This window comes from Megalobrama amblycephala, linkage group LG17, assembly GCF_018812025.1.
Source record: "Megalobrama amblycephala isolate DHTTF-2021 linkage group LG17, ASM1881202v1, whole genome shotgun sequence".
In the NCBI taxonomy this organism is placed as follows: domain Eukaryota; kingdom Metazoa; phylum Chordata; class Actinopteri; order Cypriniformes; family Xenocyprididae; genus Megalobrama; species Megalobrama amblycephala.
In genome coordinates, this window is record NC_063060.1 from 3830525 (window position 1) to 3974703 (window position 144179).

The 144179-nt window shown below is 35.8% G+C and overlaps 3 protein-coding genes across 5 annotated transcripts in view; all 3 read left to right on the forward strand.

Annotated features, from left to right (window-relative positions):
- Nucleotides 1-14136, forward strand: part of twsg1a (twisted gastrulation BMP signaling modulator 1a) — a 21597-nt gene extending 7461 nt beyond the window's left edge. Inside the window, exons 3-5 of the mRNA XM_048164241.1 lie at nucleotides 2305-2404; nucleotides 4285-4530; nucleotides 13383-14136. Of these exons, the coding sequence (XP_048020198.1) occupies nucleotides 2305-2404; nucleotides 4285-4530; nucleotides 13383-13564 (528 nt within the window). The 3' untranslated portion in view covers nucleotides 13565-14136. The remainder of the gene's footprint in view (nucleotides 1-2304; nucleotides 2405-4284; nucleotides 4531-13382) is intronic.
- A 2171-nt stretch (nucleotides 14137-16307) lies between these two features.
- On the forward strand, nucleotides 16308-33270 carry rnf126 (ring finger protein 126). Of its 2 annotated transcripts, XM_048163757.1 has the most exons (10): nucleotides 16308-16484; nucleotides 25942-26000; nucleotides 26439-26496; nucleotides 26763-26998; nucleotides 28531-28599; nucleotides 28695-28764; nucleotides 28992-29085; nucleotides 29856-29971; nucleotides 32837-32985; nucleotides 33080-33270. In XM_048163757.1, the coding sequence occupies exons 1-10, from the start codon at nucleotides 16410-16412 to the stop codon at nucleotides 33099-33101; spliced, it is 948 nt and encodes a 315-aa protein (XP_048019714.1). In that variant the 5' UTR covers nucleotides 16308-16409; the 3' UTR covers nucleotides 33102-33270. The 2 variants fall into 2 exon arrangements, with proteins under 2 accessions (XP_048019714.1, XP_048019715.1); XM_048163758.1 differs by having other exon boundaries at nucleotides 16311-16484; nucleotides 32837-33270.
- Nucleotides 33271-38780: 5510 nt separating this feature from the next.
- On the forward strand, nucleotides 38781-112152 carry LOC125250727 (potassium/sodium hyperpolarization-activated cyclic nucleotide-gated channel 2-like). Of its 2 annotated transcripts, XM_048163452.1 has the most exons (9): nucleotides 38781-40564; nucleotides 45051-45474; nucleotides 55520-55681; nucleotides 75183-75401; nucleotides 93221-93367; nucleotides 94448-94688; nucleotides 104148-104312; nucleotides 105640-106609; nucleotides 111620-112152. In XM_048163452.1, the coding sequence occupies exons 1-8, from the start codon at nucleotides 39594-39596 to the stop codon at nucleotides 106575-106577; spliced, it is 3267 nt and encodes a 1088-aa protein (XP_048019409.1). In that variant the 5' UTR covers nucleotides 38781-39593; the 3' UTR covers nucleotides 106578-106609; nucleotides 111620-112152. The 2 variants fall into 2 exon arrangements, with proteins under 2 accessions (XP_048019409.1, XP_048019408.1); XM_048163451.1 differs by having other exon boundaries at nucleotides 38782-40564; nucleotides 105640-112152.
- The last annotated feature ends 32027 nt before the right edge of the window (nucleotides 112153-144179 follow it).

Below are 144179 nucleotides of genomic sequence, written 5' to 3' on the forward strand. Positions count from 1 at the left end.
ACTTTCCTCAAGTGTGTGTGTGTGTGTGTGTGTGTATATATATACAGTACAGTCCAAAAGTTTGGAACCACTAAGATTTTAAATGTTTTTAAAAGAAGTTTCGTCTGCTCACCAAGGCTACATTTATTTAATTAAAAATACAGTAAAAAAACAGTAATATTGTGAAATATTATTACAATTTAAAATAACTGTTTTCTATTTAAATATATTTGACAAAGTAATTTATTCCTGTGATGCAAAGCTGAATTTTCAGCATCATTACTCCAGTCTTCAGTGTCACATGATCCTTCAGAAATCATTCTAATATGCTGATCTGCTGCTCAAGAAACATTTAATGTTTACAATTGTACAAAATATTTGTGTACAATATTTTTTTTCAGGATTATTTGATGAATAGAAAGTTCAAAAGAACATTGTTTATCTGAAATCTAATCTTTTGTAACATTATAAATGTCTTTACTGCCACTTTTGATTGATTTAATGCATCCTTGCTGAATAAAAGTATTCATTTCTTTAATTTCTTTTCAAAAAAATAAAAATAAAAATTCTTACTGACCCCAAACTTTTGAACGGTAGTGTATAATGCTACAGAAGCTTTGTATTTCAGATAAATGCTGTTCTTTTGAACTTTCTATTCATCAAGGAATCCTGAAAAAAAAAAGTACACAACTGTTTTCAACATTGAAAATAATCATAAATGTTTCTTGAGCAGCAGATCAGCATATTAGAATGATTTCTGAAGGATCATGTGACACTGATTCAGCTTTGCATCACAGGAATAAATTACTTTGTCAAATATATTTAAATAGAAAACAGTTATTTTAAATTGTAATAATATTTCACAATATTACTGTTTTTTACTGTATTTTTAATTAAATAAATGTAGCCTTGGTGAGCAGATGAAACTTCTTTTAAAAACATTAAAAATCTTAGTGGTTCCAAACTTTTGGACTGTACTGTATATATATATACATTTTTTTAATGAAAGAAATTAATACTTTTATTCAGCAAGGATGCATTAAATTGATCAAATATAATGTCACAAAAGATTTTTTTTTCAGATAAACTTATGAACTTTCTATTCATCAGAGAAACCTGAAACTGTTTTCATCATTGATAATAATCATAAATGTTTCTTGAGCAGCAAATCATCATATTAGAATGATTTCTGAAGGATCATGTGACACTGAAGACTGGAGTAACGATGCTGAAAATTCAGCTTTGATCACAGGAATAAATTACATTTTACAATATATTCACATAGAAAACAGTTATTTTAAATTGTAAAAATATTTATTTATTTAGTAACTTTATTTATCTATTCATTCATTCTTTCATTCATTCATTAAATAAATACTTTTAGTTATTAAGTGACTGGCACTTCATACATTAGCTTTGTGAGAGCTCATATTGGATCCCAATTAACCAGTTAATTTACTAAAACTTGCACACGTTATGAGACATTATAGTCATAGGAAGCTGGTGACTATTCCTTCATTTCACAGCTTGTTGTTTGCCAGTACAGCAGGAGTTTGGTGAGGCTGTACTTGGACAGGTTGTGCTTCAGTGTCCTGAACTGAAGCAAACAGAGCTTTTATGGCTTTTATGTTGTTTGGCTCGATGATTCTTTTAAGGAATGCATGAAAATCACACACGCAATTCCCCGAACTAAAGAGGACTGGGCAGGGATTGGGAATTGTCTGGGCTTGTTTCTTTTGGAAGTATCTGAGACACGTGTGTTTTCAGGTATTGGGTTTTGTGTAGTTCTATTATAACTCTCTTTCTGTTTCCTCCCCTGAACTTTCAGTTTTAATGGCGCACACACACACACACACACACACACATCTGGAAGTTGACCTCTTCCACACAACTGCTGGCAAAACACGAAACACTGAGAGCCAAATGTGTGTGTCTGTGTTCCCCTTCATTCAGCTGGCTGCTGTTTTCTCTGTAATTATAACTCTAAATGTGTCCCAGGTTTCGGTCACTCTTTTTCCCCTCTCCGCTGGGGCATTTGACGTTTTTTTCCAGCGTGGAACAGTTTGCAGCTCTGTTTCTTTTCAGCCTGGTGTTATTTCTCATGTTTAAGCATTCTTTGTCTCTTTGGGTGGTTTCCTTTTAACTGTTACAGCTGAAAGATCTTGATGTTTCCGTCAAGACTCACGGGTCTCTATGGCACATGTGTTTGGTGATCATGTTTATATAAGCTAGACATTCTCCACGTCATGTCATTTTTCCCCCCTGTATGTTTACCTTTCATAATGTATATTTTGTGTGTGTGTGTGTGTGTGTGTGTGTGTACAGGGTCTTTGTCAGTGCCGGCCGTCGGAGGGGAACTGTTCATGCTGTAAAGAGTGCATGCTGTGTTTGAGCTCTCTCTGGGAGGAGTGCTGCGACTGTGTAGGTGAGTTTGAAATCAATATACAATCAATACCCAATCAGAACTCACAGATCTCACAATTGGTCAATGCACAATAACTTTTATGTTTTATTTATTTATTTTTATTTTTTTAAATCAATCAATATTTAAATCATAAAATAAGTAATGTATATAGAGTGTATAAACTGACCAAAACATAAATAGTCAAATGCATCCCACAATTGGTTCATGGACAATGACTGAATAAAATTTGAATCAACCAGAAATGTAATTATTATGCACAAAATACATAATTAAAGTGTTTTATTTCATTTTTAAGTAAATAAAATTTAAATTATAAAATAAAATAAAATAAAATGTTACTAGTTATCAAATAAAATATACATTATGATAATATATGTTATTCTAAATATATTATGGGGTTATTTTATTTTAAAAGATAAAATAAATACTGCATAAAGTGCATAAACTGACCAAGACAAATAAACATAATACTGAATAAAATGACTGAATAAAATTTTATATATATATATATATATATATATATATATATATATATATATATATATATATATATATATATATATCGGTCATTGAACATAACTTTGTAATGCATTTTATTTTATTTTATTTTATTTTTTGATTGGTTGATATATTTTAATCAACAAAAAATGCAATTATTATATGTGCATAAAATACATTTTTAAAGTATTTAAAAAAAAAAATATAATTTAAATTATTAAATTCAATTCAATTCAATTCAATTCAATAAATGTCTTTATTTCATATTCTTGGTTCAAGCCTTATTTAATTCTAATAGCCAGAGTTCTAATAATAATAATTCTAATAACCACTTTTATCTTATCTTATGTTTTAAATCATAATGAAATTAAATTACAAAATAAAATATGCATTATAAAAATATTTCGTTATACATGCATAAAATACATTGTTTTTTTTTTATTTTTTATTTTTTATTTTTTTTAAATAAATCAGAATTTAAATGATAAAATAAATAGTGCATAAAGAGTGCATAAACTGACCAAAATATAAATAAACAAATATATTCCACAACTGGTTCATTTATATATACATATTTTTTATTTACATTTTTTTTAATAATTTATTTGAATTTTGATTTATATAAAAATGTAATTAAATTAAATGATTATTATAAAAACATATTATTAGGATTATTTCGAGTTGAGTCGTGAGTATAAACTAAGGATGCTCAGGTTGTGTTAACAGGTTTGGCTCATTCCCAGTCCACTGAGAGCACTTGTAAATATTAAGACTAGTTTGCCGATGACAGGAGGGCTGGTATACACTCCTCTGACAGCGGGATAAAGTGTGAAGTGAGATGATCCAGATACTCTCATCTCTGCGTTACAGCTTTAAACACAGCTCAGTTCAGAGGAGGTTTTGCCGGTTAACAGTTGTAGGAACATAATATACAAATATTATTATGAACATAATACACAACGAGCAGTTTATAAAGTAGAGAGGATGCCATGTTTGTCACTTTTTATTCAAAACTAGGACATGAAAGCATCAGGTTGTAGAGATTGTTTTGTTCCAAACACTCGTTTATTAGCTGAGAGGGAAAAGTGTGTGTTGTTCCTGAAGGCCAGAACCTGCCATGGATCCGGTAATCAGAAGCAGCTGTCCTGGCAGCCGCTCCGCAGCTAATCTGAAACACACGGTCTCCGCAGCGTTCGGCTCCTTATTAAAACCTTCATCCATTATCTGATTACCATCTTTACCAGCAGTTTATCTCTCAAAGTGGAGCTGCTGTTGACAGTCTTTAAGTTCTTCAGCTGTGGTCAGGTTTGCTTGTACTGCTTGTCAGTGACTCTTTCAGGGATTTTCCATCATGATGTACCTCCATTTCTTCTGGCCAACAGGAATGTGTAACCCAAGGAATTACAACGACAGTCCTGCCACCTCCAAGAGCACCGTAGAAGAGCTGTACCGACCAATCCCGTCGCTCTTCCGCGCTCTGACCGAAGGCGACGCCCCCATTAACATGATGGTCGTGTCGTTTCCCGTTGCTGAGGAACTCTCCCACCACGAGAACCTCGTGTCTTTCCTAGAGACACTCGACAGCCAGAGTCACAACATCTCGCCGCCCAGTAGCAGCGTCCATGATGGTGGGTACTGGCTGAAAATATCTAGGAAAAGATGTTTATCTCGTCTCAGAATGCCAAAGATTATAAGACATGATTAAACTTTTTAAAGGAATAGTTCAGGCAATGGTTGAACAAATAATGTAGATGGTGTTTTATACTGTCAGGCTCAAAAAAATAACAACCATCATAAAAAGATATATAAACTCATGCACTTTATTTCACGTTTATGTCACGCCATACCATCATTTTGTATGAGAAACAAACTATTATTCAACCTACTTTTGTTTCATGGAAAAAAGAAACTTTTTAATAATGTCTCATATTTTGTTTTGTTTTAATAAGTGGTTTTTCAAGTGAACTACTTCTTTAATTATGGTCAACCAATATGATTTTTTTTTTTAATAGTCAGTATGTATTTATTTACATAATGCATAATTTAATATATTACGTAATTTTAACATTAAACATGAAAATAATAATAATAAAATATATAAATATTATTAATAAAACAATATAAATATACAAATATACAAATTGACGAAATTACCTGACACATTTACTTACAAATTTTTTTTATTTTATTTTGTTTTATGTATTAATTTATAGTCTTGGCTCATCTCTCCGCTTGTGTCTCGTCTCGTCTCATCTCTCCTCTCGTCTCTAGTCTCGTCGCCTCTCATCTTGTCTCATCTCATCTCTCCTCATCTCTCCTCTTGTCTCTCATCTCGTCGCCTCTCATATCATCTACTCTTGTCTCGTCTCCTCTCCTTTCTCGTTTCATCTCACTTCTCATCTCGTCTACTCTCTTCTCGCCTCCTCTCCTTTCTTGTCTCGCCTCTTGTCTCGTTGCGTCTCCTCATCTCTCCTCTTGTCTTGTCTCCTATCCTCATCTCTTCTCTTGTCTCTCATCTCGTCGCCTCTCATCTCATCTACTCTTGTCTCGTCTCGTCTCCTTTCTCGTCTCGTCTCGTCTCACCTCTCATCTCGTCTACTCTCTTCTCGCCTCCTCTCCTTTCTCGTCTCGCCTCTTGTCTTGTTGCGTCTCCTCATCTCTTCTCTTGTCTCGTTGCGTCTCCTCATCTCTCCTCTTGTCTCGTCTCCTATCCTCATTTCTCCTATTGTCTCTCATCTCGTCTCTTGTCTCATTGCCTCTTCTCTCGTCTCCTCTCGTCTCCTCTCCTTTCTCGTCTCGTCTCTCCTCTTGTCTTGTCTTGTCTCCTCTCCTCTCATCTCCTCTCCTTTCTCTCCTCTTGTCTTGTCTCCTGTCGTCTCGTCTCGTCTCCTTTCTCTCTTCTTGTCTTGTCTCCTCTCGTCTCATCTCCTCTCCTTTCTCGTCTCGTCTCTCCTCTTGTCTTGTCTCCTCTCGTCTCATCTCGTCTCCTTTCTCGTCTCGCCTCTCGTCTCATCTACTCTCGTCTCTTCTCTCCTCTCGTCTTCACTCCTTTCTCGTCTCGTCTCACCTCTCCTTTCCTCGTCTCTCCTCTTGTCTCATCTCTACTCTAGTCTACTCTCATTTCTCGTCTCGCCTCTCGTTTAGTCTCCTCTTCTCTCGTCTCTCGTCTCCTCTCGCCTCGCCTCTCCTCTCCTCATCTCTCCTCTTGTCTCATCTCTACTCTCATCTACTCTCATTTCTCGTCTCACCTCTCGTTTAGTCTCCTCTTCTCTCGTCTCTCGTCTCCTCTCGCCTCGCCTCTCCTCTTCTTTCTCATCTTGCCTCTCGTCTTGTTTCCTCTCCTCTTGTCTCATCTCTCCTCCCATCTCTTTTCCTCTCGTCTCATCTCCTTTATCGCCTCTCGGCTCGTGTCCTCGTCTCTCCTCTTGTTTCATCTCGTCTCGCCTCTTCTCATCTCGTCTCATCTCGTCTCTCATCTCTCCTCTCCTCTGGTCTCTCCTCTTGTCTTTCCTCATTTCTTCTCTCACCTCACCTCGCCTCTCCTCTCCTTTCTCGTCTTGCCTCTCATCTCCTCTCCTCGTCTCTTCTCTCCTTGTCTCTCCTCTCGTCTCATCTCGTCTCGTCTTCCTTTCCTTTTTCATCTTGCCTCTCGTCTCATCACCTCGTCTCTCATCTCCTTTCGTCTCTCCTCTCATCTCCTCTCCTCTCCTTTCTCATCTCGCTTCTCATCTCCTCTCTTCTCCTCTCCTCTCGTCTCGTCTCGTCTACTCTCCTCTCCTCTCCTCTCGTCTCGTCTTCCTTTCCTTTCTTATCTTGCCTCTCGTCTCATCTCCTCATCTCTCCTCTCGTCTCCTCTCATTTCCTTTTTCGTCTCGTTTCTCATCTCCTCTCTTCTCCTCTCATCTAACCTTGTCTTGTCGCCTCTCGTATCGTCTTCCTTTCCTTTCTCATCTTGCCTCTCGTCTCATCTCCTCATCTCTCATCTCCTTTCGTCTCTCCTCTTGTCTCCTCTCCTCTCCTTTCTCATCTCGCTTCTCATCTCCTCTCTTCTCCTCTTGTGTCATCTCGTCTCGTCTTCCTTTCCTTTCTCATCTTGCCTCTCATCTCATCTCCTCTCTTCTCCTCTCGTCTCATCTCGTCTTGTCACTTCTCGTCTCGTCTTCCTTTCTTTTCTCATCTTGCCTCTCATCTCATCTCCTCTCTTCTCCTCTCGTCTCATCTCGTCTTGTCACTTCTCGTCTCGTCTTCCTTTCTTTTCTCATCTTGCCTCTCGTCTCATCTCCTCATCTCTCATCTCCTTTCGTCTCTCCTCTTGTCTCCTCTCCTCTCCTTTCTCATCTCGCTTCTCATCTCCTCTCTTCTCCTCTTGTGTCATCTCGTCTCGTCTTCCTTTCCTTTCTCATCTTGCCTCTTGTCTCATCACCTCATCTCTCATCTCCTTTCGTCTCTCCTCTCGTCTCCTCTCCTCTCCTTTCTCATCTCGCTTCTCATCTCATCTCCTCTCTTCTCATCTTGTCTCGTCTCCTCTCGTCTCGTCTTCATTTCCTTTCTTATCTTGCCTCTCGTCTCATCTCCTCATCTCTCCTCTCGTCTCCTCTCATTTCCTTTTTCGTCTCGTTTCTCATCTCCTCTCTTCTCCTCTCATCTAACCTTGTCTTGTCGCCTCTCGTATCGTCTTCCTTTCCTTTCTCATCTTGCCTCTCGTCTCATCTCCTCATCACTCATCTCCTTTCGTCTCTCCTCTTGTCTCCTCTCCTTTCTCATCTCGCTTCTCATCTCCTCTCTTCTCCTCTTGTGTCATCTCGTCTCGTCTTCCTTTCCTTTCTCATCTTGCCTCTCATCTCATCTCATCTCCTCTCTTCTCCTCTCGTCTCATTTTGTCTTGTCACTTCTCGTCTCGTCTTCCTTTCTTTTCTCATCTTGCCTCTCATCTCATCTCCTCTCTTCTCCTCTCGTCTCATCTCGTCTTGTCACTTCTCGTCTCGTCTTCCTTTCTTTTCTCATCTTGCCTCTCGTCTCATCTCCTCATCTCTCATCTCCTTTCGTCTCTCCTCTTGTCTCCTCTCCTCTCCTTTCTCATCTCGCTTCTCATCTCCTCTCTTCTCCTCTTGTGTCATCTCGTCTCGTCTTCCTTTCTTTTCTCATCTTGCCTCTTGTCTCATCACCTCATCTCTCATCTCCTTTCGTCTCTCCTCTCGTCTCCTCTCCTCTCCTTTCTCATCTCGCTTCTCATCTCCTCTCTTCTCATCTTGTCTCGTCTCCTCTCATCTCGTCTTCATTTCCTTTCTTATCTTGTCTCTCGTCTCATCTCCTCATCTCTCCTCTCATCTCCTCTCATTTCCTTTCTCATCTCGCTTCTCATCTCCTCTCTTCTCCTCTCGTCTCATCTCGCCTCGTCTTCGTTTCTTTTCTCATCTTGCCTCTCGTCTCATCTCCTCATCTCTCATCTCCTTTCGTCTCTCCTCTTGTCTCCTCTCCTCTTCTTTCTCATCTCGCTTCTCATCTCCTCTCTTCTCCTCTTGTGTCATCTCGTCTCGCCTTCCTTTCCTTTCTCATCTTGCCTCGTCTCATCACCTCGTCTCTCATCTCCTTTCGTCTCTCCTCTCGTCTCCTCTCCTTTCTCATCTCGCTTCTCATCTCATCTGCTCTCTTCTCCTCTCGTCTCATCTCGTCTTGTCTCCTCTCGTCTCGTCTTCATTTCCTTTCTTATCTTGCCTCTCGTCTCATCTCCTCATCTCTCCTCTCGTCTCCTCTCCTCTCCTTTCTCATCTCGCTTCTCATCTCCTCTCTCCTCCTCTCCTCTCGTCTCATCTCGTCTCGTCTTCCTTTCTTTTTTCATCTTGCCTCTCGTCTCATCTCCTCATCTCTCATCTCCTTTCGTCTCTTCTCTCGTCTCCTCTCCTTTCTCATCTTGCTTCTCATCTCATCTCCTCTCGTTTCATCTTGTCTTGTCACTTCTCGTCTCGTCTTCCTTTCTTTTCTCATCTTGCCTCTCGTCTCATCTCCTCGTCTCTCATCTCCTTTCGTCTCTCCTCTCGTCTCGTCTCCTCTCCTTTCTCATCTCGCTTCTCATCTCATCTGCTCTCTTCTCCTCTCGTCTCATCTCGTCTCGTCTTCATTTCCTTTCTTATCTTGCCTCTCGTCTCATCTCCTCATCTCTCCTCTCGTTTCCTCTCCTTTCTCATCTCGCTTCTCATCTCCTCTCTCCTCCTCTCGTCTCATCTCGTCTCGTCTTCCTTTCTTTTTTCATCTTGCCTCTCGTCTCATCTCCTCATCTCTCATCTCCTTTCGTCTCTTCTCTCGTCTCCTCTCCTTTCTCATCTTGCTTCTCATCTCCTCTCGTCTCATCTTGTCTTGTCACTTCTCGTCTCGTCTTCCTTTCTTTTCTCATCTTGCCTCTCGTCTCATCTCCTCGTCTTTCATCTCCTTTCGTCTCTCCTCTCGTCTCCTCTCGTCTCCTTTCTCATCTCGCTTCTCATCTCATCTCCTCTCGTCTCATCTCGTCTCATCTCCTCTCGTCTCGTCTTCATTTCCTTTCTTATCCTGCCTCTCGTCTCATCTCCTCATCTCTCCTCTCGTTTCCTCTCCTCTCCTTTCTCATCTCGCTTCTCATCTCCTCTCTCCTCCTCTCGTCTCATCTCGTCTTGTCTTCCTTTCTTTTTTCATCTTGCCTCTCGTCTCATCTCCTCATCTCTCATCTCCTTTCGTCTCTCCTCTCGTCTCCTCTCCTCTCCTTTCTCATCTCGCTTCTCATCTCCTCTCTTCTCATCTTGTCTCGTCTCCTCTCATCTCGTCTTCATTTCCTTTCTTATCTTGTCTCTCGTCTCATCTCCTCATCTCTCCTCTCATCTCCTCTCATTTCCTTTCTCATCTCGCTTCTCATCTCCTCTCTTCTCCTCTCGTCTCATCTCGCCTCGTCTTCGTTTCTTTTCTCATCTTGCCTCTCGTCTCATCTCCTCATCTCTCATCTCCTTTCGTCTCTCCTCTTGTCTCCTCTCCTCTTCTTTCTCATCTCGCTTCTCATCTCCTCTCTTCTCCTCTTGTGTCATCTCGTCTCGCCTTCCTTTCCTTTCTCATCTTGCCTCGTCTCATCACCTCGTCTCTCATCTCCTTTCGTCTCTCCTCTCGTCTCCTCTCCTTTCTCATCTCGCTTCTCATCTCATCTGCTCTCTTCTCCTCTCGTCTCATCTCGTCTTGTCTCCTCTCGTCTCGTCTTCATTTCCTTTCTTATCTTGCCTCTCGTCTCATCTCCTCATCTCTCCTCTCGTCTCCTCTCCTCTCCTTTCTCATCTCGCTTCTCATCTCCTCTCTCCTCCTCTCGTCTCATCTCGTCTCGTCTTCCTTTCTTTTTTCATCTTGCCTCTCGTCTCATCTCCTCATCTCTCATCTCCTTTCGTCTCTTCTCTCGTCTCCTCTCCTTTCTCATCTTGCTTCTCATCTCATCTCCTCTCGTTTCATCTTGTCTTGTCACTTCTCGTCTCGTCTTCCTTTCTTTTCTCATCTTGCCTCTCGTCTCATCTCCTCGTCTCTCATCTCCTTTCGTCTCTCCTCTCGTCTCGTCTCCTCTCCTTTCTCATCTCGCTTCTCATCTCATCTGCTCTCTTCTCCTCTCGTCTCATCTCGTCTCGTCTTCATTTCCTTTCTTATCTTGCCTCTCGTCTCATCTCCTCATCTCTCCTCTCGTTTCCTCTCCTTTCTCATCTCGCTTCTCATCTCCTCTCTCCTCCTCTCGTCTCATCTCGTCTCGTCTTCCTTTCTTTTTTCATCTTGCCTCTCGTCTCATCTCCTCATCTCTCATCTCCTTTCGTCTCTTCTCTCGTCTCCTCTCCTTTCTCATCTTGCTTCTCATCTCATCTCCTCTCGTCTCATCTTGTCTTGTCACTTCTCGTCTCGTCTTCCTTTCTTTTCTCATCTTGCCTCTCGTCTCATCTCCTCGTCTTTCATCTCCTTTCGTCTCTCCTCTCGTCTCCTCTCGTCTCCTTTCTCATCTCGCTTCTCATCTCATCTCCTCTCGTCTCATCTCGTCTCATCTCCTCTCGTCTCGTCTTCATTTCCTTTCTTATCTTGCCTCTCGTCTCATCTCCTCATCTCTCCTCTCGTTTCCTCTCCTCTCCTTTCTCATCTCGCTTCTCATCTCCTCTCTCCTCCTCTCGTCTCATCTCGTCTTGTCTTCCTTTCTTTTTTCATCTTGCCTCTCGTCTCATCTCCTCATCTCTCATCTCCTTTCGTCTCTCCTCTCGTCTCCTCTCCTCTCCTTTCTCATCTCGCTTCTCATCTCCTCTCTTCTCATCTTGTCTCGTCTCCTCTCATCTCGTCTTCATTTCCTTTCTTATCTTGTCTCTCGTCTCATCTCCTCATCTCTCCTCTCATCTCCTCTCATTTCCTTTCTCATCTCGCTTCTCATCTCCTCTCTTCTCCTCTCGTCTCATCTCGCCTCGTCTTCGTTTCTTTTCTCATCTTGCCTCTCGTCTCATCTCCTCATCTCTCATCTCCTTTCGTCTCTCCTCTTGTCTCCTCTCCTCTTCTTTCTCATCTCGCTTCTCATCTCCTCTCTTCTCCTCTTGTGTCATCTCGTCTCGCCTTCCTTTCCTTTCTCATCTTGCCTCGTCTCATCACCTCGTCTCTCATCTCCTTTCGTCTCTCCTCTCGTCTCCTCTCCTTTCTCATCTCGCTTCTCATCTCATCTGCTCTCTTCTCCTCTCGTCTCATCTCGTCTTGTCTCCTCTCGTCTCGTCTTCATTTCCTTTCTTATCTTGCCTCTCGTCTCATCTCCTCATCTCTCCTCTCGTCTCCTCTCCTCTCCTTTCTCATCTCGCTTCTCATCTCCTCTCTCCTCCTCTCGTCTCATCTCGTCTCGTCTTCCTTTCTTTTTTCATCTTGCCTCTCGTCTCATCTCCTCATCTCTCATCTCCTTTCGTCTCTTCTCTCGTCTCCTCTCCTTTCTCATCTTGCTTCTCATCTCATCTCCTCTCGTTTCATCTTGTCTTGTCACTTCTCGTCTCGTCTTCCTTTCTTTTCTCATCTTGCCTCTCGTCTCATCTCCTCGTCTCTCATCTCCTTTCGTCTCTCCTCTCGTCTCGTCTCCTCTCCTTTCTCATCTCGCTTCTCATCTCATCTGCTCTCTTCTCCTCTCGTCTCATCTCGTCTCGTCTTCATTTCCTTATCTTGCCTCTCGTCTCATCTCCTCATCTCTCCTCTCGTTTCCTCTCCTTTCTCATCTCGCTTCTCATCTCCTCTCTCCTCCTCTCGTCTCATCTCGTCTCGTCTTCCTTTCTTTTTTCATCTTGCCTCTCGTCTCATCTCCTCATCTCTCATCTCCTTTCGTCTCTTCTCTCGTCTCCTCTCCTTTCTCATCTTGCTTCTCATCTCATCTCCTCTCGTCTCATCTTGTCTTGTCACTTCTCGTCTCGTCTTCCTTTCTTTTCTCATCTTGCCTCTCGTCTCATCTCCTCGTCTTTCATCTCCTTTCGTCTCTCCTCTCGTCTCCTCTCGTCTCCTTTCTCATCTCGCTTCTCATCTCATCTCCTCTCGTCTCATCTCGTCTCATCTCCTCTCGTCTCGTCTTCATTTCCTTTCTTATCTTGCCTCTCGTCTCATCTCCTCATCTCTCCTCTCGTTTCCTCTCCTCTCCTTTCTCATCTCGCTTCTCATCTCCTCTCTCCTCCTCTCGTCTCATCTCGTCTTGTCTTCCTTTCTTTTTTCATCTTGCCTCTCGTCTCATCTCGTCTCTCATCTCCTTTCGTCTCTCGTCTCGTCTCGTCTCCTCTCCTCTCCTTTCTCATCTCGCTTCTCATCTCATCTCCTCTCTTCTCCTCTCGTCTCATCTCGTCTCATCTCCTCTCGTCTCGTCTTCATTTCCTTTCTTATCTTGCCTCTCGTCTCATCTCCTCATCTCTCCTCTCGTCTCCTCTCATTTCCTTTTTCGTCTCGTTTCTCATCTCCTCTCTTCTCATCTAACCTTGTCTTGTCGCTTCTCGTCTCGTCTCCTCTCCTTTATCGTCTCACTTCTTGTCTCCTCTCTTCTCCTTGTCTCTCCTCTTGTCTCATCTCTCGTCTCGCCTCACCTCTCGTCTGGTCTCCTCTCCTTTCATCTCGCCTCACCTCTCGTCTCCTCATCTCTCCTCTTGTCTCATCTCTTCTCGCCTCGCCTCTCGTCTCCTCTCGTCTCCTTGTCTCTCCTCTCATCTCGTCTCTCATCTCTCCTCTCATGTCTCTGGTTTGCACGTGTGATCAATTTTCAATTTTCAGTTCAAAAGTGCTTTATTGGCATGACAATTGTTGCAAAGTATTGCCAAAGCATTTCTATCATCAACTTACAGTGAATCATATGTACATATAGAAACATAAAAAAGCAGAACGATTAATCAATCAACATTTAGAATTCTATGAACAATTTAGAATTCTGTGTGTGTATGTGTGTGTGTGTGTGTGTGTAATCTGTGTGTAACGTGTGATCTCTCAGTCTGATCTCATTCCTCAGATGCCTTGTGTACGGTGGTCTACTTTGATGAGTGCGTGTCCATTCGTCAGTGTAAGCAGTACTGCGAGTCGATGGGCGGATCAAAGTACCGCTGGTTTCATAATGCCTGCTGTGAGTGCATCGGGCCTGAATGTCTGGACTACGGCAGTAAAGCCGTCAAATGCATGAACTGCCTCATCTGAGAACTGAACAAAGACTCACTCTACACTTTAACTCGTGTTTTATTGTGTAAAACACTTCTGACCTTTTCTGTTCTTGTTTACAGATTGTAAACAAAAACAGGGTTTTTATTATGATATCAATATTGTTTGTGAATTATTACAGCAGCATGCTGGGGTCGTTTCTCATTCAGATCATATTCCATCTGTATATAGTTCTCATTTCATATTCATATTTCTGATTTGACTATTAAAAACCGAAGTAAACTATTGATTTTTTTTTTTTTTTTTTTTTTTTTTTTAAACATGATGGTTTTAGTCTCCTGTCATTTACTGATCTGCTACTTTACTGTCGTCTGGTGATTTTCATTGTTGTACAACATTTGATTTGATGATCTGAAATGAAAAAAGATATTTAATCTGTATTTGTGTCTCAAATACTCGAAGTTTGAGTCAAATGTTTTTTTGTTGTTGTTGTTGTTGTTGTTTTTTTTTTTTTTTTACAAAATGCATGTGTATAGTTGACAAATAACATGAACATTAACTATTTTATTCAACAACCAAAGTTTAGATTGGACTGCATTAATTAACATGAACCTAACAATGAAAAATATACATTTACAGCTTTTATTAACCTCTGTTAATGTTAGTTAATAAAAAAGGTTAACATTCATCTTAGTTCACAGTGCATTAACTAATGTTTGACCTAAAATATGTTTTAGTAAATGTTGAAATTAACATTAACTAAGATTAATAAATTGTTTAGAAGAATTGTTCATTGTTAGTGCATGCTAACTAATACAGCCTTATTGTAAAGTGTTACCACATTTATATGAATGTAAAAGGGAAATTTTAACTGATTTTCATTCATTTTTTTTCCTGTTTTTAAATATTCAATATTTGCTATTTAAAATATTTAGTATTTAAAAATAGTCCTGTTCCATTATGTCTCTCAATAAACATTCATGCTTAATAATAAAAACATAAACAAAATATGTTTTCAAATGGATTAAGTCATATTGCTGTTATGTCAGCTACCCATTTACCAGTAAGAAAAATAAATAATAAGTAAATAAATTAGATTTAATAATTATTAGTTTATTATTAATCTCTTAAATGAAAAATGAATAATATAAATAAAAATTAGATTAAAATTAAATAATACATTACTATAGTGAGTCGAAAAATATAGAGATATATAACACAACTTAATATAAACTATTTTCAGATATATAATATAATTTTTTTCAGTGCATAAATTGGGTGTTTGTATAAGATAGATGCCTTCTAAGTTTTAGAATGAGGTCCCTCACAGGAGGATGATCATATTTCGGGGTCCGTGGCATTTAAAAGATAAAAAACAAGCAAACCCTGGTTTAGAGAGCTGCACTGTGTGTTTTATTGTCTGTACTGGTTAAGTTACTCGTGCAAATGCCTCACCGCAGCTCTCGTCTCTGACAAACTCACAATGTAACTTGGCATAAATTCATGATGACAGCCAGATGTAGTCAACATCAGTCAGACCTCATTCACAGCGCAGCTGACAGGTGTGTGTGTGTGTGTGTGTGTGTGTGTGTGCATGCTTCTGTATTGACCTCAGAGTTTCTTTGTTTGACTTTAAGACACATTTTAAGACACATGCTTGCATATTTTTTAATGACACAATCACCTAAAACTGAAAATCAGTCATTTTAGTATCTCCGAGATACTATTATAGTTTTTATTTTGTTTTCTTTTTATGTTTTTCATTCTAATTCAGTTGAAGATTTAGTGACTTTTTGTTTTTTGTCAATTTTATTTGTTTTTGTAATGCCTGTATAGTTTTTATGCATTTTTATTTCAGTTTTAGCCATTTTAGTACTTCAACTTAAACTATATATTTTATTTTATTTCAGTTGTTTATTTTGTTTCAAGTTTTTTTTTTTTTTTTTATGGTTTTAGTCTCATTTAACTATAATAACCCTAAACTGAATTCCTGTTTGTTATAGGCCTGTTTATTGTTCATTTTCATGCATGATTTTTAATTTCATAAATAATCTAACTGAGGCCTTATACTTCATTGACTTGTGTGACTCAGTGAATATTCTTTCTCAAAAGAAGGAGATCATATTTTCATGAGCTCATGTTGTCTCTAAGTGTTAAATTACGTAATTCTCAATGGTTTTAAATGCTTTATCACCATCTGCAGGATTGTAATGGCATTACACAGATCTATAATATTCATAACATTCATAATATTATTATAATATGAATTATAACTTCTGTGTACGATTATATATAAATTAATACAATATATTAGAACAGTTGATGCTGATACATTCACTCATGAAGAATCTTTCTGCCTAAAGTTTATAATGGCTAAAAATAATGATCGACTCCTTCTTTGTCCACTAGGTGTCATATTCAGCTTATTTATTTTATGTTGTGCAATAAGAAAATTTTGTACTATTATTACATAAATAAATAAATATTATAATTATGTTCATGCCTGTGTAAAAACAACAACAAAAATTCACTATATATATATATATATATATATATATATATATATATATATATATATATATATAATTATTATTATTATTTTATTTATTTTTTAATTATTATTTATTTATTTGTTTATTTAAAATACATTATCTAAAAAAAAAACTATAGTGGCCTATCATATGTTAATTTTACTTTGCAGGTAAATTGAAATTGTTTCAATGATTTTATTTTGTTCTGAAGACTTTTTGCATTGTGTCAAGCAAAGGGTCACGCTCAGTGTATTTTCCCAAACGCGTCCCGTCGTCCGTACGCGTCCACGCTTGCTCCGTCCGGGCTTCCATACTTCGCCTCGTTCTCGCTCTCAGTCGGTCCTGCAGCGAAGATGGCGGAAGCTCCCCCGCGGCCCTGCCGGTTCTTCTGTCACCGGTGCTCAGAAGAGATCAGCCCTCGGCTCCCGGTAAGACGCAGCGGACTTAACGAACCTCTCCCGAAGGCTTAGAATCGGTGCGGATGGATGTAACGGAGCGAACGGCCTCTTTTAAAAAGCGCTTTTCCGCGCTAGCTGTGCTAACGGCTAACAGGCTGCTGGTTGCCAATAGCAACAATCAGGATTAAAATGAGTATTTAATTGAATTACACTTAATTGGAGACATGCGAGTTTAATCAGACGAACTCTTTGCAGGTGTGGGCGCAGATTAACGGTCTCTCCGGAGCTCTGCTCTTTGTGTAATCTGTCAAACCACAACCACACTGGATGTTGTGACATGAACTCGTTACTTTTACTAACTCGTCGTCGTAAATAATAATATTGACGTGATGAACTTTGCTGATCAGTTGTTCTGGCTTGTGTTTCAGATGTAGTTCATCTGCAGTTTACTTGATCAAAACAGAGAACTAGTTAAGAGAGCTGCTGGATAATTAGTTATGCTGTTAATTAAGTAGTGTGAGATTAATACAATTTGATTGTAAAGCTGTCAGATATTCAAAGCCATGGTTTTGGTGTCGTGTTCGTTATGTGGCTTTAACTAAAAACTGCTGGAGAACAACTAGTTGGACTAATTATTTTTAATAAGACACTGTTGATTCTCAATGCTGATGGTTTGTGTGTTTTTCCTGATCTGTGATTGGTGGAAACAGATGGCTGGTTGTTATGTGATCAGCTGGTTAGTTGTGTTTTAACTAGGCCTGATTTTTGTACATATAAAGACTATAATTTTTCTATATTTAGGTTAAGTTGATGATAACTAATGTATATAAGTTGATCAAATGCTGAAGGCTTGTTTTTATGTGTTTGGTTTCTGATCTTTGATTTTATGGAAGCTTGTTTCCGCCACTAAATTAAAAAAAAAAAAAAGAAAAAAAGGTAATTGACTTTTTATCCCACAATTCTAACTTTTTTTTCTCAGAATTGCGAGATGAAAACTCACAATTGCATCATATAAAGTCAGGAATGCAACAAACTTTATATGAACACAATTCTGATTTTATTTTAATAAACATTCATGCTTAATAATAAAAACATAAAATATGTTTTCAAATGGATTGTCACATTGCTGTTATGTACCCATTTACCAATTACAAAAATAAGTAAATAAATTAGATTCAACAATTATTAGTTTGTTATTAATCTATTAAATGAAAAATGATTAATATAAATAAAAATTAGATTAAAAATAAATAATAAATTACTATAGTGAGTCGAAAAATATAGAGCTATATAACACAACACGATTCTGACCTTTTTTGTTCTCGCAGTTGTTTTTATCTCACAATTCTAACATTTTTTTTTCAGAATTGTGAGATAAAAAATTGCATTTGCATCATTTAAAGTCAAAATTGCAACATATAAACTTTATATGAACACAATTCTGACTTTATAACTCGCAAATGTTTATATATCATAATATATCGAGAAAAAAGTCAGAATTGTGCGATATAAACTCGCTATTGCGTGTTATAATGTCCAATTGTGAGGGGAAAAAAAAGACATCTTTTCCTCAGAATTCTGACTTTAAAACTCACAATTGTGTTTGTATCTTGCAATTCTGAGAAAAAAATGTCAGAATTTTGAGAAAAAGTTGCAATTACCTTTTTATTTTGAATTTCATGGCGGAAACGAGCTTCCATATTGATTTGTCACAGAAGACTGGTTATCTTGAGATCTGGTTAGTGCCATTAGCTAATTATTGTAAATAGTATGAGATTTTGGTTTTAAATTGGTGAGATTTTGATCATGTCACGTGTGATTCAGGTCAGGTGTCTGAAGTTAACTGATACTGATATGAGATCATTGGGTTAGTTTTACTAATACAGTTTGTTGACTCTAAAACTGGTTGTGATGAGATCAGCGGATTCATTTATAATGTATTAGTGGTTTTAACACACAGTATGTGTTAATGAAGGTCAACTTTCTGTTGACACTCATAATAAATGAAGCTAATACGGCTGGAGAACGATGATGTCATCTCTAAAACGGCCGTAATTCACTGTCTGCTTTACAGCGAATGACCCAGGACACATCAGGATTTAATCTTAAACCACAGATCTGTTTTATTTCTCAGTTTTATTATTCATGTAGCTGTCGGGAAACACGAGGCCAGAGATCTTTCCAAAAGGATCTTCACGTGTTGCTCCTTGTGTGAGGTTTCAGGGGGAGCAGGGCAGAGAATGGATGGCGTCACAAAGCTCTTTTGCATGTCTCTTCATCGTTCTGTGTCGTTATTATCCTCCTGTTGTTGTGCGGAGCCTCTAGAAAGAGCCCAAACCGGTCGGAACAGCAGTCACTGAGCTGAGGGTCAGCTAGAGGTCATGAATCTCAGCTGCTTTTCCGTATTGAGGGAATTCTGCAAAACTCATTTGTGAGAAAATGCAGCTGAGAGTACTTCACTTTGTATTTGTATAGGAAAGCATATCATCAGGTAAAATATCTCATGCACAAACATGTAAAGAGGCTGAGGATTTGTAGAAGTTTATGAATTACAATTTTGTGTCATGGTATAGAGTAGACTGCAGATTAGTTGAGTTGTTCTGCATCCATTTTCTTTTTATGTTTAGGTCCCCACATAAACCAGTCAAGAAGATAAATCTGGACTTGCCTGTGTTGTTTTTCTTGAGAAAATTCCACCTGTCAGTCTTCATGGACCGTTAAATTAAAAGCTAGATTTTCTTTGTTTAATAATTATTTTATTACAAACATTATTGAATGCGTAAAGAATACATTCTTATTGTTGTTATTAGTAGTGTTGTCATGATATCAAAATTATGACTTGGATGCGATACCTGACTAAAATATCTCTACCAATACTGAACCGATATCATGGCAAAAACCTAAAACAACAGGAAAAGTAACTGAATAATAGATGACAGATCTTAAAATTCTTTAATTTATGAATTAATTGAAACTAGATGAGATAGAGGTGTCTGCAACATTGATAAAGGGATCAAGCCAAAAGAAAATAATTTCTGCCCTCAACTGCCTCATCAGACTCTGATGGTGAAAAAGTTTACTTGTTTGACATCTTTTTAAGAGTATGGGCATCATTTAGGCTAATTGTGTTATCGGCCATATTCATTACCTGTTGTTTAAGGGTGGGTGATATGACCAAAATAATATTATTTCACTGTATGAGTAATTTTATTTCACGATAACAAGATCTCAATGTAGTTCTTTTGCTGTCATTCTTAAAGTAACGGTATTTGGACCATTTTTAACAGCAGGTTATCACACGGTATACATTTCTAGTGCAGCACTATTTACTAGACATGGCATGAAACTTTTAATGTATTTTTATATTCATATTTTACTTGATCTATTAATAAGACTCTTAATGACTTGTAAAGTAAACAAAAATTTTCAGTATAAACTATAGCAGGGTTCATTTAGGGTGCTTATTAAGCAATTATTAAAAGACATATATATATTAGTGTGTGTGTGTGTGAATTTAGTGTTTCATTTTATCGATAAAACAGTCTTTTCATGCAAAATTAACACTACAGCCCATCTATCTATCTATATATATATATATATATATATATATATATATATATATATATATATTTATAGATATATAGATATAGATAGATAGATAGATAGACAGACAGAGCCATTTCGCATGGCTATGACTGTGATACTGCTCATATAAATATCCAAATACATGATATAGCTTTTATTCTTCATGTCAATCATACATTCATGAGAAAAAAAAATCAGTTTGAATAAGGAAAGCAATATCTGTGGCATAGTATCCTTTCAACGGTTAAAGTTATAACAGTCATTGCATGTGCTGCTTTATTTTTACCATTTTGGTTTTACCATATTAGTTTATTTTTATTTATGGGCAATTCCACGCAAATGTCATCTTTACCATGAAAAAAAAAAGTTTTTACCAAAAGCACAAAACCCTTTTTAAATTATCCATTTAGGTCTGTATTATACTGTATTAATGTGCTCTAACAGAAATTTTAAGAAAATTGCCATGTTTATCCACAATATATGTGGTAAGCAACAATGCTTAAATTACATTTTCAACCAACCATATTTCATGCTTTCAAAAAGGGATCAAAGACCACCCTTTTTTAAACTTTATTTTAACAGTAAGCGTTGTGCAGAAAGATGGAGGCATGCCTGAGAAATAAATACACTCATTTTGTCATAACAGCACTGCCTGATGAATTTATAAGGGCGGGAATAAAGAGGTCAAGACGCTTCAGTGCTCTGTCACGTCCGTAACGTTTTAAAGATTAAGTTTATGTCATATAACAATTATTTATGCAAATAACTTGAAACTTTATATGCAAAGCTAAATTATGTTTATGCTTATTAGGATAAACAATTCATTTCACTACGTTGCTCTGAACAACCATAAAAAGCGTTACGGACGTGACCGTTACGGACGCTACATATTAAATCCTTTGACTTTGCTTCTTTATTTTGCCATCATCTGTTTCAGGCTTACCATATCAGAACATATCCAATAATCGCAATACTCTTTGTGCTTTGTTAGTTTTAATATGAAAAAGGTTTAACTTTCAAATTCAGTCGATTTATAACAAAATTTAAACCATAGATGTCGCTCTTTAATAGCTACGGCGCGTGACAGATTAGCTACTGCAGCGCCTCAGATCAAGCGGATCAGGCGCACACGAACCGATCTTCTCTTCCTCTTGCAGGTTACAGAACGAAATATGAACATCAAAAGGTAGGCCTATATGATACAGTACAACTTCTAGAAGAGCATTGTGTCTCATGGGACACTTCCCTCGGATGTCGCGTTTTTACCTGTTGGTTAAAAAATGAATAGCCTATTGATCACAATCCGCGCGATCAAGCTGATAAAATAAAAATAATAGGATTGCAATAATTTTGACTTGAAATAAAGTTTGATCATTTTGACTCAAGGCTCCGCTTTAAACTGTTAAAACTAGCCGAAATCCGTGTGATCATTTAGACAAAACATGATTGCGATTGACAATAGTGTACGTCAATCGGTTCACCTGACTGTGTGGAAACATGCGATTTTAAACTGCTTTATGATAAACATTAATATTTATCAATGTATTTTAGCAAGCAGTTCTGTAAGAACTCATGGTCTCTGAATTGATTCTTAAACAACGCACACGCTTGTCAACGTGAGAAATAGGTCTAATCATGGGCGTACGGGACACCCCCGCAGCCCCCGCGGTGCGTGGGGGTCCCCACCCATATAGGCCCCGTCGCAGATTCACCTATTTATATGTAGCCTTTGCTTTTTTTTTTTTTTTGCTTTTTTTTTTAGAACTGAACTCAGTTGACTAAATATGAAAATAAAGCATCCAACTGAAGCCCAAAAATGAAAGCAGAATATCATAGAAAATAGGCTAGTGCTACACTGTAAAAAATATTCCATAGTTTTTACAAAATAAATTTGGCAGCTGTGGTTGCCAGAATAATTTTGTAAAAATACAGAAAAACGTAAATTTTACAGTATAAAACTGTAATGTACAAACAAGAAAATATGAATGTAAACCAGTAAATTCAATGCACACTACCACTAAAATCTGTTTTGTACCTTTAACATATACTGACCACCACCATAATAATGCAGGTGGTAAAAGAGAAAGCCACATGAAGAATCAGAGTTCATCACAAGTAGCTTTTCCACGAGCTGAATACTAATATTTAGAAGGTGCAAAGATAATTCACGCAAACACAATACACCATCATGGTAACCCACAACACTTGCATAATGCAATAAACATTCATTAAACAACAGAAGATGTAACATAAAACCCTAATGTACATAACTGATAACAAAAACTAAGAAACATGACTATTTAAACAAAATACTTTCAAATGTGGAGTGTCACACAGGGAATTGTGGGAATATCAGTTTACAGTTTTTGACTGTAAATTATATATTGATTTGTTCATTTTTACGTCTAAAAATTTACATTAAATGTCTGGTAAGAGCTTTTACAGTTTTCCCTGTATTTAGTATGGGAACTTACTGTTAATCTATTTACAGTTTTTTTTTCCGTAGTGTTTTTACAAAATTTCACCGTTAAAATCACATTCATTTTTTTACATGTAAATTACAAAAGGGGGGAAAATTCACTATTGTTTCCATCGCCAGTTTGTAAGGTAGCCAAGACAACAGAAAGCCTTGACGCGCTGTGTTACCGTTAGCGGACGTGTGCCGACGAGACAAATAAATATGTTCATTCTTTGCTGAGATATTATTATTATTATTATTATTATTATTATTAGGCTATTATTATTATTATTATTAGATATTGCCCAAGCATATTTACCCCATCGCCAGCTCTGCTAATGGTCAGCTACCGGGATGGCTGAAGTACTTTTCCATGCCTAGCCAATAAGTCTAGAGTTGTTTCTTTATTCTTTTACTATACATGAATTATCATGATGCACCGATCGAAATTACTGAAAATTTGCAGCCGAAACAGCAATTTACGCGCTTGTCTAGAAGGGAACCTTATATAGCCTACGCAAATTTGTCTAAATTAGAATTTAGACCAGCTAAAATATATTGTTAGACCAAAAATATCTTATCGATTAATTAAGTAATAAAGACATGTAATAAAGTAATAAAGAAATTAAAAAAAAAATAATAATAAAAAATACGTCTATTGCTTCAGCCTTATTCAAAGGCCGCGGAAACATGAGTTCGTTTCTTACGCAATCCATTCCACACCCGACGTTCATGGTTTTCTTCCCATTTATTAAATATAGGCAATTGGTTGATGAAACATTGATTGAAATTAAGATACAATTTCTACAAAACGAAATTCACTTTAAAGAAAGACTTAATATAAAACAAAACTTAATGAAGTGGTCAAACTTATGTCTGACCCGCTGCATGTCTCCCAACATTGCGCATCCGTCATGCTATTCAATTATCATAATCAACGAGATGAAATAAAAAAAAAAATAAATAAATAATAATAATAATAATAATAGGCTATAGCCCACTATAAATATGAAACTAAATTTGCTACATTTTATCCCTCTGGCCGACGAACGCGCCTGCGCTTTCTGATGGATTTTTTCCTCATGACAGCTGAAACAACTGAAAACAGGCCTTCCCTCATTTTTGGCGATAGCCTATAGACTAGTGCAAGACTACAAATGGTCTACTTGTATTTGTGTACGCTCACAATAACAACAAACCATTGTACTTTTGTAAAATAAAATAAATAAATTAAAAAAACTGCGTGCGCTTTCAGCTGCCTCTCTACTAGAATCTTTCTGGAACGTCTCAGAAATTTTACTTAAACTCAGAGAATAATTGTAGCCTACCTAAAGAAAAAAAAACATTTTTCGATAAGAAATTCATAGGTCTGTTTTAAATAAGAGGCGATCTTTCCGCTGGAACGTGTTGTTTCTGAAATCATGGCCAGTGCTCGTTGCCGCTGTTATCAGTTCTCTTGGCGCTCGTGCACACGCGCAGTTTTCACACAGACAATCGAGCGTTTCGTTCTGGTAAAAGCACAAAACAAAATGCACACAACGTGTCCTTGCTCTTGATGTACAATCACTGATGAACACCTTTGGTTTTAATGAGTAAATAGCCTATAGTTATTCCTGCCTGCCGGTATTTAGTCTGCGATATCAAAATCACTAAACATTATAGCATATATACTAGCCTAATATTATTCAATAATAACATCAAATGTTATTAACCTTTATTTTTTCTAATCAAACCAGTTTCAGAACGTTTATAATACAGAAGGAACGCTGGAACAGAAACGTTAAAATACCGATTCTGCTCGGAGTGGAGTGATTTATTATTATTATTATTATTATTTCGTTTTTAAGCCCTGGTATAAAGTTTAGTAAAATGTTGATAAATTGTGCAGTCTTATACTGGTATCCCAGATTTCAATATTTGGTAGTTTAAATGCCTGCCTGAGGTCTCTGTGAAAGTTTTAAAGCAGTTTTAAAGCAGTCTCATGTGCCGCTTTCAGACCGGTCACGTCCGTAACGGAAAACTGTCACATCCGTAACGTTGTTTTTTCCTCATTTATGCGGACACGAAAAATGAAATACAATTATTATTTTATGCTCTGTGGAGAGCCAACCCTTCTTCATTAGGTGGGCAGTATTACTTTTGGTTTGCGCAATATAATTCGCAGAATTCTTAAAAAATATGTTGTCACCCAAAACTTAGTGACTTTTTTTGTCACGTCCGTAACGCTGTATATTTCCCTCATCTAAAATATAAAACAATTGTATAGACTGACATTTTTCTAATGTCTGGACTCCTTTAGTAAGGGATTATGAATATATAAATAGACGGTTTAATATGTTGCTATTAAATGCATTCTTTGAGCGTTTATATTTCAAGTTTTGACTCCAAATGTCACGTCCATAACGCTGGAATTGCCCTTATCTATTTACCTCTTTTTAGAATTTGAAAGATAATAAAGGTATTGATTGATAAGTGAGCTCTCTGATTGTAGTCCTTGTGAACCAAAAAAGTAGTGCTTGAAAAGTCCTTGAAAGCCCTGGAATTTCATTTTACAGTAACTGTTTGAACCTTGTATATTACGTAGGCATGTGACGGTATCAAATTTTCATGTTACGATAATTGCTGAAGCTTTTATCACGCTATACGGTATTATCATGATATTGAAATAAGTTGCAAAAAAAGTGTTGTCATAGTATAACAGGTTTAAGAACTCTTTTTCTTATAGCAAAAAAAACAACCTCTGAACATTAAAATACAATAACGCAAAAAAAAATGAATGGCTGTTTGAAGCATTTTAAATACTGTAGTACCTGCTTAGTTTGCGGGGTTTCCGGGGTAACCGCTGCACTTCTGCTGTTCCATCAGCGCCCTCTGCTGTCAGGGTGAACATGCACTTTCATTCAGCGCGTCTCAGTTCTGCCATGCGCTTCTCATTGCACATTGGGTTTGTTCACATAGTGCGCGTGCCTCTTTGATGCGCCATAAAACGGTGTTGTGGATTTTATACGGCTGATAGGTAAAGTATTCTTAAAATGTATTATAAAAATTTAAATAATTCGTAATAAATATTCACAGTATTTTGAGGTGCCCACGGTAACAATATCATTTATGTTCATTATCGTGATATATCGTATTACCAAATATTGGCACATGTCTAATATTATGTAGTGTTATTTTTGTTATTTATATACTATATATATTTTGAATTATTTTTATTTAAGCTTTTAGTAATTTTTTTAATCTTTTTTTTTTTTTTTAGCTTTAATTTATTTTTTATTTCAGTTTTTCAGTTACATTTATTGTTTTGATTATTTATTGTTTTTTTTGTTTTTTTGGTGTTTATTATCATATTGCTTTTCTAAAAGCAATGATCTGCTTTAGGCCATATGTTTTAGTGATTTTACCCTGGCTTTATGTAATAACACTCTTTTCCCTCTGTTGCAGGATTACATCTGTCCGCGGTGTGAGTCTGGTTTCATCGAGGAGTTACCTGGAGAAGGAAGGTAAAGTACTGACCACCTGCTGTGGGTCTGGAGAACTGAATTCATTTGGGCAGGAAAACGAAAAGCTGCACTGTGGTCCTGACAAAACTCTGGATGGGATTTGATTTTCACATTCACAAACACTGTGAACGTGATCTAGAAAAATAAAACAGTAATGTAAAAGCATTCAGATTTGACATTTTGATTCATTTTTAAATCTGTTTAAAGCATCTCTTCAGAAATTCAGCAGAATTACTGGAATTGCACTTGCAGAAATTGAACAATTCATACACATTTAATATTTACATTTTCATAAGCGCAGATGTACCATAGTAGTCAGTTGCACAGTTTGTTTTTATACTGAAACATACTGTATTTTTTATATCATAATCTGGTTCTAATTAATATTTTTATTAATTTTTCTCTGTCCCTTCTCTTTTTCTTTCTCTTTTATTCCAGTGCAGAGAATGGGTCCACGTCTACAGCCTCTAATGACCAAAATCGCCCCTCATTTGAGGTGAGCTGTCAGTCACTTCTCTGTTTAACAGCTTCATTATTGTGCTGTACAGCAGGCCTTTCTGTTACACATGCTTTTGTCCACTGAGTACTGTGTGCAAACTAGTTTGGTTCATATATAAGTGAAAAGTGAGATTTCTGAACCTGAATGCGAACATGCTCTTATCCAGGGCAATCACGTAAGCTACATTAAGAAAATCACGTGTGTGTGTGTGTGTGTGTGTGTGAAGCAGCTGGTTGTTTAAAGCATTACCTCTCACCCATCAGAATGTGGACCAGCACTTGTTTACGTTCCCACATGGATATGGGCAGTTTGCTCTGGGGATCTTCGATGAGGGCTTCGAATTCAGGGCGGGTTTGCCAGGGGAAGATAACCGTGACGCAGAGAACCGCAGAGAACGGGAGATGGCCTCACGACAGCGGTACGGGGCGAGACAGCCACGGGGACGGCACCTTCCCCGGAGACAAGGGGCACGGCATGAGGGTGTACCGACTTTAGAAGGGTAAGAATTGGCATTGTACCTCAGATTTATTCATTCTTTTGCATTTTAATTTTGCAAATGGAATGTACGGAAGATATGTCTATTCCAACTTTAATGGAAAATAATTAGGTCAATTTAAAAATAGTTTAAAAATAATGATTTCCAGTCATGGTAATAAAAAATGTTTTTTTTTTTTTAATTTTTAAAATTAATATATAAATTTTATTGACACATATATATATATATATATATATGTGTGTGTGTATGTGCGTATATATGTGTATATGTATGTATGTATGTATGTGTGTATATGTGTATATATATATATATATATATATATATATATATATAGACCTATATTTTTGTGGGCGGAGCCTACCTGGTGGCAGAAAATGACAGTTCTGCAGCAGCAGTCTGTTTTCCTCAAAAATTGCGAGTTTATATCCCGCAATTCTGACTTTTTCCCCTTTAGAATTGTGATATAAACAATTGCGTTATAAAGATATAAACACGTAAAAGCAAGAAAAAAGTCAGAATTGTGAGATAAAAATGTTATGTTTAAAAGTTATCTATGTAAAATGTTACGGATTTAAATATTATTTTATGCTGTGTCTGCTATGTATATATGTCCTCTATGAACTGCATATGTGAATATTATGTAGGCTTACTGCTTACATCAAATTCATGCTTTAATAGTAGACTAATCATTGCAGGTTTCATCAGTCCAGTCTGTGACTTGCAACATAAACGTCTCCGTTTAGGCATCTTCATCGATGGTATTCTATAAAAATGAAGACTCCTTTTTTTGATTCAGTGACACGACAAAACATTTTTCTCTTATTCTGTGGATTTTGCGTATTTTCCTCCACTTGTTACCGCTGTTTTTCTGCCACTACTATGTGCGCGAAGCTGCACGTGACATAACTAATGATGTCTGCTCCAAATTAGTCTGTGTACTTTAAATGTATAAAATTTTTTAAATGTATTTAATGATTAAATAAGTTTAAAATATATATATGCAATATATATGCATATGTTATATGCAATTATTTGTATTGTATTTTTTTTATTATTTTTTTCTAATTTTACTCAGCTTTTTGTGAGCATAATCTCTTTTTTTATTATTTTAAAAAAATGTTTTTTAAAACCTTACCTAGTAATCAACTGGAAAATTGGTGGAAATTCATTGTTCAAAAGGTGTGCGGACCCCGGTCTATTTCATTTCATATTATTACTGTGGTAATAATATACTACGGTCATTAATGTAGACAGCAGGCTTTAAAGCTTTTCTATGGTGAGGAACTTCAATGTCAGGCTTGTTCAGACAGTGACAAGTCTAAAGAAGAACAATTCAGTGGAATTGGCGTTCTGTGCCGCTTTATAAAGGCAGAGCACCAACTGCTATTCATGCACTTGAACGTCTTTGCAACGGCTGTTTTTCCAGCTCATCTCCCCACACTTTGAAAACCGCTGCTTGAACGGGTGAAATAAAATGGTTTTGAATATTCACATTTTAAAATGTTTAAAAATGTTAATTTGCTTTGTTTTCACAGAATCATTCAGCAGTTAGTTAACGGAATCATCGCTCCGACAGCTATGCCAAACATGGCGATGGGGCCATGGTGAGTCACTGATGACATTTTCTCTTTCTTTCCATCATTTCTCAGTGTATGACAATCTACGTCTGATTACTGGACTATAAACTGCTGTCTTACAGGGGAATGCTTCATTCCAACCCAATGGACTATGCATGGGGTGCCAATGGATTAGATGCCATCATAACACAGGTATTATACCACACGTGCTGTATAGTGGATGAGAAATACGGATCACTTTAGTGGTGCATTATGGTAAAATCACTGTAACGCACAACCTCAAATGTCTTTTTGCTTTATTTTACAACCACAGTGAGTATTAAACTCTGCAGAGCCACAATGAGTATGAAACACTCTCGGTGCGTTAAAAAAACAGTATTATCACATGCTCCATTTTTGTCCCTGTTGTCATCTTGTAGTTATTAAATCAGTTTGAAAATACGGGTCCCCCTCCGGCAGACAAAGAGAAGATTAAGAGTCTCCCCACAGTCCAGATAAAACAGGAGCACGTGGGTAAGAACACAGACGTCTGGCACATGACCACACACTGCTAGAGCACATCATACCGATTCCATAACATCACTTGATCTCTGTTCTCATTGGCTGCAGTGCTTCAAGCAGGGTGAATTTCGAGATTTCTCGGAGAGGGTTTTGTATGCTGACAGTGTGCTGTGCTTTAGCTTTGGTAAAACCCTCTCTGAAGCATTGCATCTCTAAATTCATCCGCTTTTTTAAAGCATCATCACTATAGCTGTCAAAACACTGCCTTTGTAAAAGATTCACATCTTCCAATGCAAACTTAAAGGGATGAGTCACCCAAAAATGAACATTCTGTCATCATTTACTCACCCTCAAGTTGTTCCAAACCTGTATGAGTTTCTTTCTTCTGCTTAACACAAAAGAAGATATTTTGAAGAATGTCTGTAACCAAACAGTTGATGGACATACGATAGAAGTCAGTGGGGCTCATCAACTGTTTGGTTACAGGCAACTTTTCTTTCAGAAACATTTAAAAATCTTACCGACGCCAAACTTTTGAATGGTAGTGTATTTAAAACAAATAACACCTAAATAATAAGATAATAAATTATGCAGTTTATAATGCAGTCGGATTAGTTCTCTAGTCATTCAGACAAGCCACAGACTAGTCGATTTGAAAATATATAGTCTTTTCGCATCTCTAATAACAGTGCAGCCCATTTAGACTTAGACTCACCATCAACATTGTGATTTAGTGATGCATCACTTCTTGTTTCTGACTTGTGTTTGTTTATGTGTTTCAGGTGCTGGTCTAGAGTGCCCTGTTTGTAAAGAAGACTACAGCGCAGGAGAGAACGTTAGACAACTTCCCTGCAATCATCTCTTTCATAATGACTGTATAGTTCCCTGGCTCGAGCAGGTGGCGTTTCTCTTTAATGCGTTTCTCCAGACTTCATCATCTAAACTCAATATGTTTACAACTTTTGACATCATTTAATTGTTCTTTAATGAGTGATTCAGATAAAGTCTGTTTCAATTTGTAGCTTGCAACATTAATTTCATTCGTTCACTCTGGTTCTGTACAGGAAGGCAGGAGTTTGCAAATTGATTTCCTATTAATGGCCACAAACTGGCACATTTGGTCCATCCTGTTACAGCACCTATGAACTTTGTAACTTTTTTAAATGAATATGCATGTGTTGCAATTAAGAAAGCACTTCTGTAAAATAAAATGCCAGGCTTTCAGAAATGTGCTAGTCAAACTCAGACGCTTCAACTTTATTTATTATTTTCTTTTAATCTAAGATTAATGAATTTATTCATTAATCTTCAACTTGATGACTAGAAAATGAACACGATTGAAATAACGAGCTGAAGTTAGGCATTGCTCTGTGAGCGCTTGTCAATTAGTGTACATAACCTGAAGTTCAACTTCATATTCATATATTTTTATGTCATATTTTGTCATATTTTGTATATTCATTTGTATTGTCATATTTTTAATATTCACATTGGGTAACACTTTACTATAAGGTTTCATTTGTTAATATTAGTTCACTACTACATTAGTTGTGTTACATCATAGTTACATCATGGACTGCGAATGAACAATACTTCTACAGCATTTATTAATCTTAGTTCATAATTTCAGCCTTTACTAATACATTATTAAAATCAAAAGTTGTATTTGTTTACATTAGTTAATGCACTGTGAACTAACATGAATAAACAATGAGCAATAGTATTTTTATTAACTAATGTTAACAAAGATGAATAAATACTGTAACCATTGTATTGCTCTTTGATAGTTAATGTTAGTTACTGTAACTAATGTAACAAATGAGACCTTATTGTAAAAGTGTTACCTTACATTGTCAAACAGAAAAAAAAACAAAAAACGGCTAAATTCACAATAAGTCATAAAATCTCCATTGCTGATTCTCCCCCAAATATCACTTCCTGGAGGATGATGTCATTAATGCATTTGATAGTTTTTTAACCTTTGCAAAAGACTAAAAATCATTTATAGAACAAAAGAAAAAACACTAATTGAAATAATATTTTCAAAAAAGTTTAATTTAATATTGAATACAGCGGCGTGAAAATGGCAATGTCAAGTAGAGAAATTATTATAAAATTAACTAACATGAATGGAAGCTTGTTTCCACCACGGGATAAAAAAAAGGATAATTGCGACTTTTTATCTCCCAATTCTGACTTTTTTTCTCACAAATGCGAGTTAATTCTGACTTTATATCGCAATTCTGACTTTATATCTCGCAATTCTGACTTTATATCACGCAATTCTGACTTTATATCGCAATTCTGACTTTATATCATGCAATTCTGACTTTATATCGCGCAATTCTGACTTTATATCGCGCAATTCTGGCTTTATATCGCGCAATTCTGACTTTATATCGCAATTCTGACTTTATATCTCGCAATTCTGGCTTTATATCACGCAATTCTGACTTTATATCGCAATTCTGACTTTATATCGTGCAATTCTGACTTTATATCGCGCAATTCTGACTTTATATCGCGCATTTCTGGCTTTATATCACGCAATTCTGACTTTATATCGCAATTCTGACTTTATATCACGCAATTCTGACTTTATCTCGCAATTCTGACTTTATGTCACGCAATTCTGACTATATCGCGCAATTCTGACTATATCGCGCAATTCTGACTTTATATCGCAATTCTGATTTTATATCGCAATTCTGATTTTCTATCGCAATTCTGACTTTATATCACGCAATTCTGACTTTATATCACGCAATTCTGCCTATATCACGCAATTCTGATTTTATATCACGCAATTCTGGCTTTATATCGTGCAATTCTGGCTTTATATCGCTCAATTCTGATTTTATATCGCGCAATTCTGACTTTATATCGCAATTCTGACTTTATATCGTGCAATTCTGACTTTATATCGTGCAATTCTGCCTTTATATCTCACAATTCTGACTTTATATCACGCAATTCTGACTTTATATCGCGCAATTCTGACTTTATATCGCGCAATTCTGACTTTATATCGCGCAATTCTGACTATATCGCAATTCTGACTATCGCGCAATTCTGACTTTATATCGCGCAATTCTGACTTTATATCACGCAATTCTGACTTTATATCACGCAATTCCGACTTTATATCGCAATTCTGACTTTATATCATGCAATTCTGACTTTATATCGCAATTCTGACTTTATATCACGCAATTCTGATTTTATATCACGCAATTCTGACTTTATATCACGCAATTCTGATTTTATATCACGCAATTCTGATTTTATATCACGCAATTCTGACTTTATATCACGCAATTCTGACTTTATATCACGCAATTCTGACTTTATATCTCGCAATTCTGACTTTATATCTCAATTCTGACTTTATATCTCGCAATTCTGACTTTATATCTCAATTCTGACTTTATATCATGCAATTCTGACTTTATATCGCAATTCTGACTTCATAACTCACAATTCTGACTTCATAACTCGATATTAACTCGCAATTGCGAGAAAAAAGTCAGAATTGTGAGAGAAAAGTGGGAATTACCTTTTTTATTTTTATTTCAGTGGCAGAAACAAGCTTCCATAGTTTTCTATTTAAATATATTTTAAACTGTAATTTGTTCCTGTGATCAAAGCTGAATTTTCAGCATCATTACTCCAGTCTTCAGTGTCACATGATCCTTCAGAAATCATTCTAATATGCTGATTTGCTGTAGTGTTGAGTGTCATGTGTTTTCTCTCTGTTTCCCAGCATGACACGTGTCCGGTATGCAGGAAGAGTTTGAGTGGGCAGAACACAGCCACGGATCCGCCCGGCCTATCAGGGATGAATTTCTCCCCCTCTTCCTCCTCCTCTTCCTCCTCCAGCTCTCCAAGCAATGAGAACGCCTCCAATAACTCGTAAGACCTCAGCCCACATCCTGAACACATCGACACATCATCATCTCAGCCCCACTGCGCCGGCCTGGCCAACACCGCACCCTTTCCCTTCCAGCAGCGACGCGGCGCTGGACTGATCTCGAACTCGGTGGAACCAGCGGCCAGAGCTGAACGCAAACCTCTGAACCTGCTCATCACTAACACACATTTAACTGGCTGGAGACAGGTCAGAGAGCACGCCAAACCCAGAAGAGAAAAATACACTCTCATATTGCTTCAGACAGCGTTTTGTTTCTTTTTTTTTTTTAAACCATTGAACTTCAGAGCGATCATTCCTCAAGGTTTGGGCGCACACAGCGGGCAGACGGCAGCACCTGTCCGCGTGACGTGGTTTTAATCAGCAGAAAGCATGAGAAAAATGCTGAGAAAAAGAGAGAGGATGTTGCGCAGTGCTGAACTGCACGATGACGGTGGCAGATCTGAAGACACACGAAGTTGAACTGCGTTTTAGAAGCAGACTTTGTGTCTCTCGGGAGGGACGCGTTCAAATAGAACCTTTTGTTTTTTATCATTTGATTTTTATTTTACGGATAAAAGTGGTTGATATGTGAGCATGCGTATGGGTGAATCTCACAAAACCAGTTACTTTCCTCCCCAAAATCAGAAGAAAAGAAATAAGAAATTGTATTTCTGCTAAAGCTCAAGCCTATTTTAGAACTTTTTTTAAAGGATTAGTTCAGTTCAGAATTCAGATTTCCTGATAATTTACTCACCCCCATGTCATCCAAGATGTTCATGTCTTTCTTTCTTCAGTCAAAAAGAAATTAAGGTTTTTGAGGAAAACATTCCAGGATTTTTCTCCATATTGTGGACTTCACTCAGGTTGAAGGTCCAAATGTCAGTTTCAGTGCAGCTTCTAAGAGCTCTACATGATCCCAGACCAGGAATAAGGGTCTTATCTAGTGAAATTATATACTTTATAACCCCAAATGCTTGTCTTGCACTTCTCTGTGCTACGCATTACGTAATCACGTTGAAAAGGTCACACGTGACTTAGGCAGAAGTACCGATCCAGTGTCTACAAAGGACGTGCAAAGACTAAGTCAAACGCTCTTTACAAAAAAAAAGATAAAACAACAATGTTGGACGATTTTGAAGTTGGAGAATTTTTCACCCTACTGCAGTACTTCTGCCTACGTCATGAGTGACCTTTCCAGCGTGATTACGTAATGTGTGGAGCATCGCAGAGCAGTGCAAGATGAGCATCTGTGGTTAAAAAGTATATAAATTTTATGTTTTTTAGAAAGTGAGTGATCGTTTTACTAGATAAGACCCTTATTCGATCATGTAGAGCTCTTTGAAGCTGCACTGAAACTGACATTTGGACCTTCAACCCGTTGAACCCCAGTGAAGTCCACTATATGGAGAAAAATCCTGGAATGTTTTCCTCAAAAACCTTAATTTCTTTTCAACTGAAGAAAGAAAGACATGAACATCTTGGATGACATGGGGGTGAGGAAATGATCAGGGAATTTGAATTCTGAAGTGAACTAATCCTTTAATCACAGTGCAAAAACATCTCATTACCATAATGCCAAAAGTCTGAATCTCATTATTGTAGTGCCAAAAAAAAAAAAAATTGAAATTGAGACACATTTATAGATCATGGTATTTGTTGCACAGCCTTTAATTTATGATTATAAATCAGTTTATTACAGTATATTTTTATTGTAATGTATTATAGTAATAAGAATCACCATTGAGAATCATAATATCAGCTGAATGCACTATGGTAATGAGAATTTTGGGTAAATATATGCTTAATTCTCATGAAAATAAGCAAAATAAAGGCATTTTAAGAATGTTTTTTTCTTTTGAATTTGTGGTTACCTGGACATGTTTTTGTGATTCACCCATTTAGTCATATTTATTGAAAACATGAAAAAATAAAAATAGAAATGCGTCATTGTGAAAAGCCAACCGATCCAAGAACATCTGTGGCAGAGGAAAACACTGATGCAGGTTCCTCTCCTCCTATTTATTTGCACAGTATTTCTTGTTTTGCGGAGATTATTAGAACCCTGAACAAAGTGTGAATTTTTTTGGGCAACATTTTATATGATTTTCTACATTTAGCATCAACCTTAAAGCTCATTAGAAAAATAGATTTTCTCTCTTTCACCCTGCATTTTTGGGCCTCTATCCAGAAGGCACACGGCCCGATAACATGATGAAATCTCTCTCTCTTTCTCTCACTTTTTTAAAAAAAAAAAAATAATATTTTTATCTCTCACATTCAGTTGTCTTCTCTCAGTCTGCCACACATATTCAGTGACTTTCAGTTCAAGGCAACTTTTTTTTTTTTTTAACTTATTTTAAGTTAAATGATTTGTTTTTGTAAATGATAATAAAGGGGAAGAACAAATGAATGAATGAATGAATGAATGTATCACTGCTGATGATGAAACATGTCATAAAAGCTGTCATTGGTCTCTCCACAGATCACAAACACAAACTAACTCCAGAGTTTCTGTTGTTTATTCAGTTTGATTTTTACCCCTAATAGATGCTTTCAAATCACTGCAAACAGCACCACTGTCCCAGCACGAGTTTGAGTCCTAGATGAAGGTTTGAGGTGCGAGTGTGCAGGTATAAACTGATTGAAAAAAGAAAAAAAAAATTCATCTAATTTTCACGACCATTTACACCCTCTCTGGATCCAGGCGTCTGTCTCGTTCTTGCTATCATTCTATCTGTCTTGTCTGTCATTTTATCTATCTATCTCTCTGTCTGTCATTCTGTTGTTCTATCTGTCTGTCATTCTTTCTATCTGTCTCATTTTTTCCCTATCGGTTGGTCTGTCGGTCATTCTTTTCTATTGTTCTATCTGCCATCCATCCATCCATCCATCCATGTCTTTTGTAATATGTATTTTTTGCTGCTGCATCCTTCAACAACAACAACGAAGAGCTGAATCTTCACAGATTCATAAAATACTTTTCAGCATTTTCATTGCTGAAATGTGTTGCACGAACTGTTCAGAGCATTTGAAATTATCAACACGCTTTGAACAGAGTCAGTTGTAAACTTGCTGCAGTTTATTTTAAAGTCTGTTCTGCTTCATGAAGAGCTTCAATCACAGATCAAACCAACTCGAGATATTCCTGCAAAAACTCTTCTTGATTGTGCATTGTAGTCACATGATGTCTAAATTTACAGTACATACCAAATAAATATTTAGTATTATTTATATAATATTGTAGCATTTGCTAATGTTTTGAATTAGCTTTTATTTTATTTTCAGTTTGCATTTTAGTTTTTGTGCTTTTATTTTTCTCAGCCTTTTAAATCTTTCCATAAGACTTTATTTATTTTCAGTTTTAGTCAGTTTAAGGCATAACTTCTAGTTTTAAGTTTCAAGATTATTTGTTCCTCTAATATTTTAATTTTGTTTAATTTCAGTTAACATGTTTTTAATAGTTTTAGTTAACAGTAACAACTCTGATCTTCAGTTCTCTCCTGACATTCTAATTAGGGCTGTCAAACGATTAATCGTGATTAATCGCATACAAAATAAAAGTTTGAGTTTGCATAATATATGTGGGTGTACTGTGTGTAATTATGTTTATATAAATACAAACAAATTAATGTATATATTTAAGAGAAATATGTTATGTGCAAAATATTTGTATTCATATATAATATAAATTATATAAAAATATAAATAAATTCATATACTTGTAAATATTTCTCAAATATGTACATGAATGTGTTTGTATTTTTATATACATAATTACACACAGTACACCCACATATATTAGGCAAACTCAGACTTTTATTTTGTATGCGATTAATCGCGATTAATCGTTTGACAGCCCTAATTCTAATCTTCTTTCACAGTTCAGTGTGATACAGTTCTCCGACAGTCATGAAAAACCCAGAAATATCAGCAAAACCAGTTTGGAAAAGTCACAGTGAATGTGTTTTTTCTTGTTATGCTCAGCTAAATGGGTGGAAGTTGCAGTTTCTTGCGTGCAATGCCTATAAAATGATATTTGAAAATTCTTCTCCACAAATAACTGGAGATCATTGGTGATCTCCAACCTCGTTGATCTCCCGAGTTTGGGAAGCTTCCAAGATCAATCCACAGATCTTCTCCTTTCTTGGAACTTTGCCTTTTATGCAAATGAAGCCTCAAAGCATCATCCTTAAATGTGTCATACCAGGAAGTGAGTGCCGGCATTCAGTTCTGCAGAGAGACTGAGAGAGAGAGAGATACAGAGATTGATCCGGAGCTGCTCAGGTTAACCAGCAGACTGTGTGGTAGGGAGAATGGCGACCTCACTGACCTCCAGAGGTCAAACGCTTCATCGCTGAAGGGACGCGTCCTCCCTCTCTCCGCTGAGCTGAGACAACCTTTCAATGTCATTGCTCGGGGCTGCTGTTCTCAAGGTACGCTTCACTCTCTGCGCTGCTGCCGAGCATTGGCTGGCTTTGGTTGCACGTCAGCGCCAGGGATAACAAGGTAAGATCTAATAGTCTGCAGGACTTCTGTGAGCCAGCAGACTCATTAATGACTACTAGGTCAGCATCAATGATGTTCAAGGAGGAAGATGACTTGCTTTCTGGAGATGCTTTCTGATTGTGGAAGTGCTCAAGAACAGATCTGCAGCTCACAAACGTGCTTTCTCTCGCGTTTGAGCGATGTTAATATCGTGAATATGTGAAAGCAGAGAGCATAGACTCAAAATCTGGGATTTTTTCCCATTGAACACAGTTATGTTTTAAATATGTCAGCATTTTTAGGTCACTAAACCAATGTAAGCAAAAAAAAATTTCACTTCTGTTGTTATTAAAACACTATGTGATATGCAAACCTTGTTATTAAATAATGCAGTTACCATAATGACATCATCATTTTAGAAAGCACATGATACCTTGTATTTGTTTTACATATTTTACACTTTAATCTAAAATATGTGACAATATTTATATATATATTTATTTTTTAATTTAGTGCTCTTTTGTCCTCAAATATAGATATATCTGCACTGAATTATCTTATAATTCTTATATTTAATATAAGCATATAAAATAACATTATGCTGATAATGTAATTCTTTGATAAAATGTCATCTTTTCTATGCATTTTAGCAGATTGTTTAACGCTTTGATGGCAATCATTTTATACATTGTAAAACAACATTTTCATGATTTATCACATCATTTTTTTCTTTTGTCAAATCCACTTACTTAATGTTGTTCAGATAACATGATATTTTGAGTTTCTTTCGATTAATCCAATCGCCTTCATTGCATTAACTTAAATTTTTAATTTCAATGAACTCAAATTTTAAGGCAACCAGGTAACTTACTGTTTTAAGTTAAACCAACAATTCTTTTTTTACAGTGTATCACTGCCGCTCTATAGATGTTTGATATAAAATAATGATAAAGATTGTTGCTGCATTATTACTTGAATAACATCTCGGCACATGAGGTCTTATTTTTTTCTCTATGGGATCTTTTTTTTTTCTCTCTCTGTAATGTGCATATGGCAGGTGTATTTGTGCCGTCTGGTTTCTGAGGACATTCAACAGGTCTTTAAAGCGGAGTGACCCCAGTGGCTGTCCAAAACTCTTGCTGTAGTTCCGTCTTTGTGCCAGTAGGTGGCGGCAAACAGCAGTCTGAATGCACTGTTGACTGTCATTGAGCGCATCCTCGACTGTTATGACATCATGACATCATAACGCCATGACGACATCTGCATTTTTAGACAAAAAAAAAAAAAAAAGAGAGAGTGCCAGATTGTTTATGCGACAATAGTAGCTACAAATATTCCAACCATCTGTTTATGCATGTGACCTTAGTCATTTATAGATTTCTGGATGAACACAACAGACTTGTGATTGATCACTTTTTCAAGTCAGCAGGACTGTGAAGAAAACAAAACGTGCTCATACGCGTAAATAAAGAATGTTGCTCACATTTTATTATGATATTATGGGCATGTAAAAACATCAGCAATCCATTAACATTTATGAAATGTAATGAGGATGTGTTTTTGGCCAGTTCCCAGACCCGTGTTTCCAACTTCTGCTTCTTATGTGCTAATTTTGGCGGTACATTGTATTCATTTTTCTCGCAGTTTTTAATTATGCATATGTTATTAAAACACTTGAAGTGTGACTATGCAGACCTTGTTGTTAAATAACGACATCATAATTTTAGGAAGTGCATGTATTTGTCACGTATGACCTTGAGCAAAATGCCTGAATTAGTTGAATAACTTTCAACCCTGTTATCAAAAGACATAGTATATCACAAACTTGTATTATATAGCTAATATAGCTTGAAATGACGCAATGCAACATTGTTTATCTGTTAGAGCGTTTAAAATCCTACAGAACTTACTGAAATGGAAAATGCACTCAGAGAGTGACCCAACAAACAGTTAATAAACTAAAAGCTGTTTCATTTTGTTGGCAAAGAAATCACGTAGGTCTCACACTCTCTCTCTCTCTTTCTCTCTCTCTCTCTCTCTCTCTCTCTCTCTCTCTCACCCATCATCCCTGCTGATTGGTTTCCCGCAAAGATAATTACAGGCCAGATCTGATCCGGTGAATGACATGGACCGGAATGAGCTCTCGCCTGGTTCGGATGTTGCCGCGATGAAGAAAGCGGCGCATAAGAGCGCGCCCGCGTACCACTGCGCCGGGAACAGCACCGCCAAGAGTTGCCTGGAGTCCAACTCTGATGCCGCCGGGTCGAACCCGAAACCCAATCACGTCGCCATAGAGGAGACGGACGACGGGGAGGAGGAATCCAAGTTTCAGCATCCGCGGCTGAGGAGAGCAGGAGGAGGGAACAGCGCCCAGATTAAGAGCTGCGCACCGGGAGGAGGAGGAGGAGGAGGAGGGGGAGGAGGAGGAGCAGGCGGGTCCAGGAGGAGCTCCACTTCCACTGATGCGCGCCCGACTGATGCTGCTGCTGCTGCTCCTGCGGGTCGCCACGACACCGTTAAGGGCGGAGGAGGAAGAGGCAAAGCGTCTACCGTAGTGGCCACCGTGACGGTAGAGGCTTGTAATGCTGCCGAAGGTGACGGCAATCCCACAGCACCGCTTTCCAGCATGAAATGCAACAAGAACGGGGAGTGCAGGCGGGACTCCGGCACCGGGAGCCTCCGGTCCATCATGTCCAAGACGGACGGGTGTAAGCGGACAGCCTGCAATTCAACGACCAGCGTGGACGGAACCAGCACGCAGGGGCAGGACGCCTCGAACCCCGGGGTCCCGGAGAAGAAGGATTCCAAAGTGTCCTTTTCCAACACCCCCAGCAGGAAAGCCTCGTCCTCCATCCACGGCGCGCAGCAGCCCCGGAACTCGGTGACGTTCCTCAAATCCGAGGATGGAGCTCAGGAGGACAGCGAGACCCGGGGCAGCCAGGCGAGCTTCATGCAGCGGCAGTTCAGCAGCATGCTGCAGCCCGGGGTCAATAAATTCTCCTTGCGCATGTACGGGAGCCAGAAGGCGGTGGAGAAGGAGCAGGAGCGCGTAAAATCGGCGGGCAACTGGATCATTCACCCCTACAGCGACTTCAGGTAAGAGCTCGAGAGAGAGAGAGAGTGCAGGTGCTTGGAGAAACTTTGGACGTATTGATTAATAGCGACTGTGTGGGATCCAAAATCGCTTTGGGATTTTGGAAAATTTTATTTTATATTTTTTTTATGCATTGGTAACACTACGGTCTCACTGTTTAATGCATGTACTAACAATGAGCAGAATATTTTACAGCATTCATTAACCTTTGTAAGTGTTGGTTAATAAATATGTTCATGTTCCTTTTTTAGTTCACATTAACTTAAACTGTTTACAGATACTACTTTTGATCTTTTAGTTAATGTTGATGCTTCATTTACATTAAGCAAGATTATTAAGTATTGTTCATTGTTAGTTCATGTTAACTGCATCAACATGATCATCAGTTTTTGCTTATGTCAGCTTGAGTACTGCTGTCATTAAAGCATCATGAATATTATCCCACTGGATTTCTCGAACCCTAAACCAACCCCTCACACAAACCTGTTGATCAGAAGATTTAAAGTGAAGCGTAATTTGGCTGATTTATGACCCTTTCAAATACTTTATTTGTGCTCACCTCACCAGTCAGTTTTTAAAGGATTAGTTCACTTCAGAATTCAAATTTCCTGATAATTTCCTCACCCCCATCCCATGTCATCCAAGATGTTTATGTCTTTCTTTCTTCAGTCGAAAAGAAACGAAGGTTTTTGAGGAAAACATTCCAGGATTTTTATCCATATAGTGGACTTCAACAGTTACCAACAGGTTGAAGGTCCAAATGTCAGTTTCAGTGCAGCTTCAAAGAGCTCTACATGATCCAGACGAGGAATAAGAGTCTTATCTACAGTCATTTTCTAAAAAAAAAAAAAATTATATACTTTTTAACCACAAATGCTCGTCTTGCACTGCTCTGTGATGCGCCACGCATTACGTAATCATGTTGGAAAGGTCACGCGTGACGTAGGTGGAAGTAGCGATCCAGTGTCTACAAAGCGAACATGCAAAGACTAAATCAAACCCCCTTTACAAAAAAAAGTTAAAACAATGATGTCGGATGATTTTGAAGTTGGAGTAGAAAAGAGATGAGTTTTTCCGCCCTACAGTACTTACACGTGTGACCTTTACATGATTACGTAATGTGTGGAGCATCGCAGAGCAGTGCAAGATGAGCATTTGTGGTTAAATAGTATATACATTTTTATTTTATTTTTTTTAAGAAAATGACAGATCGTTTCACTAGATAAGACCCTTATTCCTCGTCTGGGATCATGTAGAGCTCTTTGAAGCTGCACTGAAACTGACATTTGGACCTTCAACCCGTTGAAGTCTACTATATGGAGGAAAATCCTGGAATGTTTTCCTCAAAAACCTTCATTTCTTTTCAGCTGAAGAAAGAAAGACATCAACATCTTGGATGACATGGGGGTGAGGAAATGATCAGGACATTTGAATTCTGAAGTGAACTAATGCTTTAACATCTTTTGTTTGTGAAGACACTTCCACAATTTGGCCCTCAAAAGCAGCCAAACCTAAACACACAAGTATTATTTTGTTCTCTCATAAAATTGAGGTATGTTATCTAACCAGGATATTGTTGTGGTTATAAAAACAAAAACAAAAAAGCAATAGCATTGTGATTTTAGACTGTATGGCACATATAAGTATTTTTTGATCAGTTTTCATGCTGAGTAAGATTTATTTTTAACCGAGTAGATCAAATTTGTTTGACAAGAAAACCATAACAATATGAGACCAAATACATCGAAGCACATAAGCAATTTTGTCCAGCAGGTATCTTGCTGAATTAGATTTTGAGATAATCAAATTCATTCTGAGATAATCTGATTGCCTCAAGGTCACACAATGTATATATCTCAAGTGTTACTGATTTTGGTTTTAAAATATTGAAGCATGAAAAAGAGTGACCTCAATAAATACAATGTAAGTGTGTGCCAAACTTTCAGTCTAGTGTTATTGTACAAAGAGTCGGTCATGTTGTCATGCATTATTTTTGTATCAGCGAGGAACGTCATTTCAGCACCTCACTGAGTGGACAGCACCACAGTCAGACTATGATTTGCATCTTATTAAAACTACTGGAAGACTTTACATGATTGCTCAGAGTTCATGCATCAGATTACATTTCACATTTTCTTTCATTTATGCAACATGTAAATATGTAACTTTAAATGATTATGTGGGATGTAATGCCCCAGAACCTGAGCTGGAGATGTGTTGTTGCAATACATTATGTGCTTTTTTTTTTGAGCGTTGAGACTTTGTTTGGCTCATAATGTCTTTACATAAATGCTGTTGAATGATGAAAATGTGAATGCATGCAATCTCCGCATGAGGTTGCACGCAATACGTACATCCTTTTTATTTTGCATAGTCTCCATAGAAAAACCTGAAACTGATGCATGTTTTTTCAGCACTCCCACTCCATTCAAATGTCATCTTGACATATCAAAGACCCTCAACACTTCTGAGAGACTATCAGCTGTGCAAACCTCGCAAAAAGAGCCTGCCATTGTGCATGAGTTGCATCAGTCTCCAGTTATGAGTCAGCATGCACCTTAGCGCGCTCTGCTGTGACCTTGAGTTGCACACGTGTGCGAGCACCACGTGGAAACGGATCATATCCGCTCCATGCTTTATTTCAGACCCTCAGGAATTGACTTGCACCCGTCACAGTCGTTTGAGACTCTCAAATATCAAGGGTCTTGTGAGGTTTTTCAGCACTCTAGCCCTTTTTACAAGGTCAATATAAAGCCTTCTCATGCACTGCTTCATTGCAATGCTAATGTTATTGATTTTTAGTGTTGTTTTCAAAACAAAACCTGTTAAATGTACCGTATGTGGGTGACATGCATGCTGAGAGCATTATAATACTCACAACACAAAATGTTACAGTAATAATCCGATTAATTATATCACGAATATGTAATATTCTCATTAGAAATGTTCACATTAGACTCTTATTGGATTGACAGCTATTAGAATATTTCTCTATGCATTTAATTGACATAATCAGAATAAACTAAAACATTTGTTTGCTTTTCCTGCTATTCTGATCTGGAAGTACTGGAGATGCCTGCAGAATTTTGGACAGTAATTTAACCGACTCATTAATTCTCATGCATGTCTTTAACAAAAGCACTCAAGAACAGCATGACAACATTGCAAATTGTAGGTCATGAGAAGCTTACAAATGCAGGTCATGATGTTTCTTTAAATGTTTGTAAAAAAAAAAAAAAAAAAAAAAAAAGTGTTTCAGTAGCTTGACTTTTCACACCTATCTGTATCTAATATTAGTATTAGTATTAGTATAATATTCGATTACTGTGGATATTGCAAATAAGTTGTTCACATGGTTATAAATTCGGTAATGCAAAGCAATAAGGTTACATTTGTTAATATTATATATTTTCATTGAGATAACCTGATAATTTTAAGTGAATTTATAAATTAGCGTGCTCAAATATTTCAAGTTAAGAACAATAAAAATCTTACTTAAACTTTGAGTTTCTTAACTTAAAAAATTCTCATTCAACTTTTTTGAGTTCTGACAACTTATTAGGGTTTACAATGTAAATAATTAATTTGATTTGCAAGAACTCAAAATAAAAAGTTAATTAACTAAATATTTTATGTTAATTGCTTTCAAAATGTATGACTTAGGTAACTCAGTACTTCAAGTTAGGAGCAATTAACATGCATGAGTACTACAAACTCAAAACTTGATAGTTCAGCCTCCTTATGGTACCGAAGCTGAACTTATGGTTTCCATATGGTAATAGTTTTGTGAAGGTAAACACAGTCATTGTGAGAGATAAATATACAGGTAAGTATACAAATACAAATATGGCCCAGCTGTATTACTCTAGTAATACTCGAGAGTTAAGCTTACAAAACTTTTAGTCCCTACATCGCTGTCTAATACCTAATTCACATCCCGGACGAGCCCCCACTTTATGTTACGACCTCCCTTCTGGTAAAGTCATTTAAAAAGGAAAGGTAACGTAGCATAAACAAAAATAAGTGAACAACGATACTGCTCAGAACGATTTTAATCATTCACTCAAGACAACATATAAACAAAATCAAATGATGTACCAACCAAGGAAAATTTTAACGTAGCGGACAACAACTAATAAAGAGAAATATAAAACATAAAACCTAACAAAACAAGCATAACATGAAACATAAAGACGCTGCTTTGCTGGCTGGGTTGCAATTTGTCCTCCTCATAGGTGTCTTTTTAGCTAATTCTCAAATGATGAACAGGTGTGTCAACCTAAGAGAAAGAGAGCATGCTATTCATAGAGATCGACGCCAAAATGAACAACAAAAATAAACATATGACACAGATTGAACCACCGACCGTAACAAACATCAACCCAGATGTTCATTAGTGAAATCACAAAACCTACCCAGGATAAATTGCTTAGCACAGGCTAATGATGGTTTTGGATAAAGCCAATGACTTTCCTGTCTCTCTTGCAGGTTCTACTGGGATTTCACCATGCTTCTCTTCATGGTGGGCAACCTGATCATTATTCCTGTCGGCATCACCTTCTTCAAAGAAGAGACCACCACTCCGTGGATCATCTTCAACGTGGTCTCCGACACCTTCTTCCTCATGGACCTGGTGCTGAACTTCCGCACGGGCATCATTATCGAGGACAATTCCGACATCATCCTGGACCCCAAGACCATCAAGAAGAAGTACCTGAAGACCTGGTTTGTGGTGGACTTTGTCTCTTCCATTCCGGTGGATTATATCTTTCTGATCGTGGAGAAGGGCATAGACTCGGAGGTGTACAAGACGGCACGAGCACTGAGGATTGTGCGTTTCACTAAAATCCTGAGCTTGCTGAGGCTGCTGCGTCTCTCTCGGCTTATCCGCTACATTCACCAGTGGGAAGAGGTACGTCAACAGACACCGCCACAATCTCACATGTACAGTAATGGATATCCCATCAAATGCATATACACAGTTCCATATCTATCATACCTGTTCAGTATGAAAGCCCATTTCCACCACACAAGAAAATCATGCTTTGGTGAATTACAATTATGACATAAAATGTTGAAATTATGACATGAAAAGTTGAAATTGAGATAAAAATCATAATTAGACAAAGACAAAACTATGATATCAAAGGTCAAAATGATGCCATAAGTCAAAATTATGACATCAAATGAAATGGTGACATAAGTCGAAATTATGACAAAAAGTTGAAATTGAGATAAAAAGTCAAAATAATGACATAAAAGGTTGAAATAATGACATGAAGCCATAATTATTAAACTCAAAATTATAAGTCATAATTATTTTTTTTTTTGTCAATTATGACTATTATTGTTTCCTTTTTATTTCACAATTTTGACTTGTCATATGTCATTAATGGCATAATTATGACATTATCTTATAATTTGTCTTTTTTATCTCATAATTATGACTTAGTATGTCATAATTTTGTCTTTTTATCTCATAGTTATCACTTTCATCTCATAGTTATGCATTTCTCATACTTTTTATTTCATAATATTGACTTTTAATGCCATAATTATGATTTACCAAAGCATGACTTTTTTCTTATGTGGGGAAAATGAGTTAAATATACAATCTTAATATGTTTTTAAATTAAATCACGCCACATTCACACAATGTTGTGATGTGTAACAAAACTGCATACAGTCATTACCTGAACCAGCCCCAGCGAATTCACAAAATCTGAATGAAATATGAATGTGAGTGTCAGGGAAAGTGGAAGGTTATTCTCCTGGTCGACACAAATGGACTGCGGATGTTTAGACATGCTTAATAGAAATAGAGTGTACAGAGATGTGCCAGTCCCAGTTGGCACAGTTGAACCATGAGCCTACCGAGCCAAAACACTCAGATGTTGCTCTTTTATAACTCAGGAGGTTTAATAGACTTTTCAGTTAAAGGGGACCTATTATGCAAAATTCATGCATCTTGCATCTTTTACGGCATCTCGCACAGGAAATGGCACTCTATAAATGCAGCGGTTTTAGAAATTAAAAGAAGTTTAACTTTTAAAAAATTTGTTTCAACACCTTGCATTTTCCACTGCTTGCGTCTCACATTTTTAGACGCAAAGACTCATTGTGTGTGAATGGCCATTGAATGGGAGACAAAAAACACAAGGTCCGTCTAGCGCATGTTTACATATAGTATAATGGAAAAGCAGCGCAGTGGGATGCAAAAATGCGTTCTGTGGAAACAGCCCCATACTGTTTCTCCTGTTTTGTTGTTGCCGGAGTACCCGAGGCACAAGCTGTAAAGGCACTGCCCCCTTATGGAAAGGGGAGCAGCAGCTCATTTGCATTTAAAGATACACAAACGAAAACAACGTGTTTTTGCTCCCACCCAAAATTTTGGGCATGGTAAAATAAATGATCTGTGGGGTGTTTTGAGTTAAAACGTCAGAAACATTCTGGGGACACCAGAGAAAAGGGGCAAAATATGTCCCCTTTAAGTTTTGTTTAAGTAGCACCAGATCTTTTCTTTCATATTGTGACATACATCCAAGTGTAACGGATTATCAAAAAGGAAAAAAAAAATATAATAATGCACGGTTTCCCAACCCTTTTCCTGGAGGCACACCAACACTACACATTTTCGAACTCTTCCTCATCAGCTGATGACAAATATGTGAGTTCATGCCTTTTGAAGGCAATCTTTGGTATCTTGTTTTGAAACATTGTTGAGATCTCTTCTGAAACAATCACACATCTTAAAAGCTAAATGTTATCATTAAACCTAGCTCATTTAGTCTCACTGTTGTCTACGAGAAACATTTGATATTTCTTTCTGATTTTTCTGTGTTATGGGCGCAGACCACTGCAGAGAGCAGATGGGGACTTTAACACTGATTAATTGATCACAAGCGTGTTGACTGTTGTCTTATCAAGGTCCAGACAGACTCAAGCGGACATCTGATGGCTTTTGAAACGGGGAAGACACACTTTTGTCTGTAATTAAAGCTCAGTGTGAAAGCCTCCATCAGTCAATGCTGACAATATATAATTAAGCAACTTTGTGATGATTTTAATGCAGTGCTGGAGATCACGTATATGCTAATGTACTCATAAAAGTTGACAAAACAGCAGATATACAATTAAAATTTTCATTTTTTTCTGAGAAAGTAGATCAAAATGATTAATGACTCATTTTGCTCTCATAAAGTTTCAATGTTTTTGAGAACAAGGGTCACTTCAGGAGTCTCATCAGTAGAAAAAATGACATTTGAGATAGGTTTGATTTATTTTCATGTTCTAGGTTTGTTGAATTGATTTAAGATTCAATGATTTGTTTGTCTTCTCTCAAAAAAATCTTGTCGAGTAGCCTTTGTTTTTGTTTTAAAATGCTTTTGTAAATAAATATACATAAAAATATTTTTTTTTTGAAAGAAATTAATACTTTTATTCAGCAAGGATGCTTTAAATGAATCAAAAGTGACAGTAAAGACATTTATAATGTTACAAAAGATTTCTATTTCAAGTAAATGCTGTTTCTTTCGCACTTTCCGTTCATCTAAGAATCCTGAAAAATGTTTTATAATGGTTTCCACAAAAATATTAATAAAAAAAAAAACTGTTTTCAACATTGATAATAATCAGAAATGTTTCTTGAGCAGCAAATCAACATATTAGAATGATTTCTGAAGGGTCATGTGACACTGAAGACTGGAGTAATGATGCTGAAAAATCGTTTTGAGGCATATATATATATATATATATATATATATATATATATACACACACAAAAATAAATAATGCATAAAGTGCATTGTAAAGTGCATGAAGTGACCAAAACATATATAAACAAATATATCCCACAATTGATGCATTTAGCTATATCACCCAGGCGTAATAGAAGCTGTCACTCTTACAAGGAGAGAAAATAAAGATCTTAACTCATAAATTAATTTGTTTCAAGAAAAATAGTTGGTCGTAATTAACGTTGACTGCTCAGTGCCACTTAAATCCCTTAATAATTTACTTAATTAACACTTATTATGCTTTCAGTGTGATAATCAGCTACCCATTTAAAAAAAAACAAAAGAGAAGACATTAAGGGTCTTTTACTTTGGGACAATTTGGATTACCAATGTGACTTTAAACGTTCCCTGTGGTAAAGCATCTTATTTGACTTAGAAAATAGTTTGTTCATTAAAAACAGACGTGAGGCTTTCGGACTTAAAATTGAACTCCTGTTGTCCATCAATAACTTTTGATCCCTCCAGATTTAACCGAATAACCTCCAGGTCTAGAGCACTTGAGTAAGATAGCCATCTTTTATCAATTAAGATGCTGCGGGTGGATCAGGTGGGCCGGCGGTGCAGTCACGGGTGGCTACTTTGCATAATTATGAGGTTGAGATTGGTCATTTGTCTGCAGTATGCAATTAGACCAGTGCTGTACAGATACCTGCCTTGTTAACTTTCTGTTCAGCTCCTGTAGGAAAGTGCAGTAAAGGTGAGACACAGAGCGTTTGCATTCACGACATGCAACTCGGTCTACAAACATAAAGTGCTCCGTTCCTTCCTGTAAATGACCTCCGCTTAGAAAATGAATGTATGAATATTTCCTTTTCCCTAAATCAACTCACAAACAGAGCTCATTACATTACATTAAAGTTTCATTGGTTACTCTGGTCAATGTTTTATACACAGATGGTTTTCTAAAGGAATAGACAATAAAAAGTAATTATTAAAGCGATTCCGCTATGGTATGAAGTTGAAGTATGAAGTGAGGTTGCAATTGGCATTTTATTATTTTTTTCTCAGTGTAGTTTTTTGCCATCACAGGTGCTTGTAAACAGACTCTTGCGTGTTGATTAGACGTCTGATTCATCGTCACGCTGCAGGACTGCTGTAATTGTATTATCCTTATGATTATGCGTTCTGAGCGCTGTTTTCATTCACCTGGAAGAGCCAGTTAATACATTGTGATTTTCGAGTCAAGCAGAAATGGCTGTTGCATCAATAAGCGTTTAGAATAGATTTCTTGTTATGCCAAACCAACCAAAGACACTCTGTGCATGTGAGGAAGGTAAACTAATGGCTTAATGGCTTAGCATTACAGTAGACGAATGATAAAATGAAAGAAAAGCAGCTTGATCTGTCTGAAAGCCGCTTAGACAGGAAGAGACGTGTAAAATGACCAGCTACAGTTTTGGTTTATGTGCCAATAAAGGTGCAAGACATTGATGATACCACAATAATGCACTGGTGTTTGTTCTGTGAAATGTTTTACAGAAACATGAACACTTAAAGAACGGCAGACAATGTAAGCAGAATTTCTGTCAGTCCCAAAGTAAATGTGTAGATTATTTCACAGACATACTATACAAATGTTTGAGGTCAGTCTGCTTTCTTTTCAGAATTGTTTTGAGAGTCTCTTATGCTCAGCAAGCCTGCATTTATTTGATCCAAAATATAGTAAAAACAGTAATACTGTAAAACATTATTACAATTTAAAATAGCTGTTTTCTATGTGAATACATAGTAAATGTAAATGTAATTTATTCCTGTGATGCAAAGCTGAATTTTCAGCATCATTACTCCAGTCTTCAGTGTCACATGATCCTTCAGAAATCATTCTAACATGCTGATTTGATGCTCAAGAAACATTTCTGATTAATATCAGTGTTGAAAACAGTTGTGCTGCTTCAGATTTTGTGGAAACCATTATATTTATTTTTTTTCCCCCCAGGATTTGTTAATGAATAGGAAGTTGAAAAAAAAAAAAAAAATGTTGAAATAGAAATCTTTTGACATTATAAGACATAAATATCTTTACTGTCACTTTTGAACAATTTAATGCATCCTTGCTGAATACAAGTATTAATTTCTTAAAGTCCCCCTGAGTTTTTAATGTTATTTGTATGTTTATTTGGTGTTTTTAATATGCTCTAAGACAAACCATGTGCAAATTCATAATTCAACACCATTCCTGAGTCAGTTTACCAACACTCTAAAAAATTCTCGGTTAAATATGGACAAAACCAGGGATTGGGTTGTTTTCACCCAGCCATTTTTTTTCAACCAATTTTGGATTTATTTTTTTAGCCAGCAATATCGTAATATTGTAAAATGCATGGTTTTGCTCACCCCCAAATATGGGCAAATTTGTGGGGTATTTTAAGCTGAAATTTGACCAGACCAGAAACTTATAATACATCTTGTGAAAGAGAGCATAATAGGTGCCCTTTAACCCAACCTGCTGGGTTTGTCCATATTTAACCCAACTTGGGTTGTTTTTAACCCAGCATTTTTTGGAGTGAAAGACAGTTTCCTACCATCACAAACATATAACCAATCCTGTCAACGTGTGAGTTGGGGCTTTTGAGCACAGTGAGCACAGGAACACCTTTAAGAAGGGCCAAAGGCTAATCATATTAATTACCGTTATGTGTTCGAGTCCGACAGTCGTAGAGAGTGATACATAAAACGCATTACTATTCTGATACTAAATATTCATGGATACTAAATAAAGCAAGAGTGTAGAGTTACATTTAAGCTATTTCAAGGCATGAAGAAATAATTTTCACAGGAAAAAATGTGTCATTTTGAGTTTAAAGGGATAAAATTATTGACTGCAAGATAAATTGGAGCCCAAACTTTTTTAACGGTGGTGTAACAAAGCAGAATATAATTGTTGTTATCTAGTTTACTTGATGTATTGAAGGAAGGTGGATTGCCAGGACTGAGTACTGTATCCTGCTCGACAGGAAGGAAAGCTCCTCTGTGCTCCAGCAAATCCCAGCTGTCCTCATGGAAACCAGATACGGCATCCAAATCTCTTAGTTAGCGTTTGCACTGGAAAACAACTCAGGAAATTAGATTATACAGAGTGAATGAACAAATCATCATCTGAATCTCAGACAATGCAAAGGCTCAGTGTTGAAGATGAGTGAATAAAGCACAAACAATTGAAGTTGACTTTCCAAAACTTGTAACTTTGCATATTAGTACAGTGTAAACAAATTCAGTACAATACGACACTGTCTGATTAACATGTTTTCCTTCATTTATGATCAAATGTTCATGATTCACAATAATTTTTTGTTATCGTATATCTTAACATAACTAGTTTATGTGATTTATGGAGGCATATGTTCAGTTGAACCGACCACATGACGCTCTCAGTGTCCGTGAGGCGTGTAGCAAGTGTCTCGCTGTGCAGCTGTACACTGACTGATGGTCTGTTTTGAGCAGGAGCAAATGTCCAGTGTCTGATGGTCAGTTGATGTGGAAGATGCTTGATGTGGCTCATTAATCAAGTTGGGATTTCAGGGCCTGAGTCAATGTTTCTTCAGAGAGCAGGTCAATAGAAAAGCCTTCGGAATGGATCCAGGAGTTTTGTGAACATCAGTGTTGGGGAATGTTACTTTTAAGTAATGTTATTGTGTGACTAGTGATGGCACATTGTTAAATGGGATAACTTGTCAATTATGACCAAACGGTACATGTAGATTTCTCTTGTTGTTGATACAAGCCGTTTCATCTGTTTATTTGCTTTGAAATTCTGTAGAGAGATAAAATATAGATGAAAAATCTGCTATGGAAAACATGAAGAGAGTGACGAACGAGACCTTTGGGTACATTTGTTCACAAAGGTCTGATTAGCTATGTGCAAAGTAGCTTTCTCTTTTCACTAAGTAAACTCAGGAGGATTCATGCGTAGCTGCTGCTGGGCTTTAGACAAACCCTCTGGACAACAAAGTGCCAGAAAGAAAATCTACTGAACAAATAGTGTATTACAGTGGTGCTCAGAATTATTGGCACCCTTGGAAAATATGATCAAAGACGACTGTAAAAAAAATCTGCATTGTTTATCCTTTTGATCTTTAATTCAATTGATCTTTAAACTTAGCAAAAATCTAACCTTTCATTGAAGGAAAAGAATTGAAAGTGGGGGGAAAGTCACATTATGAAATAAATGTTTATATCCAAAACATGTTGGCCACAATTATTGGCACCCTTTTATTCAATGGTTTTTGCAACCTCCTTTTGCCAAGAAAACAGTTCTGATTCGTCTCCTATAATGCCTGATGAGTTTGGAGAACACCTGGCAAGAGATCAGAGATCATTCCTTCATGCAGAACCTCTCCAGATCCTTCAGATTCCAGCTCCATGTTGGTGCTTCTTCTCTTCAGTTCACTCCACTCATTCTCTTCAGGGTTCAGCTCAGGGGACTGGGACGGTCATGGCAGAAGCTTCATTTTGTGCTCAGTGACACATTTTTGTGTTGGTTTTGATGTTTGTTTTGGATCATTGTCCTGATGAAAATCCAACCATGGCTCATTATAGGATTTCTAGCAGAAGCGGTTATGTTTTGATTTTTTATCTGTTGGTATTTGATAGAATCCATGATACCATGTATTTGAACAAGATGTCCAGGACTTCCAGCAGAAAAATAGGACCACAACATTAAAGATCCAGCAGTATATTTAACCGTGGGCATGGGGGAGTTTTTATCCATGTGTGCACCAAACCCATCTGGTGGGTTTGCTGCCAAAAAGATCTTTTTTTAGTTTCATCTGACCATAGAAGCTGGTCCCGTTTGAAGTTCCAATAATGTCTGACAACTGAATATACTGGAGATTGTTTCTGGATGAGAGCAGAGGATTTTTCTTGAAAACCTCCTGAACATCTTGTGGGGATGTAGGTGCTGTTTGATATTTTTTTTTGTATCGCTTTCTGAGACTCAAGACTCAACTAATCTCTGCAATTCTCCAGCTGTGATCCTTGGAGATTCTTTGTCCACTCAAACTTTCCTTCTCACCGTGCATTAGGACGATTTAGACACACGTCCTCTTCCAGGCAGATTTGTAACATCTTTAGTTGATTGGAACTTCTTAATTATTGCCCTGATGGTGGAAATGAGGATTTTCAATGCTTTAGCTATTTTCTTACAGATACTTTCTATATTGTGAAGCTCAACAATCTTTTGCTGCACATCAGAACTATATTCTTTGGTTTTTCTCATTGTGATGAATGATTAAGGGAATTTGGCCTTTGTGTTTCCTCATGTTTATACTCATGTGGAACAGTAAGTCATGGCTGGATAATTTCCTGTTCATGATCACCCTGGTGAGCTAAAAAAAATGTAAATATGACTGGGAATATACTTCAGAGATATTTTACTCATAAAAAATTCTAGGGGTGCCAATAATTATGGCTTTTTTGGAGAAAAACATTTATTTCATAATGTGATTTCCCCCCCACTTTCAATTCTTTTCCTTCAATGAAAGGTTAGATTTTTACTCATTTTATGAATTAAAGATCAAAAGGATAAACAATACAGATTTATTTTTACAGTCATCTTTGATCATATTTACCAAGGGTGCCAATAATTCTGAGCACCACTGTAATACAGCATTTTTCATAAAGGAGAAAATATGTGTAAGGTAAAGTTTAACCATTATTTTTGTCAAGTCAAGGCTGTTTATTTATAAAGCACATTTAAAAACGTGTATACCAAAGTTCTACCAAAGTGTGTGTATATATATATATATATATATATATATATATATATATATATATATATATATATATATATATATATATATATATATATATATATATATATATATTATATATACATTTATTAATCACATTTATATATATATTATATTTACCAGTATAATCAAAAGGGTCAGTCCTCTGTCCACTTCTTTTTTTAATTATACACTACCCCTTCAAGTAATATTATTCATAAACATTGAATTCAATTATGTATTTTTTTAGGAACACTTTACAATAAGGTTCAATTAGTAAAAGGTGACCTATAATGCCCCTTTTACAAGATGTAATATAAGTCTCTGGTGTCTCCAGAACGTGTCTGTGAAGTTTCAGCTCAAAATCCCCCACAGGTCATTTATTATAGCTTGTCAAATTTGCCCCTATTTGGGTGTGAGCAAAAACATGCTGTTTTGTGTGTGTCCCTTTAAATGCAAATGAGCTGCTGCTCCCAGCCCCCTTTCCAGAAGAGGGCGGAGCTTTAACAGCTCAACAACAACAAAGCTGGAGAATCTCACGCAGCCAAAATGAGGATTGTCAGTAACGGTGTTCAGCCTTACATTGTTCAAACCGGAGTCGACACTGATGGAGAGACTCAGGAAGAAGTTACAACTTTTAGAATGAAACTGGACGTTTCTGAATGGTTTGTGGATAAATTTATGTAGTTGCTGTGGAGTTGATTCAACTCATCCACTAGCATGTGCCGTCATGTTCATCTTTTGTGTTGAATTGATCATCGTTTGTGAAGCAGTCCGGCGTAAAATAACGGCATGACAGCAACACTCTACTACAACAACTCTTCCTCTTCTCTAAAGCAGCCCAACATGGCCACACCCCCTTTATTGCGTGTTCTCGGGGGCGGGGTTTATGTAACTTTTGTGGTTTGTGATGTCACCAGGAAGAAGCTCATTGTAGTCCCTACCAGTCGTTTGTTGTAGTCAAACAGCAACGTTACACACTAACTAAAGTTAAAAAAGTGAAATCATAAAGGACCCCTTTAATGTTAGTTAATGCATCTGGTATCATGAATTAACAACAAACCACAATTTTACAGCATTGATTTATAAATCTATTATTGTTTGTTGTTCATTCATGTTCATTCATAATGCTTGAACCGTTTATTTATAAAACCTGTAATGTTAAAAATGTTTTGTTAGGCCTATATGTAGAAATCAACATTAACAATTAATGTTGTAAGCTCACGATATCTAATGCATTAACTGTTAATAAATTGAACGTTAAAAATGTTTCCTTTTCCCCCGTTTTTTAATAGTGAAGTGTGTAATTTGTCTCTAGTGGCTCCAAACGGAATTGCAAAAATGTTTCCAAACAGGTTTCCTGAACACTCCCACTTTTTTATTTTATAACTTTTAAGACTTTTGCAAATGTTGTGCTGTGATTCTCCCCTCACAGATCTTCCACATGACGTATGACCTGGCGAGCGCGGTCATGCGGATTATTAACCTGATAGCGATGATGCTGTTGCTGTGCCACTGGGACGGCTGCCTGCAGTTTCTGGTGCCCATGCTGCAAGACTTCCCATCCGACTGCTGGGTCTCCCTCAACAAGATGGTGGTATGTTTTTCCTTTTTCAATTTCGAATGCACTTTTGTGCATACATAACAAAGGACTTCTGGATGCAGGGAATGAGACTCTCTCAGCGTGCGCCACTGAACGATACAGCACCCCGCAATGCTAATATTAAGAAAATTGGTTCACAACGCTGACAAAGCAAATATTCAAGTGGGGTAATAGAATTTAATGAAATTGAATTCTATTAGCTGGAATCTATTTGCAGATATTACCTGATTCTCATTGACCGGCTAAATTAAGGTTCCCGGTTGGTGTCTGTTGGATTCAGATGTTGTCTGCTACATCTAATAATGTTAATCGTTTCATGATGAAATTTATCTACATGATGCACAAGAAGAAAACTTGATTTCTCAGAGGTTGTTCTTTAATAGATCACTTTAAAAAAAAAAAAAAAATGATATGATCATTAAGTCATAGCAACAAATGTTTTTCCACTACTTTCCACTATCTTGACAGATTGTTCAGATCTGTTCTGAAACTCTAGAGGAGACAAGTATGAGATTACTGGAGTTTTTCTGTCAGGAGAAACATCTGAGAAGCAGGAAACTCTTAATTTGTGATTATTCTCTACTTTGTGACAGACAATGAGGAATTGAAAATGTTTTTTTGTGTGTGTGTCTTTTTGTCTTCCCTCATTGAGTTTTCCCACACTACATCTAGTTCATACAGTGTTGGTCTATTGAAGTGTGTGATGAAACTGTGAGTAAGAGTGTGTGTTGTTGCTCAGCTCTGGGCTGTTTTGTGTGGGTGAGATGAGACAGGGTGATGGCAGTGAGATAAAAGTGTGTGTGTGTGTGTGTGTGTGTGTGTAAACGTTCAGGTTTAGAGATGTGCCAAAGCAGCTGCGCTCTTTGTACATCTCTCAAACAGACATGAAAGAACCCGTTTAGAAGGCCAGACACTACACACACATACCACTAATTAAAGAAACATTAGGATATTTGACACGAAGATAAAATAAATTGCTATTTATTAACTTGCTTTTTTTTCCATATAACAGACGATCTTAAAGGGTTCAGATTCTTAAAGATCGCATAAGCGATGTTTGTCATCTTGCTGACTTTTGACAGACTTCCCCCAACTAGATCATCCCAATCTCTTCAACTAAAAGCCCTCTCTCCAAAATCACAGCCTGCAAAGGCATTGCAGCAAATCCGATATCAGCAAACCTGAATGTGCAAAATGATTGACAGTTTATTTGTTAGAACACGTGTTTCAGTTATCTCAAGTGTGCAAGCTTGTTTCTGCAAGGGAATACAAATAAAAAAGCTTATTGTGACTTTTTATCTCACAATTCTGACATTTTTCTCAGAATTTCAAGTTTATATCTCACAATTCTGACTTTATAACTCACAGTTGCGAGTTTATATCTTTCACTTCTAAGACAAAAGTCAGAATTGCGAGATATTAATTCACAATTCTGACATTTTTTCTCCTATTTGCAAGCTTATCTTTTAGTTCAGACTTTTTTTCTCGCAATTGCGAGTTTATATCTTTCAACTCTGAAGTCTGAATTGCGAGATATACATTTGTATTTCTAAATCTTTTCTCACAATTGCGAGATTGTCTCACAGTTCTGACTTTATATTCAATTGCGAGTTAATCTTTCAATTTCCACTTTTTTCTCACAATTGTGGGTTTATATCTTTCACTTCTAAGAAAAAAGTGAGAATGGCAAGATAAAAATTTGCAACTCTGACTTTTTTCTCACAATTGCGAGTTTGTCTCCCAGTTGTGACTTTATAACTCGCAATTGTAAATGTATATCTTTCAATTCTGACTTTTTTCTCACAATTGGAGCTTATGTCTTTCAACTCTAAGAAAAAAGTCAGAATTGTGAGATATGCATTTTTTTTTTTATAAATATTATTTCTAATTCTTTTTTTTTTTTTGCAATTGCAGGATTATGGAAGAGGATTAGGGCCAAGCAATAATAAAAATAAAACCATCTCGAGAAATTACGAGAAAAAACTCGTTAAATTTCGAGAAAAAAGTCGAGATAAAATGTTGAGAATAAAGTCATTAAATTATGAGAAAAAAGTCGTTAAATTACGAATTTGTTCTCATAATTTAACAACTTTTTACTTGTAATTTAATGAGTTTATTCTCATAATTTAATGAGTTTATTCTCAACATTTTATCTCGACTTTTTTCTCGAAATTTAACGACATTTTTCTCATAATTTAACGAATTTGTTCTCATAATCTAACGACTTTTTTCTCGTAATTTAATGACTTTATTCTCAACATTTATCTTGACTTTTTTCTCGAAATTTAACGAGTTTATTCTCAACATTTTATCTCGACTTTTTTCTCGAAATTTAACGACATTTTTCTCATAATTTAACGAATTTGTTCTCATAATCTAACAACTTTTTTCTCGTAATTTAATGACTTTATTCTCAACATTTATCTTGACTTTTTTCTCGTAATTTAATGACTTTATTCTCATAATTTAATGAGTTTATTCTCAACATTTTATCTCGACTTTTTTCTCAAAATTTAACATTTTTCTCATAATTTAACGAATTTGTTCTCATAATCTAACGACTTTTTTCTCGTAATTTAACAAGTTTATTCTCAACATTTTATCTCGACTTTTTTCTCAAAATTTAACGTCATTTTTCGCATAATTTAACGAATTTGTTCTCGTAATTTAATGACTTTATTCTCATAATTTAATGAGTTCATTCTCAACATTTTATCTCGACTTTTTTCTCGAAATTTAACAACATTTTTCTCATAATTTAATGAATTTGTTCTCATAATCTAACGACTTTTTTCTCGTAATTTAATGACTTTATTCTCAACATTTATCTTGACTTTTTTCTCGAAATTTAACGAGTTTTTTCTCGTAATTTAACGAGTTTATTCTCATAATTTAATGAGTTCATTCTCAACATTTTATCTCGACTTTTTTTCTAAATTTAACAACATTTTTCTCATAATTTAACAAATTTGTTCTCGTAATTTAATGGCTTTATTCTCAACATTTATCTCGACTTTTTTCTTGAAATTTAGCAAGTTTTTTCTCGTAATTTAACGAGTTTATTCTCAACATTTTATCTCGACTTTTTTCTCGAAATTTAACAAGTTTTTTCTCGTAATTTAACGAATTTGTTCTCATAATCTAACAACTTTTTTCTCGTAATTTAATGACTTTATTCTCAACATTTATCTTGACTTTTTTCTCGAAATTTAACGAGTTTTTTCTCGTAATTTAACGAGTTTATTCTCAACATTTTATCTCGACTTTTTTCTCAATTTAACGACATTTTTCTCATAATTTAATGAATTTGTTCTCGTAATTTAATGACTTTATTCTCATAATTTAATGAGTTTATTCTCAACATTTTATCTCGACTTTTTTCTCGAAATTTAACAACATTTTTCTCATAATTTAACGAATTTGTTCTCGTAATTTAATGGCTTTATTCTCAACATTTATCTCGACTTTTTTCTCGAAATTTAACAAGTTTTTTCTCGTAATTTAACGAGTTTATTCTCAACATTTTATCTCGACTTTTTTCTTGAAATTTAACGAGTTTTTTTCTCGTAATTTAACGAATTTGTTCTCATAATCTAACAACTTTTTTCTCGTAATTTAATGACTTTATTCTCAACATTTATCTTGACTTTTTTCTCGAAATTTAACGAGTTTTTTCTCGTAATTTAACGAGTTTATTCTCAACATTTTATCTCGACTTTTTTCTCAATTTAACGACATTTTTCTTATAATTTAATGAATTTGTTCTCGTAATTTAATGACTTTATTCTCATAATTTAATGAGTTTATTCTCAACATTTTATCTCGACTTTTTTTCTAAATTTAACAACATTTTTCTCATAATTTAACAAATTTGTTCTCGTAATTTAATGGCTTTATTCTCAACATTTATCTCGACTTTTTTCTTGAAATTTAGCAAGTTTTTTCTCGTAATTTAACGAGTTTATTCTCAACATTTTATCTCGACTTTTTTCTTGAAATTTAACGAGTTTTTTCTCGTAATTTAACGAGTTTATTCTCAACATTTTATCTCGACTTTTTTCTCAATTTAACGACATTTTTCTTATAATTTAATGAATTTGTTCTCGTAATTTAATGACTTTATTCTCATAATTTAATGAGTTTATTCTCAACATTTTATCTCGACTTTTTTTCTAAATTTAACAACATTTTTCTCATAATTTAACAAGTTTGTTCTCGTAATTTAATGACTTTATTCTCAACATTTATCTCGACTTTTTTCTTGAAATTTAGCAAGTTTTTTCTCGTAATTTAACGAGTTTATTCTCAACATTTTATCTCGACTTTTTTCTTGAAATTTAACGAGTTTTTTTCTCGTAATTTAACAAGTTTATTCTCAACATTTTATTTAGATTTTTATCTTGAAATTTAACAACTTTAATCTCGAGATGGTTTTATTTTTTTATTATTGCTTGGCCCTAATCCTCTTCCGTAGCAGGATCGTTTCACAGTTTGGACTTTATAATTTGCAATTGATAGTTTATATCTTTCAATTCCAAGAAAAAAAGTCAGTATGGTGAGATAAAAATTCGCAGTTCTGACTTTTTTCTCATAATTGCAAGTTTATCTTTCAATTCCCACTTTTTTTTCTCACAATTGCGAGTGTATTGCTTTCAACTCTAAGAAAAAAAATCTGATTTGTGAGATATAAATTTGCATTTCTAAATCTTTTCTCACAATTACGAGATTATATCTCAGAATTCTGACTTTATAACTCACAATTGAGAGTTTATATCTTTCAATTCAAAGAAAAAATTCAGAATGGCCAGAAATAAATTCACAATTCTGACTTTTTTTCTCGTAGTTGCGAGCTCATCTTTCAATTCCCAGTTTTTTCTCACAATTGCAAGTTTATATCTTTCACTTATAAGAAAAATCTTTCATTTTTCTTGCAATTGCGAGTTTGTCTCCCAGTTGTGACTTTATAACTCGCAAATATAAATTTATATATTTTTCTCACAATTGCGAGCTTATATCTTTCAACTCTAAGAAAAAAGTCAGAATTACGAGATATGCATTTTTTTAGATAATTATTAGATATTATTTCTAAATCTTTTCTCACAATTGTGAGATTGTCTCACTGCTGACTTTATAATATCTTTCAATTCCAAGAATTCTCGCAATTGCGAGTTTATCTTTCAATTGCCACTTTTTTTCTCACAATTGCGAGTTTATATCTTGCAGTTATGTTTTTTTTTTAATTTTAAGAAAAGAAAGGCAAGATATAAAGTCATTTTATGTGGCATTCAAAAAATCTCTTACAACAGCTTTAAAGTCATCATAAAATGGCTATATTGTTATATTGCATCCATAATATGGCCTATTTCTGAATGAAACAGGATATTTAATAAGAGCAAAAATAAGTTGGAACTTGATGTCAGGCAGTGGGAATTGTTTGCACATCTCTCTATGACAGGCAGTTGTAGGGGAGGAGCTGAAAAATAGGAGGACATGATGATCAGCGAAAAAAAGAAAGTTGTTTGAAAGGCTGAGCATGATGGGAGATTACAAAACCGATCACTGATAAATTTTCACAATAAAGCTGCCTTTCCCTTTTGACATAAAGGGAGTTGAGAAGTGTATATAGGCTCAATTTTAAATGCATGTTGACTTTTAAGAATACATATATTCACTTTTTATAGTGACGTGACGCTGATATCAGTTTGTTTGTTGTGCTGAATTGTGTTACAGAGGCGATCGGTGTTGTTTTAGCTCAGTCTCTGTGGATACAGAAGGTTCGTGATGATGTCACATGTGACATTAAGGTCACTGTCCCTCTGGAGATCAGAGAACGAGGGAAAGATAGAGAGAATGTGAGATGGCAGTAAGGGCAGAAAGAGAGGAGAGAGCGATTACGTAAACAGATGCAGGAAAAAAGGGAAGTTGCACATATACATAGTGAGAGCTGGGTCTGTCGCAATTATTATGTAATCACCTTATCGTGATCATTTGATCTAATTGCAGTTATTTGCGATAATCACGATCATTGCACACTTTGCATTTCAATCACATAGTGACCGACAAATAAGGGTATTTTTATGGCTCATTATTTGAAATGAGTGCAACGATTTCTATTTCAAAATAAATGTTGTTCTTTTGAACTTTCTATGCATCAAAGAATCCTGAAAAAAAATTGTATCACATTTCTACAAAAATATGAAGCAGCACAACTGTTTTCAACATTGATAATAATCAGAAATGTTTCTTGATCAGCAAATCGGCATATTAGAATGATTTCTGAAGGATCATGTGACACTGAAGACTGGAGTAATGATGCTGAAAATTCAGCTTTGATCACAGGAATAAATTACATTTTAACATATATTCACATAGAAAACACTTATTTTAAATTATAAAAATATTTCACAATTTTTCTGTATATCTGATCAAATCAATGCAGTCTGGGCGAGCATAATAAATATATAAGTAAGCATTTTGATTTTATTAAAATATATTAGATTAAAATATATTAGAAATAGCACAATTATTGCAATTACATAATTTTTACAACATTTTTTTTTTGACCGAATGCTTAAAATAGAATAAGAAATTACTTCTAAAATCAGTTTCAAAATGGAAAAGGCACTCACTCTTTGAATGACCTTTATGAATTTAAAATATTATTATGTGTAAAATGCAAAAGAAAATTTCAGTGGATAAATGCTTTAAGGTCTAAGCTTACACTGTAAGTAATAAGTGATAAGTGAACCATATAGCTATTTGTATAATAATTGAATGCAAACAAAATCTTATAATTGTGGCAACCCTAGCTGAATCTGCAGGAAAATGTGTTGCTGAAGAGAAAGAGAACACAGGAAGCAAATAAAGCAGAAAGAGGAAGCTGGAATGGATGCATGGTTTGGCCTCTGGAGAACTCTCTACATTGAGTGCTTGACAACTCGTATCATTAGTCTGCGCATAACGAAACAGACCATCCATCTTCTGCCGGCGCTGCAGCGAGCGCTTCCTAAAGAACGTCGTCTATCTTACTGGAGCCACACACAAGCTGGATCAACACGAAAACCGCCGCCAGCGCGTGAATGCATGAATGTTTTTTGGCAGTTGTTCACAGCTGAGTTTACAGGCCGTGGATTATGATTGATGTTCACAAAGAAACCACCCGAGACTTTCTGAATGGTGGGAAGGTTGTTGGTTTGATCCCGGCAAGCGGTGATGCATTGAGGTTTGATCATCTTAAGGCCGGTTCACACTACACTGACAGGCGGCAGCAGACACTTCATCAGGTTTGGTCAGATCAGTGTGTTGTTACGCCTGTCAGTGTCTGTTGGTGTCTGTCTGCGCTTGTTTTCACCGATTGAATGTGCTGAATCGGCACGTCGTGGGAAGTGTCTGACAAGTGGCATACTGTTATCTGGTGATTGTCCGCGTTGGTCGCCGTGTGTGAATTGGCCTTTCGGTGGTACCGTTGCACAAAATAACTGCCGCTTAAACTGCATAGACAGATTAGAATTCCTGATCAAAGTTCCTTAAATTCTAAATAATGTTCATGTGAAAGTGGTAAGATGTGAAGTTTTGCAGTTGCATGTAGTAAATGGCAAGAATTGAGATCACTGTATGAAAAAAACATTGTATTATTATCATCTGTGCTTGGTAACGGTGATAAATCAAAGCATGTTGAGGCTTCTGAGTTGCACATGCTGTGAATCATCTGTAAACAAATACTGATGCACTGGTGTGTGTGTGTGTGTTGGTGTTATTCAGTGCTAACATAAATCTATTAGGATAGCAGGAAGTAGAGGGCATGCTAACATCAGTGGACACAGCTGGAGGGTTGAACATGCAATAGTGTGTGTGTGTGTGTGTGTGTGTGTGTGTATGTGTGTGTATATATATATATATATATATATAGAGAGAGAGAGAGAGAGAGAGAGAGAGAGAGAGAGAGGGAGAGAGGAGTTCGTTAGTGAAAATGTTGCTTTTGCATTTTTTTGCAATTTAATATACTTTTTTTTTTATATTCTGACATTTATATTCTGACAAGATCTGATCCTTTTGTTCCAAGTAGTTCACATACTCATTGTTACAAATTTGCTTTCTCAACTGACCTAGAAATGCCTCAAAATCTGAGATTTATTTATTTTTTTATTTATTTTCAATTAAACCAGGAAACAAAATCTGACTTTGTGGACTCCACTGTGAAAACATAGATTTGTTTACTTAACTGTATACAGGCACACTACTGTTCAAAAGTTTTGGTTCAGTACAATTTGGTACATTTAAAAAAAAAAAAAAAAAAAAAAATTGGTAACCCCTTTGATAACACATTAGAATAACTCACGCTATGAAGCATTAGTTAAGCATTAGTAAATAGTTAATTCATCATTTATAAAACATTAATAGACATTAGTAAGCCGTTTATAAATACAGCTATAAATGCTTTGTTCTTGATTTATAAGCATATCTATAATGAGTTTAATAATTGTATTTTCATACTTTATTAATGATCAATTTATCATTTCTAAATTATGTATTACATTATTCACAAACCAGTCATTAAGGAGTTGTCAGTGGTTCATAAGATCATTTAGGAAGTGTAAGTAAATGATTAATAAAATATTTAAATGTACATTTATGCATCTTATTATTTAGACATATAGTATTAGTTACTCAGTGTGTTAATAAATGCTTTATTAACATATTCCTAGTGTCAAAACTACCTCGGTACTAACTTTAAAACATTAGAGAACAGCAGTACAGAAGATCACTGAACCTTTTTTATAAAATTTATAAAAGCTTTACAAAGCATAAATAGTCCTCACTTTAGATGAGCTCACAAAAATAGTTAACTGACTACTTCTAAATGTTTTATAACTACCTGAATTAATCATGAATTGCAGTAGGAATATGTGTTAATAAAACATTTACTAACACACTAAGTAACTATTACTATGTGTCTAAATAATAAGATGTATAAATGAATGTTTAAATAGTTTATTAATCATTTACTTACACATACTAAATGAACTACTGACAACTCCTAAATAACTGGTTTGTAAATAATGTAATACTTAATTTAGAAATGATAAATTGTTTATTAATAAAGTATGAAAATAAAATTATTAAACACATTATAGATATGCTTATAAATCAAGAATAAAGCAATTATAGCTGTATTTATAAACTACTTACTAATGTCTATTAATGCTTTATAAGTGATGAAATAACTATTAACTAATGCTTAACTAATGCTTCATAGTGTGCAGTTATTATAGTGTTACCACACTTTCTATGAAGATCATGTTTATAATGAATTATAGCTCCATTTATACTTATTTATAAGTAAGTATTACCATTTTATAAACGTGTTTATAAAGACTTTATAAGACCTATACCACATTATAAGAACAGATATTTATATTATTTGTATAATTACTATATTATTAGTCATGCATTTTCCTTTTCAATGCATGTTCATAATTCATTATACATTGATTTATAAGTATTAATTAGCCCATCGTATGATTCTATGAATGTATTTATAAAGATGCAGCTTGCATTGCTATAATGTTATATTAGAGTTAAAATTACTTTTTATTCAGATTTATTTGTCAAATTAGTGAATATATTGTTATTAATAGCCATGTTGTGTTCTTATAAACACTTATCGTGAGTAATAATACAGTTACAAATCTTTATAAATGCATCATTGTTGGCTTAAAGTAAAGTGAAAACATAGGATGCAATTTTCCTAAATTAAATGGTAAGAAATCACGAATATGTGCTCATTTTACATTTTAAGCTTACTTGTAGTAAATGTAACTAATAAACAACAATTCCTGTAATGAAATAAAAAAATGGAAACCATTAATACAAACAGTTGAAAAAAAAAGTATCTTTTTTTAATGTCACATACTAGCAAATCACTGCAACAATATTTTTAAAGTATAATTCCAAATTGCTGTAAGCAATACCATGCAAATGGCTGAGGAGATATAGATTTTAACAAATCAAAATTACCATTCATTACCTCTAATGCAAACTTTAGCCATTAAAAACATAATAACTAGTTGATACAGCAAACAAGTGTCTCTGGAACTATTTTGTGATCATTTATAAATCATAATGGCTTATGAGCATGCACATTGAAAAAGCAAAGCAAATGCATGGCTTATAAGTAATTATATCTATATACAAAAATATAAATGTATCTATAACTGTTCTTATAATGCAGTATAAATCTTAATGAGTCTCTATAAATATATTTATAGAATAGTAATACTTACTTATAAATAAGTATAAATCTTTATAAGCATGGTCTTTTTTTTTTTTGAAAGAAGTCTCTTCTGCTCATCAAGGCTGCATTTATTTGATTAAAAATACAGTAAAAACAGTAATATTGTGAAATATTATTAAAATATAATTCATTCCTGTGATCAAAGCTGAATTTTCAGCATCATTACTCCAGTCTTCAGTGTCACATGATCCTTCAGAAATCATTCTAATATGATGATTTGCTGCTCAAGAAACATTTCTGATTATTATTAATGTTGAAAACAGTTGTGCTGCTTCATATTTTTGTGGAAACAAAGATACATTCAAAGATACAAGAACAGCATTTACTTGAAATAGAAATCTTTTGTTGCATTATAAATATATTTACTGATTTGATCAATTTAATGACAATAAAAGTGTTAATTTAAAAAAAAAAAAAAAAAACTTACTGAGCCCAAACTTCACAGTATATACACCATAGGTCTCATCTGTAATAGCCTGATATAATTAAATGTGACCAGTCCTCGTGTGTGTGTGTGTGTGTGTGTAGACTCACATGTGTAAGTGGATTACACACGTATGCTATTTCTCTCCCTCTGAGAAAAAGCCTCCAGAGACACAAAGATGCTCTCAATCCTCTCACCACACGCCTTCAGCCCTCCTGGGAAAACACTGCCGTTAACATGGACCTGGAAGAATTTCTGAGTGGTCACATTATGGGTTAGTTCCCAGAATCTGTTTTAATAAAGGCTGACTGCTCCTTATTTCTAATGACATAATGTAGTACATAGTTTTATTTACTAAATAATTTGTTCAGTCAAAATGGTCCTCATTTATTTTTCCTGGTCGTATCGTAAGCAATTCATCAATGCAGATTATTCCAAAGAAAAGAAAAGTGTACGCTTGTTCCATCTCTAGTAAGACTTTCCTGTTCAGTTGACATCACCTTATTTTCTTATTTCCATCCCATTCTGCCTCATCATATAAGGACTTTTTTCAATCCAATCAATTCTATGGATTAAAAAAAAAAGGATATTTCTCATTAAAAAAAATCTGTTTCACTCTGACGTACATCACAGAAGTAAAATGGCTGTTACATATGGCTTGTAAATATCTTGAGCTTGTGTTCACTACAGACATTATTTCAGGCATTTAACCAAAACATTAAAAACTTCAGGACGATGGAATCAGAAATGTTAAAGGGGAAGTTTTAAGCTCGTTGTAGTCCCTACCAGCCATTTGTTGTAGTCCTTAAACAGAGAATTATTTAAAAAGAAAATATCTCAATTTGCAGATGTGGTTTATGCTCAAACAGTAACATTACACACTAACTAAAGATAAAAAAAAATGAAATCATAATCAAGGACCCCTTTAAAATGCTCATTTTTGGGTTTTGGCCTATAGAAATACATCATCCCTGCAGCACTCTATTGCTTAAAGGTGCCCTAGATTATGTTTTTAAAAGATGTAATATAAGTCTAAGGTGTCCCCTGAATGTGTCTGTGAAGTTTCAGCTCAAAATACCCCATACATTTTTTTAAATTAATTTTTTTAACTGCCTATTTTGGGGCATCATTATAAACAAGCCGATTTATGCTGTGGTCCCTTTAAATCCCGTGCTCTCCGCCCACAGAGCTCGCGCTTGCCTTAAACAGTGCCTTAACAAAGTTTACACAGCTAATATAACCCTCAAAATGGATCTTTACAAAGTGTTCGTCATGCATGCGGCATGCATGCGTCGGATTATGTGAGTATTGTATACTGTTATATTGTTTACTTCTGATTTTGAATGAGTTTGATAGTGCTCCGAGGCTAACGGCTAATGCTACACTGTTGGAGAGATTTATAAAGAATGAAGTTGTGTTTATGAATTATACAGACTGCAAGTGTTTAATAATGAAAACAGCGACGGCTCTTGTCTCCGTGAATACACTAAGAAACGATGGTAACTTTAATGACATTTAATAGTACATTAGCAACATGCTTACGAAACATTTAGAAAGACAATTTACAAATATCACTAAAAATATCATGATATCATGGATCATGTCAGTTATTATTGCTCCATCTGCCATTTTTCGCTGTTGTTCTTGCTTGCTTACCTAGTCTGATGATTCAGCTGTGCACATCCAGACGTTCTGTCCTTGTCTAATGCCTTTCATAATGATAATGTTGGGAATGTGGGCTGGCATATGCAAATATTGGGGGCGTACACTCCGACTGTTACGTAACAGTCGGTGTTATGTTGAGATTCGCCTGTTTTCCGGAGGTCTTTTAAACAAATGATATTTATATAAGAAGGAGGTAACAATGGAGTTTGAGACTCACTGTATGTCTTTTCCATGTACTGAACTCTTGTTATTCAACTATGCCAATATAAATTCAATTTTTCATTCGAGGGCACCTTTAAAGGTGCTATAGAGGATGTTTTGTTTTATAAATTTTTGCAATATTACTTGAAACTGTCTTTACTAACTGATAAAAGACTATTTATTAGGTGCACTGAAAGGAATAATATCAATATACATCATCTGTGCACCAATCGTTTGTGTGATCATCGCGTAAACGATTGGCCCTCTGGCTTGTCAATCACTGCCATTACGTTCCTTGTGAGATACGTGCGCGGATTGGCCCTCTTGGCCAATCATGGCAGTGATTGACAATATGATGTATATTGATATTATTCCTTTCAGTGCACCTAATAAATAGTCTTTTATCAGTTAGTAAAGACAGTTTCAAGTAATATTGCAAAAATGTATAAAACAAAACATCCTCTATAGCACCTTTAACTACTGTATCTCTCAACAGGCCAAAGGTCAATAGGGGACAAATAACCTCTTTGTGTCATACAGAACCAATCAGAAATTCAATCCCGCTTTCCTCTGTAATTTACTCCGCATCTAAATGTATTCCTCCTGAAGTGCAGATGAATGTATAGTATCATTTCCCCAGGAAGCTTTTCTGCTTGACTGCCGCATTCATTTTTGAGATGAAAAACTGCACTGACTCTGTCAGTCGCAGAGATGAATGGATCGGTGAAGAGATGTTTGATTGTCTTGGCCGAGATTAAGAACATACATTACACAGCATCTGGTGTCTCAGAGCCTGGGCAGCGGTGCGTGGCGTCGCAGCAGAGGATCCGAGGACTGCTGTACGTTCAGATAAACTATTGTAAATAGAGTCAGAACAGGCTGGCAGCCCGACTGCACTATTACTGGCAGAATCCAAGAGTCTGATATACGCGGAGCTTATCGGCCGCAGGGCACGCGTGTCTGTATGGTTAATGAATGTCTTCCCATACTGCCTCTTGCCCTATCAGTGCAGACCAGGGCATGAATGAGGGAATGAATGGGAGAGCGATCAAAAAAGTGTCTCAGATCCTATGTGGCTCATATTTTCTCTTCCTTTCTGTCGTATCCTTTTTCTCGCTTTCATAATACTGCTTGCACTTGAAATGTATTGCAATACGCCCAGGGAGAGAGTCCACACACCAGGCTGGAGAAGTGTTTATTTGTGCTCACTATGTGTGTGTGTATACTAGATGTGCGCATAGACATGGACCTAATTTTTGAATTTCTATTGTTCTGTTAGTATTCCATTTTTTCTATTCTATTTTATTATTCTATTATTTTTTCATTTTACTATTCATTTAATTATTTCATTTATTTATTTTGATTCCATTATTGTATTGTATTCATTTCACTTTTGGTGTGAAAGGGCCTTTAAAGGGTTAGTTCACCCAAAAATGAAATTTCTGTCATTAATTACTCACCCTCATGTCGTTCCACAAACATAATTTTCGGAACACAAATTAAGATATTTTTTATGAAATCCGAAGGTATCTGATGCACACATAGTCAGCAACATCATTACATCTTTTGACGTCCAGAAAGGTAGTTAAAAACATGGTTAAAATAGTCAACGGGACTACAGTGGTTTAACCTTAATGTTATGAAGCAATGAGAATACTTTTTGTGTGCAAAAACAAAACAAAAAAAAACAACTTTATTCAACAATTTGAACCGTTGTCATACGCACTCAATGCTGGTATCGCGTCATGCCTGCAACCCCTTCAACCGTGACTTATTCACGATGCATCACTAGCCTCGAATACCTTATTGCTTTTATAAAACGGTTACCACACAATACAAATATTAAAGCCAAAAATATGTAACAATGCAACTTTCATGAAGTAAACTCTTACTAAAAGCCTTCCTTCCGCCGGAAAAAATAGTCCCTGACCGTGAACAGCAACAGAAGTTACATTATTACGCCATTAGATGGCGGCAAAGACTGTCTTTATCAGTGTGTCAATCAGGTCACCATGATTTTGCCAAGTTAGATATGTTCCTGGATCAATATCTTTGTTGATCCTGGAACAACATTCCAATCAACCAATCAGATTTGAGGGACAAGTTTACCGTTTATGTCAAGTTTAGGCTTGCAACCAGGGTTAGGTGCTTCTACATCTTTCCCCTCTGATTTTAGGGAGAAGTTATGGGTAGGATTAGGTTTAGGGGTAGGAATAGGATTAAGACTACATTTTCAGACTGGAATGTCTTACTTGGCAAAATCATGGTGACTGTGTCATTCAGTAGCGAAGGCTTTTACATTGAAAAGACTGAATTGTTGAACACGGAACAAGACGCAACAAATGCTTTGACTAGTGCTGTCAGTCACGGCAAATGAACATAGGACTGACCTGAAGGAAAATGCTAAATCTGAATGCAGGTAATAAACTTGCTCACTCAATCTTTTTTTCACAACACTCTTCTACATAATACAGTAAGCTTCAATAAACAATATCAACTGAGAACATACAGTTTACGTTGCTAAGAGTGGTTGCTAAGGGTGTTGTATAGTGATACACAGAAATAAATTGTGAATAAAACACAGCTATTGACCAATCAGAATCAAGGACATGAGCTAACTGTTTTATATATATATATATATATATATATATATATATATATATATATATATATATATATATATATATATATATATATATATATATATATACACAGTACAGTCCAAAAGTTTGGAACCACTAACATTTTTAATGTTTTTAAAAGACGTTTCGTCTGCTCACCAAGGCTACATTTATTTAATTAAAAATACAGTAAAAAACAGTAATATTGTGAAATATTATTACAATTTAAAATAACTGTGTACTATTTAAATATATTTGACAAAGTAATTTATTCCTGTGATGGCAAAGCTGAATTTTCAGCATCATTACTCCAGTCTTCAGTGTCACATGATCCTTCAGAAATCATTCTAATATGCTGATTTGCTGCTCAATAAACATTTATGATTATTTTCAATGTTGAAAACAGTTGTGTACTTTTTTTCAGGATTCCTTGATGAATAGAAAGTTCAAAAGAACAGCATTTATCTGAAATACAAAGCTTCTGTAGCATTATACACTACCGTTCAAAAGTTTGGGGTCAGTAAGAATTTTTATTTTTATTTTTTTTAAAAGAAATTAATACTTTTATTCAGCAAGGATGCATTAAATCAATCAAAAGTGGCAGTAAAGACATTTATAATGTTACAAAAGATTAGATTTCAGATAAACACTGTTCTTTTGAACATTCTATTCATCAAATAATCCTGAAAAAAAAATATTGTACACAAATATTTTGTACAATTGTACACATTAAATGTTTCTTGAGCAGCAGATCAGCATATTAGAATGATTTCTGAAGGATCATGTGACACTGAAGACTGGAGTAATGATGCTGAAAATTCAGCTTTGCCATCACAGGAATAAATTACTTTGTGAAATATATTCAAATAGAAAACAGTTATTTTAAATTGTAATAATATTTCACAATATTACTGTTTTTTTTTTTACTGTATTTTTAATTAAATAAATGTAGCCTTGGTGAGCAGACGAAACTTCTTTTAAAAACATTAAAAATCTTAGTGGTTCCAAACTTTTGGACTGTACTGTGTGTATATATATATATATATATATATATATATATATATATATATATATATATATATATATATATATCCTATTTTATTGTAATATTTATTTATTTATTCATTTATTTATTTATTTATTTTTATTAATTCTTTTCATATACATACAAATATATGAAACCTTGTAACCTTGTAATGTAACCTTGTATGCTCTGTAAGTCATTTTTGATAAAAGCATTTGCCAAATGCATGACTATAAATATGTTAATGTAGTATTTTTGCTGTAGGCTGAGCCAAAATCTCATATTATGGTATGAGTAATCTTATATAACAATACATTCTGAATGTGACAAGTGAACCGGAAATATCAACCATGATTTTTGACATCTTTCTTGACTCATTACAGTATATGATCAGACTTCCAAATGTTATGACATTTGCATACAAAATTGTATTTAAAGTGCAAAATGACTATATTAATTTCCCAGATGATAAATGAACACCACTCACTATACTGAGGCAACATTGATCCGTTCTAATTTTTGAAAGATTTATTGTTACATATTGCATAGTATGTTTCACATACTAATTTTATCAAACTATATGCAGTATGCACTAAACCGCATGCAAGTATTCCTACCCCAACATAGTCAATGCAATTTATATACTTGATATTATAGACTGCTGTAGAATGTGTCCTTCTCTATCCACTGTCTCTGCAAGCACAATGTCTCTTCGTGTGTGTGTGTGTGTGTGTGTGTGTGTGTGTGTGTGTCCAGAGCTTCAGCATGGACTCTTTACTTCTGTTTTTGAGGCAAAGTGCTCTTGACTCATGTATAATTCAGGCCTGTTCACTCCAGTGTTCTTACAGTGACCTGCTCCCTCTGACACTTTCCTCATTTCCCATTTTTCATTTCACAATCCTTTTCTTCTTCCATTCTACTCTGCATGCCACCTAATAGGGGAATCAAATACTCAGGCTATGTTTGGAATGGGATACTAGTATACTGCTCATTGTATACTACATACATACTATGCCCTTATAGTATGCACTATGTTCTCAACTGTCTAGTGTATGAAGGTTATTTTGTCATTCCCCTCCCCTTTGGCTATGTAAGGAAGCTGCGATAATTGAAAGTGTCCATTCTTTTCAGTTAATTATGTGCATCATCTTTTGAAGTGGAGTTTTCAGTGTGGACACACTACTCACACTATATATACTACAAAATGGCGTAGAATAGTGCATAAGTAGGCAAAACTGGAAATCGAATTGGGAGGCTATATTGAAAATCTTGGCTTTTTTTATTTACACTTGGAAATATTTTATACTGTACATTTTGACAAAGGTAGTATTCCATGCATACTGCAAATTTTGCATACTGTGTACTGTGCACATACATTAAAAAAACTTAAAATAGTATGCTGTTCGGCCAAAAACATTAACAGTAACCAGTACCAGCAATCAGAAATCTGTGGTCTTATGGAGTCATGATGGGATGCAGTAGATCCAGTTTTCGGTTTTCAGAGGACAGCAACCGTAATTAATCTTGCCTTGGGAATTAGCCGGATGTCAGCACAAGTCAGGCAGCAGACGCATTTTTAAAAAGGGCACATTTAATGGCTTCTTGTTTGAGACTGCTGGCAGACCCCCACCTCACACTGATCTCTGTCATCCTGAGACGCCTGACTGCCAGCCACTCTGCAGCTAAATGCTTCATTTAAAAGAGTTTAGAAAGTGGCACAGTAGACATTTCGGCTATAATATGAAATGCATACAGAATATGTAACATACACCGATGAGCCAAAACATTATCACCACCTGCCAGATATGCTGTTGGTCCTCCGTGCGCTGCAAAAACAGCACCGACCCGTCGAGGCATGGACTCTACAAGAGCCCTGAAGGTGTCCTGTGGTATCTGGCAGCAAGACATCAGCAGCAGATCCTTCAAGTCCTCTAGGTTGTGAGGAGGAGACACCGTGGATCAAACTTGTTGGTCCAGCACATCCCACAGATGCTCAGTTGGATTGTGATCTGGGGAATTTGGAGGCCATGGCAACACCTTGATCTCTTCATCATGTTCCTCATACCATTCCTGAACAACATCTTGTGTTGGCTCGGACCAGACGGGATAGCATTTGTTGCCCTCTTGCATCGATGAGCCTTGGGAGCCCAACACCCTGTCGCCTGATTGTGTTTGTCCCTCCTCGGACCACTGTTGGTAAATTCTCACCACTGCTGACTGGCAGAAACACACAAGCCTCACTGTTTCTGAGATACTCTGACCCAGTCGCCTTGCCACAATAATCTGGCCTAGTCTCTCAGATCTTTATTCCTACTAATTTCTCCTGCATCCAACATGTTGATTATCAGAACTGATTGTTTGCTTACCATCTAATCTACCCAGACCTTAATATGTGTCCTTGTTAGGAGGAGATAAACGATATTCGCTTCACCGATGCCTGGTCATAATGTTTTGGCTCATCAGTGTATACTGTATCTTTCTTTTCCTATTTGGAATTTGATGTATGCAAACTAAAGATAAGATTATTCATAACAAATTGCAAATAAATCTGGAATCAGTGCATAAACAGCTTCTCATTTGAACCTGGCAGGGAGAAAAATTACAGTAATAACTCATTATGTGATCAGAATGCTAAATGTTATGACATTTGCATAAAAAAAAATTATAAAAATGTTAAATATTTTAATTTCCCAGATGATAAATGGATGGCACTCGCTTAATTAATCATGCAACATAGTGAGGTCATGTGACGACATTTTAGCATTCCACTATTTGAAAGATTTATTGTTACATATTTACAGTGTTTTACTACTATTATTATTCAAATATGAAGCTGTTTTTGCACTGAATATTTTCAATTTGTAATAAATGATATTATCTGTTGGTTTGCATCCATCAAGTGAGGAAAACAACAACAACAGTAAAACATTATAAATAATATTATTTGAGCCACACTTGAAGCCAAGCATGACAATTCTGTCATTATTTATACACTACATGTCAACTAATTTGCAACTGTGTCAACTAACTCTTATTACAGGTTCGCAGAATCAGTTGACATGTACTTGCAGTTACTTACAGTCAGTAGAATGTCTGTTGAGGAGCATCAAAATAAAGTGATATTAAGCAGACAGTCTACTAATACTCTAATGACTGCTAGTTAACATGTAGTTGCAAAGTTTTTACTCTTATGGTGCTTTCAGATTGGCATAGGTGATGCAGTTACGTGCTGTTCATGTTCTGTGTTTGTCTTTCTCTCTCTGCAGAATGACACGTGGAGTGAGCTGTACTCATTTGCTGTGTTTAAAGCCATGAGTCACATGTTGTGTATTGGTTACGGTCGTCAAGCTCCGGAAAGTCTCTCTGATATCTGGCTGACGATGCTCAGCATGATTGTGGGTGCCACCTGCTATGCCGTCTTCATCGGACACGCAACGGCCCTGATCCAATCACTGGACTCCTCACGACGCCAGTACCAGGAAAAGGTAAAGCAACTGTGCATGAGGTGTTAAATAATGAAGTAGAAACTATTGATTTAAAGCTACCCTTGGTGACTTTTAGCCTTCTAGCGGTTTAAGCATAAAACGTCTATGCCGTTGTTGTTTTGACTTGTTGAAATCAACTGTTTTAAGATAACTACAATTTGGCAATGCTGACATAAGTCAATTATGATTGCTATTCATATCAGATGGAAACTATAATCACATTAAGTGATAATGTGAAACTATATCACATTAAGAACGATAACTATAAAGATAAATATAGCTGCAAGCAGCAATTACGGGGCCAAGCAAAAAAGGCACAACAATTCAGCCAACATGGCTGGTAGCATTAGACCAACTGCAACAGTGAGCAATTAAAGACCTATTAAGATCATTTAAGGCAAAAGTGTTGGAAAATGATATATACAGTCAATAATAAAGATTTACTGGTTTATCACTTTCGACCAATAGGTGGCACTGTGACCAAATGAATGTGGTATGGTCAGAGTGAGGTGACAATGACACTCACTAAGGATATGACTAAAAATAAGTCAACCAGATCAAAAGTTATAAGCATATGAAAAAAAACCCCACTAGGTGGCACTGGTTTGGAACTACTCAGACTCCTTCAGGGCCTTGTGCTGATGACCCATACAGAGTTTCGTAATGATACGCTAATGCGTTCATAAAATACAGCATTTTAAAACAAAATTCAAAATGGCTGACGGTCAAAATGGCCGACATGGGAAAATTGGATATCATTCGACTCGGCATGATGCCCCGAATCGGGAAAAAAAAAAACAACTTTATGATTTTTGGACAAACCTATCTGAAGCTATAAGCAAAAATAATGGCTATTTTGGCTTTTTTGTATCTCCAGACCAGTAGGTGGCGCAGCGCCGAAACTCGGCATGTAAGCTCTGGTCTTGCTTGGGATGATATGTACGAAGTTTGGTCTGAGTATGATAAAGCATTGCAGAGATACAGCCATGAGTCCAAATTGGGTGCTCTACATTAAATTAATTTGCGTGTTATTTGAGAACGGTTTGATTTACTGAAAAGCTTTTGATAACTTTTTGCCAGAATGGACTGAAGATGATCTGATTTGATTTTCATGACAATCAAATGAACCATTTAGGACGAGTTCGGAAAAGCAGGTTTTTCGCAAAATTCAACATGACGGACAAACCATAAGTCGAAACCTAGCATGTTTGGTATCGTTGGACTCAGCAGGGATTCAGGAGTCTAAGGACATGACTCTTTTGAAAATAAGTTGACCACACACATAGTGATAAGCATTTGAATATTTGGTTTTACCACTAGGTGGCGCTGGTGCGAATATTTTCAGGCACCTTCAGGGCATCGTGCTGATGACCCATACCGAGTTTTGTGACGATACGCTAATGCGTTCATAAAATACAGCATTTTTGCACATAATTCAAAATGGCCGACGGCCAAAATGGCTGATATGGTAATAATGGTTATCATTCAACTCAGCATGATACCCCGAATCTGACGTGACCACATTTATGATATTTGGACAAACCATTTAGAAGTTATTAGCCAAAATAACCATTTTTCGTATCTCCGGACCAGTAGGTGGCACTGTGCCGAAACACAGCATGTTGCCTCAAGTCATGCTTGTGATGACATGTACAAAGTTTGGTCAGAATACTATAAAGCATTGTGGAGATAGAGCCTCAAGTCCGATTTGGAGAGCATTTCATCAAATTTATTTTTGCCGTTTTCGAGAATGGATGGATTTATCGAAAAGCTTTTGATAACTTTTTTCCAAGCATGGTCTGAAGATGATTTCGTTCAGAAAATTCAAAATGGCGGAAAAATTTTCATGACGGAAAATGACGTCATTTTGTTTCTAGCCCATACAGTTCAAAAGTTATTAGCATAAACAGAAGTGCAACTTTGGACAGCTGGTGGCGCTAAAGGGATTGAGTTAGAGACTCCAAATTTGCTATGGACACAGTTCAGACAGTCCTCTAACTGGGTGTCAAATTTCACAACTTTTTACTATACGGTTCTATGGGCTGCCATAGACTTCCAGAGTGGAAGAATAATAAGAAGAAAACTAACAATTACAATAGGTGCTTTCGCACCTTCGGTGCTTGGCCCCTAACTATATTTGCATCCACACCAATGAACGATAACAGTGTGTTATTCTAAGCACATGCGCTGCGGTTTCAAAGTGTGTACAACATGTCTTTGCTGTTCTTGTTGTATTTACACGGCTTTAACCAGCAGATGTCCTCAGCATGCTATGTTTCAAGTGAATAGCTAGTGTAATCGATCTAATCTAACAATGAATTTAGCTGACAAAGTCAATATAGTGGAATAAAAACAACACCTAGACTTTTTGTCGAAATTAGCGCTGGATCGGAGGTAATTTTGTTACACTGTTTGCTAGTCTGGCATAATGATCGCATCGTTAATACTTCTCACCATTTATTCCAAGGATATGACCGATTGTTTTCCATATATCCATTTTCTTTAAAGTATCCTTGAAAACCGGGTTTGAATTGTCAAACAGTGGTGGCGTTTTCTGGACCTCGGCGATTAACTTCTCCGCAGTGTCGTCTGCCAATTTAAATTCTCGAGCCCTTAAATTAGAACGGATTTTGATTGGCTGTCAGTGTTTTATCGATTAACTTCTGGAAAAAATCATTCTGAAGTGATTCCAACGATATCGTTTCTCTATATCGTTATCGTTATAGCTGTGGTGTGGACAGTGCTATTCATTGTTACCAACATAAACATTGTTTTGTGAACCTAGTCAATGCACAGCAAATGTGATGTTATGTTGATTCATGTTTTATTACAGATACTATCGCTTTCCCTTTTTGCTTACAAACTCTTTTCGGATTTAAAATTAAATTTTGTTCATTTTGAACAAAAAAGGTTACATATACTACATTTCAATTTGCATAGTTCTATGTACTATATTGTGTACTTTGCTTTTAATGGGTATATGCATCCTTTTGAGCATGTTGTAAGACAGTGTGTCAGAATTGGGGAACTAGTGTCATAAAATTGCATGTTGACATGTACTTCTCACGTATTCTTTGTGTTTGTATCTAAGTGGCTATGTCTGCCTAATTTCATTATTATTTAACTTAAAGATTCATACACTTTAAAAACGCTGTGCTAGCTTTGGCCTCGTGAGCCTTCCTTTGCCAAAGTCATCAGGAAACAGTCACAAATGCATTCTCCTCTGTATTGCAATGAGTTGTGGGTAAGGCTCGAAAAAGCAGTTGTCAGTTTTTTTAAAAATATATTTTAATTTAGTTTTAATTTTATTTTATTTCACTTTTAGTAATCTTAGTACCTAAACTTATTTTATTTCAGTTAGCTTTCTAGGCAACATTTCTATTATTAACTAATAATGGTTTGCAATAGTTTTAGTTTTAGTTAATAATAACAACAACACTGTCTGACACTTGATACTATCCATTGCAGAAATAATAGTTACTATTCAAAAATTCTAGAGAAGGCTGTCTTTCAACAGCTTTCTTCTTATTTAAATGGAAATGGTATCTTTGATAAATTCCAATCAGGATTTAGGGCTCAACACAATACAGTACAGAATCAGCCCTTCTCAAAATGTCTAATGATTTGTTTTTGTCTGTCGATTCAGGAAAGTGTGCAATTTGTTTTAATTGATTTGACTGCTGCATTTGACACTATAGTGCATGATATACTTTTGGAGCGTTTAAGACTTTGGGCAGAGATTCAAGGAAATGCTTTTCTGGGAGAACTTTTTCTGTGCAATTCGGAAATTTTTCATCCTCTTCTGCTCTAATGAAGAGCAAGGATCCTCAAGGATCGATATTGGGTCCAGTCTTATTTTCTTTTTACATGCTTCCATTGGCTGATATTTGTCAGAAACATAATGTAGGCATATTTTATCATCTTTATGCTGATGATACTCAGCTTTATCTCCCTATAAAAATGGGGGATAATTCGGCCTCACAGTCTCTCTTTGATTGTTTTAATGATATTAAAGAGTGGATGGCAGCCACTTTTCTCCACCTGAATGAATCTAAGAATGAAGTGATAGTGTTTGGCCCTCCAAGTTTTTCCAAACATATAATTAATCAATTAGGCCTTTTTAAATCCAAGGTACATAATCAAGCAAGGAGTCTTAGAATTCTTTCTGATGCCGAGTTAAAATTTGATAAGCATACCTTTTTGTCTTTTAATTAACTGGAAGTTGTTATGCATGCTTGTATTACATCCAGATTGGACATTTGTAATTCATTGTATTATGGTGTTTCTCATGCATCACTTTCATGTCTGCAGTTGGTTCAAAACGCTGCTGCTAGACTTTTAACCGGGAGTAGGAAATATGCAAGTATAACACCTGTACTGGCATCCGTCCTTTGGCTTCCAGTCAAATTTAGGAATAAGTACAAAATAAGATGTTATTATTTGTTTTTAAAGGCTTAAATGGGCTGGCACCATGTTACATTAGCAAACTTCTTCACCAACATATATCCTCTAGACCTCTAGACAAAAATTTCAGTTAACCATTCCCAAGTCTTGACTAAAATCAAAAGGAGACAAGGCCTTTTTCTGTTGCAGCTCCTCATTTATTTATAAATGTGCTATATAAATAAATGTGATTGACCGATTAGTATTTGAAGTCAGTCGTGAAACTCCCATTAGCGAAGGATCCATTCCTTGACCTCACAATGTTACTCCTCCATCCATTAAAACTCATTAAAGTCGCTATTGTTCCATCAGCCTGCGCAGCTAATGTTTGTGCAGCTGTTACGGATTGTTTGTCACTGTTGCGTTGAGTCAGCAACTCTTCAGATGCTGTTGCGTTGATTGGATAATGACTGCTAATGCGACAGATAGTTGCCTTTCTGACTGTGTGTTTGTTTTCACTGCAGGCTCTATTAGCCGATGAGACCGCAGCTACAGCATCAGCTAATGTACTATCTACCGCAGTGCTGACTTGGTTGTGGCTGTCATATTTCTGTGCGTTGTGTTTGTAACAATAGATTAGACTTGGCGTGGCTTCAGCCTTCCTGCTCGGCCAATCGTTTATCAGATCTGTTACCATGCAGAAAGATTGTCGGAGGCAACGGAGCACTCTGATTGGTCGCTTTGAAAATGAGGGATTGCCTCCTGCTCTGTTTAGCCAGTAACTTGAGGTGTGTATCCTCAAGTGGAGGACAGACGCTGGAGACTCGTCGCGTATACGATTTATATGCGTGTATGTGCGCACAATATTACAGTGTCTCTCTGGGCGAACTAAAATTGATGAGGCAGCAGATTAGTGTCCTGCCAATGTCCTCGTGAAGTTGATGTAGGTGTGTGTGTGTGTGTGTGTGTGTGTGTGTGTGGCTCACTGTGATTCTGTCCTTGAAAGTGCCGTAATGAACTGATGAGAACGAGGGAGGGAGTAAAATAGAAATACAGACCGAGAGAAATAGGGGGTTGGGAATAGACCTTTAGGGGTCAGGGACGAGTGACCTGCTTCTCTGTGCTGTGTGCTGCTCTCAGTTTGGAAAATTCTCCCCTTGAAGCACCTCTTCAATTTTAAAGGGACAGTTCACATAACAATGTTGCATTTTTACTGTCTTGTTGTTTTGATTTTTTTTTTTTTTTTGTCTTGCTTTAAGCAAAGCAAAGGTGTTAAATATACACTGCTGCATTTATTTGATCAAAATACAGTAATAGTGTGAAATATTATTACACTCTAAAAAATGCTGGGTTAAAAACAACCCAAGTTGGGTTAAAAATGGACAAACCCAGCAATTGGGTTGTTTTAACCCAGCGGTTGGGTTAAATGTTTACCCAACCTGCTGGGTAGTTTTATGTAACTCAACTATTGTTTAAAAATTACTGTATTGTTTGCCTAAAATGAACCCAAAGTATGTTGTAAATTAACATTTATTAATATATGAACATTTATTAAGTTTAATGAATAATAAAACAAACATTTAAACATTAAATTGCCTATTAATAAATGTTTACCTTTTGATTATTATTGTTGCATCTAGTAATTATGTGTCTGATTTTTAATTTCCAACCTATTTTGGGTTCATTTTAAACAAACAATACAGTAATTTTTAAAACAATAGTTGGGTTAAATAAAACTGCCCAGCAGGTTAAAACAACCCAATGGCTGGGTTTGTCCATTTTCAACCCAACTTGGGTTGTTTTTAACCCAGCATTTTTTAGAGTGTACAGTTTAGAATTAGTGTTTTCTATTTGAATTTATTTTAAAATGTAATTTATTCTTGTGATCAAAGCTGAATTTTCAGCATCATTACTCCAGTCTTCAGTGTCACATGATCCTTTAGAAATCACCCTAATATGCTGATTTGCTGCTCAAGAAACATTATCAATGTTGGAAAGAGTTGTGCTTCATATTCTTCTTTCTTTGATGAATAGACAGCGTTTATTTGAAATATAAATATTTTGTAACATTATGTGTGTATTTACTGCCACTTTTGATCAATTTAATACATCCTTAATACATCTTACTGATCCCAAACCTTTGAACAGTGTTCAGAACTATATAAGTGCACTATATAAGTTTTCCAAAGCCATACAGTATATTTGTGTGAATAATAGGCTATTAATAAAAGGTCATGTTCAATTGTTTCTATGCTACAGGACATTTTCTGATCCCAGCTTAATGTGCAAATACAAGTCATGCATAGTTTTATTCAATATAGATAGAAATTGAAATTAAATTAAGACACTATTAAACTTTCTGTGCATTACATATTTTTGTTTATTAATGTTTGAACATCTTTCAATTCTGGTTGCACTCATTCAAACTACAGACAAATTATGGTGTTGAGTACGATGTTTAGAAAACTTGCAATGTCGGGTCAAGTTACATTTATTTATATAGCACTTTATACAATACAGATTGTTTCAAAGCAGCTTCACTGTAATAAACAAGAAAATAACAGTATTAAAGGGATAGTTCACCCAAAAATGAAAATTTGATGTTTATCTGCTTACCCCCAGTGCATCCAAGATGTAGGTGAATTTGTTTCTTCAGTCGAACGCAAATTATGATTTTTAACTGCAACCGCTGCCGTCTGTCAGTCAAATAATAGCAGTGGATAGGAACTTCAACTATAACAGTAAATAAAACTTGCTAAGACAAATCCAAATTAAACCCTGCGGCTCGTGACGACACATTGATGTCTTAAGACACGAAACGATCGGTTTGTGTGAGAAACCGAACAGTATTTATATCATTTTCTACCTCTAAAACACCACTATTCCAACTTCGTTCAGCTTCCTGTTAGTGAGGTCAAAAAACGCGTTCTGACGACGGAAGTGATGTCTCGCCCATATACTTCAATGAGCGCGAGACATCACTTCCGTTGTCAGAGCGTGATCAGACCTCACAACACCGGAAGCTGAACGCAGTTGGACATAGTGGTGTATTAGAGGTAAAAAATGATATAAATACTGTTCGGTTTCTCACACAAACCGATTACCGTAAACATTTATGTCAAAGTACCTCATTTTAGGTTCCAGAGGAAAACGATCAAGCTGCATGACATTTACATTTAATCATTTAGCTGACTGTTTTATCCAAACTGACTTAAAATAAGCAGAACAATAGATGAAATCAAACCAAGTGAATGGGTAATAGGCGAGAGTGAATAGGTAATAAAAACTGCATGATTTTCATTTTTAAGCTGAGCAGACTGTGCCACTCTGCACTTGAAACGCGTACCTGACCTGAATCGTGATAAAAAAAAAAAAAAGATAACATCGCAGACGACATGACTCATCAAACATCAAAAGATTCTGCGCTCAAGCAGGAAATTGTATGCAGACATGCGCTGTTATATGAAATATATGAATGACTGTCATCTCTCAGGACACCTCAAGTTCAGACTACAGCGTCTTATGAGAATTGATCAGCGGTTGATGAAAGAGCGGCGGGTTAGTTCTCTTAGAGACACCTCCATTGATTGTCTGTTATGTCTTTGCCTCGGGCATGTTTTGGACACAGACAGTCCTTTGAAATTTCATGCCCTGTGCTCATGCAAGCGCACAACACACTCACTGTGCCGGAAGAGGAAATATGACACATATATTCAAATGGCACATACTGTATGTTACATAGAACGATGCTGTTTGCATCATAGCTGTGAGCTACCTCACATTCAGCTCAGCGATGTGCCGGCAGTGTGTGTGTGTGTGTGTGTGTGTGTGTGTTTGTGTTTGTACATTTGTGAGCATTGCTTATTTTTATCGCTGCTATAAAAGTGTGTTGACGGGGTACTAAATCTGGAAGGCCAGGAAGTGGTCTGGATATTAAAAGAGATTGACAGAGCTGGACAGATTGGAACAGGTTGAAGAAAGATGCTGTTCTTCTATCTTGATGCAATTGAGACACAAACATGGCAATAGCTTTCTTAAAATAAGATGCTCCGATCTGATTGGCTGACTTTGTGCTGTTGCAATGGCCACTGTTTGCTTTGTTCCAAAATGGGACTAAATTGTTACAATGTTGCATTTTCTTCTTGGTTCTGTTAAAAATGTGTTAAGTCACATGTAAGCAAAACGGTTCCCTCACTGGTCACTATTTACGTTCCGGGGTTTGCTCATTCCCATATTCTGTTAATCACCAGTGTTTCTATAGCAGTTTGAGCTGGAATCATTGCTGCATCTGGAAAAAAAAAACAACACACCTGTTTCGCAGAAGCATTTTCAGAGGTACAAGCATTTTTTGTGCTCACAAACAGATCTCCAGAGATCTATCAGTTATGTTTTATGTTCTGTCACTGGTTATACTACCATTCAAATAGCTTTTTGACACATTAAATTGATCAATAATGACAGAAAAGACATTAATAATGTTACAGAAGATTTCTAATTCAAATAAATGCTGTTCTTTTGAACTTTCGATTCATTAAGGAGAGAAAAATATGAAGCAGCACAACTCCTTTTTAACATTGATAATAATCAGAAATGTTTCTTGAGCTGGAAATCAGCATATTAGAATGATTTCTGAAGGATCATGTGACACTGAAGACTGGAGTAATGATGCTGAAAATTCAGCTTTGATCACAGGAATAAATTATATTTTACAATATATTCAAATTATTTTAAATTGTAATAATATTACACACTATTACTGTAAAGCATCCTTAGTATAAGAGACTTATTTTAACATCAAAAATCTTACTGACCCCAAACATTTGAATGATGATTTCAAATTTAGATGATCAGAGGTCTTATTTCTTCTTTGTTTTCTATACAGTCAGTCACAGACCAAAACTGTCGTGCGAGAGCTTGAATGAGTGTTTTTCGTGCCGGGCTGTTTTTGTGGTGTAAGCTATTTCAGATAAACCCCTAAACAGCAGGTGAAAACAAAACAAACTGTGATTGTTGTCTTTGTTTGTCAGTCAGACGGTCTGTTCCTGTTCAACTGGTTGGTTCTTATCCAGAATAAGCTGCAATGTGAATTAGACTTCTGGTGATAATTAAGAGTCTGCTTATGCGACTCCAGGTTGTAGATCCCCGCGGTGAAGCCGCTCCAGTGCTCGTGGGTGGTCTGGAATATTTTTCAGGAAATAACAAGAGAAGAATATCAATTAGACCTAATGCCTCCCCGCTATTGTCATTCATTGTGTTCTGTGATTGAAACACAGGCTCTCTCTCTCCTGCAGTCAGCAGCTGCTGCAGACTGACACCACAGCGGATCTCTCGGGTTTCTCTGAGCTTTCCTTACCGCCCGCTGCTGCTCAGAACAGGCATGACAAATATCACTACTGTAGATCTCTGTCTTCTCTTTCTCTCTGTTTTTTTACAAACCTTCTGGAATAATTTGTCTTCTCGCAAACCCTCTTAGGATCTGTAATCATCTTTGATTCTTTCAGATTCTTTTCAGTCTCTCCCCAAAGACTGTCGTCCATACATATGGGTGGGTAAACACTGAGACTCCTTAATTAATGCAGTACTTAATCAATGTTGTTTTCCGTGACTGATTTGCTCTCCCAGAGGATCTCTGGCCTTCAGGATGAAACTGTTCCCGGACAGAGACATCAGGTTCATGAGGGATTTTTCACTTTGGTATAAAGCTGGTTTCCTCTGACTTCTGTTGCATCTATGCTATTCTTTATAGTACCTTGAAATACTATGAAAATATTATTCATTTAGCAGGTACTTTTATCCAAAGTCAGTTACTGAACGAATGAGGAACATCATAAACAATTTGTCATATAGCCAACAATGTTCTTAATGCACAATGCCAGGTTAAAATAAATAAATAAAATTTAGCTGAGCAAACAAGCTAGAGTAGAGCAGGGTTATTATAGATAAGATAATTAAAATTAATACTATAAAACATTTTCCTTAACTGAAATAAAAAAAAAACACTGAAGAAATAAGACCTTTTTAGACTTTGTGATCACAGTATGCCTTGACTATTTCATAGATAATAAAATCAAAAGAAAAGCACAATATACAATTCTGTTAATCTGCTATGAGTGCAAAAATCAAAACTCTGAGCATCTAAATCTTAAATCACATATACGCTACCACTTAAACGTTTGAAGTCAGTAAGGTTTATTAAATGTTTTTGAAGTCTCTACTGCTCGCCAAGGCTGCATTCATTTGATCAAAAATACAGTAAAACCCATAATATTGTGAAGTATTATTACAATTTAAAATAACTGTTATCTATTTGAATATTTGAAAATATAATATCAATGATACTAAAATAACATGGAGCATGCAGGTGAATTACAGAAAAGTAGAGAACGATAATTTTTAGATATAATGTATATATATATATATAAAAATATATATATATATAATTATTAATATATCAAAATTATTAAATGTTATAAAATTGTTAATTATTAAATTATTAATATTATTTATGGTTGTGTACTGTGTATATTTTTTTATGTGTGTGTGTGTGTGTTGTGCTCAAAATTATTCATAACCTTTGTAAATATGACTAAAGAAGGTTATGAAAATAAATCTGTATTGTTAATCCTTTTGATCTTTTATTTTAAAAATGTACAAAAATCCAACCGTTCATTGGTGAATAAGAATTTTAAATGGGTGGAAAATCTCATTATGAGAGAAATGTTTTTCTCTAATACACATTGCTCACAATTAATCATACCCTTTTATTCAATACTTTTTGAAACCTCCTTTTCCCAAGATAACAGCTCTGAGTCTTGTCCTTGCCTGATGAGTTTGGAGAACACCTGACAAGAGATCAGAGACTATTCCTTCATGCAAATTCCCAGCTCTATGTTGGTGCTTCTTCTCTTCAGTTCACTCCACTCATTTTCTATAGGGTTCAGGTCAGGGGACTGGGACGGTCATGGCAGAAGCTTCATTTTGTTTCTCAGTGACACATTTTTGTGTTGCTTTTGATGTTTGTTTTGGATCATTGTCCTGATGGAAGATCCAACCACTGCCCATTATAGGATTTCTAGCAGAAGCGGTCAGGTTTTGATTTTTTATCTGTTGATATTTGATAGAATCCATGATACCATGATTCTGAACAAGATGTCCAGGACCTCCAGCAGATAAATAGGCCCACAACCTTAAACATCCAGCAGTATATTTCATTGTACACATGGGGTACTTTTTATCCCTGTGTGCACCAAACCAATCTTGAGTGTTTGCTGCTAAAAAGCTCATTTTTTTGTTGTTTCATCTGACCATAGAATGTTTAAAAAGTAACTGACACTACTGGAACTTCAAACGGGATGGGTTCTGGTCAGATGAAAAAAAAAAAAACTTTTTGGCTCACTCAAGATTGGTTTGGTGCACACAGGGATAAAAAGAACCCCATGTTTACAATGAAATATACTGCTGGATCTTTAATGTTGTGGGCCTATTTTTCTGCTGGAGGTCCTGGACATCTTGTTCAGATACATGAGATGAGGTCTTAAAAACCAAATACTGAAAGATGGTTTTGGTTCCTTAAAACTTCATGACTTTTTTCACTGATTAACAGTGACACATACTTTTATGTGCAAGTTCTGAGTTCTGAGCGGCTCGAGGGCAGGCTAGCTTTGGCTCGGCTCAATGTACCCGCAGGTAGAAATGTGCTTAGTACTGTAATGAGGTGATTTATTCTAGAATCAGTGTGGTGAATAATACATCTCGGACCCAAACCTGAAATTAGACTTCATCTTTATTTTCAGCAAGAGGACACCAGGACCTCACAACATGGAGAGTGCAGGCACACAAATACACACACACACACACACACACACACACACACACACACACACACACACACACACACACACACACACACACACACACACACACACACACACACACACACACCCACACCCCTCTGGTTTCCATTTATCCAAGATGCAGGGAATGAGGGACCAGGGTTTTGTTTGCTTTCACCTAGACTGGAAAATCTTTAGACAGGAATCAATATGGGGCCCCAGTGTTATAATACTGTCGTTTAGTGAGTTTAGGCTGTTTTAAAACACTGTGGTTGAGAGTGTGAGTGTGTGGGTGAATGTATACACTACCATTCAAAGGTTTGGTGTCAGTAATATTTGTTAATATTATTATTATTTTTTTTAAATTCTTATTCTCATCAAGGCTGCATTTATTTGATCAAAATTACAGTAAAAACAGTAAAATTGTGAAATATTATTATAATTTAAACTGTCTTCTATGTGAATATGTTATAAATTCTGATTTATTCCTGTGATCAAAGCTGAATTTTATTTATTTATATATATATATATATATATATATATATATATATATATATATATATATATATAGCGCTTTATAGATTGTTTCAAAGTAGCTTTACAGTGATAATAGGAAAATTATGGATTTCGGCTGTTGTTCAGCTCAAGTCAGTTCAGTGTTGAATCAGTTCCTTTGTAAAGATCATCAATTATTAAATGAGTTCATTTCATCTATAAAGCAGTTCTGCAAAAAATAAATAAATGAAATAAACTTCCGTGTCACATGATCCTTCAGAAATCACTCTAATATGCTGATTTGCTGCTCAAGAAACATTTCTTATTCAGTGGGGAAAACAGTTGTGCTGCTTCATATTTTTTTAGAAAACAGGATTTTCAGGATTCTTTGTTAAATATAAAGTTCAAAAGAAAAGCGTTTACTTTAAATAGTAATCTTTTGTAACATTTTAATGGTCTTTACCGTCACTTTTGATCAAATTTAATGCATCCTTGTTTAATTCATTTAATTTCTTTTAAAAAACAAAAAACATCTTACTGACCCCAAACTTTTGAACTGATAAAATGTACACTTTGAATGCAATGCAAGTCATTTTTGGATAAAACATTCTGTAAAATGCATAAATGTAGTCATTTATAACTAGCTTTAACTATAAATGTAAAGCAATATAGGTCTATGGTATGAATTCAGTTAAATATAGCTATATAGTATAGATAGAAGTAAATGTGTGTGTGTGTGTGTGTGTCTAAGAAAGAAATGGTTAGAAAATGAGAGCAGGATTCCATATTACTTTAGTTCCACATAACATCATTCTTGAGAAGTGTGAATATCATCGTTTTCATGGCTTTATCTGCTGTTATGATTCTAATAGCAATCCTACACCAATTTTTTACAGTTAAACTCACACACACTCTTCATCAGTGATGAAGCATCAATGGGCCTTTAACGTGAGTCCTAGTTTAGAGGGTTAGTCCATTGATGTTCCAGACTCATGAGGAATCACCTGATTAAACTCACTCTTACATATAAAGATTCAGTGGGATTCTATATAGAACCCTAGCATTCTTGACTCAATTTGAAAGAACCATTTTCTTTATATGAAGTTCCTCGCAGAACCCTTTAAGATTCTATAGAACCTTTTCTTCTAAGAGTGGAGTGTCTCGTCTCGTCTCGTCTCGTCTCGTCTCGTCCTCTTCTCTTCTCTTCTCTTCTCTTCTCTTCTCTTCTCTTCTCTTCTCTTCTCTTCTCTTCTCTTCTCTTCTCTTCTCTTCTCTTCTCTTCTCTTCTCTTCTCTTCTCTTCTCTTCTCTTCTCTTCTTCTCTGTGCAGTGTGTGCATTTATAAACAGGCTTTCTGTTAGACATGCTCCAGATCTGCAGCGGTGCACTGAGTGTATGTGACTGCTGCTGTCCGCCTGCTTCTGTTCCTCTGCAGTGACAGGACGGGGACCATCCTCTCACAGCCAGAAATAGCACACGGATCATACGCACGAGAACATGGAAAGCATTCTAGAACATATGAAGTTCCAACCCTGTTACAAATAAGACCATAGTATTACCTTAAAAAATATACCACGGAAAAGCCATCATTACACCATATACCAGCAATACCATCATGGTAATACCATTGTATACTTAGAAGGCTCTTGCCATGCCTTTTTAATGCATGGTATATGAATATGATAAAGTGTTGTTCTGAGGTATTAAAATGGATGTTTTGGATGAGTTAAATCAGTGAGTTAATTTTTTGCCTCCAGCCAAAGCTTGAGTTCCTTGATGCAAGATGTTAATTTAGCAGGAGGAAACACTGAGGTGGAAGGTGTGCTAAAATAACTCTGAATGGACTCGTTAGCATAAAAGTGGAAATTAAACCCATAGAGTTTGATTATTTGTCTAATTGATAACATAAAAATAGTGAAAAGAAGAGGGCCCAAGACAGAACCTTGAGGTACACCAGAACTGATGGATTTGGTGGATGATGTTTGCCCAACCTGCTGGCTAGTTTTATTCAACCCAACTAAAATGACTGTATTGCTTGCTTAAAATGAACCCAAAGTATGTTGGAAATTATATATTTTTTATAAACTCAATTAGATGCAGTTCAAAAAGGACATATTTGTGTAGACATTTGGCTGGCGGTAAAAGGAACAAAATATTCTTGGCAGCAGGTTTTTCATAGTCAAAAATATATTATTTCTTATTTGTTTGTTTAAACCTGTGACATGGTGATGTTAGTATGAATAACATCAACATTCACATACCAACCAGTGAGAACAGTTGCATGTCTTGACCTGTCCTTGTCCGTAACCTCTCAAACTGATCGGTAAACGGTTCAGTCAACGGCGACTCAGTTTTCATTCAATTTGCCTGTAAACGAGGCGAGAAAGGATGTAGTTTGACGTCACACAGGTCTATCGTTCCATCTCTGTCGCATTGCTTTCTCCTGACTCGGCCATTAAACACAATTGTCTTTATCGGTCCATCAGTGAACCACTTAGATCAACACTGCTGGTTCTTCAAATGAGTAAAGTGACTGACATCTTCACCGTGAAGCATCTGGATCAATGAAGTGCTAGGAAAAGGGTATAGATTCACTGGAGGCTGTTCGAAATAGTCTAAAGGATGCACGGAGGAACGTTTTTCAACACGTGTACGACACCCTACAGTACAATCCCTCATAATGACACTGAAATATGCAGCTGGAACCCGTTTTTGCTACTGTACCTTTAAGTTCTTTTAAATAACATCTGTTGTGATTGATGCTTTGGTCTCTGGAAGTTCTAAAATCTAGTACTTTGAACTCTGTTTCAAAAGATCAAGGAAAATTCTAATTGTTTCATGTGACCTCCTTTTAAAAACAATCTTTGAACACTGTTGACCCAGCGCTGATGCTGAGAGATGCAGCCCGCTTTTATGTTCATATGAAGTTCTGGAACGAGAGCATTATGAAGCTCAACACGCAGGCACTTACTCTCACAAGTGGTTCAGGGACCTTTACAGGTGCTACACAAACGCCTGCGTCAGCAAGACGCTGCCGTGCAACAGGGAACACACACGACTGCAATGCTAATGCCTCCGGTCTGACCTGCTTTCTTTGTTTTGCGGAGATCACTCCATCATTACTGTTCTCCTTCTGTCTCCATAAATAACGCAGTTTGAGGGATGTTTGGCTCGTTAGCTTTAACTAATGATCTGAGGGTGGGATTTGGGGTCGTACATTGCCTGAAGAACAAATACTGACTCCGTGGACCTGGATCTGAGCAATGTGAGAAAACAAGAAAGTGTTTTTTTACGTTGACATTGCTGAATTCTTCAACAACATGTTTGGGCCTCATAGAGAATAAACTTTTCTTTAAACTCTCACTTGATTCATTAATTTTGTTTTCTAACAATGAACACCGGCACCATCTAAAACATCTGTAGTGGAAATTACACAAAAAAAAAATGCTGGGTTGAAAATGGGTTAGTTTTATTTAACCCAACTATTGTTTAAAAAGTACAATATGTCTGGCTTAAAATGAACCCAAAATAGGTTGGACACAATTATGACTACTATTACTAGAGGCAACAATAATAATCAAAAGGTGAACATTTATTAATAAGCAATTTTATAAATGTTTGTTTAATTATTATCTATTAAACTTATACTATAACATACTTTGGGTTCATTTTAATTAAGCAATACGGTCATTTTAAGCAATAGTTGGGTTAAATAAAACTGGCCTGCAGGTTGGGCAAACATTTAACCCAACCACTGGGTTTAAACAACCCATCAACCAATCACTGGGTTTGTCCATTTTCAACCCAATGAATAAATATATATATATTTTTAATACTTTTTTTTTTTTTGGATCAAATGATATTTAGCTATTTTTATATGTTTCATATTTTATCTGACAGTTGTCTACTTGGTAACTGTGATTTCAGTATCGCTGAGAAACTATTATAGTTTTTATTAATAATTTGAATTAGTTTTTATTTTTATATTTTCTGCTTTCATTTTAATTCTAAATTAAAGTTTTGTAACTTTGTTGTATGTTTTTTACATTTGTATTATTATTATTTTAATGTCTATATAGTTTTATTAAGTTTTATATATTTTTATTATGAAGTTAATTTTTAAGTTTTATTTTACTACATCAATTTAAACTAAATGAAAATGAGCATTGTTGAAAGTAGTTGAAAGATAATACCTTTAAGTTTTTTATATTTCATTTTATTTCAGTTAACATTTATTTCAAGGAACAAAAGTGTTTTTTGTTTTTGTTTTTGTTTTTATTATTATGGTTTGTTCACGATGGTTTTTGATTACTATAATATCCCTGCTTTATTAGGAGCAAAAACTGTAAGGGACAGTTGTAATTTGTGTAAAAATGTCTATGAATCATTGTCACACAATACATATTGAAATGGTTAGCGTCTATTTCGCTATACAATTGATATCGTCCTGATATAGTCAATATTAACATATTCATTCATTTAAAATGATAATTCATAGCCAATGACCTGTTTTCTTGGGAGTAGCTTGTGTAGTATCCAGTTGACATTTATGCATTTATATTATATATACTGTATATTCTTGATTTTCAATGTTAATTTAGGTGTATATTATTTTTGAGTACTCTGTTTTAGACGATGTTAGTGATCTGGACTTGGCAAAGCATACAGTAGAGCACAGGTTAACAAAGAAAGCTTGATCATCGAGTGATGATCTTTGTTATTTGTCCAGTGATTTTCTTTGCCTTTGTTCTCTCCAGGTCTCTTTTTTTCTTGAATACGGAGTGACTATGATAGTGTGTGTTCAGTAGCATTACCTTGGCATGGCTTGTGTCGGTTAATATTCTGTACTCCACGGGATGATATCCTTTAGAGGTTTACTCAGTTTGCTTGTGTTGAAGTCCTGTAAACTTGTGCCTTCCCTTTGAAATGTTTGTCTCACGATTGGCAGTCGTACTTTGTGTTTTGTTAAAGTTTAAAGAATGCTCTGATTGCTGACATGATGCTACACATTATTGTATTACTATCTTTTGGTTTTAATAAAAATCAACCCCTGTGACATTAAAGTGCCATAGCTGAAGAAACATCCTCATTATTTTTTTTCTTTCTGCAGTACAAACAAGTGGAGCAGTACATGTCCTTCCACAAACTTCCGGCAGATTTCCGACAGAAAATCCACGATTACTATGAGCACCGTTACCAGGGCAAGATGTTTGATGAAGAAAGCATCCTAGAGGAACTGAACGAGCCGCTCAGAGAGGTGAGTTTGTGTTTGGTTATCTGTGTGTTTTCAAAGGTCTGTCTATGTCTGTAAACATCTGTGGAAAAATCTCCCAGAAGACCCTGCAGTTGTCTCAGAGCTTTCCGAAACAATAATACCATGCTGAACCGGGAACAGCTTCCAAACTAATTTATGTCACAGTAAACAACTAAATCCCCTCTGTGATTGGCTTCCGGCTTTCACTACATTTAATGCTGTTTAAAGAGCATAATGCTCCTAATAAACATTGTGCTATTTGTGTATAGATCTTTATGTTTGGATATGATCATTTATGGCTGAATCGCAAATGTCAAATGTCAAATTTAATCTCTTAAATAATAATAAAAAAAAAAAAATAAAAAAAAATAATATATATATATATATATATATATATATATATATATATATATATATATATATATATATATATGTTATATATATATTATTGATAATATATTAATATAATAAATATATTATAAAAATAATATAATATATATATATGACATTATATTTGACATGACATTATTTGACAAGCACATTACCTTCAAATTCTCATTACCATATTGCAAATAATTTTCTGAAATGTTAAATTTTATATTTCCAATATAATGAAGAATAAAAAATGTAAATTTTTTCCTGATATTAGCATAAATTAAATTTAAAATCTAGCTATAGTATATATTAATTTTCTCAATGCATATTGTTATTAATATTTTTAATATTTTCTCTCTCTATATATAATTAAATTCAGTAAAAAAATGGCAATAATATGTAATATATTAATTTTCTCAGTGCATATTATTGTTATTAATATTATTATTATTAAAAATAAATAAATATACATATCAAATTCTCATGACCGTATTAAATTTCTAAAATTTTACATGTAATATTTCAAGTATACTGAAAAATAAAAAATGTAAATATAATAACTTTAAATTGCATTTTCTTATATTAGCATAAATTAAATTCAGTACAGCAAATACTAGGCTTTTCACTCTTATGTTTTATGTAAATGCTGTGTGAAAAATACACATTTATGCATTTCTCTCACCCTGCGGACTTTCCATCTGCTGTCAGGAAATCGTGAACTTCAACTGCCGCAAGCTGGTGGCCTCTATGCCCCTGTTCGCCAACGCCGAACCCAACTTTGTGACAGCCATGCTGACGAAGCTCCGTTTCGAGGTCTTCCAACCAGCCGATTACATCATTCGTGAGGGAACCATCGGCAAGAAGATGTACTTCATTCAGCACGGCGTCGTGAACGTGATTACCAAGGGAACTGTTGGGTTGAAACTTTCTGACGGCTCCTACTTCGGAGGTACAATCCCACTCAAATTAACCTCATAAATTAGATGTGAATTAAACCTTCACTTTACTTAATTAAACTGCTCAAATCCTTAATGAACCCCATAACATTTTAAATAATTTAAGCCAGATATGATGTGACCTCTTCCATCGTAATTATATTGATGGTAAATTAATTGAACTTTAAAGGCAATCAAAATTTACTGCTCTGGTCTGACATTGATATTTAGATGTCAGTGATGTCACTGTAATTTAAAAATCTAAATTTAAGCGCTTGTTATTCTCTAGCCAGTTTTACTAGTAACAATGTCACAGTCTTCCAAAATTTAAAAACCAATAAGGACAGATTACTATAACAGTATTGTTGAAATGTTGCATTGCTTCTTGTTAGGACACTGTATTTTCTTGTTAAGAGGCCATATTATGATCTTTTACAAAGTTTTGATTTTGTTTTCGGGCTCTACTAGAATTGGTTTTCATGCTTGAATGTTCATAAAACACATTCTTTTTTCAGATATTCTCCATTGTTGCAGCTCCTCTCTTCCCAGTCTGTCAGTAACGCTCTGGGGTGCGTTTCCCAAAGCGAACTATGGTCGCAAGTTCCGTCGTTACCAATAGACTTCAATGGGACTTACGACCATAGTTGGCTAACGATGCTTTCGGGAAACTCACCCCTGTTTAGTTCCTGTCTCTATGAAGCCCCTCCTTCTGAGAAGCACAATGTGCTCTGATTGGTCGGCTGGACCAGTGTATTGTGATTGGTCAAGCACTTCAATCGCTTGAGTATTTTGCTTGGGAAATATCCCGCCCCTTACCATAACCACTAGTTTAACACTATGAACACTATTAACTAACACAATCAGGCCCCACCCCATCATTCTGCACATCCCTTGGGCGGGAATTATTTAAATGAGGAATATTGTGACGTTTTCGTTCCCGGAAGAAAACTCAAGACTACAATGGAGGTGTTTCAGGGAGATCAGAAACAGTGACACTGATATAGAGAATAACTCCCACTGGAGGGACTTTGTGCTTTGGAAATTTGCAGAGCGTTTTCATGCTCAAACATCAATATTACACACTAGAGCTGCACGATTCTAGATAAATTGAGAATCACAATTTTTTTGTTTCGAATGGAGATCACGATTCTCCCACAATTCTGAACAGACAACTAAACAAAATAACATTTAATTTACTAGCGGCTAATTGCTGAAGTCTATATAACATTTTTAATTAATTTGAATGAATTATTTAAAAAAAAATTGGTTGAATGAATGATTCAATGACTCGCTCATAAATACTTCACTTGTTTCATTACTGGATGAATCAGCGTTTCTGAACAAATCTCTTGAATGAATGAATGAATCAATGAATCAATGACAAATAAATTTTTTAACAGTCACTTGTAACACTGTAATCAATATAATTGTTATTTGAAGAACCAAGTTACTTCAAAAGGTCATTTGCTCCATTTTTATCGCTACTGTAGACATCAGTGTTTATATCCGAACTATAATGTTTTATCCCAGTACTTCTGTGATAATATGAATATTTGTAACATGGAAATAACGATATTGTGTGGTTTTCCGCTATGAAATAAAAATAAAAAAGGTAATTGCGACTTTTTATCTCACAATTCTGACTTTTTTTCTCGCAATTGCCAGATATAAACTCAAAATTGCGAGTTACATAAAGTCAGAATTGGGAGTTATAAAGTCAGAATTGCGAGATATAAATTCAGAATTGTTATATTAAGTCAGAATTGCGAGTTATAAAGTCAGAATTGCGAGTTATAAAGTCAGAATTGAGTTATAAAGTCAGAATTGGGAGTTATAAAGTCAGAATTGAGTTATAAAGTCAGAATTGGGAGTTATAAAGTCAGAATTGCAAGTTATAAAGTCAGAATTGCGAGTTATAAAGTCAGAATTGCGAGTTATAAAGTCAGAATTGAGTTATATTAAGTCAGAATTGCGAGTTATAAAGTCAGAATTGCGTGATATAAAGTCAGAATTGCGTGATATAAAGTCAGAATTGCGAGATATAAAGTCAGAATTGTGTTATATAAAGTCAGAATTGCGAGTTATAAAGTCAGAATTGAGTTATAAAGTCAGAATTGTGTTATATACAGTCAGAATTGTGAGTTATAACGTCAGAATTGCGAGATATAAAGTCAGAATTGTGTTATATAAAGTCAGAATTGCGAGATATAAAGTCAGAATTGTGTTATATAAAGTCAGAATTGCGAGTTATAAAGTCAGAATTGTGTTATATAAAGTCAGAATTGCGAGATATAAAGTCAGAATTGTGAGATATAAAGTCAGAATTGTATTAAGTCAGAATTGAGTTATAAAGTCAGAATTGCGAGATATTAAGTCAGAATTGCAAGTTATAAAGTCAGAATTGCGAGTTATAAAGTCAGAATTGCGAGTTATAAAGTCAGAATTGAGTTATATAAAGTCAGAATTGCGAGTTATAAAGTCAGAATTGCGAGTTATAAAGTCAGAATTGAGTTATATAAAGTCAGAATTGCGAGTTATAAAGTCAGAATTGTGTTATATAAAGTCAGAATTGTGAGTTATAAAGTCAGAATTGCGAGATATAAAGTCAGAATTGTGTTATATAAAGTCAGAATTGCGAGTTATAAAGTCAGAATTGCGTGATATAAAGTCAGAATTGTGAGTTATAAAGTCAGAATTGCGAGAAATAAAGTCAGAATTGTGTTATATAAAGTCAGAATTGCGTGATATAAAGTCAGAATTGTGAGTTATAAAGTCAGAATTGCGAGAAATAAAGTCAGAATTGTGTTATATAAAGTCAGAATTGCGAGATATAAAGTCAGAATTGTGTTATATAAAGTCAGAATTGCGAGTTATAAAGTCAGAATTGTGTTATATAAAGTCAGAATTGCGTGATATAAAGTCAGAATTGTATTAAGTCAGAATTATGTGTTATCAAGTCAGAATTGTGAGATATAAAATCAGAATTGTATTAAGTCAGAATTATGTGTTATCAAGTCAGAATTGTGAGATATAAAGTCAGAATTGTGAGAAATAAAGTCAGAATTGCGAGATATAAAGTCAGAATTGTGTTATATAATGTCAGAATTGCGAGTTATAATGTCAGAATTGTGTTATATAAAGTCAGAATTGCGAGTTATAAAGTCAGAATCGAGTTATAAAGTCAGAATTGTGTTATATAAAGTCAGAATTGCGAGTTATAAAGTCAGAATTGAGTTATAAAGTCAGAATTGTGTTATATAAAGTCAGAATTGCGAGATATAAAGTCAGAATTGTGTTATATAAAGTCAGAATTGCGAGATATAAAGTCAGAATTGTGTTATATAAAGTCAGAATTGCGAGTTATAAAGTCAGAATTGTGTTATATAGTCAGAATTGTGTTATATAATGACAGAATTGCGAGTTATAATGTCAGAATTGTGTTATATAATGTCAGAATTGCAAGTTATAAAGTCAGAATTGAGTTATAAAGTCAGAATTGTGTTATATAAAGTCAGAATTGCAAGTTATAAAGTCAGAATTGCGTTATATAAAGTCAGAATTGCGAGTTATAAAGTCAGAATTGCGTGATATAAAGTCAGAATTGCGAGTTATAAAGTCAGAATTGCGTGATATAAAGTCAGAATTGTGTTATATAAAGTCAGAATTGCGAGTTATAAAGTCAGAATTGCGTGATATAAAGTCAGAATTGTGTTATATAAAGTCAGAATTGCGAGTTATAAAGTCAGAATTGCGTGATATAAAGTCAGAATTGTATTAAGTCAGAATTATGTGTTATCAAGTCAGAATTGTGAGATATAAAGTCAGAATTGTGAGAAATAAAGTCAGAATTGCGAGTTATAAAGTCAGAATTGCGTGATATAAAGTCAGAATTGTATTAAGTCAGAATTATGTGTTATCAAGTCAGAATTGTGAGATATAAAGTCAGAATTGTGAGAAATAAAGTCAGAATTGCGAGATATAAAGTCAGAATTGTGTTATATAATGACAGAATTGCGAGTTATAATGTCAGAATTGTGTTATATAAAGTCAGAATTGCAAGTTATAAAGTCAGAATTGAGTTATAAAGTCAGAATTGTGTTATATAAAGTCAGAATTGCAAGTTATAAAGTCAGAATTGCGTTATATAAAGTCAGAATTGCGAGTTATAAAGTCAGAATTGCGTGATATAAAGTCAGAATTGTATTAAGTCAGAATTATGTGTTATCAAGTCAGAATTGTGAGATATAAAGTCAGAATTGTGAGAAATAAAGTCAGAATTGCGAGTTATAAAGTCAGAATTGCGTGATATAAAGTCAGAATTGTATTAAGTCAGAATTATGTGTTATCAAGTCAGAATTGTGAGATATAAAGTCAGAATTGTGAGAAATAAAGTCAGAATTGCGAGATATAAAGTCAGAATTGTGTTATATAATGACAGAATTGCGAGTTATAATGTCAGAATTGTGTTATATAAAGTCAGAATTGCAAGTTATAAAGTCAGAATTGAGTTATAAAGTCAGAATTGTGTTATATAAAGTCAGAATTGCAAGTTATAAAGTCAGAATTGCGTTATATAAAGTCAGAATTGCGAGTTATAAAGTCAGAATTGCGTGATATAAAGTCAGAATTGTATTAAGTCAGAATTATGTGTTATCAAGTCAGAATTGTGAGATATAAAGTCAGAATTGTATTAAGTCAGAATTATGTGTTATCAAGTCAGAATTGTGAGATATAAAGTCAGAATTGTGAGATATAAAGTCAGAATTGTGAGATATAAAGTCAGAATTGTATTAAGTCAGAATTATGTGTTATCAAGTCAGAATTGTGAGATATAAAGTCAGAATTGTGAGAAATAAAGTCAGAATTGTGAGATATAAAGTCAGAATTGTATTAAGTCAGAATTATGTGTTATCAAGTCAGAATTGTGAGATATAAAGTCAGAATTGTGAGATATAAAGTCAGAATTGTGAGATATAAAGTCAGAATTGTATTAAGTCAGAATTATGTGTTATCAAGTCAGAATTGTGAGTTATAAAATCAGAATTGTGTGTTCAGAATTGTGAGATAAAGTCGCAATTACCTTTTTTTATTTTTCTATTTAGTGGCGGAGACAAGCTTCAATAAGCGGCAGCACAAACGCAGATTTGAATGTTCCGTTTGTGATTTTGTCAAAGGTTTAATAGACATTTCCGAATCATTGTCATTTAGGAATGAGATCGTGTGAGTGTTTAAATCAAGATCACTATTTTTTCAACAATTAATCATGCAGCTCTTTTGCACATTAAAGAAAGTTAAAAATATAAAACAGCATAATAGATCCTCTTGAAGTCCCACAAGTCTCTGAATCCTCTGTGAAACAGAACTGCAGCAGAAGTCCATTGAATCGTCATGGTTCTGAGCAGAGCCCCGGTGAACCCTAGAAGTGTGTGTGGTGAGATGTGATGTGCTCTGCTGAGGAGTGGAACATGATCCTTCTGCAGCCTTAAATCCGGATGAGTCAGCTGTTTTTAGCTGCAGAGGGCAGGAGGGTTTGGAAGAGGCTCTCGGCGCGTGACCTTGGAAAGGTCAAAGACAAACCGATGTCTTGTGTAGCCTGAGATAAAGAAAGAAAAGAGAGAAGCCGTCTGATCCTGTGGGCATTGTGTAGTAGGATCAGTCTCAGTTTTACCCAGAGGAAAACTGTATTGCTCTTTTCGTAGCTCAGACTTAAATATCATTCCCGTTTCATTTAAGTATCAGACTTGTTGATATTTCTCATAACATTTATTTGGGGGACACAATTGAGACATTTGTTAACATGCAGCGTAGAGCTATCAAATGGATGTGAAATTTCACCTCATAATCAATTAAAAACAATTATATTTTTAATAAAATATACAAGATCATTGTGTTTTGACTTTATTTTTAGGACAAGTAAGCACATTTCCCTCTAAATGCAAATTTCCATATATTGGCAAAGCATTTTAAACAATTTCAAATGTATATTAGTTTAAATAAACAACAAATACTAGGCTATAGTATACTATAATAATACGTTAATGTAATAATGCTAATCATAAATGTAGTTTTAATTTAAAAATAATATACATTTAGTGTTTTTTAATGACCCAGAACTTTCTTGACAGTTTTGTTTTGATTCACACTTATTTTTTTTATATAAATGCTATGCATATGAAATATGTGTTTATGTATAATAGAGCTATATATTGGATATGAATAGCAGCTCAGATCATTTGCTCTTGTACAGATTTAATGAGAATCATCTTTTGATTGCACACAATTTTTTTTTTTTTTTTTTTTTGAAAAGCAGATGTTTCAAAGTCTCAATTTCCTCTCCATTTAATCTCATTGTTGTAGGAGATTTTTCTTTATGGCCTGTAGTGGCTTTTTTTGTATGTGTGAGTGGATTTTAAACAAATTAAGGAACAAATTAGATGCAAATGAGGTTTCGTGTCTACAAGAGTGTTTGTGTTTGCACCGGTGTGTGTGTGTGTTCACCTTTATGTAGGTGCTTTATGTGATTGTAGCTTTAATTTACTGCCTCTTGGTTTGATGAATATCCCCAGCTCGGGATGATGACAAAGTTTTCTAAAGTGAACTAAGGTTTCCAAGGTTGTGTATTGGATTTTCTGGATTGATTTGGTGAGCAGACAGGGAAATGGACCGAACACACAGAGGACCCTGATGGATGGGTCAGGATTTAATACACAAAATGACGCACAACATGTACGATGAATGATGTTTATTATCTTCTGAGGCTTATGGGTTATTTCTCTACCATCCTGAGGAACTAGATTTTTCATAGTTGTGTTCCAATATTATGAGCTAAATTTAATGCCAGAGAACATGTGTGTGTGTGTATGATCTTCTAAATATAGACACAAAATAACCTTGAACATTCACCATGAAACAATGAAAATATGATGAGCTGTATGATGTACAGTATATGCACTAGGTTTTTTCATGTTTTTGAAAGATGTCTCACCAAGGCTGCATTTATTTGATCAAAAATACAGTAAAAACTGTAAAATTGTGAAATATTATTACTATTTCAAATACGTGTTTTCTATTTGAATATATTTAAAAATGTAATTTATATGTGTGATATTAAGCTGAATTTTCAGCATCATTACTCCAGTCTTCAAGGCAGGGTAGGCAAAAAAATGTATAAAAAACTTTTTTTCAAAATTTGTTTAAACTTTATTTATATATCAATACATAATTAAAATGTAAGTACTCTGAAAAAGAAAGTATAAAAATCGAGTGTCTGTAGACCTCTCACGACTGTTTTAAAGACAGCTCATTATTTCCATTCACTCCACCCCCTCCCTTCTGGGCTCCTTCCAAAGCCACGCCCCCAAAACGCATGAACGTGTGACTCCGACCACTGAGCTGGAAGACGCATTATTTACCTGAGACGAGCGGAGAGGAAGGAGCACGGCATGTAGTGACATCATGTCAGAATCACATGTAATAAAAATAACTTTATAATTATGAAGATAAACAAACAAGATGTATTTTAGTACTCACTATCAAGCTAGCATATTGATATTGGTAAAGTTTAAAATATATATTTTTTGATTCGCTAACGAGCTATCTATAAGGCAAAGCTAAAAACAGGTTGCATGATACACGTTTTTCCATTACCATCATTTACACTGTGATGAAGATGAATTTCGTGTAAGATTCATAACATATACGTTGTTCTACAGATCAACAGAGTAACATACACTCAAATATCAACTCACAACTGCATTGCAGACACAAAATAATAACACACACATACAACAAAGTGTGTACGACACACACAGATACAAGATAAAGACATCAGTAAACATAGGTAGAGAATATAAAAACAAAACAAAGGCGAAAAAAAAACGTGCAGGTAAACTTACAGGTGAACATGGTAAAAGAGTTAGACAGAGGGTAAAATTATGCACAATTCAACACTATAGCTATCATTATTTATCGTCTCTACTACGGCTCGCTAAGTAATGTTATGTTAGCTATATTACGCAGCTACGTGTGCTAATGACACATGCTTCATGAAAAAATAAACAAAAAAATATGTATGATCAAAATACAAAAAGAAAGATTTACCTGTCCAGCAGAAATAAAGCCATCAAGGAGTCACTTTTCAGCCCCTTGAGTTCCCTCAGTTCTCGCCATCGCTGGAAAGCCACGCCGATATTAACTCGCGTTTTATTTCTTTGTTTATCCAAAGACTTTTTGTTCATTGCCTTTTCTTGTACTGTTACTGTCTTCCTTTTTTTGCCTGGTTTGCCTTCACTAACTGCATAGGCCGATACTGTGAATTTAGCTTGCTGTTTCTCTGCCATTGTTTTGGTATTCCTAGGATCCATGCCTCTTGGATTCCCCAAATCAAACGTGCGCGCGCAAGTGGGCAGGTCATGTGTGGCAAAAGGGTGGTTGCCATGGTTGCGAGAGAGTGACAGCCGCCTAAGCCAATCCTATGTTTCGTCCCGGATGGAAATAATGAGCTGTGTTTAATACAGATTAAACGGTCTAGAGTCACTCGATTTTTATACTCTTTTTATCAGAGTTCTTACATTTTAATTATGCATGTATATATATAGAAAGTTTAAACAAATTTGGAACAAAATTTCTTACCTACCCTGCCTTTCAGTATCACATGATCCTTCAGAAATCAATATGCTGATTTGGTGTTCATTTATTATAAATTATTATTGGTGCTCAATCATTAATAATGGTTCTTATCATTATCAATTTGAATTTAAAAACAGTTCATAATAATAATAAATAATAGTAAACTGCTTAATATTTTCAAATAGACAAAAAGTTATTTTAAATTGTAATAATATTTCACAATATTACTGTATTTTTGACTAAATAAATGCAGCTTTAGTGAGCAGAAGACACTTTTATTTTTTAAAAGACCAAATTTTATTTAATCCAAACATTTTACAGGTTGTGCCCAACTTTCTTCCTTCTTTTTATTGATTTATTTTATTGATTTATTGATTTATTTTTTTGTTTGGACCATAATTGTTCTTCAAAATATCTTATTCGGTGTCCACAGAAGAAAGTCAAACAGGTTTAAAATGATGTAAGGTAAATTATGACAGAATTTCCCTTTAAAATGGGAAACGGGAAAGTATTTTAGCACTGAAATAATTACACACTTAGAGCTCAATAAAGCAAGAATTTATTCACCACTTTGTAATAAGCATTCAAATCACATACTTTTGAATGAAGTCTGATAAAGTTTAATTACTTTCTGCAGGCAGATATTTAAATTCACTCCCTGTTAAATGAAGGACTCTTCAGGGTTTCAGTTTTTGAGCAATTTAAAAACACTTGCCATCTAGAAAAGGTCACCAAGTTCCTTTCCCCTGATGAACGGCAATATCAAGATGTTTTTAAAATTATTCAGGTACTGATGTCCTTAAACCTTCAATGTGTGTAAGTTTGACCATTTTCCTCCCTGTCAGAGATCTGTCTGCTGACGCGGGGTCGTCGTACGGCGAGCGTACGAGCGGAGACCTACTGTCGCCTGTATTCTCTCTCCGTGGACAATTTTAATGAGGTATTGGAGGAGTATCCCATGATGAGAAGGGCCTTTGAGACCGTGGCCATCGACCGACTGGACCGCTTGGGTAAGCGAAACCAGAAACTCCTTCTGAAGTTTCTCAAAGAACAATAAAGTGAACATTTTAATGCCTTAAAGGATTATCCAGGGTTAAATACAGCTTAAGCTTCATGGGCAGCATCTGTGTCGATTATCACATATTGACTTAATGCTGGGCTTAAAAAAGAACTGAAAACCTGTTAACTGTAAGGCCCTTGTCTCATTGACTTCTAATGTAAATGTTCTGGAGGGATACCCTTGTGAAAAAGAAGTATACTTTAGCATATTTTAAAAAGAGTACTTATTAATTAAATAATATACTTTGAAAGAATATACTTAAAGGGTTAGTTCACCCAAAAATGAAAATTATCCCATAATTTACTCAACCTCAAGCCATTCTAGGTGTACATGACTTTCTTCTTTCAGGCGAACACAATCGGAGTTATATTAAAAAAAAAAAACCCTGGATCTTCCAAGCTTTATAATGGAAGTGAATAGTAATTTGAATTTTGAAGCCCAAAAAAGCATATCCATCCATCATAAAAGTAATCCATACGGCTCCAATGGGTTAATAAAGGCCTTCTGAAGCGAAGCAATGTGTTTTTTGTATGAAAAATATCCATATTTATAACTTTATAATAACTGGCTTCCGGTAACGGCCATACATGAGTTGCAAATTAAGATATTTTTGATGAAATCCAAGGGTTTCTGAACCACACATAGGCAGCAACGTCACTGCACATTTTGAGGTCCAGAAAGGTAGTAAAAACATTGTTAAAATAGTCAACGTGACTACAGTGGTTCAACCTTAATGTTATGAAACGACGAGAATACTTTTTGTGTGCAAAAACTAAACAAAAATTACAACTTTATTCAACAATTTTCCTTGTTTACGTTCGAATGCCGACTCATTATTGGCCAGCTCCTGCATCCGCAACACATGCATGCATCGTGGCGCTCATGTGTTCCACTTCGGCCAATACTGAGTCGGCATTCAGATGTAAACAAGGAAGCCTGCACTGAGTTCAGTATGTCAACTACGTATGACAATGGTTCAAATTGTTGAATAAAGTCATTATTTTTGTTGTTTTTGTGCACAAAAAGTATTCTTGTCGCTTCATAACATTAAGGTTGAATCACTGCAGTCATGTTAACTATTTTAACCATGCTTTTACTACCTTTCTGGACGTCAAAAGGTCCAGTGAGGTTGCTGCCAATGTGTGGTTCAGAAACCCTTTACTGAAATATATTCCAAATCTAAAAAAAAATGAAATACTATCAAAACAATTACATGTAGCTGAACAATATATAATTTTCATAATACAGTACTACAAAATGTTCATCTTTCATTACAGGAAAAAAGAATTCTATCCTAATGAACAAAGTGCAGCACGACTTAAACTCCGGAACCTTAAACAACCGTGAGAACGAGATGATCCAAGAGATCGTGAAGTACGACCGAGAGATGGTGAAGCTGATCGATCTGCAGCGTCCACGTGCCATGTCCATGACGCCCTCCATCCCTGGCGGGATGTTTGCTCCGCCTGGCCAATCGCAGGGCAGCTCTGCCATCGCTACTCTACAGCAAGCAGTAGCGATGAGCTTCTGTCCGCAGTTCGGTGGCCCTATGGTGGGTCCGAGCACCATGCAGTCGCCCAGGATGGTCCGACGGTTCCAGGTGGTGCAAAGCCTTGCCAGCCCGGTTTCGGTTTCTCCTCAGCAGTCTCTGCCACCGCTTGGAGCGTTCGCCGCTGTGGCTATGGCCAGTCCGCCAGTGCAAAGTCCGCTAGCAGCAGCGGGTGGACGAACTTTCCAGTACGGGAGTGGCCCGATGGGTGCGCGCTCCGGATCTCAACTGTCGCTCATCCAACAGCATGTTCCCAGTCCCACACGGCCAAAGGGATCCCAACCGTTGCACCAAACGGGCAGCTTGACCCAGGACGACAGAGCCCTGTCTGCTTCGCAACCCTCCCTGCCACAAGATGGCGCTCCGCCCGTCGCGCCCAGCCCGCCGCCATCGACCCGCGTTTCCTCAACATCGATCGGTCCGCCTCAAGCTCCCCATCCTGCCGTCCCGGGGCCTTCCGGTGTCCGTAGCGCATTGCCTCAGAGAATGGCACTGCCACACCAGGCGTCCGCAGCCGCGGCTGGGAATTACCCGTCCACACCGCCCCCTACAGGCACTCCGCCTGGCGTAACGGGACCGGACTCGGCTATACGCAAGAAAGATTCCATAGTCAGCCTTCCCGAGACGGACTTCACAGCCAGATCCCGGCTCTCGTCCAACCTCTGACGAGAACTCTGAGACTGTTTGCAATACTTTTTGTGAGTCAAAGTTCGTTATTTTTGCTCGAGTACCGCGCTCGTAGGATGGCTTTTCATAGGAACCAAAGGGAGGGCGATAAGACAGACTTGAGGTGCGGTCACATTTACCATTGCTCATGAAATTTAAAGGGCATTATGCATTTAGCAGATGCTTTTGTCCAAAGCGAAGAAACTAAAGCAATTCGTCAATGTTCGTAATATACAATACCAGGTTTATTTGACAAGCTAGAGAAGAGGAGAGATGCAGAGAAGAGAAGTGCATTGGTTTGAGGGTGTGGGGTGGTTAAGTGATTGCAGAAGATGTGTGTCTTCAGCTGCTTATTGAAAGATGGTAGTCTCAGCAGTTCAGGTGTAGGTTGGCAGCTCTTTCCACCAGAGTGGAACAGAGAGGGTGAAGGATCTGGAAAGAGTCGAGGAACAATGAGGCGTCACTCTGTTAATGATCTTAGCTGGTGGGTGGGAGCATATTGACTCATTCCAATAGGAATCCCCATGCAGATTTGACTAATTTTCAAGTCGGCCACTTGAATTCACCATACTGACCAACAAAAAAGATGCTTGGTTTGGAAGTGAGTTCAGTGCTTTATTTTGCCCATGACATTTCACTGAAATATCACTAATGTGACCGCACCTTTTCCACTACTAGATTTAACGTCTCCGCTAGAGTCACAAGGTCGGATGCCTCGACTCCACCCGCTAGTGTAGCTAGTGCCGCCCCTGTACAGCTTCTGACGCCTCTTAATATATTTGTCTTTATCGTCCCGAGTGAAAGGGAGAAATCCTGTCGTGTGTTACATGGTGTTTTCCGTAGAGTTCCTACAATGCAATCGGGCGACTAGAAAATCAGGGACTTGCAAGAGATGACAATGATGCTTTGTGAACGCGTTTTGGAACGTCTCCATTCTTTCTGTATAAGCTGTACTTGTAGCAATCTAATTAACTGTCTTTCACTTTGTTGTAAAATATCAATGAAAAAACGTGTAATGGACCGCTGGTCGATCTTATATCTTAATGTAAATAAGGAGGTTAAAAAGGGAAAAAAAAACAAAACAAGTTATAATAGAAAACACACAAATTGTATTTACTCGAAAACCAAAGTTGAGCTTGAACACAAGTTTTGGTTGTGTCTGTGTCAACTGAGAAAAACAAGTCAAATGGAAACATCCTCTATTTAACTGCCTTGATTCCGAGTTTAGAAGCCATATACATGGTCTGTTTGTGCGTGCGCGTGTGTATTTGTGCACATATGCTTATTATTGTGTTTTATCGAACGGGAGTGGGATGCTTGCATTTTTACGTCGTTTCGTCAGGCGTGTCGATAAAGGCAATACTTCACTGCATCGGGGTTGCACTGAGAGTTGAGACTTGAATGCAATGGGTCTTTTGCAGAACTTGTTTAAATTAGCAGGCAAACCAAAATAATCATGCTGTTTTCTGTGATCCATGTTGATCTGTACATGCAATATAATTCTGCAATATCCTTGCCCTGCCTTTTATATGAAAGCTTCATATCGCGGCATAAGCAATTTAATCAGCGTCATTCAGAGAATGTTTGAAACCTCATCTTTTAAGGCACTGGATAAGGTTGTGCAGCTTTCGCAATATGTTATAAAGTTTGTCTTTGTTTTCTAAAGTCCAGCAGTACATGTAATTTGTCACTTTATGTTTGTAAGGGTCTGCGCAGTTGTGCGTTTCAGTGATGAAAACGGGTTTTATGGTCTTTGTTTGTTTATTTATTTATTTATTATTGCTGGGAAGCACTACAGTCACAATAAAATAAAAAAGTCACAATTTTGAAAGTCAGAAAAGGTTGGTAAAACGTAAGAAATCGTAATACTAATATAATATAAAATAATAAAAAAAGAGTATTATCTATATAATGTAATATTATTGTAAAAATATAATATCTTCTATATCTATTCATTTATATTATACAGTTTAACAGTGGCATTTTATAACATCGCGTGTTCTCCCATTGTCGCAAAAATAGATTCTGATTTGCACAAATGACTGAGTATTTAAAACATGCTGCATATTAATGGCCTGTAAACATAATACAAAGTTCATGTGTGGGCTCAGTTTGCAGGCCTGTGAGCGCTGGCTGAATAGTTGATTTGTTGATTGAATAGATGTAAACTATTGGGTTGATTTATGAACTCTTTACAAGAATGTAGTTGTGTTCGTTTTATTGTCAATTGCTGCAGATTTTTCTCACTTGAACTTTGAAATTGTAAATATGACGCTGTAAATTATTTTATGTGCAAACCCGGGCAGTAACCTATAGGAGAAAAAAAATGATTTTAGAAAAACAAAAATGAGATTGGTGCATAATGGGTTTTGAATGTATGCCGAATGGCATTAATGATGTGACCTGAATATTAACAACTGCCATGTAAATAGATCAGTGATAATTCATGCAAAATGGAAATTGTGTGTATTTGCTGATTGTTTGTAGCGATCACGTCCTAATTACTCTAACCGGAAACGTCTCAAATTCTTTTATTTTTCTAAGTCTTGTTTCTCTGACGGTGGTCCATATGTGGATTATCGTAACACAAAGCACACTGTGTCCCATTATCGCCCTCTATAGGACAGGTATCACCACATTCCCAGGATGTACTAAATGATTTTTGAGATCGAAACAGGCAGCTTAAACAATTGAAACAAAACCAGCAAACAAACGTTTATCATCAACAAGATTCCCCGAAACAACAATGTATTGATTACTATCTATTAACTTTTGCATGCCTGCATTTACACTGCTAACCGATTCTGATTTTGTCTCACTGATATGCACAGATCAGATCATGTTGCATATGTGGTTCTGGATCGATCATTTATCTGATGTGTTTGGTCATCTGGTCGAAATCTAAACACTTGTATCCAATGGTCTAAAATAATCACTTGCTTAGTTAGTGAGTGCATTGGAATTTCTGCAACGCCTGTTGAGTATTAAAGGGTTAGTTTACTCAGAAATGAAAATTCTATCATCATTTACTCACCCCTCATGTCATTCCAAACCTGTAAGACTTTCATTCATCTTTGGAACACAAATGAAGAGAGATTTGTATCCCTCTACTCAAAAAGTTTATAAAAGAAATCCATATGAATCGAGCGGTTTAATCTAAGTCTTCTGAAGAGACCTGATCGCTTTATACGACGAATAGATTTAATCTAGGCCTTTATTCACACATCACATATTTTGAAGCATCAGAGTGTTGGGTGAATAGACCTTCAGTGAAGTAACAGAAATTGTCATTTGTGTTCCAGAGATGAATGAAAGCCTAAAGGGTTTGGAGCGATATGAGGGTGAACTATTCCTTTAAGTGAACGTCAACATTTTGGATCTGAGCTTTAGGCTTTGCAGTGTAAATGCAGCACAACACCGTGTCTACACTGGAAACGCATATAAATTAAATGACAAGATAACAGAAATATCACAAACTGGCTTTGATGTAATTGTCAAACAATTAAAGATGTAAATTGACTTTACTTTTATGCATTTGGCAGATGTTTTTTTCCCCCCAAAGCAGCTTGCATTGCATTTAAGGTATACATCTGCTCAGTTCATGCATTCACTGGGAATCGAACCCATAACCTTGGTGTTGCAGCACCATGCTGTTCTGTTTGAGCAACAGGAAATTAATTCTTTCCCCAACGGCATTTAAAAAAAAAAAAAAGTCGCCAGCCACCGCCAGCATTTTTGATCATTTTCACAAAACTTTGGCCCCCCAGAATATTTTGTTGTATGAACAGTGTTGGGGAAAGTTACTTTTTAAAGTAATCATTACAATATTGCAGTAATCATTATTTAAAGTAATCATTACAATGTCCCTAAAAAAGTAACTAATTGCGTTACTTAGTTACTTTGCATGAAAAGTAATGAGTTACATTACTTTTGGTAAGTGTCATTAAAAAAAGCAACATTTTGAAAAGCTGAGTTTGTCCGGATGGGATTCAGAACAATGATTTCTTCCACCAACACCCCCAAAGCTTCACAGTCCTTTCCCTCGCCCTGGGACAACATTTCATTCGGTAACGTTTGGCAGTTTTGATTTATATGCTGTTAATGTTTGATGATTGCATTATTTTACATGTGCATAAGCAATGCTTCTATCAATTGTTTCTGCTTCTTCTTCTCCTGTGTTTTGATCTGGAGATTCTGTACTCTTTCAGAAAATGTGTAATAGCGCCCCCTACCATACTGGATGGCTGAAAGAGAAAGAGTTAAATTCATTAAAAACATTATTTCAGACAGAAGAGAAAAATAAATGGTCTGTGCAGCATGCTAGAAATAGAAAAAGGGGCATCTGTCAACTGAAGACATTGCTGCCATTGTAAACAGCTCTGTTGATTATAATGACAGTTATTTGGTTCTGAAACGTAGCTACGCGGCGCTCGCATCTGGTGTAGACACGGTGTAAAAGCATAATTTCAATCAGACCTAAAAATCCCCAGTTAACTGAACCTCCACACACATCTTCTGTAACATAAGAGTCTGATGATATTAATCTGAGAAAGGAAGCTAGGAAGTGACAGTCCGTCGACCAAAAGGCTAAATGAAACTTTATCACAGGTTTGCAATGTAATCTCTCTTATTTGGTTTCCCAGTTAGGCACATTTAGTGCTGTTCAATTTCCTGCGAATAAACCTTTCAGTTCTGCTAGGGCTTTATGTTCTTTTGCCCAAGGACACAGACTGTGTTTTTATTTGCATCAAATGCAACATCCACAACCGTTGGTCGATTAGGAAGGGTATGGCAGTGAATGTACATGAATAACTGGACCGTTTTATTTACATATGTACACACACTTGCATATGTACTGGTTTTAGCCCTAATTAAGCTGCTGTCTGATTGTTTGAATGGAGATCGCAGCCAAATATGAGTATTTTAGCGTCGCTCTACAGCAGACTCATATAGTACCCGTTCACGCTCACCACAGGCCTCGTCTGCCACTGCTGTTAAGTCATCTGTGTGGAAAATGTGACAGTTTTATTCTGCTTTTCCAGCGCGGAAAGGCTGGCAGATGTGAGCGAGGCAATCTTCCCTGCAAGCGCTTGAAGGACAGGCGGACAGATTGACTGAACATTCCTCCATATTTCCCGGCATCAAATGTAAATCAGGGTACTTTATGTTTCTGTTATGAGAAGTGTTTTTTTTTTTTTTCTCTCTCTCTCTGTCTGTCTGTTTATTTTCTGTTTTGACAATGTGCCCCAATGCACAATGTACTGTAAATACCTAGTGCCTAGTATATCTAGTTTCCAAATAGTCTATTTTTAGTCGTATGTGGCTCTACGAAAGACAAAATGCAAAGTTTATGTGTCTTTTCTTTTTTATGAAGGGAATGTTCACCCAAAAATTGTTTTAAAGCACCTTCATGCAGCTCTTTTCTGTACAAAGTTCATCATGACCAAGTTTATCAAACTCCAAATAAAAAAAACAACATAAAAACATGCAAAAAAAATAAAAATAAAAATTCTTACTCAGTATTTTGTCTTGTTTTCCAGTACAAATATCTGCACATTCTTAAATCAAGTCTTGTTTTTCTAAGAAAACATAGAATCAAAATGAAGTGAGTTTATGCTTAAAACAAGAACGAATATCTGCCAATAGGTTAGAAAAATAAACTTAAAGGGTTAGTTCACCCAAAAATGAAAATTCTGTCACTAATTACCTCACATCGTTCCACACCCATAAGACCTTTGTTCATCTTCAGAACACAAATTAAAATCCTATGGCCTGCATTGAGAGCAAGTTAATTTACACTTTCAAATGCCCAGAAAGCTACTAAAGATATATTTAAAACAATTCATGTGACTACAGTTGTTCAACCTTAATGTTTTGAAGCGACGACTTTTTGTATGCCAAAAAACCCCCAAAATAACGACTTTATTGCAATGTCTAGTGATGAGCAATTTCAAAACACTGCTTCTGCTGCTGAAGCAGTTTCGAATCAGTGGTTTGGAGCGTGTATCAAACTATCTCAAATTGCCAAAGTCATGTGATTTCAGTAAACGAGGCTTCGTTACATCATAAGTGTTTCGAAATTTCAATGGTTCACGTGACTTTGGCAGTTTGATGCACGCTCTGAACCACTGATTCGAAACAAAAGATTTGTAAAGCTTCGAAGCTTCATGAAGCAGTGTTTTGAAATCGCCCATCACTAGATATTGTGGAATAAAGTCGTTATTTTGTTTTTTTGGCGCACAAAAAGTATTCTCAACGCTTCATGACATTAAGGTTGAACCACTGTAGTCACATGAACTGTTTTAAATATATTCTTTCTGGGTACATTTCTTAGTACTTGCTCTCAATGCAGGCCTCACAAGCCATCGGATTTCATCAAAAATATCTTAATTTGTGTTCCGAAGATGAACGAAGGTTTTACGGGTGTGGAACGACATGAGGGTGAGTAATTAATGACAGAACTTTCATTTTTGGGTGAACTAACCCTTTAATTCTTACCCCGCTGACATCAATTTAAATGTAAACTCACTTTAGATTTTTTCATTTTGAGCAAGACTTTACTTCTCAAGTGAAATTATCTTGATTTAAGAAGTTTTCGATATTTGTAATGGAGAACAAGACAAAAATTTACATAAGAAAATCATTTTGTACAGCTTTCATGTCTTCTAAAGTCACACAGATTTTAATTTAGGTTATTTATGAGTGAACTAACCACTTTTTTTGTCTTTTTTGAAGCTTGACAGACATCGATCTATGAACTGCCGCTGTATGAATAAGCTGCGTGAAGATTCTTCAAAATTTCTCCTTTTGTGCTCGATGGGAAAAAAAAAAACAACAGTATACAGATTTGGAATGCCATAAGGGAGACTAAATAGACAGCATTTTTATTTTTGGGTGAATTAATCCTTTTAACCTTGCAATATATGTACAGTAGCTGCTAATTAGTGTTAGTGAAACCAATAACCCAGCATAACCTCCTCGTGTGGGGAAACACGACTTGCACATTTCTGTTTGTCTGGAACCCTGAGCTGCATGTCTGTGTACGGGACACTGAGTGAGAAGCCAGACTTTACTTTCTCACAGCTCTGGTAAGATGTTCTGGGGGTTTTGCTGTTGCAGATCATAGACATCACAGCAGATATAATGATGATGAGACTTTTCAGCACACAGGCTGTTTTTCAGGTTGTCCTATTAGTGATTTCGAGCACAATTGCACAAATAAACAGCAAATGCAATAAGATGTTAATATCACAATTGTATGACTAACCTTCTTGCATAGTAGGTTATTTTTGTCTTGTTTTCAATTAAAAATGTCTAAAAATTCTTAAATCAAGATACAAGATAAGTCTTGTTTTCTGGTGGAAAAAATCATCAAAATTCACAGGGAATACAAAATTATTTTTCTTATCCCACTGGCAATATTTTTTCTTGTTTGCAGCATAAACTCACTTAATTTTGATTATTTTTTTCAGTAAACAAGACTTAATACCTGAAGTCATTTTGCTTCTTAAGTATTTGTAACTTGATTTAAGAATGTTTAGATATTTGTACAGGACAAAAGTAGTTTCAGTGTTGGGTTACTAATTGATCAACATTTTTATTTTGAGGGAAACCTGAAATGGCATCTGCAATGAATTTTACTTCCATAATGTGACGTATGAGTGCAACAGGATATTGGGAATTGCTTGGGCTGGTGAAAAGTTCAGTCCACACCAGACATGGAAAGTGATTTTGGAGTGAATTATTATGAACTTTCTTGAAAACCAGAACATAAAAACTGAAGGTCAATTTGCTCAACTTTCCATATTACTGTTAACTGCCATCAGCAAGATTATAGCTAATCTGACCTACAACAGTTGCCTAAAACAACAGATATTTGGCGATTGGTTAACATTAATCAATAGCCATTTTTATGCAAGATTTAAGAGTTTTCACTTGGAATAACATACACCGCAATAAGACCAGGATTGTGTATTAGGAAAGTAAATAGATTCAACATCATATTATGCATTAAAAATTAACAAGTTGTGAAAATTTAGACAATTTAGACTATTTGAAAGGTCTAAATTGCTCTTTTTTTTATTAAAGTGCTGTCAGATGGGAGAACAGCAGCAAAGCCTTGTTTTAGTGTAATGTGGACCCAGTTCTGTTCAGAGACGTGATTTTATATGTAAAGCCAGATGACGGTTTTTGTGTGAATATTCATGCGGGAGCTTCCAGCTTTGTCAGAGTGTTAACGTAGCATCAAAAAGTGTTTAAACAAACTGACTTTGATAGTGCATATACATCCTTAGTGCCGTGACTTCTCAAAGCTGTCTCACTCTGTCTTTAGTACCGTGTGTCTCTCTTTCTATCCACTGTCGTTTCCCATACAAGCCATCCAATTAAACATGGTTCAATGAAACGTCAGATTAGGCTGGTGTGGACTAAATGGATCCGGATTTGTGTCTATTTCTGCTGACCCAAACCTAGCGAAAGCTCTGATGTGACTAATGCCGCTGTGTCCTCTGCCTGTTATTCATTTCGGCTTTAAAGGCTGTATGAAAGTGAAGTGATATTTGTCTCACTTACAAAAACGTTCAGATACTTCTGATACCAAGGTATCAGATACTAATGTCACTCTGTTTTGAAATATACAGTATATACCATAGTACTGATATGGTTAAAAAAAAATGTTATTCTGATTATTTTAACTATTGCAATTAAGATGTATATTTGTGAAAAAGACTCCAATTCTATTTAGTTCGTTATTTTTTTATTTTTAAATTATTTTATGGTACAATATGGTAAGGCTGTGACTCAAATAAATATAAGGGACTAAAAAAAATATATAATTTTCTTATTGGGCCGATAACGATAACATTAAAAATGAACATATATTGGCCGATATATCGTGCATTCCTAATATATCCCTAATATAAGAAATAAGAATATTATTATTTTGTGCATTCCATATATATATATAGAATGCACAAAATATTGTATCGTTATCGGCCTATATATATTGATTTTTAATGTTATCGTTATTAGCCAAATAAGAAAATTTGGCCGATATATTAAATCTGATAAATAATGGATTATTTCCTTCAGCTGAGACACTTCAGATGCACACTGTCCACCATGATGGTTTTGAATTGCTTGAAATATGATTGAAATCACTTCAAAAAAAAAAAAGTGCAACATGTGCAGCGCAAGTCTGTCATATAGGCTACATAATATTAAAATGAGAACATTATAATTGTGTGCTTGGGACATGGCTTTTAATGGTGACATTTTTGTCTAAATAATCAGGCTCTCAAAAATTATAAAAAAATTTGGATTTAGAATTATTGGCCAATACATTGGTTATTGGCTTTCAGATATAAAGAATGATCGGTTATCTGTATCAGCCAAAATTTTCATATTGGTGCATCCCTAATATATATATATATATATATATATATGTACACATCAAATTTAGAATATTTAAAATATTTATTTAATTAAATCACAGCCTTTTGCCATATAGCAATTCGGATTGTATTTTGATGAATTATTAATTGTGCAATCGTAACTTCAAAGAATAGCATGTATAAGTATCACTTTTTGCAAGGTATATTTTTATGGTAAAACCATGATTCTGTTCTGTAAGCGATGAGTCTGGTCTGGCTTTGCTGCTGTACTCCCGCAGATAATAATGTGTTGTATTTTTGCGTAAGAATGCGTGTTCTCTGCAAGGGCCCTGAGCTTTAATCACTGTTTGCACTGTTTATGTGTGATTCCCTCCTCTGAATGTACTCTCACTCACTCCATTGTGCAGATATTAGTCAGCCGTCCCCTTTGAAGGTCACACGAGGTGCACTGGGCTAGAGCGGTTTTGGTCCAATTGGCAGCATGATGAGTCCCTGGCACCCTCTCCGTCACTCCATGTGCCAGAATCATTCCTGCAGCAGACCCATCCCTCTTAGTATTAAACCATAATGGTTCCAACTCCAAACGCTGCTTACGTCATTCAGAGGGCTGCGACAGCTTTGTTCTAATAACTGCCCATAGTTCCAGCCTGTTTCACTGTGTTTACTCAACAGGACTGGAGGGAGAAAACAAAATAGCAGCTCATGAGACCTCCTGCAGAAGCGCAACATCATAATCTGCTTGTCGTTTATGACCTGTGGTGGTGTCGTGCCAAATCCGACCTCTCATCAAAATACAGCGCCTGTTGAACCGCTAATGGCAGCAGTGTATCTGATCATGTAAATACAGTCTTTCGTAATACTTGACATATTATCCCATTCAGCAAAAATTTGTTTCTGTCCAAAATTGATTTCAAATAGATGGCTAAATACATGCTGGAGACAGCACAGCTTAATGAAATATATTTTTCAATTGTTTAAACATTCAAATGCCAAATATATATATATATATATATATATATATATATATATATATATATATATATATACTAAAAGGGAAGGAAAATAAATTCAATGTATTATCCAATGTACTGCAAAAAAAAGTCCAGTATTAAAATACATTTTCGGTAAATGCTAAATATTTATAGAGGAGAAGTACATGTTTAAAGTGATGCTATGAAAACTAATGGGGATATGCCAGCTGATGTCTATGACTGCAATACGCAAAGTCTCCTGCTAATAAATATTACCCCTTTTCAGTAATCTGATACATCAGTGACGATGTTGTTGAAGCGTTCCTTACAAATATTGACTTGTTGTGCAATAAAAGATAACATTGGCATACAAAATTACATTGTTTTATTGTTCTCGTTTGCGTCCTGTCATGTTTTTTTTAGAAGTCAAATTACTGTATAATTTGGTGTATTTACTCCATCAACCAATATTTTTATGTTGTTGCATGTGTAAACAGGAAATGGCTATCTGTGAATTAAGCATGAAGTGGAGACAAAGAACCACTTGATGCAATGTGAAGTGCATTCAAATCATTTAATGCACAGCTAGCCGTGGATTATCCTGATTATACCATGGTCATTTGCCAGCATTGATAAGTTAAAACTGTTATTGATGTTTGCAGTGCAAATGAGTAAAAATGATTATTTTCATCACTTGCTGCTCGTTAGATCTAGCATTCTGCCCACTTTAAATTAGACACAGAAATAAAGTAGCGCGGTACAATTACATTTATTTGAATGAATGAATAATAGCATTTATTTGCATTAATTATCGAGAGGAGTGTGTGTGAACTACCTGCGTCTGTTCAGCATCTCTCTCTACTAGCAATGAAGCTGTGAGTTTAATTACTTCAAAAACAGCAATGTTACCTCCTCATTACTTTAGTAGCAAAGCTTATTAATTAATAAACGCCACTGGGCAGTGTTGATAAAGTTTCTCCTGAATGTTTCCTGAACAATCTCTTGGATCTCTCTCTCTCTGTGTTTTGTGTGTTCTTTAATGAAAGAAGCGCATTAATATAGAATATAGAAATATTACGCAATTCAGGTTGTATTATACGCATTAATACAAGCATTTTTTAAATTTAATAAAATGAAAACTAAAAGAATTTCAAATCACATGAGCCAATATTTTATTCACAATAGAACATAGATAACATAACAAATGTTTAAACTGAGAAATTTTACAATTTTATGCACAAAATGAGCTCATTTCAAATTTGATGCCTGCTACAGGTCTCAAAATAGTTGGGACGGGGGCATGTTTACCATTGTGTAGCATTTCCTCTTCTTCTCAAAACAGTTTGAAGACGTCTGGGCATCGAGGTTTTGAGTTTCTGGAGTTTTGGTGTTGGAATTTGGTCCGATTCTTACCTGATATAGGTTTCCAGCTTCTGAAGAGTTTGTGGTCGTTTTTGACGTATTTTCTCTATAGGTGAAAGATCTGGACTGCAGGCAGGCCAATTCAACACCCGGACTCTTCTATGACAAAGCCATGCTGTTGTAATAGCTGCAGTATGTGGTTTTGCATTGTCCTGCTGAAATACACAAGGCCTTCCCTGAAATAGGCGTCATCTGCAGAGGAGCATCTGTTGCGCTAAAACCTTTATATACCTTTCAGCATTCATAGTGCCTTCCAAAACATGCAAGCTGGCCATATTGTATGCACTTATGCACCCCCGTACCATCAGAGATGCTGGCTTTTGAACTGAACACTGATAACAAGCGGGAAGGTCTCCCTCCTCTTTAGCCCGGAGGACACGGCGTCCGTGATTTCCAACAATGTCAAATTTGGACTCGCCACAGAACACTTTTCCACTTTGAAACAGTCCATTTTAAATGAGCCTTGGCCAACAGGACATTCTGGACCATGTTCACATTTGGCTTCCTTTTTGCATGAAAGAGCTTTAGTTGGCATCTGCAGATGGCACGGCGGATTGTGTTTACCGACAGTGGTTTCTGGAAGTATTCCTGGGCACATTTAGCAATGTCATTGACACAATCATGCCGATGAGTGATCCAGTGTCGTAGACCACAGGCATCCAATAAAGGTCTTCGGCCTTGTCCCTTACCCACAGAGATTTCTCCAGTTTCTCTGAATCTTTTGATGATGTTATGCACTGTAGATGATGAGATTTGCAAAGCCTTTGCAATTTGATGTCGAGGAACATTGTTTTTAAAGTATTCCACAATCTTTTTATGCACTCTTTCACAGATTGGAGAGCCTCTGTCGATCTTTACTTCTGAGAGACTCTGCCACTCTAAGACATCCCTTTTATAACTATAGCAACAAATATGAAATGAGTTCATTTAGTGGATAAAATTGTAAAATTTCTCAGTTTAAACATTTGTTATGTTATCTATGTTCTATTGTAAATAAAATATTGGATTATGTTATTTGAAAGTCTTTTAGTTTTCATTTTATTAAAATTTTAAAAACGTCCCAACATTTCCAGAATTCGGGTTGTGAGTAAACTGTCTGGAACCACCTGTGCATTAAACCATTTTAATGCACACCTTCCAGCCAATCAGAATCGAGCATTTAGTCAGACCATGGTGTATGTGTGTGTATATATATATATTGATTTGTGGCCTCTGCCATCTTGGGTGTTTTTTGTCATGGAGGAATCTCCGCATTTGTTGCCCAAAACAAGGTAACTTTCCATAACAGGTAAGATTCCATAACAGCCTTTGTGTGGGGAGTGCACCGATGATGTCTTAGAATGCTGCTTACGTAGGCAGCTTTCTGTGGGTTTTGGTACAGAGCCTCTCTCTCTGTAGACGGTGGCTGTGCTGCATCAGTGATGAGGTGTCTATGTCTCAAAGCCTCCCAGCGGAGCGTGTCAGTGCTGAGGTCAGCCCAAGGACTCACTCCACTAGTGTGGACACCCACACACATTTATGAGCAAGAACAATCATAGCGATGCACACACAAACACACATATGCAGGACAGCTCTATTAGTGGTCCTGTGAAACTGCGTGTGGCTCTCTGGGCCATGTTAGTCATACAGATTCATGTAGCAGGGAAAACTAGGCCAGTATTTACATTTCGGACAGCATGATGAATTAGAGATTTTGAGGTTTATCACGCTGATAAACAAGGGCTAATTTATTGGTTGGGATTCACTCAACTCTCAAGGAAAACAACTCTCCCTCACTGTCTCTATCTCTCTCTTTTCTGGTTGTTTTCATCGTATCCTGTTGGCCTATTTCCATTAATCAGCTATCTCTTCCACTTTTGTTTGTCTTTTTTTCCCCTTCCATAATCCTTTTGATAAATAACAAAAAGATTTTCCAGACTCCAGGCAGACATTGCGGTGATCTACTCTGACGGTCTCCATCTCTTTCATCACTCAGCCAAGTTCAGCCCAATTCTGAATGTCAAAATTAGCATTTCATCACTTAGCCCTAAAATAATGGGAGAAGTAGAGAGGACAGGCAGAAGACAAAGAGGACGTGACAGGGGGAATTTAATCATCTGCGGTGTTGAGGAACTGCACAGTCTTATGTGAAGAGTACTAGTGTACTGCTTACTGCACAGTATATACTGTATACTATTTTTAAAATATAATGTTAACCTTTTCTCAGTATCTCTTAGAAAAAAGGTTCTATAGAACCTTCAGGGGTTCTGTCAGGTGCTTATATAGAACCTTTTAGGAGTTCCCATCATGAGATCATTTTATGGATTTAATTTTAATTCATTCTTTTGTTTAAATTCATTTTTATATTAATGACATTTTGTGAATAAAAAAGCTTGTAAACATATTTTATCACTAAAAACAAATTAAACATGAAAGTATTATGCAACAATTTAAGACATTTCTCCTTATATAGAACCTTTTTGGCATAAAGGGTTCTTTAGAGTTCTACAGTATATAGACCCTTTCCTTTTCAAAATGATGCAATGATGAACATTTTATACAGTACTATGCTACATTTTGTCACATGGAAATTAGTTATATTGCATTTTTGTATCTTTGATCAAATATTTAGTAGAAGCAGCCGTTAATGGTAAAGTGTTTAATCCAAAAGTGAAAATGACTATTTTCAAACAGGTTTCCCAAAGTCAGACCACTAAATCAACCTGCCTATGTTTGGAATGGAGAACTAGTTTCTACATTGTAGCATACAGTAACCTCATTATGATGCAAGTAAGTGGCTTCCATTAATTTTGCATTATTAGGGGTTTGTGTGCAATTGTAATTGTTAAAATGTCCAAAGCATCAGCATTCTCCCCTAAAAGTGATCGTGCAGACCAAACCGTAAGTTGTAGAAACTAGAAACTTTGAGGACTAGTAGTACTCACACTGTCTACAACGTCACCAAGGCTCGCTCGCTCAAATGTATTAACTCCTAAACCATTACGCGTAGGCTCAATTGTGTTTTCGAGTATTATGATTTATTGAAAAACCTACTTTTGCGAACTAGTCCTAGGTTTTTTACCTGATCGGAACCAAACCAGTGCAGCAAGACTCTATGGAGTCTGATTGTCAATAGTTATATAAAAGTAGTTTAAATGCTGATTCACGGTCCCTAAGGGCCACCAAAACGTTTTAAGTAGGTGGAGCCACTTTTATTAAAATGGCTATAACTCGTGAACAGAATGAGATATTTTCACCAAACTCAGCACACCTGCATGTGGTCGCGTGAAAAAAACATGCAGCGACTGGCCACTTGGTGGTGCTATAACAGGAAAAAACTACTTCACCGTTAGTCTGATCGACTTGAAAATTGGTATGCAGTGTCTTCGTCCAAGGTGCCATGACTTTCTATGAGGACATTGACGTTTCTCAAAAAACATGTCCGTCATCGGCCACTGAAGTTTGAGCAGCTATCAGACAAGGTTAACAGAGGCCGATCGAAACGAAACTCGCTGAGCCTGTTTGACTCATGGCCTTGGAGGCCTGTGAGAAATTCGAAAGAAATCGGCCTTCACGTTTAGCACGTGTGTAAAGGGTCGTGTATTGCATAATTTTTCGTGCGTACCCACGACATTCGTACCACATGGAAGAACTCCTCATTCTGAGCAACTTTGCCTCTAGGACTGCCGCTGTTCACTGAATCGTTCGTGAAATATTTGAGATTATTTCAAAAAACAACTTTGGCGAACTAGTCCTAGGTTTTTGGCTCAACTTCGATAACTGTTAAAAAGCTTTAAAACCTATGTATTTCCTGTGGTAAATTGCCTCTAATTACTGTAAATGGTCTTTTCCATCCATTATAGAGATGGTTACAGACTTGCAAATTTAAACATAATACCTTTTTTACGCATGTGCTAAAGACCTTAAAGTGATTTAACCCCGATAATTGTTGCTCGCAGCTATATTATTTCATTTATTACTAGCAGCTTAGAGATCTTCTAAAATCTCTTATTTTGCCTTATGGAAAGTCGTGTGGATTTGGAACAACATGTATGGGTGAGTAAATAAAGAAAAGTCATTTTTGGTGAACTGTCACTTTAAGAACATCCACAGGCATGTGACCATTGCTAGAATGCTTATTTTGTTTGGTTTATGAAATATTAAATCTGAACTGTTTGAATAGCACAATAACAAAACTTCCTCTTTTTATGTTCAACAATTTAAGACACAGAGCATTATAAATTCCTCTTCCTATTGCAGGTCATCTGTTAATGCAATAAGTCCAGTCCAAATGTGTGAAATAAAGCTCCGTCCAGAATAACTGGGTCATTACTCTACGCTCAAACAAGCAGAACACCGTAGTCATGCCATTACCGTAATCAAAACAACATAATTCACCACAAGTGCTCCAATTCATTATAGAGCGGACGGCTAAATGGAGGCCACATTTCCATAGATTACAGCTGCATCTCATCTACTGTGTGGACGCTCTGCCAGCGGTCAGCTTTACTCATCCACGTGGAGGACTTTTACGGTAATTAGCCTCATTGGCAGCACCCAGTGTTTCTAGAAATAAACTGTAGCACAGAAAGAGAACATGTGTAAGGTGCTTTGTCAGCGGTATACGCTCCAGCCGGCAGGGAGAGCAGATAAATGCTTGACCTCCCTGAGGAGCCGTTCAGACACTGTAATACCTGTATTCAGCTCCCGCTGGTTGCCTCGTACAGACAAATACAGTACCTGGTCAAAAAAAAGTCGCTGTTTAGATTTAAATAGGCAAATGCTTTAGAGTCTATGATTGGATCATTATTGCAGTGATTATTAGTGTGCTGGATTATTATATGTGCTGGAGGAGATCTTACAGAGTGCTCGACTCTTGTATTGTCAATACAAGATCTTGACCAAACATTGATGCACCTCTTGATGGAAATAACATCACAACATTTATTTCCATCAAGATGTGCATTAATTTTTGGTCAAGATCTTGTATTGACAATGCAAGAGTCGAGCACTCTGTAAAGTCTTCTCCAGCACATCCCAAAGACTTTCAATGAATTTAAAGTCTTGACTCAGAGGTGCCAATTCATGTGTGAAAATGATTCTTCATGCTCACTCCCAACCATTCTTTCACATTTTGACCCTGATGAATCTTTGCTTTGTCATCTTGGAATTGGAATTTTAACCCAATGTTGGGTTTGTCCATATTCGACCCAATTTTGGGTTGAAACAACCCAGTATTTTTTAGAGTGGCTAGAAACATAGTATTCTCTGCAATAATGATCAAATCATAGACTCTTAAGCATTTGCCATTTAAATCCTAACAGTGACTTTTTTTGGCCGGGCAGTGTATATAGGTGGCAATTACTTAAAGGATAAGTTCACTTCAGAATTCAAATTTCCTGATAATTTCCTCACCCCCATGTCATCCAAGATGTTTATGACTTTCTTTCTTCAAAAAGAAATTAAGGTTTTTGAGGAAAACATTCCAGGATTTTTCTCCATATAGTGGACTTTAGTGGGGTTCAACGGGTTGAAGGTCCAAATGTCAGTTTCAGTGCAGCTTCAAAGAGCTCTACATGATCCCAGATGAGGAATAAGGGTCTTATCTAGCAAAACAATTGGTCATTTTCTAAAAAAAACAATAAAATGTATATACTTTTTAACCACAAATGCTCGTCTTGCACTGCTCTGCGATGCTCCACACATTACATAATCACATTGGAAAGGTCACGCGTGACGTAGGCAGAAGTACTGCGGTAGGGCGAAAAACTTCATCTCATTTTCTCCTCCAACTTCAAAATCATCCAACATCACTGTTTTACCTTTTTTTGTAAAGGCCGTTTGACTTAGTCTTTGCACATTTGTTTTGTAAACACTTGCTCAGTACTTCCGCCTACGTCACGCGTGACCTTTCCAACATGATTACATAATGCGTGGCACACGCAGAGCTAGTGCAAGACGAGCATCTGTGGTTTAAAAAAACATATATATATATATATATATATATATATATATATATATATATATAAGATAAGACCGTTATTCCTCGTCTGGGATTGTGTAGAGCCCTTTGAAGCTGCACTGAAACTGACATTTGGACCTTCAACCCAGTGAAGTCCACTATATGGAGAAAAATCCTGGAATGTTTTCCTCAAAAACCTTAATTTCTTTTCGACTGAAGAAAGAAAGACATAAACATCTTGGATGACATGGGGGTGAGGAAATTATCAGGAAATTTGAATTCTGAAGTGAACTAATCCTTTAAGACTGCATGTGATGGGAAGATTTTTTTTTTTTTTTCCTACAGTGAATGGAGGGGTCTTGAATTATTTTTAATGTCTGAACTGTAAAAAATAGTGTTCATGTCATGAAATCCTGAAAAACAACAAGATGCATCAGAGCAGTTGGATATTTATATAGGGTAGCAATTAAAAAGACATACGCAAGAATGTGTCCTTTAGAGGTGTTTTGGTGGAGAATGCAGCTAATGGAGTGCGTGAAGAGAACAGTGTGTGAAGAGACTGTAAATGCTGTAAATGTCTCAGTGTGACCTAGAGGACTGTAGTGTAGTGTCACTCTAATTTCTCACTGTGGTTCTGGAAGAGATAGACTTAATGAGTGAGAGCTTGATGGATAGAAAGAGAGAAGATAAAAGTGCTGGTGTTCTCCCTAGGGTTTCTCTTTAAAGGCCCGACTCGCACAATTCACCGACAATACACTGAACGCCTGAATAAATCATGTTTGCTTCCCCAGGCTGACCCCTTTCCTGTCAGAGAGAGAGAGTGTGAGCTGTCGGTCCTTTTCTCCTCACCTGCCCCGTCCGTTTAAAGATCTGAGTGATGGCTTTTGGTCGGCTAATTACTCCGCAACAAAACGCAGCTTTGATCTAAGTGTGAGCGAGAAATGAATAGACGTGAGTGAACATGCACACTTGCTTTTGTTGACGAGATATTTCGGCAAACGTGTTGCACGAGTCATCAAATGTGAAGCATGAAGGTCTTATGATGTCACTGGTGAGTCAGACACCTTCAGGCCACATACATTGATTTTCCCGCAAATCACCAACGCCACCTAATTCCATGAAACCGATCCGTTCAATCAACATGAGGAATCGCTCTCGAGATCCTCTGTCCTTGATATTCTCTCTTCATGCGCTTTCTTTTTAAGTGTTTCCATCAGGGCTAAAAGGTGTTTTAAACCTATATACGCTTTGCAGTGACAAGGCAAACTGAGGTCATTTGTTCTCAAAGCGAGTCGGCGATCTTCAGGGACATGAAAGACAGCAACTGTTGGCTGCTGCAACAAAGTTGAGAACAGTTTACTTTATGCAAATGAGCAGTGGTGCAGTGCGTCAAAGCTGTTTCAAAAGGTAAGATATATTCTTTCTTTATTTCAATAGTCCTCTTTAGACATTCTATAAGTAACTTTGCAACTGCATGTAAACTAAATTGCTTTAACTTGCAGCAACATGTCAACTAACTCTCATTAGAGTATTATTAGACTGTTAGGTTAGGTGTTAAGGTTAGTAGATTAAGTAGACATACTTGCAAAGTTACTTATAGTCAGTAGAATGTCTATTGGGGAGCATCAAAATAAAGTGTTAGCAGATATTAAGCAGACAGTCTACTAATACTCTAATGACTGCTAGTTGCAAAGTTAGTAGGATCTCTAAAGTGGAATAAAGTGTTACCCAAATTTGAAGGCAGATTTGTTGCTATACTTTGCAGAGAAAGCAATCCCATAATGCATTGTGCAAGTGAATGCAAGTTCAGTGAAAAAGTCCATTAAAGATGGCAGATGAAGCAAGAGATCTCGTTAAAAATGTAATATTTTACTATTATTTGTGTGCGCGCTATGTATGCTTATTAAAGGGGACCTATTATGCCCCATTTCACAAGATGTAATATAAGTCTTTTGTGTCCCCAGAATGTGTCTGTGAAGTTTCAGCTCAAAATCCCCCACAGATCATTTATTATAGATTGTCAAATTTCCCCCTCATTTGGGTGTGAGCAAAAAACGCACCATTTTTGTGTGTCCGTTTAAATGCAAATGAGCTGCTGCTCCCGGGCCCCTTTCCAGAAGAGGGCGCAGCTTTAACAGCTCACGCTTCGGTTGCACAAAAACAACAAAGCTGCCCATACAGAAATGTAATATATGTACATATATGTCCCTATATCCGAGTAGTGATGTCATATAGGTTTCATATAAGGCAATATATTATTAGCACATATATACACAAATCCGCCGTGAACTCTATGGGCGCCGCCATCTTGCCTGCCGCCATTACTGCGTGCTTGCGAAGTGTGACGGTGTGACACTTGCCGGTGCCCTCTAATGACATTTCAATTAAAGCGCATCCTGCTCATTAAAGAAAATGTCTGGTGAAAGGGAACATGGGTAGATGATGTCAGGCAGTGGCCAAAACTTACCGATAAAGGTAATTTAATATTGACAACATAATGTAATAATGTAAAAATGTAATGTAATGTAATTAAGAAGTGTATTAATTGATGACAACAATAAAACCGAACACTGTCATTACTAGCTGTGTTGCTTATATGTTCACAAGCTTCACAGTTTCAAATAATTATTAGGCCATCCTTAAAAATATTCTTGTTTGCCATAACCCGACCGACCCTGTCAATTTAGGACCGACCCAATTAACGTAATTATTTTTTCCCCTTTTAGTCCGACCGACTTGCCGATTGTAATTGCGTTAAAACCCACGGATTTTTTTTACTCTTCAAACAGCTAATACAAATGCAATAAAATGTGAGACACACGCAATTGACGCTTTTCACACGCTCTCACGCCACACATCCATTTTCTCACGCACAGAAAAATCGCGAAGTAAAGAGGACACAGAGACCGACAGACTAGACAGAGCAGGTTACTTATGATAGAAAAAAATCTCAGCTCTCAGATTCTGTCAATTTTATTACGAAATTCAAACAATAAATACCGTTTTGGTGCTTGTAAATGTGACATGCTAGAAATACAAATTACAAAATATTACAACATCAAACGACGTATAATGTTATAATCTTGTAAAGATGTTTTTCAAAATGGATTTATGTATTCACACTTACCTTTGTCTGAGGTAAATCTCTCAGAAATGACCGAACGCTGTCAGCTACAGCCCCTCACACAGAACCTGTTTTGGCTGATATGTGTACTGTATTACATCTTTATTATATTTTTACTTATATCATTAAATAAAGTTGTTATTGTAATAAAAAATGCATTATATTTAAATTGTTATTTTTAAATAATACTGCCAGCTGATAGGGCTCTCTGTATGTTTACAGCATTAAGTTAGGTGAGTTGTTTTTTTTCTTGAGAAAAATTAATGCCTACCTTGTGTAGCCTAGCTAATGTTTATCCAAATGAGTCAATATTAAATCAAATCACAATAATAATTAAATAATAATAATTGAATAAAAATAATAAAAAAGTGTAGCTTACCAGAAATTGTAGCCTACCATGTAAACATTGTAACGTCACTAAACCTAATAAAATTCAGCTTAGTTACTAAAATATTTTGACAATCACAATACACTTAATGTGATGCAATAAAAAATTTTTTTTTTTACATTTTTTACGACCTACCGACCATTTTTTTATTTTTTTGGCTGTTACGGCAAACCAAAATATTTTTAAGGATGGCCTTAGCCGTCGACCAGTTGTAGCAATAAAATACATGTTCTTACAGGTATTCAAGATTATTTTATTAAGCATCTGGCATGCGATGAGCCATCTCGGTTATGTGTTTCATCCACTTTTGACGCACATCTTGGTCCTCCGCTCGACCAGGAACTCTGTGCAATCCGTATGGCCGTAATGGGCAGTCAATGTGCAACAAAGCTTCGTGGATTACACAAACGGTTTTATTCCAGGCCTGTAGTTTTGTGCTGTTGTTAAAACAACCAACCACACAATACGCTCTGCCCGGCATCACTGGACAGCATACGTACTAAAAAAACTATATAGCTAACATCTGCTACAGCCTACGGGACCAACACGCTACTTCTGCTACTTCCTTAGCAGCAAGGCACGCAGTAATGGCGGCGCTGCTTTACTTCCGTGTTTCGCCGGATTTGTCTATACATCCTCATGATATATGAAGAGATAGGTATATACCATGTATGAAATGCCCATATAAGAATTATTATATATAGGCTACATATATTAAAATGATTTATATGATGGCTTTTTATATGGTACTGTTATGTTAGGACCATATATGTGAAGAATATATGTCTAAATTATATATGCATGTATATTTATTCAACATGTATGCAAATATTCGGTCTGCTTATATAGGATTTATATAAGTTTATACCATGCATGAAATAACCATATTAGAATTATTATATATACATATATTAAAATTATTTATATGATGGCTTTTAATATGGTACTGTATGTTAAGACCATATATGTGAACAATATATGTCTAAATGATATATGCAAGTATATTTAAACAACATGCATGCAAATATTCAGTATAATTATATAGGATTTTATATACGTTTATACCATGTATTAAATGCCCATATAAGAATTATTACATATGCATATATTAAAATTATTTATATGATGGCTTTTTATATGGTACTGTTATGTTAGGACCATATATGTGAACAATATATGTCTAAATTATATCTGCAAGTATATTTAAACAACATGTATGCAAATATTCGGTATGCTTATATAGGATTTTATATACGTTTATACCATAGAATTATTATATATACATATATTAAAATTGTTTATATAACTTTTTATATGATACTGTATGTTAAGACCATAAACGGTATGTGATCAATATATGTCTAATTTAAAAAAGTGTATTTAAAGTGTATTTAAAAACAGTTGAGTACACTTAGATATTATTAAGATTATCTTCAGAAGTACTAAAGAAGAATCTTTAGTATTTTGAGTACAAAATTAGTCATTTCGTTGCTGTTTGTTGTTTTATTTTTGTATTATTTTTGTCTTTGGCTGTTTTAGTACCTGGTTGAAAATAAGGTATGTATATTTAAGCATTTATATATGGCATACTGTTTTTATGCTCATTTTTATGCTTATTTGTGTTTGGATAATTAACTTGAAGTTGTTCATCATTAATGTTAGTCTTCATTTTTGTCAGTAACGGTGTTCAGCCTTACATTGTTCAAACCGGAGTCGACACTGATGGAGAGACTCAGAAAGAAGTTACAACTTTTAGACGTTTCTGAATGGTTAGTGGATAAATTCATGTAGTTGCTGTGGAGTTGATTCAACTCATCGACTAGCATGTGCCGTCATGTTAATCTTTTGTGCAAATCCAGCATTGAATTGACCCTCGTTTGTGAAGCAGTCCGGTGAAAAATGACGACATGACAAAAACACTGCAGCCCAACATGGCCTCAATTTTAGGGTTAGTGATGTCACTAACCGGGGAAGAAGCTTGTTGTAGTCCCTACCAGCCGTAATCCTAAACAGTGAATTCTTTAAAAAGAAAATATCTCCTTTTGCATTGAACTTTTGAGCGTCGTAACTTTGCAGATGTTGTTTATGCTCAAACAGCAACATTACACACTAACTAATGTTAAAAAATGTAAATCATAATCAAGGACCCCTTTAAAGGATCATGTAGAGTATCACTTAGCAACATACACTTGTAACAATTTAAGTCAATTCTGCTGTCTGCTTTGCACAAGAAACATTCCATGTATGATGCAGATTTGTTTATGTACAGTGATTCAAATCTCACTTTGGTTGTATTTTAGTTAGGATGTATTCCTGTAGCGAAGTCAAGCCTTGATTCCTCTAACTCAGTATAGTGTTCGGTCATGGTTTCAAGTCTCAGGCAAAGCATGAAATATGTTTACTGTACCTTGAGTGCATTGTAAGTCATTATGGATAAAAGCATGTGCTAAATGCATAAATGTAAATGGAAGATGCAACAGAATTAATGATGCATGGAAAAAGCATGTCAGAAATAGTTTTATTCTTGCTTTGATAATTGTTCAAGATCTGCCTCATTACGCACTGCTGCAATCTATATATGTACAATTGCTTTTCCTGCAGGAGAACGGATTTATTGTTGAATTAGCCTGTTAACATGTTGTTTTTGTACTGGCAATACATCCCGCTTGTGGTCAGATTTTTAAAAAGCTACAGTATGCCTGGTTGTGGTGTCCGCCAGGTATCAGCATGCTAATGTGCTCTATTCTGTCAGGATTCTGTATTCTCCACCTGCCTCAGCATGACGTGTTTTCCATACTAATCATTCCCTCTTGCATACCATTTGCATAAATGAGTCTCAATATTTGTCACTTCAATAATTTATAAATTCAAATAGCATTGTGAGATATATGCAGTGTAAAGCCTGACGGTATGACATCAGCAGTCTGTGACACAAACTTCAAAAGGACACGAACTTAAATGACAGCTGATATGTTTGATGCCACACTGTAATATTGTCAATTCTAATATCATTTTAAAGTGCTCCTGTTATGCTTTTTCATATATTACCTTTCATGAAGTGTGTAATATAGCTGTTTGTGAATGTAAAAGATCTGCAAAGTTTTAAATATCAAAGTGCAAGACAAAAAAGTTATCTCCTAAAAGAAAGAATCTGCCAAGAAACGAGTCATCAGCAGTCTCATTCCTGTACATACCTATGTAACAATGTAACAAATTTGCATAATGCCAGCCTATGGTTTTCATTGGCTGTCCATGAACAATGTCTACTTTGCTCCGCCCTCAAACACTGTAGTTGTATCTGAGACTGGAAGAGTTTGGTTCGTGTTATCTGCATGTCAAGAAGACGCTGTTTTCAGTGCTGCTAATCCACTTTGCTGCACTTCTAAAGGATAAGGACTGGTACTGGAATTGATACGGAAAAAAAACAAAAACGATGTGATTTTTACTGTTTGTATCACTGTGTATAGAAGTGCTGAGGAAGTTCCGGAGCTGAAATTCTGTCGCGCTGTAAGCAGTAGATCAGTCACAACAGACAGGGCCATCTGGCCAATCAGAGCAGAGGAAGATCTCAAAAAGGCGGGGTTTAGAGAGACCGAATCCTTTATCGAACCATTTTCCGACTCTATGAGAAAATGAGGTGATGTGCAATGTACATTATGAGAAAATTATGAGAAAGTGTTTTTTGACCTTGAATGCATTTAATCCAATTGTAGGAGACTCCAAAACAAAATTAGGAACCGTTAAAATAGCATAATGGGGCACTTTAATTTAATTTAAGATTAGCATGCATATAGGCAAAAGGCCCGTTCACACAAAGGACGATAACTATATCGATAGAATGATTTTTAGAACTATATCATTACTGTTAAATATAAAAGAATAGCAGAGTCCACACCACTCTATAACAAGAACAGCACAGAGACACGGTATTGTTGCAATCACTTTCAGAAGGATTTTTTTCCAGCCAATGAATTATAAAATCAGTGACAGCCAATCAGAATCCACCAGGCTTTAAAGAGAGCATTTAAAGTGGCAGAAGACAAAACTGCAGCACACGGTTGTAGTGGAAGAGTTGTTGTTGTCAATTCAACGCTGGATTTGCACAAAAGATTAACATGACGGCTCATGCTAGTCGATGAGTTGAATCAACTCCACAGCAACTACATAAATTTATCCACTAACCATTCAGAAACTTTTAAAAGTTGTAACTTCTTCCTGAGTCTCTCCATCAGTGTCGACTCCGGTTTGAACAATGTAAGGCTGAACACCGTTACTGACAATCCTCATTTTGGCTGCGTGAGATTCTCCAGCTTTGTTGTTGTTGAGCTGTTAGAGCTCCGCCCTCTTCTGGAAAGGGGGCCGGGAGCAGCAGCTCATTTGCATTTAAAGGGACACACACAAAAACTACGTGTTTTTGCTCACACCCAAATAGGGGCAAATTTGACAAGCTATGATAAATGATCTGTGGGGTATTTTGAGCTGAAACTTCACAGAAACATTCTGGGGACACCAGAGACTTATATAACTTGGTGTAAAAGGGGCAATATAGGTCCCCTTTAAGGTTACTGTTTTTTCTCCAAAAACTGTAAAAACCTTGTCTACACTTGCGTGAGCAATGCAACAGTAATATTAGCACTTAATTTTTATTTATATATTTTACTTTTCTTTTTTTGATTTCTATTTCTCCATCTATTTGTGTATATTTAAAAAAAAAAAAAACCTTGCTACAAGCACTTTGCTTATGAAACTGGGACTTGACACGGCACTTACATACTGTTGTACTCATGTTGATTTGATTGCTTCTATTATTCTCAATAAATTAGAATGAATGTGCCCTAGATCATAGTTTGTTAAAAAGAGTATGTGTGCATTTACTGTACATGAATTCATGTATTTTTAGCAGTGCATTCAAAGTACAGTAGTGGCCAAAAGTGATGTCTGGCCTTGAAAAATTGACATCTTTACCCTTTATTAAAATATTTTTAAACATTCGTTAAACATTTTGTAAGCATATTGCATAGATGTGCTTGGAGTTGATTGTTTTATATGTGATAATGCATTGAAACATGCCAAATTGTGTGGATTTTTGGACTGGCTGTCATACAAAGACATTATGAACACATGCAAAAACAAGAGAGAACAGATGAAATAAATAACTTATTATGTTGTAGTCAATGTATGCTTTCACCTTTGAGATTCTGTATTTCTGTGTTTCTTTTTTTTTTTTTTGCAAAGTAAATTTAAACTTTTAGCTGTAGTTTGCCTTTTTTGCCAAATAATTTTAACCTTAACCAAGTTTAATGTTTTGTTCCTCCCTTGTATTTAACATATTATAAAGAAAATAATAAAATAAAAATATTTTCCTAATTTTTTGATGATTTAAGCAAACTTGTAGAGTCATTAAAAACAAACATCCGCACTTTTGGCCACTACTATACATTTCAATATATATTTTATTATGTTCATTTCTTTGAAATCAGATCTACAAAGTTGGTGTTTCTAATGGCCTGTTGATCTATAGCAACAAAGCCTGTTTGAAATGTGTGATTACAGCTTTGCCTAGAACTGTAGAAACCAGCTTGATTTACAGATAAGACAAGCAAGCAGTACATGCTTTTAGTGCATATTATGTGAATTGGGATGCAGCCGTGAATTACCCAACATCAGCTATACTGTGTCTGTCTTTGCAGTCATGTTCTGCTGCTTCACACAGAAGCTTAGATGATCATTTTCTGCCTGTTGGTGTATGTGCTGTCTGTGCCTGGTTCAGCACAAACAAACATCAGCTAACACCCTTGCATTTGCTGTGACAAGCTCTTATGTCCAATATCCACGTCTCTCTCTCTCTCCCTCGCTGTGTATTTTTCAAAGAGTCAGAGCTGATGTGATATTACATTTCATATTCACAGCTGAGCTCCTCTCTCTTTCTAAGGCTAATGAGTTTTGGGACAGGGTTTTTGGCCCCTGGATTCATCTCATTTATTTTTCTGAATCAAGCTTTGGATGTTTACCCGAGACAGAGCCTCTCTTGCTCCTATAGCCTCAGATCCAGACGGCTGCTCACTGACCGCATTATGCATGCTGAATAGATGCATGACAGGAGCGATCAGAAATCACCAGTTCCAATCTGATTAAAAAATTTTGCTGATGAAATTTCTTGGAATGACAGTTTTTTTTTTTTTTTTTTTCAGACCATGCAGAAATTTCAAGGAAAAAGTCACTAGATTTAAGAGGTGTATAACATTGAATCTTTCAAAGATATTTGGAATGGGCAAAAATTCTCATCACAAGTCTACACACATTACATAACAATTTCTTCATTGTTTGCTCTACAGGGTTCCACTCATGAAGACTCATGCAACATTATTTGACTTTATTGCTCACTATTCAATTACTTTTTTTATCATTTATTTTCAGACCTAAATGGCATTTCTCGCTTAGACACAACCACCACCAAAATTCTATATACCTTCACATAATTTTTCACATTTCCATATTTTTAAAGCTGTAGTCTGTAACGTTTTTTGGTTGAAAATGATCCAAAATCAATTTTTGAGCATGTACCTAACCAGCCAGTGTTCAAAACGATCTCCTTACTTTAGCCTGACTCACAGCAGTAAGCTTGTAATAATGTTTTATAATAAAATCGGTAATTCGAGCATGCAGCTGCTCGTCTTAGCCTACATCACATCTGTTTACATGAAGAAGGAGTCCCAGACAGTAGGCTATATGTGAGGATGCTACTGATAGCGGATCATAGTGTTTTCTCACAGCAGCTGGAATAATTAAACTTATCATTTTAATGGCAGATTGTAATCCAGAAATCCAAATGACAACCATCAGTGACAACTGGAGATTCAACTGCGCAGTGGCTACAGAAATTGAAATCTACAGATAACGCTAACACATACTAAATACAGTCATGCAATTCTGATGTTGTTAACATTAACAATTTGAGAACAAAGTTTAACAATAATAATAATTTGACGTGATCCGAGCTAAGCGATCGTTAGATGTAATCACCATTGGCAGCTAGATTACCATGCCTCAGAAAAAAAACACTATTTTGTCAAATAGCTAACATAGCATAATCAGATGCAGCTTTATTTTTTAGTAACAATAATACAGAATTTTCTCCATCATACAATACGTTTTAAAATTAATTGCATGCCATTTATCAATACAAGCCATCCAGCATTTAATATGATATTCTAATATCTTATCTTATCCATCTTACTGCAGTGTGTAACAGTGTCTCACAGCAGCCGCCGAGCGAACGCTCAGAGTAACGTTATAACATCATTTTCAACACTCTCAAATGTATCTAATATGATAAACAGAGCTGTGTTACCTCATACTCATGACCTGAAAAACTTTTATAGCATCAAATAACTAACTTAAAACAAACTTAAAGAAAGAACACTTTAACTAACATCAGTATGATTAAAAACTGCCTAAAATGACAAAAAACAAAAAAATATTTGACGCGTAATTTGACTGTTTAGTTTGTCTCATGTTCATTACATTACATGCAGAGGGAGGGGGGGGTTTATGACCTATACTGCATCCAGCCACCTGGGGGCAATCGAGATGCTTTGGCTTCACCTTTCAGGACTTGTGTGGCACGCTTGAACAAAAAAAATATTGCGCCAGTGACTTTAGAGCAAATTTTTGTTGGTCAATGGCGCAGTTTATTTCAATTGCCTCAAAATAGCAACGCGCCAACAATGCGCCTGAACACACCTCTTTTTCAGACCAGCACTCCCATGGGTGCACAAATGGGCACAAATGCATTTGCTATTCAAACAACACTTGTGTCGCGCCTGTGTGCCAAACAACACCATTTAAGAGTGGAAAAATCACTGTATAGTGCATAGTCTCTTATTGCTTTATTTTAGGAAGTATAAAAACATTCATTCACTTTCTGTCCACGAGAGCAGCTGACCAGAATAGCCCAATGTCTGTGAGCTCTGCGGTCATTATTCCCTGGAGAACAACCAAACTCGGTTTCTAAAAGCTGAGCTTTAGGAAACTAGACAAGGTAGAGGACATAATAGCAAACGGGACACTTTAGAATCGTCTACTGTGCCATTCAACTCTCTTTTCTATTGTTCTCCTGACAGCAGCTTCATTCACCACACTGAGGCTGCTTTCATTGAGGAAAAATCTGGGAGCGAAACCTGTGAATGTCTCACTTCCAGAGTCCTACACTGTGAGGACAGGACACCTGGTCCAGGAATGCAAAAATTGTATTCCTCAGAAACACAATGGCAGTTTGAAAACTACATTTGCAAAATTTCTGGAGAAAATGTGAGTAGTTTGTGCCCATGAAATCTGTTCTGAGGGGTTTTCAGCATGTTGGTATGTGGATGCTAGAGTACAAACTTTATTTTGGAAATAATTTCAGTCATGTGGTCCCTCTTTGTTTTTATTTTTATATCATTTTATTAGTGCTGAGTTCATTGAAATTATAAATTTGAGTTAACAAAGGCGATTGATTTAATTGACAGAAACTCTAAATATTATGTTATCTGAACCACATTAATTATCTAAGTTGATTTGACAAAAGAAAAAATTGCTGTGATAACAAATCATGAAAATATTTTTTTTTAGTGTGTGTGTGTGTGTGTGTATATATATATATATATATATATATATATATATATATATATATATATAACACATATATTATATTTATAAACTTTTATGTTGCGATTAATCGCAATTAATCGATTTGTCAGCACTAAATTTAATACTTTATGTAACAAATGCATCACCAGATGTGACAATTTCATCAGTCATTTTAGCATAATTGAAATAGTTTTTTTAATTGAATTATTTTAATAAATTTTTTGTATTTCATGTTTTCATTTTTTTGTGCTTTTGTCATTTTTATTATTTTTTTTAAATGTCTATAATTTTTATTAATTTTTATTTCAGTATTTTATTTTAGTACATCAAGTTAAACAATGAAAATGAGAAATGTAGCTTAAATTGGCAACTAGCTGAAATGTTTTTATTTTTTTTAATTTATTTCAAGTAACATTTTGTTTTCATCATGCTTTTTGTTTTAGTTTTACTTAACTATAATAACCCTGCATACTGAATTGTGAAAGCTCTTCATTCTCATATATACTTGAACAGTATGATGGTCTTTCCTGTTCTTTCCTGCTGCTGTTTGACCATCACCTGTCCTGCATCTATTTAACCATTGTTGTCATGACAACAACAAAGCACATGTGGTGCTGAATTTCATTTACACTGAATCAAAGATTAAAACCTAAGCTTACCTGAACTTTGACACTATTCTGCTATATTTTTTGAAGGTGTTAAGGGGCCTAAAAGACCCTGATGATTTGATATAGTTTAGACTCAAGCTCTGTCGATGTCCAGGGCTCTTGGAATTGGATTAGCTGCAGATGTGTGTTCTGGTTGTTCAAACAGCCCTCAGCCATAATTACACACCTGTCCGCTCTGTTAATATGTCCATTTTAATTAAGAGACTCTGGTTCTTTATAATATGTCCTGAAGAGCGTCCAATCAACCGGCATCACTCAGCACTCTGCTCAAGTGCAAAGTTCAGATGTCTAAGGTTATATGAGTTTATTTCTATTTTATTCATCACACTATTTTCAAGGTGTATGCTATGTATATGGTGCACATGTGACATGTCTGTTTTTTTATCTTGACTCATTTCAGTGGACTGACAAAACTTATGACTGATTAAAATAACATTTATTTTCAAGATGATAAATATATGCTGTACACTCTTAGAAAAGTCCTTAAAAAATAGGGCACAATGTTCTGTTAATAGGATGGAATTTTCTGACAGATTTTTCACATGTTTACCCTATTTTGAATTATGCATTGCACTATGTTGTTTTAGGCTTAAAGGAAATGTGTGTGTGTGTGTGTATTAGAAATGCACCAATGTATCGGCCACCAATATTTATTGGCCGACTTTTGATCAATTTAAAACCATCAGCTATATGGTTTATTAATTAACTGCGTGAAGGCACTGAGTTGTATTATGTCTGTTGCATAATCCAATGGTTTTTTTTTTTTTTTTCTGGTTAAAACAATTAAGTACTTGCTAAAACAAAATTAAATCTGTACAAAATACACAAGGGCTCAACAATAAGGACTGCCTGGGGTCAGTGTGAATAACACTTGGGACAATTGACAGAACTGTCCCTGTCCCGATCAGGCCAGTGCTGCATCTTCATAGAAGTTTATTCTTTGTTTTTAAATTTAAACATTCAAATGCAAAAAGACACGCAAAGCACTGTTTATTTCACATGCATCTTTGTTCTGTTGTATTTATGTATTTATTTTAGCCTGTTGAATGTTAAATGGATCCAATCCATGTTCAATAGAAATTATTTTAAGATGCAGCAATAAATAAACTAGTATACCTTAATGCATGTGTTCTTGAACTTTGCTGCTTCAAAACATGATCAAAACACTAAACTATTTTAATGACAATTAAATAAGAGAGCAAGTGACAAATATCGGAATCGGCTAATTGTTGTTTGTTAAAATCGGTATCAGCCAAAAAAAAAAAAAATTCTATGGTGCAAAAAATAAAAACTATTGCTATTGCACCATAGGATTATTATTTTTTGACACAATACTGATTTTAAAGGCACAATATGTAATTTTCGCCTCTAGAGGTCACTTATTCAAAACAAACTTATTCTGCTTATGAGACACTTGTTGCACACTGCAAAATAACAAAATAAAACCGGAAATTGAGGATAACGCGGGTATGATGTAATTGAATGGCTTATTTCTCCAGATTATACATTCTTGGAAACATTTGGGATCATGTAAGTACACAAATCAACAAAATATACAACACTGTTCTAGTAGTTTTTGGATATTTTAATAAAAAAAATCGTACATATTGTGTCTTTAACAAACAACTATTGGCCGATTCTGATATTTGTCACTTGCTCTCTAATATACAGTAGCAGCCAAAAGTGATGTCCAGAGGGAATATTTGTTTTTAATGACCATACAAGTTTGATTAAACCATCAAAATATGGGGAAAATATTATAATTTGTAATTTCTTTGTATGACAGGCATTCCCGCACAATTTGGCATGTTTCATTGTATTAACACAAATAAAACTCCAAGCACAATTACATAATATGCTTACAAAATCAAATGTTTAATAATATTTGAATAAAGGGTGAAGATGCCAATTTTCCAAGGCCGGACATCACTTTTGACCACTATATAAATATTGGTCTGGTGGCATTTATCTTGATAACACTAACGGTCTGCCAGTAAAGGCTATTACTGGCCATCATTTTTAACGCTGACGTCTAAATCTATAAAGCCACTGACATCTGCTGCATTCCTACAAAATAAGTTTGACTCATATACATTCGAAACCTATTGCTCATTTTCTTATTTTTCTAAGATGCGCCAAACATCTAGATGAAAAATCAAGGCCATAAAGTGATTCATTCCCTCATATGGTGTTTTTTCTATTAGCATTCTGATATTCTTCTGCCCTTCACAGAACAAGAGAACGAAGGAGAGGGTTTTGTGCACGTGTCCAGCGGCTGGGCAGCAGCCAAATCAATTACCTGCGTTCGTTTATCTTTCTGTCCTAATCTGTCTTTGTGGCTTTTGCCTTTACTTGATTTTGTCATTTCATTACTAAATAGATTTTGTTTTCTTATGCTGAAGAAACGAGAGCTGCTTTGCCTGTGCAAAACAAGCTGCCGCGTTGCTGAAGTGTTCTGGGTGGATGCAAGGGCATTGCCTGTGTGTCCCTGTGCTGGTTGTTTTGACAAACATGACATTTCCTGTCATCTGGTCCATAACATTTACATAGAGCTGAGTCATACTGAACTACGACAGAAATCCCCCATCACTCACTCACTGCCCTCTGTAGTGTACACTACAAAGGCTTTCTATTTATGGAGCTGCTTTGTTCAGGCTCTGGAGGGAATCGCTGTCCATTGTGTGACGAGACTCTCTGTGGTTTTCGGTTGTTCTATGATTCAAATTTCTGTTGTCGACAAAAGGGTCAGTGAAAGGATGTGCATAACTTTCAAAATGTATTGTTCATCCACATCAGGAGGTCAAACTAAAAATGTTACTTCTTGTTGTATATTTTATAAGAGGTTTGCTAGAATGGGTAACAGAATTTCTGATTTAGCTTAAGTTATCAGGATGACTTGCTAGTTTGGGACCAGATGTTGGCAACTTTTCTAATAAATCAAAGAAAAAAAAAATATTTTATATAATTTTCCTTACAATAACTTTGGTAAGAGGTCAACAAACATGGTGGGGCTTGACAATTTTTGAAGTGTTGAAATGAGATTATTTACTGAATGTTAATTTTTAATAGGAGGGAAATGATGGGGAACACAGTGAAAGAGCACATTTTAAGTCATTAAAATGTTTAATTATTCTCCATTATAAGATTTTTTTTTAAACTATTGTCTTACTGATTTAGTTATTTAAGTAAATTGCCCCAGCTGTGTGAGTTACAACTTAGTCTAGTTTTGACATAAATGGGCACTAAGTTACAAACTTGCACACAGTTTTCAAGTAAAAACGGTAAACGTTTTATCTATTTTGGGCATTCATTTACACACTTTGGGGGCCTAAAAATGCAAACTTTTGAAAATGGATTTCAAAATGCAAATTTTTGAAAACTATAGCATCTCCGTGTAAACTACAAAAACGCAAACCTGTAAAAACGGTGACGTTGTGCATATGCATATTACGTGTTCAGTCTATAGGCACGCAGTGTTTCTTTACAAAGTGACATCGCCAACTACTGGCCTGGCAGCAGAATACAGCGTTTTTAGTTGTTTTCAATGATCCGTGAGAATGGCAATAGTTTTGAGAACGCTGTCATCTGTATGAGAAAAACGGAGCCCCGCACATGACATGCAAAAAAAAAAAAAAAACATGCACACATTTTTCTAATTTGTTCCCTCGATTTACTAAATTGTGCGCACTATTTTCTATTTCGTTCCCTTGATTTACTAAATTGCGCGCACAATTTTCTATTTCGTTCCCTCAATTTACTAAATTGTGCGCACAATTTACTATTTCATTCCCTCGATTTACTAAATCATGTGCACGATTTACTATTTCGTTCCCTCGATTTACTAAATTGTGCGCATGATTTACTATTCCGTTGCTTCTATTTACTAAATTGTGCGCACGATTTACTAATTTGTTACCTCGATTTACTAAATTGTGCGCACAATGTTGCCTTGATTTATTAAATTATGCTAATTTTGTTCCCTCGATTTACTAAATTGTGCGCACAATGTTTACTAAAGTGCACGATTTACTATTCCGTTGCCTCGATTTACTAAATTGATTTACTATTTCGTTCCCTCGAATTGTGCGCACAATGATTTACTAAAGTGTGTGCACGATTTACTATTCCGTTGCCTTGATTTATTAAATTATGCGCACGATTTAATTTCTTCCCTCGATTTACTAAATTGTGCGCACGATTTACTATTTTGTTCCCTCGATTTACTAAATTGTGCGCACAATGATTTACTAAATTTACTAAATTGTGCGCACAATGTGTGTGTGCACGATTTACTATTCCGTTGCCTTGATTTACTAAATTGTGCGCACAATTTACTATTTCGTTCCCTCGATTTACTAAATTGTGCGCACGATTTACTATTCCGTTGCCTTGATTTACTAAATTGTATGCGCACGAATTTACTATTTCGTTCCCTCGATGATTTACTAAATTGTGCGCACAATTTACTAAATTGTGCGCATGTTTACTATTCTGTTGCTTCTATTTACTAAATTGTGCGCACAATTTACTATTCCGTTGCCTTGATTTACTAAATTGTGCGATTTACACAATTTACTAAATTGTGTGCACGATTTACTATTCCGTTGCCTTCGATTTACTAAATTGTGCGCACGATTTACTATTCCGTTGCCTTGATTTACTAAATTGTGCGCACGATTTACTAATTTGTTACCTCGATTTACTAAATTGTGCGCACAATGATTTACTAAATTGTGTGCACGATTTACTATTCCGTTGCCTCGATTTACTAAATTGTGCGCACAATTTACTATTTCGTTCCCTCGATTTACTAAATTGTGCGCACAATGATTTACTAAAGTGTGTGCACGATTTACTATTCCGTTGCCTTGATTTACTTAAATTGTGCGCACGATTTACTAATTTCGTTACCCTCGATTTACTAAATTGTGCGCACAATGATTTACTAAATTGTGTGCATGATTTACTATTCCGTTGCCTCGATTTACTAAATTGTGCGCACGATTTACTATTCCGTTGCCTTGATTTACTAAATTGTGCGCACGATTTACTATTTTGTTCCCTCGATTTACTAAATTGTGCGCACAATGATTTACTAAAGTGTGTGCACGATTTACTATTCCGTTGCCTCGATTTACTAAATTGTGCGCACAATTTACTATTTCGTTCCCTCGATTTACTAAATTGTGTGCATGATTTACTATTCCGTTGCCTTGATTTATTAAATTATGCGCACGATTTACTATTTCGTTCCCTCGATTTACTAATTGTGCGCACAATGATTTACTAAATTGTGCGCATGATTTACTATTCTGTTGCCTCGATTTACTAAATTGTGCGCACGATTTACTATTCCGTTGCCTTGATTTATTAAATTATGCGCACGATTTACTATTTTGTTCCCTCGATTTACTAAATTGTGCGCACAATGATTTACTAAAGTGTGTGCACGATTTACTATTCCGTTGCCTCGATTTACTAAATTGTGCGCACAATTTACTATTTCGTTCCCTCGATTTACTAAATTGTGTGCACGATTTACTATTCCGTTGCCTTGATTTATTAAATTATGCGCACGATTTACTATTTCGTTCCCTCGATTTACTAAATTGTGCGCACAATGATTTACTAAATTGTGCGCATGATTTACTATTCTGTTGCCTCGATTTACTAAATTGTGCGCACGATTTACTATTCCGTTGCTTCTATTTACTAAATTGTGCGCACGATTTACTATTCCGTTGCCTTGATTTATTAAATTATGCGCACGATTTACTATTTCGTTCCCTCAATTTACTAAATTGTGCGCACAATGATTTACTATTTCGTTGCCTCGATTTACTAAATTGTGCGCACAATGATTTACTAAATTGTGCGCATGATTTACTATTCTGTTGCCTCGATTTACTAAATTGTGTGCACAATTTACTATTCCGTTGCTTCTATTTACTAAATTGTGCGCACGATTTACTATTCCGTTGCCTTGATTTATTAAATTATGCGCACGATTTACTATTTTGTTCCCTCGATTTACTAAATTGTGCGCACAATGATTTACTAAAGTGTGTGCACGATTTACTATTCCGTTGCCTCGATTTACTAAATTGTGCGCACAATTTACTATTTCGTTCCCTCGATTTACTAAATTGTGTGCACGATTTACTATTCCGTTGCCTTGATTTATTAAATTATGCGCACGATTTACTATTTCGTTCCCTCGATTTACTAAATTGTGCACACAATGATTTACTAAATTGTGCGCATGATTTACTATTCTGTTGCCTCGATTTACTAAATTGTGCGCACGATTTACTATTCCGTTGCTTCTATTTACTAAATTGTGCGCACGATTTACTATTCCGTTGCCTTGATTTATTAAATTATGCGCACGATTTACTATTTCGTTCCCTCAATTTACTAAATTGTGCGCACAATGATTTACTATTTCGTTGCCTCGATTTACTAAATTGTGCGCACAATGATTTACTAAATTGTGCGCATGATTTACTATTCTGTTGCCTCGATTTACTAAATTGTGCGCACGATTTACTATTCCGTTGCTTCTATTTACTAAATTGTGCGCACGATTTACTATTCCGTTGCCTTGATTTATTAAATTATGCGCACGATTTACTATTTCGTTCCCTCAATTTACTAAATTGTGCGCACAATGATTTACTATTTCGTTGCCTCGATTTACTAAATTGTGCGCACAATGATTTACTAAATTGTGCGCATGATTTACTATTCTGTTGCCTCGATTTACTAAATTGTGTGCACAATTTACTATTTCGTTGCCTCGATTTACTAAATTGAATGAATTAGTAAATCGTGCGCACAATTTATAAATTAAGGGAACAAATTAGTAAATCGTGTGCACGATTTAGCCTACTATTTTTTTTTTTTTCCTGTATGTCATTTGCAGGGCTCCATAGCAAAAAACGCAAAGGAAAAACTTATCCAGTTTTTTTTTTCTTTCCAAATCAACTGAAGAGGAGTGTGGGTTGTGAAGGAACCGATATGACCCTTGCATGTTGTTATTCACAGGAAAAAAAAAAAACAGCA

Bases quoted from the DNA above. Each gene is read 5' to 3' on its own strand.
- LOC125250727 (XM_048163452.1), top strand. From the start codon at position 39,594: ATGGACCGGAATGAGCTCTCGCCTGGTTCGGATGTTGCCGCGATGAAG. The intron at 40,565-45,050 runs GTAAGAGCTCGA...TCTCTCTTGCAG, and splicing joins CACCCCTACAGCGACTTCAG to GTTCTACTGGGATTTCACCA. The intron at 55,682-75,182 runs GTATGTTTTTCC...CTCTCTCTGCAG, and splicing joins TCTCCCTCAACAAGATGGTG to AATGACACGTGGAGTGAGCT.
- rnf126 (XM_048163757.1), top strand. From the start codon at position 16,410: ATGGCGGAAGCTCCCCCGCGGCCCTGCCGGTTCTTCTGTCACCGGTGC. The intron at 16,485-25,941 runs GTAAGACGCAGC...CCTCTGTTGCAG, and splicing joins AGATCAGCCCTCGGCTCCCG to GATTACATCTGTCCGCGGTG. The intron at 26,497-26,762 runs GTGAGCTGTCAG...CTCACCCATCAG, and splicing joins AAAATCGCCCCTCATTTGAG to AATGTGGACCAGCACTTGTT.